Source organism: Phasianus colchicus, chromosome 15 (genome assembly GCF_987193195.1).
Source record: "Phasianus colchicus chromosome 15, bPhaCol1.hap1.1, whole genome shotgun sequence".
NCBI lineage: Eukaryota > Metazoa > Chordata > Aves > Galliformes > Phasianidae > Phasianus > Phasianus colchicus.
This window is the reverse complement of record NC_143450.1, coordinates 13419732-13542483: the sequence shown is the minus strand read 5'-3', so window position 1 is coordinate 13542483 and position 122752 is coordinate 13419732. Positions and strand designations below refer to the sequence as shown.

At 53.2% G+C, this 122752-nt stretch overlaps 8 protein-coding genes across 14 annotated transcripts; 4 read left to right on the top strand and 4 right to left on the bottom strand.

Moving 5' to 3' along the window:
• Positions 1–2664: 2664 nt before the first annotated feature.
• On the top strand, positions 2665–4635 carry GPX3 (glutathione peroxidase 3). The gene is made up of 5 exons (XM_031598271.2): positions 2665–2845; positions 3430–3583; positions 3679–3796; positions 3997–4096; positions 4178–4635. The coding sequence occupies exons 1-5, from the start codon at positions 2765–2767 to the stop codon at positions 4382–4384; spliced, it is 660 nt and encodes a 219-aa protein (XP_031454131.1). The 5' UTR covers positions 2665–2764; the 3' UTR covers positions 4385–4635.
• Positions 4636–4756: 121 nt separating this feature from the next.
• TNIP1 (TNFAIP3 interacting protein 1) lies at positions 4757–15611 on the bottom strand. Of its 3 annotated transcripts, none has more exons than XM_090150850.1 (18): positions 15477–15611; positions 10861–11031; positions 10094–10216; positions 9900–9979; positions 9740–9808; positions 8744–8935; positions 8463–8557; positions 8288–8369; positions 8005–8097; positions 7837–7902; positions 7581–7716; positions 7384–7508; positions 7116–7238; positions 6831–6956; positions 6405–6485; positions 6104–6298; positions 5926–6016; positions 4757–5658 (listed from the first exon to the last, which is right to left on the bottom strand). In XM_090150850.1, exons 2-18 carry the CDS (start codon positions 10991–10993, stop codon positions 5633–5635), a joined length of 1836 nt encoding a protein of 611 aa, XP_090006976.1. In that variant the 5' UTR covers positions 10994–11031; positions 15477–15611; the 3' UTR covers positions 4757–5632. The 3 variants fall into 3 exon arrangements, with proteins under 3 accessions (XP_090006976.1, XP_090006975.1, XP_090006977.1); XM_090150849.1 differs by lacking the exon at positions 15477–15611 and adding an exon at positions 14162–14277; XM_090150851.1 differs by lacking the exon at positions 15477–15611 and adding an exon at positions 14162–14277 and having other exon boundaries at positions 8005–8094.
• Positions 15612–19668: 4057 nt separating this feature from the next.
• ANXA6 (annexin A6) lies at positions 19669–32085 on the bottom strand. Of its 2 annotated transcripts, XM_031598258.2 has the most exons (26): positions 31938–32085; positions 29678–29725; positions 27857–27941; positions 27482–27576; positions 27252–27365; positions 27075–27165; positions 26917–26996; positions 26781–26837; positions 26570–26663; positions 26230–26325; positions 26025–26083; positions 25682–25804; positions 25428–25486; positions 25084–25162; positions 24258–24339; positions 23945–24039; positions 23633–23746; positions 23439–23529; positions 23030–23109; positions 22829–22882; positions 21618–21635; positions 21212–21308; positions 20740–20835; positions 20530–20588; positions 20127–20249; positions 19669–20023 (listed from the first exon to the last, which is right to left on the bottom strand). In XM_031598258.2, exons 2-26 carry the CDS (start codon positions 29693–29695, stop codon positions 19964–19966), a joined length of 2019 nt encoding a protein of 672 aa, XP_031454118.2. In that variant the 5' UTR covers positions 29696–29725; positions 31938–32085; the 3' UTR covers positions 19669–19963. The 2 variants fall into 2 exon arrangements, with proteins under 2 accessions (XP_031454118.2, XP_031454120.2); XM_031598260.2 differs by lacking the exon at positions 21618–21635.
• A 1559-nt stretch (positions 32086–33644) lies between these two features.
• Positions 33645–38491, top strand: LOC116232137 (cationic amino acid transporter 2-like). Its single transcript, XM_031598257.2, has 12 exons — positions 33645–34448; positions 34556–34711; positions 34844–35009; positions 35206–35342; positions 35448–35670; positions 35867–36003; positions 36305–36407; positions 36485–36627; positions 36872–37038; positions 37311–37419; positions 37584–38053; positions 38453–38491. The coding sequence occupies exons 1-12, from the start codon at positions 33962–33964 to the stop codon at positions 38489–38491; spliced, it is 2337 nt and encodes a 778-aa protein (XP_031454117.2). The 5' UTR covers positions 33645–33961.
• Positions 37898–44554, bottom strand: CCDC69 (coiled-coil domain containing 69). 2 transcript variants are annotated; one of them, XM_090150818.1, is made up of 9 exons: positions 44375–44554; positions 41030–41099; positions 40522–40666; positions 40373–40440; positions 40155–40228; positions 39924–40025; positions 39323–39442; positions 38983–39080; positions 37898–38879 (listed from the first exon to the last, which is right to left on the bottom strand). In XM_090150818.1, the coding sequence occupies exons 1-9, from the start codon at positions 44420–44422 to the stop codon at positions 38711–38713; spliced, it is 894 nt and encodes a 297-aa protein (XP_090006944.1). In that variant the 5' UTR covers positions 44423–44554; the 3' UTR covers positions 37898–38710. The 2 variants fall into 2 exon arrangements, with proteins under 2 accessions (XP_090006944.1, XP_031454115.1); XM_031598255.2 differs by having other exon boundaries at positions 40373–40448; positions 40524–40666.
• A 3630-nt stretch (positions 44555–48184) lies between these two features.
• On the top strand, positions 48185–51908 carry GM2A (ganglioside GM2 activator). The gene is made up of 4 exons (XM_031598254.2): positions 48185–48427; positions 49981–50133; positions 50412–50594; positions 50666–51908. The coding sequence occupies exons 1-4, from the start codon at positions 48311–48313 to the stop codon at positions 50819–50821; spliced, it is 609 nt and encodes a 202-aa protein (XP_031454114.1). The 5' UTR covers positions 48185–48310; the 3' UTR covers positions 50822–51908.
• Positions 51909–52596: 688 nt separating this feature from the next.
• LOC116232133 (proton-coupled amino acid transporter 1-like) lies at positions 52597–65440 on the top strand. 3 transcript variants are annotated; one of them, XM_031598252.2, is made up of 11 exons: positions 52597–52686; positions 53744–53927; positions 54170–54260; positions 54531–54619; positions 54829–54924; positions 55613–55697; positions 56536–56754; positions 56900–56998; positions 58340–58506; positions 61211–61380; positions 63710–65440. In XM_031598252.2, the coding sequence occupies exons 2-11, from the start codon at positions 53785–53787 to the stop codon at positions 63973–63975; spliced, it is 1425 nt and encodes a 474-aa protein (XP_031454112.1). In that variant the 5' UTR covers positions 52597–52686; positions 53744–53784; the 3' UTR covers positions 63976–65440. The 3 variants fall into 3 exon arrangements, with proteins under 3 accessions (XP_031454112.1, XP_031454113.1, XP_031454111.1); XM_031598253.2 differs by having other exon boundaries at positions 52606–52686; positions 53780–53927; XM_031598251.2 differs by lacking the exon at positions 52597–52686 and having other exon boundaries at positions 53252–53927.
• Positions 65441–66624: 1184 nt separating this feature from the next.
• On the bottom strand, positions 66625–118549 carry FAT2 (FAT atypical cadherin 2). Its single transcript, XM_090151110.1, has 24 exons — positions 118505–118549; positions 100162–103447; positions 99443–99757; positions 94381–94442; positions 93216–93527; positions 92414–92624; positions 90373–90530; positions 89361–89636; positions 88721–88931; positions 83681–87733; positions 81189–81385; positions 79544–79697; positions 79182–79415; positions 78051–78440; positions 77119–77333; positions 76627–76764; positions 75960–76103; positions 75091–75288; positions 73388–74195; positions 72638–72783; positions 70842–71283; positions 69554–69707; positions 68031–68620; positions 66625–67207 (listed from the first exon to the last, which is right to left on the bottom strand). The coding sequence occupies exons 1-24, from the start codon at positions 118547–118549 to the stop codon at positions 66669–66671; spliced, it is 13278 nt and encodes a 4425-aa protein (XP_090007236.1). The 3' UTR covers positions 66625–66668.
• Between the last annotated feature and the right edge of the window lie 4203 nt (positions 118550–122752).

The following is a 122752-nucleotide window of genomic DNA, read 5'->3' as shown; positions in this document are numbered from 1 at the left end:
TGCTGAACTGGAGCAAAGAACCAGATTTCTTCCTCCTTTGTTCCTCCTCTCTCCCTCTCTCGCTGGCAGTCACAATGTGCAGCTGGTGGTGGTCACAGTGCTGCGGCTCAGAGCAGCCCCTGCCTTGCTGCAGTCCCCCCATCCCACCCCACTGCCAGCAGCTGCTGCCTGGGACATGCGCGGGGCGGCTGCGGTGTGTGGAGCAGAGCAGAGCAGCGTTACAGGAGGTAGACAGCGACAAAGCCACAGCTGTGTCAGTGGTTTAAGGAGGAAGCCTGGCTTGAGGTAATAGCAAAAAACAGCTGTTCCCACCTCCCCGAATGCTTTTCTCCTGGGCCAGGGGTGCACAAGGGATTTCCTTTTGCGGTGGCAGAGATTTCTGGGAAGATTCGATCCTATTGCAAACATTTCCAGGAAAGGCATTGTGGAGCAATGCAAAGAAGGCTTTGTGAGCAGAGCCCGGAGCCACGTGAAGCAACATGGCAGCAGAACGGAGAGGGGGGGGGGAGCAGGGGCACTTCAAGAGCATGACAAGGGAGGATTGCACACCTGCAACAAAAGTTCAGAGGTTGTGCTGGGACTAATGTTTTTCCATGGCCATGTGCTGGCTCCCAGGGTGCAGCAGAGGTGCACAGTTTCTCTGTCCCTTGCTGTGGTCTCTACAGCCTCGGATGTGCAGAACGGATGAGCACTACTGGAAGTAGTATGAAGGGTATGGAGGCGATGGGTGTGGAGTGCCTGGTGCTGACCCAAAGCCATGCAGGGCAGGATGCTGCTGTCCCACTGCAGCACCGGAGGTGGTGGTAGCAGGGATGGGACTGGAAGCACTGCTGGCTGTCTATCCTCAGCCCCTGCCAAACATCTGCAGCAGGCGGGGCTGGCTCCAGCAGAAAAACACCCGAGGAGGGAAGCTGCTGGGCAGCCAGCCTATCCCACACTCTCCTTGTTGGGGTGGGGGATGCTGCTTCAGCCTTGACATGGATTTGGGGTGACACAGGCAGGGTCTCACCGAACTCAGCCATGAGGATGGGGATCCATCGACCACAGCTTGCTGAATCCTTCCCTGTGCCTCAGTGCTCTCCCCAGGGAGGCTGGCTTGGCGTCAGGACCCAAGGAACAATTTATTTTTGTTTTGGTTTAGGAAAAAAAAAAAAAAAGGCGGTTCAGGAGCAGGTCAGCCCTTCCCCGTGTACGGAGGCGATTTGGGGACGTGTGGAAGGGATGTGTCCACTTCTGCAGCACAGCGCCAAGTCCCTGCGCACAGCTGGAAACCCACCAGAACCCCACACCAGCAATTTGGGGATAAATATAAGAATGGTGTGAAATAGCAGAGAGGGAACACATCTCAAGCAGCCCCACTGCTGTGTCCAGAGTGTTCCCTGCTATGGGGGATTAGAGAAGGGCTAAGCCACCTCTCCACATGCTTAAAGCTTTGGGGAACACTGTGATTGAGGAACACAGAGGGACCTGTGGGGGTACACTGCCCCATGGCCAGGCTGTAGGGTCCCCTCCATTCCATTTTGCAGGGAGCAGAACCTGAGCCAGCTGTCCCTTGCTGCAGGCATGACCTATCCACTCTGCTCCTAGGACCAGAGGTTCACTGCTCTGAACCCTGTTTCCCTAATTAAGCAATCCCAGCTGTGTTCCATCAATCTGTGGCACTTCCCATTACTGACACCAAGCAACCCTGGGGCCCTTTCAGAGCCTGCAGCCCCATCCCAAGACATAGTGTCCCTGCCATGCGATGGGGGTTGCTCCCCTGAGCCCACAGCATCGCTGCCCTTCTCCTTCAGTCCTCTGGGTTTGGGAGGAAGCCCTGGTCTGGCCAGCACTGCTCTCTTGCAAAGGTAAAGTCCAGCTCTGGTGCTGGAGCCTGGATACTCATTGTGTCCCAGCGCTCACCCACTGCCACACTCTGTCCCAGGTCAGTGAACCCCTGACCACAGCCTCCCCCTACCTCCCCCAGACCAGTTCATCAGGCCATTTGGAGGGATTTAAGGGAATTTACACCTCATTGCGGATATTTCCCTTGGAGCCAGCCCAGGGTAAATGTTTGCATTCCCAGAGTGTGCAAGAAGGGCCTTGGAAATTCCTGTCCCTGAGGATAAGGGGATAAGGGACCACAGGGTCCTGTCCTCAGCTTGTGACTGCAGCATCACAGTGGGAGCACTGCGGGGTCACCCTATAGAGCCCAATCCAATCTCCTGAAGGATGCTGATGGAATGCTTTGGTTCCTGCACTCGCCCATCCCTACCCAGGGATGGCAGCAGGGTATCACCTTGCCCAGGTGCTCCTTGCCAGGGTGGGGCTTTTAAATCCCATTGCATAAACCAGGATTTTAATCCCCAGGGGCTCAAATTGCAGCCTGTGGGCCACACACTGCTGCCAAGCAGAAGCGGCACTGCCAACAGTCCCCAGCATCCCCTCCCACCCCCAACATAATAAAAAATGAAAGAAAGAAAAAAAGAAAACAAACACTAAAACCCCCCAAATAAACCAAAACACAATAAATCAAAGTAAAGGAAAACAAAAAACAAAAAACCTCGATGCCCCGCCGGCTGCGCATCGCCCGCCCCAGGGCGCACACACGGTTAACGGCGCGGCCCCCCGCCTTCTCCCCCCCCCCGCCGCCGGCGTTTGGCCCGGCCCCGCGGTCCCGCCGCTATTTCCCCGGCGCCGGGCCGGGTGCGGGCAGAAGGCGGTGAGCCCGAACCCCTCCGTGCCGCCGTCCCGGGGGTCCCCGCACCACCCGCCCGCCCCCGATATGGGGTGCCGAGCCGTCTGCGTGCTGGCCGTGCTGCTGGCCGGGCTCGTCCCGCCGGGGCAGGGCCAGGAGAGGGAGATGGTAAGGAGTGGGGGGTCGCGGGGGGTCCGTGGAGCAGTGCCGAGGAGGGAGGGGTGCGGAGCGTTGTGCCCCCACTGTGCTGCCCGGGCTGGGCGGTGCTCCCAGCGTCGGGTGCGCGCAGGGCGGCAGGATACGACCCGGGGCGGCGGAGCTCCCCGTGACTCTGTCCCCTGCCAGCTCCTAAAATAGCCCCCTACGCTGCCGGGCACCGCGGTGGGCACGGCCGCCCGCTCCCCCGTTAACCCCCGCACCGCGCGGCTCCGAGCGCGGCCGTCCCTCGGTCACCGCGATGCGTCCGTCCCGCGGCGCCGCGTCCGCTATGGGGGGGGGGGGTCCGTTCTCATCCCCGCTGTGGCACGGCCCCCTTTTCGCCTTCCCGGGACTCTGCAGGCGGGTAAACATCCCCGCCGGTGCAGCAGCCGCTCCCGTACGATGGGTCTGCGCACATCTGCACACGTGTGCGTGCATCTCCATACGGAGCCCACCCTGCTGCCGTGACACGTCCCTCGTGTCCTACGTGGTGGCCAACGCTGTCGTGGCACAGTGACGGCCCCGAGCCCGGCCCCACAGCCCGCTCCCCATAGGTGAAATGCTACGACTCCGTGCGGGGCACCATCTACGACTACGGGGCGCTGACCATCGATGGGGACGAGTACATCCCCTTCCGAAAGTACGCGGGGAAGATGGTACTCTTTGTCAACGTGGCCACGTACTGAGGGCTCACCCTGCAGTACCTCGGTAAGGTCCCCATACCTGCCCTGCCCTGGGGATGGGGTGACAGCACTGCAAAGGGCCTGGGTTCCCCTAACCTATCCCGGGCTCTTTGTCTGCAGAACTGAATGCACTACAAAATGAGCTGGGGCCCTATGGACTTGTTGTCCTGGGCTTCCCCTCCAACCAATTTGGGAAGCAGGAGCCTGGCCAGAACTCTGAGATCCTCCCCGCACTGAAGTGAGTACTGGGGATGAGAAAGGTGGGGTATGGAAAGGCTGTGGCAACGTGGGAGGGTTCATCCCCAGCAGGAGGATGAGGTTTTGGGTTCCCCTGCCCAACTTGGAGATGAGATTTTAGCGTCCCCTGTCCATCATGGGGATGAAGTCTGGGGTTCCCATATGTCACACCTCCAGCTGCTGTCTCCTTGTCCCCCACAGGTATGTGCGGCCAGGAGGTGGCTTCGTCCCCAACTTCCAACTCTTCCAGAAAGGGGATGTGAATGGGGCCAAGGAGCAGAAGGTCTACAGCTTCCTGAAGGTGGGTGCTGTGCCAAGGGTGGAGGACAGCATCCAGATTTTGGGGGTCACGCAGCACTGACACATCTCCTCCTCTTTGCAGAACTCCTGCCCTCCGGTGGCGGAGGAGTTCGGCAACCCCAAGAACCTCTTCTGGGAGCCATTGAGGAACCACGACATCAAATGGAACTTTGAGAAGTTCCTGGTAGGCACTGACGGGGTGCCCATCATGCGTTGGTACCACCGCGCCAATATCGCCACCGTCAAGAACGACATCATTGCCTACATGCGGCAGCAGCGGGGCCAGTAGCCCCCCCAGCTCACGCCCCCTGCAGCCCCCAACCCAGCCCTGGGGAGCAGAGGACGACATCTCCATGAAGGCCTGGCCTGAAAGCCCCCACCATGGGGTGGGCTTGGCCTGATCCTGCCCGGGTGCAGTGCAGCTCTTCGGTGCATTCAGGCTGCCCTCACTGTGCAGGGATGTGTTCCTCTCCCAGCCCCGGGGGCCGACCCCCAGTGCTCCAACCCCACAGCAATGCCAAATAAAGGCTCTGCAACCGCGCTGCTCTGCTTCTTGCTTGTCACCAGCAGAGGGTGAGATGCTTTATGGGATGGGGTCAGTGCTTCTCAAGGGGATGACAACTACACCCCCCACCCCCAGCCAGAGTGGAGCGTCTCCAGCTGGAAATCTCTGTGTGTTTATTAATTACAGCACACACACATTTATCACAGGCTCCAAGCGCTGCAGGCTGAGCCCAGCCTCCTCCTGGCTGCCCTCATGCTGGGTCACGGAGCGGGGCGAGCGCTCGGGTTTCAGTCCAGAGCACAGAAGGGAAAAATAACAGGCGGCAGCCAGGCAGGAGGAACGCTGCCGAGCAGCACCTAGAAACAAGCACAGCTGCTGCTGGCACGCGCATGACACCGACGGCTGTATTTTTTCCCCTACAGCTTTGTTTTCCTGGAGCAGGATTGGCTCCAGGGAGCGGGGGGATGCGTGGGGCTGAGCCCAGGGCTGGGCAGGGCTCGGATAAATGAATGTTGACCGCCTGCGCAGTGAGCGGGTTCATGTTTTGCTCTGGACACGTGGTTACATCTGAATCAATCTGGGCAAACAGTCTGAGACAACTCCCACCTCGAGTACTGCACTGAGACTCTTCCGGCGAAAACACACTTAGAATGAAAACAGATTCAGTTCCAGTCCTTAAATAAATACATCACCAAGCACTCTCAGTGCGGGATCCATCTGGCCACAGGTGCTCCCAGCACCAGGAGGGGACCGCTGGCAGAGATGCTCCAGGAACAGAGGGAGCGTGGCTCCTTTTCCTGGCTCAAGATCCCAATCCCAATCCTTCAGGTGGAAGGAGATGGCCATGCCATTCGCAGTCCCTCTGCCACCACTGCAGCCTCTCTGGCCCCAGGCGTGCATCCACTGTGTGCAGATACATTGGGCAATCAGCTGGAGGAAGGTCCTAGCTCTACATACACGGGCACACACACACATCCTGCTTCTCTTCTGCCATCAGCCCCCATCACAGCACAGCAATGCTGCTCCTCGGCATCACGGCAGCGCAGGACCTGCCTGGTCTGGGACACAAGAGACACAGCGTGGCATCAGCACCGCTCCTCAGCCACCACCCCATGTGTGACATGGGGACAGAAGGCTGGGACATGCTGTAGGGCCCCAGGGGGATGTGGTGCAGGACAGCAGGGGGATGCTACCATCAGGGTCCAGCCTCCACCACCCATTCCCACTCCCCCTTATGATACAGGATGCCCAAACCCATGGGATCTTAAGGGAACCCCTCCAGCTAACCCGTCCCATCCCTGCCCAGGCACTGGGCTCAGCCTTACCCAAGTCCTTGGGGACGGGTTTCACCCCAGGCACTGCCGTGGCATTCTGGCTGCGGGCCATAGCACAGGGTGGGCGCCAGGGGTATTCCGGCTGGAAGAGATGGGAATGGGATCGATGAATGACTGTGCATGTGCATCACGAGCCTCAGACCTGCTCTGTGCTCCCTGTTGTGCTCACTGGGGGATAATGGTGGAAGTTCTGTCCCGGCGCATGCTCGCCCTGCAGTGCTGGTGGGTAGCGGATCTGCTGCCATTCGTCGTAGCCATGGTACATGGGGTGAGGCACGGGGGGGCTGTACTGGTACTGGTACACGGGGCACGCGGGGCCCAGTGGTCCTGGCACTGGGTCAGGGTGCAGCCTCTCTCCAGAAGCCTGTGAGAGGCCAGGAGAGATGTTGAGAGCCTGGGGACAGCCCAGAGCAGTTCCAGCCCTCTCCTGTGCCAGGCCTTCCACCAGGAAGTGCTTTTCACCATCCCACCTGTTTGTGCTGTTTCAGCATCTTCTTCAGCTTCTCCTTCTCCTCCTTCTCTCTCTGGCAGTCATCCTTGGAGGCACGCAGCTGGGGGTGAGGAGGGGTTAGTGCAGAGCATGGGGCAAGGGATGCTGCCGTGCCCCAACCAGACTCACAGGAAAAGTGCGAGAGGCAGAGAGAAGAGCCCTAAACCTCTCCCCACAGGCACAGCTGGGCTGGGGAGATCTCTGTGCCAGGCAGGATGGGAGAGCAGTGCCACCCATTTAATAAACTTCAGTCCCTGCATTAGGCTCTGGCAGGGATAAGCAGCAGCAAAACCACTGCTCTGTCCTCTCAGTCCCTCCTCATCCCCTGCTCTGAGGTGTGTGACAGGGCTGCAACACAGGTAACGAGCATCTCCAACTCATCCATGAAGGGTGCAGTGCTGCTCACCTGGTTGTTGGACACAGCCAGCTGCTTCTGTAGCTTCTCCAGCTGCTGTTTCAGCTCCTCCTTCTCCTCGTTCATCCTCTCCCTGTCACTCCGCTCCCGCTGGAAGTCCTCCTCGAAGATTTTCACCTGGTGGAAGGCAGAGCACTGGGTGCACCTGGTCTCTGTGTTACAAACCCCAACTGCAGTGGCTGTGCCAAGTCCTGGGCACACATGGTACCATTACAGTCCCTCTGGTGAAGGACCACGGGACGCTCTGCTGTTTCCCTCCCACCCCTCTGGCCCTACCTGCTGCTTGAGCAGCTCGTTCTGGGTCAGCAGTTCCTGCGGTGGCACCTTCCCGGCCGGCTCCAGAGTGCCAGCGAAGATGGGTGGAGGGGAGGCCTGGACATTCAGGGCCTCCTCCAGTGCCTGGAGAGGGAGAGGAGTGTGAGTTAGAGCGGGTGACATCTCTGGGGTTGCATCCTTGGAGAACCGAATGGGGATGGGATGGGCATCGTCTGATGCTGTCACTCTGCAGCAAAATGGTGGCAGGGACCATTCTGCAGCTTCCTACCTTGTTCAGCCGCTGGATCTCCTTCTCCTGGTACTCCCTCTGTCTGGTGACTGGTGCCAGCTGTTCCTGCAGGAAGCGCATCCTCTGCTGCAGGTCCCGCACCTCCATGCCCAGCCGGTCCTTCTCTGCCTGCAGGGATGGGGTCAGCTAGGGAAGGGCGATGGGTCTGGCAGCTCCCACTGCTCTTCCCAGGGGACTTGCCTCCTCTGTTTCAATCCGAGATTTGGCCAGCAGCAGCTTGCGGTCAAAATCTCTCTGCTTCTGCTCCCTCTCTGACTCCAGCTCAGTCAGTGCCCGCCGCGCCTCGGCCAGCTCCTGGTGTAGGTCTGTCATCTGCCAGCAGGGAATGGGGATGCTGGGATGGCCTCAAGCCCCTTCCCCATGCTGGGTGTCATCTGAGCATCCCATGTGCCCAGCGGATGTGTGCAACCTGAGCACATCCCCAAGTCCTACCTTCTGCTCATACTTCTGCTTCATGGCTCGGAAGTGCTGGTCCCACTGCTTGTTCACTTCCAGCAGCTGTGGGTACAGAGTGCTGTTTGCAGGAGTGCACCCTGTGCCCCCGCAGCCCAAATCCTGCTCCTCCTATGGGCTGTGTCTCAGTCTCAGCCTCATCCTCACCTCCCGGCGCTGGTGCTCCAGGATCTTCACCTTCTTCTCCTTGGCCTCCAGCTCTCCTCTGCCCGCTGCCTTCTCTACTACCACCCCGCTCTGCTGCAAGTGCACACACAGTGACCTCAAGCTTCTGTAAGCCATTTCCCTCTCACCACCAACCTCACCCCTCAACACCCTGAGGAGCTGCACCAGTCCAACTGGGACAAACTGGAGAGAACTGAGACGAGGCTATGGGGATTTCTGCCTGCCCCCTGCCCAGCCCTGCCTGAGGTCTGTGCTCTCCCCACACCTGTTGCTGCTCGGCTGCCTCTCTCTTTGCGCTCTCCTGGTTGCTAAGGGTCACCATCCTCCGCAGCTCCTGGTTCTCACACCTGCAGGCAGAGACCCCTGGGGTCAGTGGGGAAAAACCCCCAGGGTGCTTCATCCCGCCGCCCCCCCCTCCCCCCCATGCTGGCTGCCCTCACCTGAGCTTCTCCAGCGCTTGATTTCTCTGCTCCAGGTCCCTCTCCAGCTTGGTTCGCAGCTCCTTGTTCTCAGTGTGCAGCGTCTCGCACAGCGTCTGCAAGGTGAATGATGGCAGTGTGAGGATCCCCCAGCACACAGCTTTTACTGGGGTTGCCACCCCTAGTCCCCCCCTGGATGTCCACCAGGCACAAGAACCTTTGTCATTCCCAGCTGCCCAACTCCACAGAATGAAAAAAAAAAGGAAAAACAGTGGAAAAACAAACATCCACGCCTCACCCACCTGCAGGAAAGACGTCCTCTGCTCGTTCTTGTGCACCTTGGAGGCCAGGCGCTTCAGCTCAGAGGCCATGTAGCCCATGCGCACGAAGACCTGGTCCTTGCTGGCCTCACGAGCACAGCCACTCAGTGTGCTCTCCAGCTGCTGCAGCTGTGGCAGAAGGTTGGCATCCTCATGGGGCAGCGGCTCCAACTCCTGCACGAAGCTCTGCATCACTCTCTGCTCAGGGTTTCTGCTCCTTCCCCTCGTCCTCCCTCATGGCTCTGTGTGTCCCTGGTGCACCGTGGGATTTAACGCTGCCTTGGGGAGCGCGCATCGGGCACACCCTGCAGCGTCATGGCACATCCCCACCTACACACAGGGGGTGTCCCCAATGGGCTCATCCTCCCTTTTTGTGGCATCACCTAGGAGACCTGTGGCAGCACTGGCACAACACAGCCTGACCCGGCTGACTCTGTGCTGTGAACACAACGGCACACCTTCACGGCACTACTCCCAGCCCCACTGACTCATCACTGCCTTCGGGAACTCCCCGGGCATCCCCTCCTGTCACAGCTTGTCCCCATGCCCTGTGCTTAGGCATAAGTGCCCTGAAACTGCCCCAGGAGGGTGTGCTGCAGGGCATGGCCCTGGGATGGCATGGTGAGGCAAGGTATGGCTGTGATGCTGGAGTCATTGTCCCTGCCCTCGTCCCTTCCAGAGCACACAGAACTGCAGCACATGGAGGTGACAGTGCCAGCTAAGGGGACATTCAGCAAACAGCACACAATGTGCCCAGGTTGGGGGAGGCCCTGCCAGCAGTGGTGCACAGTGCTGGTCTTCCCACTGGCTCTGAGAGGAGAGCACTGAAGCATTCAGCTCCTTGGGCTGTCACTGTCACTGTCACTGTCACTGTCACAGCACTCTGACACACTGGTGCTCCCCTTGCCCCCAAGCTCACTGTGCACTGTAAGAAGCCTTGGGCCATGCTGTTCCTCCTGCCCACATCCCAGCACTCACCACTCTGCCACTGTCCTGGGGACAGCCCTGTGCTTCTGCAGCCACCACCTCAAACTCTGATGAGGAGCCCTGCAATGGGAGCAGTGTGGTCAGCTCTAGTTGGGAGTGGCACAGCCCCCGCTGCACCCCCCCTCTTCTCAGCCCCACTTTCACCACTCACACTCGGGGATTTCCGTGTTCCTGTGTCCGGCTGGGCACTGCCTGGGGCAGCCATGGCAGAGCTGTGCTCTGGGCCAGTGGCTGCAGAAGGAGAGAATGGGCACACATCAGACCTCCTTCACATCCTCTGCCTTGCCCCGAGCTCAGCTCCTGAGCTGTCAGGTTCCCCCAGCTCAGTGAGATCCCATCTCCAACCTCCAGTTTCCACCAGCTCCTCCAATGCGGACGATGCTATCAGCATCTTGTTGTCCTTCACGAGGTCCTCCGCCTTCTGCCGCAGCTTGGATGCCTCCACCTGAGACTCCTCCAACAGCTCTCCTGGGGGGCAGCAGAAGGATGCTCACCAAGGGTAATCCCCGAGGATACACCCCCCTACCCACAGTGCCCACACTGCTGCAGCCACAGCCATCAGAACCAGTCCCCCTACTTGGCTATGAGGTCTGCTTTTACCCAACAACATCTCCTCCTGACCAAATCCTGGGGCCAAGCTGTCTTTGTGGCTCACAGCTGCAGGTTCCTCATACTGATGCAGGAAGGATTGGTTCCAGGAGGTGGAACAGCAGCACTGCATTTGTACACCTCCCACAAGAACCCAATTTAAGCCTGGGTAATGTACAGTCAAGGTTGCAAGCCTCAGGGCAGCTAACAGCGTGAGCCCCAGGCAAGGACATGACAGATGGGGATCAGGAGGGAGGTGGAAATTTGGCTGCTGAAGCAGAAGGACTCGAAAGCAGAAGCTGGGTCACGGGACTGAAAGCAAAATATGGGGTGGGTGGGAGAAGGGGGGGAAGAGGAAAAAGGGGGTGGCACAACTGCAAAACACCCCAGGAGCTTAGAAAGGTCTCAGTCCTTCCACATCCCATGGTAAAAAGACCCATGGATGCCGCACAGGCTGCAAAGCTGAGGCTGTCCAGAAACGAAACCCCATCCTCTGGGTCTGGTATCCACCGTGCAGTGATTACCAATAGATTTGATCCCCTGCATCCTCTCCTTCAGCCGGGCGTTCTCCTCTATCAGCCGCTCGAAAGCCGCGGATCCGTTCTCCTCCGTGCCCCCGCCGGGGTCATAGATGCGGTAGGGTCCCCTCCCTTCCATGGCTGCGATTCAGCCGCCCACCTCCCAGCCCAGCATCCCTGCAAGGAACAGCATGTCACCCTCCTGCCCCAGCTGCCACCGCAGTCCCCACTGCAGCACCGCACCAGGTGAAGGCACTGCGCTCCGCACGCTCCGCTTGCGCCTGCCCTGTGCGAGTGACAGCACTGGGGTGACTCAGGGCCACGAGAGCTGTCACATGTGGTAGCATTGCTGGCAGTCCTCGTGCCGTGTGGATCACAGCTCAGCAGACAAAAGGGTCCCCACGCAGCCCCAACCACCTACGTTGCTGAGGGGATGGAGGACCCAGTGGATGCTGCAGCTTGGGGCATCGCCTGCATGCAGCAGGGTGCTGCTAGTCAAGGAAAACAACTGGGGTTGGGCTTTTGTTTTCCTGCAAGAAGCTTTTTTCCTGCTGGGTTTGAAAGCGGTTGAAGTGATGGGAGCCTTACAGTGAAGTCACAGTTTCCATCCATGCAGCAGTGCAAACAAACAATGAACTAAAGCAACACATAGAGCCTGACAACATCGTACTGGAAAGCCCCTCAGACAGAGATTTCCGCAAACAATTGTCACCAAAACAAAGGGAAACGAGAAAAAAAAAAAAAAATCCTTCCACTCTGCTCCCAAGCACTACTCATGTTGAAAATGAAAAGCCGTGCATGTGTGGGTGTCCCAGTCACACTCCTTGCATTTGTGGCAGTGGGAGCAGGTTCCCAGCCCAGCTGTTGCCCTTACTCTGCGGATGACAGCTCAGCAGCCAGAAGGGCACTGAGAAGCTGTGCCCAGCTAAGGGGGAATGGAGGCTCCTGGGGGACATTTTTGAAGAGGAAACCCTGACTTTAGACCAGTGCCCACGCCACATGCCATCTGGGCAGGTCACAGGGGATGGTGACTGCCCAGAAGCAGAGAGGACATTCCAGGTGACAGCTGCCACCTGGCAGCATCCACAGCAGGAGCAGCAATTAGCGCTCACCTTGTCAGGAGGTAATTATCATACACCACATCTGACAGCAGTGGCATGTCCCCTGCAGGGAGATGGCACAGCAGGTGCCTCGCTCACCTGGGCAGCATGCAGGATGGGGACAGCAGCACTCACAGGATGGGGACCTGGAGCTGTCTGGTCACCATGTGCTGCTCCAGGTGCAAGCATGGGGCTTTCAGAGTAGCTGGCCAGCATTGTGCTCCTGCAGCCAGCACCTCGCTGGCACACGCACCATATCCTCTGCCCTCCTGTACCCTGCTCTGACCCCATACACAAGGGGATATGACATGAAGCATCCCAACATGACGCACAACACTAAATCCAACTATGGCCATGCACACAAACCAAAGCCTCCAGCCTCTGCTTATCTCCAATACCCACAATTCTGTCATGGATTTCCCTATCCGAGGGCCATCCCAAAGACTGCAATGGCCATATCAAAACCAAAGCTGTATAGACTTGTAATGAACATCCCACATTTCACTAAAAACAGAGGAGGAGAGAGAATAAAATAGACGTGTCAACAGCTAACTCAAACGAAGCTGCCGGGTTTCAGGTAGGCTGGATGTTTTGTTCTTAATCAAACCACTGAGGTCCTTCCATGACTCCTTGCTGGCCATGGGATGCTCACCAGGAGGGAGGCAGAAAGGCCTTCTGTAGAGGTGCCAGGAGGTGCAGGCAGAGGCTGTGAGACACTGTGGTCACCACTGGGGTTTTGGTGACTGTGGGCAGGTTGTGGGTGCAGGCAGGGCAGTGGGACCTTGGGGTGGTGAATTTTGGTGACAGCTCAGCAAAAGGAGAGAATGACAGAGTGGGTGGGCAGGGAGACTCCCAGGTGTTTATGTAGCTTGAGAGTGAGGCAGTGCTGAAGCCATGGGCTGGTGCTGCAAGGTCCCCATGCAATGGAAGAGGAGACAAAGCATATTCCCTCTGTAATGTCCCAATGCTCAGGAGGATACTGGCTCGCATCCCCATCCCTGCAGTAAAGCAAGGCCTGCTGCAGCAGCATCTTCGTGCTGCCTGCTCTGTTCCTCTCCCCAGAGCCTGGAGGCTGTCACACATGGCTGTATCACGGCTCTCACCATGCATGGAAGCCAACAAGGCTCAGCGCTGCCATCCTCACTGCTCTGCACAGCACTGGGGCAAAGCACACTGCTCCTGTGCAATCGGTGCCAGCAGCAGAAGGCTGCAAAGCTGTGCTAGCAAAGTTCCCCCCTCCTGGCACCCAGAGCGAAGGGATTGTTGTTCTCAAAACACTGAGATCTGCAGTGCTACAAGAGATGGTTCGGCTGCCTCCACCCACGGTGTTTTGCAGCAGCTGTTGGCAAGCAGCAGCCCACAGCCCTGTGCCAAACGGGTTGGGCCAAAAGGGCATCTTTCAGAGCCAGGAAGGATATCAAAGGATGCCAACCCCCCCTCCTTTGATTGCACACTTTGCAGAGCCACATACAAGGCTCCCAAGGGCGCGCCTTGCTGGAACCTTCCTGCCTCCACAAAGTGCTCTGTGCTCAAGGTCTGCTCTCACAGCCCAGCTGTCTGTAAACAAACGTGCACTTTGGCAGGACGTGTGGCAGCACAGCGCTGCCTCTTTGCCCATGAGGGTGGAAACAGCGAGCTACGGGAGGAAAGCTGCGTTTGCTGTGGGGTGCAAAGCGTGCACACCGCGACTCCAGAATCGGGGTATGCACGGCACAGCATCCCAGCAGAGCACGTCACCTGCTCGTGTTTCAGCCCCAAAAGGCCCTTATCAGCGAGCAGAGCCGTGGGGTTTGGGAAACCCCGGGGTTGTGCAACCCAGCGCCGGGTTGCGGTGCGTTCCGCGATGGAGCAACGCGCGGCACGCAGCCACGCCGAGCCCGGAGCCCACGGCCCGCCGGCCTCAGCAACGGGAACGTTCCGAATGGACGCCCCTGGGGTGTTCGGGAACACGGAGCGGTGAGAAGCACCCCGGCACCGCTCCGCCCCGAGGGGAAACCGAGGCACGGCGTCACCGCGCGACGGACGCACTGAAAGACGTTCATCCCAACGGCGAGCGGCACGACAGCCCCGGGGATGTCACCGCCGCACGCAGCGACAGCCGGCCCATTTCAGAAGAAGTCGGTTCAGAGTCCCAACGGAGGACAGCCGTCCCCCTCCGGGACCGCCTCCCCATCCAACCCAACCCCACCGAACCGCTACGAGCCCACCTGCAGCCGCGGGGCTCCCAGCACCGCTCCGCTGCGCTCCGCCGCCAGCACGGGAGGAGGAAACGGCGCAGCGGCGTCGGGCCCGCCCTCGGGAAATTCCCAGCATGACGGACAGGCGCCGCAGCCAATCGGAGCGGGCGGTGCGGGCTATAAAGAAGGAGGGTGGGGGCGGCCGGGGCAGTGGGGTGTAATGGCGGGCGGTGTGTGCTGCGGGGTGCGTGCGCTGCTCGACCTCGCTGTTGGGTTTCTGAGGAGTGCGGGGTCCCGGCCTTCCTCCATCTGAGGGGATCTCTGTGAGAGGAGAGGCAGGCCCGAGGCTCTCAGCCCTTCAGCCGGCTTGCAGAGAGACAAAATGGCTTCTCGTTGCCTTCCTGAGGGCTGGGCAGGGGCTCTGCCGCAGAACCAGGCCTTCCCCTCAGTGTGAGGCTGACCCTGTCCTTCCTCAGCCAGGGCAGCGAGAATTCCCCGCTGAGTCTAATTACGGAGGAGTGATTACAGCCCTTCGGCTGCAGCACCAATTACCAGCAGGCCGTCTCTGTGCTGCTGCTTTGTTTGTCGCCTGCTTGCTAACAGCAACATCAGCCGGAGGAGCAGAGCTGCAGGGAACGCCTCTTGGCTTCTGCAGTTCTCTGGGGCTTGCCAAGTTGCTACCTGGTTCCCTGTCCTGGTTTTGCCATGAGGGAGGTGTTTGGTATTCAATAAACAGAGGAACTGCTGTAAGCAGCTGTCCTCCTTCTGTAGGGGCCTGCTGTGCTCCTGGGGTGGCCTTCACTGGGAGCTGTTTTCCAGCTGTCTCAATCCTGGCTTCCTAGGCTCTATTCCATTGCTGTTCCATTGTTTCCTGGCAATTTGAGGTTTTGGGGCACTGCCTGGGTTATAAAAAGTAAAAGAAAACAAATTTTGTTCCCACCAAATTCAACGCCCTGCTTGTTTTCCTCTCTGAGCGGGACATTGCCCTTGAAGCCTGGCTGGGTTGTGGGAGGTGCTGGGACTCTGATGTGCTGTGCGAGTGTGCCATGTCCAAGGTCTCATCGAGGGACGGGCTGAAGAGCTGAGCAGCGATGTTTCCCTTTTTCTCCATCAAATTCCTTGTTTTCCTCCAGAGACCCAGAACTATTCTGTGAACCCTCAGAAATCTTGGCTTTCGCACTAAACAAAATCCCACAGACCCAGAAAGCATCTTGTTTATAAAACGATGTCCCAGCCTGCAACAAATAGCCAAACCCTCTTCTATTTCTCACAGCTCTGAGCTGACAGCCAAAAGCTGCCTGCCTTCCCCTCTGCTCCATCCCGAGAAGAGCATCTTGCTACTCACCTGGCTGGGCACGAGGGGCTCGGAGAGTGAGAGCCTGTTGGTCCGGGTGCTCAGTCCTGGGTGCTGCGATCCCCGACTGCAGGAAGGCTGGCCCAGCTGAGTTTACTTTTAGGCATGGAGAAGGGGAATTCCCCATGATGGAGGCCCCAGACAGCCTCTGGGTGGTTTTGATAGGCCGCCAGGCACCACTTAAAGGGCTCTCCTGTGCCATTCCTTCCACACTGAGGGGCCGCTGAGCAGTGTCAGGTATTAGTCAGCAAAAGGGGGGTGTCATGGGGGCTGTGATTCATTTTGAGGCTACTAGAGAAACTGATTACATCATTGTCATCATTTGATTTCTGAGCGATTTCACCAGGTTTGCAAACAGTGGGCGCTTCTCCCCAGGGAACCTGCTGCATCTTGTGATGCTGCTGTTGTGCCACACACATTTCTGTCCTGTGTTTGGCAGTCTCTGGAGCCAAAACAGGAGGATAATTTCGTTTGGAAGAGCAGGGAAGAGCTGTCTCTGCTGCAGAAGCCGGAACTGCAGGGAGTCCTCAGTGGCCATCCATTGGGATGATCAGAACCAAGTCTGGAGCTGGCTGGTGCTGGACATTTGTGTTTCTATTTTAGAAGCTGAATGCAGTTCCTTTTTAGCTGTGGCCTCGTTGTACCTGTGTGCTGCTGGGGCAAGAGTTGGCTCACTGACTGCCGGGTGGTCATGGAAGCAAAGGGCTGTTCTCCAGCACTGTGCTGCTGCATACATGCCCACTGGCTTCCTTTGCATTTTCCCCAGCTGCTCTTTGTACTTCTGCCTGAGGTCACCAATCCAGATTGGCCCAGAACAAATATCATTCTGAAAACAGCAATCAGGACAGGGCTGTTACCAGAAGCTTGTGGTCCTGCTGGTTCTTCCTCATTCCCTTGGTTCTTCTGTGCTCACAAGAGAGAAAACTCATAGAATCATAGAATGATTTGGAATGGAGGGGACCTTAAAGATCATCTAGTTCATCTATAGGCAGGGACACCTCCCTCTAGACCATGTTGCTCACAGCCCCTCCAGCCTGGCCTTGAATGCTTCCAGGGAGGGAGCATTCACAATCTCACTGGGCAACCTGTTCCAGTGTCTCACCACCCTCACAGTAAGGAATTTCTTTAGTCTAAAACTACCCTCTTCCAGTTTAAAATGGTTTTCCCTCGTCCAGTCACTACATGCCCTTATGAAAAGTCCTTCCCCAGCTTTTCTGTAAGCCCCTTCAGGTACTGAAGGCTGCTGTAAGGAACCCCCAGAACCTGCTCTTCTCCAGGCTGAAGAGCCCCAGAGTCCTCATAGGGGATGTGATACAGCTCTCTGATCATCAAACACCTGATAGCAATTGCAGTTCACAAGCATGTGAGCATAGCTATGAAGATGTGTTTTGCATACTAGGGTTTTTTGTTTGGGGAAGACCAGGCTCAGTAGCTGAGGTTCATTCACATGAGGGCACTGTTGTTGCTTCTGCGCTCTCCTCTTGCCCTCTGTTCCTGCTCATTTCAGTTCAGTGCTACTTTCCTTTGGGTTGTGCCTACTCAGGTGGGAGCATGTGCGTATCCAGCCTTGCAGATTCCAAGTGGCACTGACCCAGTAGTCCAAGGTGTCTGATAAATCCACCTCTTCTAAGTGCTTCCAGGCAAACTGAGTGCATTGCGACTCAAAGGCTGATTGGTTTTTGGACTTCAGCGAAGCCAAGTGAACTTCACTGAACCCCAGCCAAGACCAATGAACCCACATGGACTTCAGCAAACCCCAGTGAAGACCTGTGGGTTCACATCCCCTGCCTTCATGGGCTTCCCATGGCTGCAGAGCTGCTTTTCTGGTTCAAACACACACAAGTGCCAAGAGCTCCCAATATTTGCTTGAGTGCTTTAAGCTTTGAATTATTTGGAATCTCAATTTGCAAGGTCAACAACTCACACAAAGGGGATTTTCCCCTCTCTTGCTCTCCCCAGACCATGTCTCATCCAGTTGTAATGCCTGAGGAGAAGCAGATGTGTCAACAGTCAGCATGTTCTGAGAAGGCAGCGCAAGGCTGGCTGCATGTGAAGAGCTCGGCCACTCCCCGGCCTATTCTCACCATGGGGAACAGCATTCAGCAGTATGCACGTGGCAGAGCTGCTTCTTCCTCCTTTGGCTTGAGAAGAAGGAAAGCCAGGCCCTGGCTTGGTTTCTCCCTGCATAGGATTGGGTGCACTGCAGGGGAGGTGGAAGTAGCTCGCTGAAATTGCAGCGTGAAGTGCTGGGCCAAAAACCGAGACCAGCATCTGTAGGTCATGCACAGATGTGGTTGCTCCTGGTGGGCTCTTATAGCTAAGAGGCTGTATGGTGGCTGCAGGAGCTGACTCAGACGCAGAGGTCCGGCCCTCTGCATGCAGAATGCAAGCTTGTGGGGTTTTTTGGATGTTGCAACCTGTGAAATCTAGCACTGGTTTGCCTGGAAGTGAGCCCTTGCCTCCAGTGCTGCTGGTCAGTGTGCGGAGCAGATGGGTGCTGGGGTGAGTCCCTGATCCTGGCAGCTGCAGCCCTAAATGCCTGCGGTGTGGGTGGCTGGTGGGGTCCTGCCTCTGGACCGTGCCCTGCTCACAGCTTTCCTGCTTCTTTCCCTTCTCTGTGCCCATCGGTTTGGGCACTGGCAGCAATTTGCTGAGTTCAGTTTGCAGCTTTCTATCAGAGCGCAGCCCACTGTGAGCAGCCCCAGATGTGTTGCTGGCTGCAGCAATGTGAAGGCTGAGTGTTTAAATATCTGATGCTTAAATAGGATATTAACTAGGCTCAAGTATTTCCAGCAATTCAAATGCTGCTGACTGCATTCTGTTCCAGCTGTAGCAACAGATGATGCAGATGGATTGCTGCGACGCTGGGTGCAGAAGCAGGACAAAGGCTTGTTGGCAACAGGAGCTGCCCAGAGATCTCTTCCAAGGGAGGGTGTTCCTCTGAGGAGGAAATCCCATCCTGCTCTCCCTCCCTGTCCCCAAACACTGTGTGACTCTGATATCTCACTGTTTTGGCAGTTGGTGCCAGGGAAATTCCTAACATGGGGAAATGGAATGTGGGGGTCGGGTGGGCTTCCTGGAAGGGTGCTGACAGTGGCACAGCTTCAGCAAGGCTGGGAGCAGCCCTGAGGCTCATACATGGTCCTGTGCTGCTTGGAGCCAGTGGGTGATGGAGTGGTTGGTCACAGGTTTATAGCAGTCAGTGGGGTGGGGGCCCACCCCTACACATGTAAAGGGAAGGCCAAAGGAGGAGTTGGACTCAGTGGTCCTTATGGGTCCTTCCCAACTTGGGATGTTCTATGAAATCTCTGTCAGAAGGTGAAATTGTTCAGTGGGGTTGTTCACCCTCTAGAAAAGCATGTTTGTCACAGGGGGTGTTTTAGAGCACATCAAGAGAACGCTCAGTGCAGTAACCCCAAACCAAGGCATGTCAGCTTCTGTGGTTTGCCTCTACATGTTGCTGCTGCTTGACCTCAGCTGGGTTTGAAACACTGTAATAATGTTGCGTTATTACTCCTAATGCTGCTTTGATATTTTGAAGGTGAGCCTTTCCTCATCAGGCTGTTCTGAGGAAAACGTGGGTATTTAAGACTTTTTGTTCTGACTTGGAAACAATTGAAAGTACTGGAATTTCCCACTTTTGGAAATTCCAGTTCTTTCCTCTTGGGAGCTGAGGGAAGTGCAAACATAAACTCTTTGGGGGTGTAGCCTGCGTGGCATGTGCATTTCAACTGCTGTTTTGGCAACTTGAAAGCACAGGAAACTGCGTGTAAGGACGGCTGGGTGCCATCGAACCTGATGTGTATCTCTGGTTTATAAAAGCCCCATCTGCACAAGATCTGACCACAGCACAGAGGGGAACGGTGCAGAACCTGCCAGGGGCTTTCAGAGGTATGGGGAGAGCTTGCAGAGGCTCTGGGTGACATCCATGCACTGCTGCCAGCCCCAGAGTGGTTAACAGCCTTTTGATGATAAGGGGGTGAGGCATTGGCGCCAGTTGCTTAGAGTGGTGGTGGATGTCCCGTCTCTGGAGACACCCAAGGTCAGACTGGACAGGGCTCCGAGCTCCTGATTGAGCTGTAGGTGTCCCTGTTCATTGCACGGAAGTCAGACTAGATGGCTTTTAAGGATCCCTTCCAATTCAAACGATTCTATGAACAAATGGACAGGTCTCACCCCAAGGTCAGCAACAGTAAGGTTTTATTCATGAGATTTAAAACCATCTTTCTGATATGGATAAATTCCTGGGCTAGTGGCACATTTGTGTATGCATTTGCACTGAGACAGACAGTAATCCCTCCCATGTAGTCCCCTCCCCATGTGTCCCCCTCCCGCAATGCGGTGCTGCTCTCCGGTGCGAAACGAGCTGTGCTCCGCAGGACCCCCGCGTCCCCCAAAGCCCCTGAAGCTGCAGTGACATCCAGGCGGTGGGTGTGCACGTGCTGGCTCAGACATGACGTCAAGGCTGGCCTGGCCTCCTAGTCATCCCCCCCACACAGGGCCAGCAGAGCCTTGCAATAGTCACCGGAGGTGTCCTTCTGCAAGAGGACATCTGGCTCAGTGCTTTCTGCCCCCGGATCCTCAGATTATGGCTTGGCCAAAAAAAGTGCTGAGTTAAGTGGGGTGCCCCCCTCCCCTTACCTCGATCATATGGTACAGAGATTTGTCAAACAGGTCTATAAACTCGCCCCGGATGTTAAGCAGGTCGATCTCGCTCCGGGAAATCATGATCCGAGTGAGGGTCCTCTCATCTGTGCCGGCACCCTGTGGAGGGGAACTCGAACAAATAAACCCAGAAAGAGGGGCATGGGAGCTTCTCAGCATATCCAGCACAGCCCAAGTTGGAAGTCACCACTTGGGCATATGCAGGGCTTGCTACTGGCATGACACGAGCTTCCTGTGTCTCTGCTAATCCAGAACTGGTTTGAGCTCAGCCCTGCTCCCTTGGGGATAACTGGAGGCCAAGCCCCATTGCTACCATGGGATGAAATCAGAGTCCCAGAGAGTCCCATAGTCCTGTTCCCCTAGGAGAGCCCATCTGTACCTTCATGGACTTGTAGAGCTTGTCAGCAAAGAAGGCTGGCTTGTTCTTCACGCTCCGCACTGCAACACAGAGGGGAGAGAAGCTGAGTGCAGGTATAGCCCCATAGGATGCCCTGTAGATGTCCCGACCCCATGCCGTGCTGTGAGTCCCCCTGCCCCAGAGCAGGGAGGAAGCAGGCAAAGGGGCTGCTGCTTGGTGCCCTGCACTGACCGATAGCCACAAAGGCGTCCCTCACATCTCCCGACATCCGCTTCCTGATGGCATGCTCCACGTCATGGTTGGTCATTTTGATGAACTCCTGGAACACTTGGGGTAAGGAGAGGAAAGATCAGCACCAAGCACTCGTCCCAGCCCCAGGAGACCCAAGCCTCAAATATAGAGGACAGCATGGGACAAGCTTGGGTTACCCCATCCGACCACCCCAAATGGGGGGCTGTGCTATCTCCTCCCACTACCTCGTCCCCATCACTGTTGGAGACATGGGGCCACCCAGCGATCAGAGCACTTGTGCCACAGGCACGATCCAGCACAGAATGACAGAATCACAGGCATAGAATCATTAAGGTTGGAAACGACCACCAAGGTCATCAAGTCCAACCACTCACTCATCACTACCGTGCTCACTAAACCATGTCCCTCAGTGCCACATCTCCCCCATCAGGGAGGAGCGGGGCAGTCCTACCTCTGCGGAGGTGCGGGTAGCTGCGGGTGCAGAGGATGCTGAGGAAACGGGTCTCCAGGGAGTCACTGGAGTCATTGCTGGAAACGTCAGCAAGTTTCTACGGGAGGAGGAGAGAGTGAGGAGTGGGCAGGGGGAGAGATGTCAGACAGCTCTTCCTAGATGTGAAGGTTCCCAGCTGCACAACCACGCATTATGTCTGAGAAAAAGTGATGTTCTCCAGTTTTTATGAAAAAAATGGAATGCTTGTCGTTAGGGTATTCTTTCCATCTTTTGAGGTGGATGACCAACAGTGCACAGGGAACTCAGAGCTGCCAGACGCAGGAACCCCCAGCCCCAGCCCTGCACCCATGGACTGCAGCTCTCAGAAATATGCACAAGGCTGAGGAGCAATAGGGCAGGCACTCACCAGGGTCTCAGCAACAACCTGGTGGAGAGAAAGAGAGAGACAGGAAGACAACAGGATCAGAAGGTGCTGCACAACCTTTCGCTTTCCTTTGACAGTGTGAGGGAGGTCTATCAAAAGCCCACAAAATGACCTGTCCCCTGCTTCCCCAGGGCTGAGCTGATCACAGAATCCCCCATCTCCTCCTTTAGTTCGGTCCCAGGCTGATGGGGACTAAGAGAATGGGACAGAGCTGGGGCTGGATTGGCGCACACCAGCCTGCCCACCTCCGCTTTGCAGCAGAACACCACCCGGCGCCGGGACAGCTGCCGTCCAGCTGCAATCCCTGTGCTCGCCATCCCTGGCTCTCTCTTTCTCTGCAGCAGCACCACCAGCAGCAGTAGCAGCGCATGCAGAAGCGAAGCAGCTGCTCCCTCTGCTGGCAGCAGCGAGGCTGTCCCCATGCTTATGGAATGCACTGGGGCAGGACAGGGATGCTAGGTTGGGGAGAGGTGGCCCCTTGCTCTGTGGCTCCAAAGAGCGATGCTTGCCCCAGAAAGGGGCCCCTCCCCATCCTTCACCACATGCCAAACGAAGCCAAAGAGAAGGAAAGGAGGGGAAAAGCCCAGCGTCATCCTGCTGCAGAATGGGGAGGCAACCCAGGGGAGCAGGATATGGCTGCAGTGCAGGATATGCAGCCACCAAACTCTCCATCACCTTTGGAGAAGTCTCGACCTGAAAGAACAGGACTTCAGGCGGTGGGCCTAGCACCCCAATTCTGCTCTCTCAGCCCTCCCCGTCTGGTTTTGACTCATCACCACCCAGTGAAGACCAGGGGATGGTTTGGGGCAGCATCCTGGTGAGGTGCAAAGCAGCATAAGCTTCAGTGCTTCCCCATGCACAAGGCAAAGAGGTGAGTGCTTCTTGCAGGCCAGCCCAAAGCTGCTTTTGAAGCTGAAGGTCCATGTTTCAGTATTGCTGTGTGGAACCCCAATGCAGCCACTGTGCACAAGGAACAGAGCAGCTCTGGCTGGGTGCTCCCTGAGGCTGCTACATGTGCATGGAGTGGCATCACCCAGGGCATCAGGCAGGGCTGCAGAAATCAGTCCTGAGAGCTGACATCCCTTCACTTGCCATTTCTCCCTGCAGCTTGCAGAGACCCAAGCCCAGCACCATGTGTTGCCCTGAGGATGCAATGCCCTTGATCCTATACAAACAGCTTGTCAGGTTCTCACCTTGGCATCTTCATGCGCCTGCGTGAGGTTCTCCGGTCCCTCATCACGATTGCCCTGTGGGTCAGTGCAAAAATCATGGAGATTTGGGGAAGAAATCTGGGAAAGTCCCAGGTGAGGGGAGGACAGACAGGCACTCCCAGCCCACAGCCACATCCCCACAACCTGCAGCAGGACCATGCCTCACAAGAGAGCTGTCCATACCAGAGCCAAGGAGACCAGGATCCTCTTGAATTGCCCCGATGTGTCAGAGCTCAGGTCGTCCTCCAGGCTCTTGTGGTAGGCTGAGGGCAAGGGGACAGCTGAGCCCTGCCACCCACCAGCACCCACTGTCCCCGTGACCCACCCATGGGGTCTCTTTGTGCCTGGGGTTGGTGGTGGTCATCCTTCAGATGCCTCTATGCCTGAAGGTGGGGACCAGCCCAGCAGCTCTGATGCCTTTCTGCTGGGACCACAGAGCTGTCTGCTTTAAACCAGGGGGCTCTGGGGCAGAAGGAGCTGTGGATTTAACCTGACTCTTGCTGCTCTTATTCCATAAGGAAAAGGGGACTCGGGTGGAAGGGAGAGAAATGCATGGCCCTCAGTGCTCCCCACACTCCCTCCCATCCCATACCCTGCTGGTACGCCTCGTTGATCGCTGCGATCTCCTGGTTGTTCCGTGTGGCCATGATCTCAATAAGGGTGCTCTCGTCTGTGCCAGCCCCCTGAAAGAGAGCATCGCCCAGTGCCAGGCCTTCATCCTGTCCATGCAGCAAAACCCGTGCTGTCTGTGCATGCAGAAGCCGATGGCATCACTATGACACCCACCTCTACTGCCTTCCTCAGCTGCTTGGCATCGTACTGCGCCGGTGTCAGCATGAGCCCGAGGATCAGCTTGGCAAGGCTTCCTGATAGCTCTGACTTCAGGTCTGCCAGCAGGTCCTGCAAAAGCAAGGGGATGTTTGGTTTGCCAGCTCCTTCTGCAGGGACATTCCAATGCAGCAGCAGGGAGAAATGCGTGGAAGTGGGAGGGAGGCAGCTGGGAAGGCCCCAGCAGGATTTCTTGCAGCGAGGGAATGACACTGAGGAGGGAAGGACGCAGGCAGAGCAATGGATGAGGGTGGGAGAAGCCAGCAGTACCCTGCCATAGTGAGCCTTGTAGGCCTTCAGAATCTGCTGCCTCTGGGCATTGCTCCTCTGTGTGAGCACCTCGATGATGGCCCCTTCATCTGTGCCTGCAATGACAGCAGAGATGCAAGTGAGGGGCTCCAAGAGTCCAGTAGAGCCATGCACATTGTCACCCCCTGCAAACTGGTGCATGAGGAGGGGGAGCTTACATAGCTACAAAGCTTATGCTTTATTGTCCCGGGGCTATTCTGCATGGATTTTCCTGCCCCGGGATCTGTTGGGGAGCATCTTCCTATGGGGTCAGCATGGGGCTGGGTGCACTTACCCAGGCCCTTCATCGCCTTCCGCAGCACCTGCGCATCACCATCATCATTGAAATTGCCCACGGGCTGCACGGTTCCTCGCAGCTGTGGAGATACAGAATGTGTGGATTCGCTCGTAGGCAGCAGGATGGGAGGAAGGAAGGATGGAGGGAGGGACAGTGCCACCCAGCAAGCCCAAGCCAAAGCAGGTGGTGGGTTAGTGCGAGCACCTGGAGCTGGGTGAGGATGTCCCCAATACCATCACCCCTTCCATCTGAGGGCAAACCATAGCCAGGCAGCAGAGAGAGGGGAGCAAGTGGCAGGCAACCCCCTGTGTCTCAGTGTGCTGCTTTTTGCCATCCCCTAGCACTCAGACCTCATCAGCTGAGGGCCAGGAGAGGGGCACAGAAAGGAATCATGCCCTGTGTCCTTACACAACTCCCAGCACAGCACCGGGGCTCCCAGGCTTCTGGGCATCTCTCGGCCTGCCCCTATGTCCTAGGTACCTCCAGCCACATGCAAGTCCCACCAACTGTGCCCTGGGTACCTTTGCTCTGGGGTGAGTGCCCCGGGGCTGTGCAGGCTGCATCACACAGACATGCAGGAGCTGCTGCCTCAGTAAGAGAGGCTTCTGAAAGACGGGTTAGTGGGGCCAGGTTTGACTAGCCCTGCAGGGTTACGCTGATCTGACATCGTGCCCAAAACCAAAGAGTCAGAAGAGGTGAAAGAAGGCACACAGCAAGAGGTAGAGAGGGGACACGGGGTTGTGCCCCGTGACAGAAGGGAGCAGGCGGTTCCCAAGCTGGCGGTGAGCAGAGGAGGCTAGGGGTGGGGGCTGAGGGTGCTGACCTCCACTTTGGCCACCGCGCTAAGCTCCCACATCCGATAGGCCACCTGCGCTGCCTCGGGGAAGAACTCACCTGCAGCACTGCAACGGGATGGCAAGGACAGGCAGACAGTGAGTTGCACCCTGCCCTGCAGCCACCCCGTCCTGCACATCCCCAGGGTTCCACAGCCGCCATGTGCTCGGCATGGGGCAAGTGGAAGGGACTGTGGCATCAGTGGTGGGAGAGTTAAGGGGACTGCAGGGTCATCAGACCCAGCTGGGTACTCCGCAGGGAACCAAACCATAGGTTTGTACCCAGCCCCAGAGGGACAAGAATGGATGGAAAAGGGGTGGCAGGTGTTCTTACTCATCATCCCCTCCGCACAGCTTCAGCAGAGCCTTCTTGTACTCTCCAGAGGTGTCCTCCTGGAAGGATGGGCAGAGATGGATGATAGTGCATGACAGGGATGCACTATGGTCACAGGATGGTGCCGTAGGAATGGCACAGGGAGAAGGGCTCCCTGAGCTGTCCCTCGAGCTGGAGCCCTGGCACCTGGGCTGCCCCATGCCCAGCATTGGGAGGGAGGCAGCACTGGGAGAGCAGGACTCCCCAGCCCTCACCTTTATCATGTTGTGGAGAGATTTCTCGTACTTGGTCCTGAACACCTCCCGGATGTCCAGCATGTCAATCTCGCTGCGTGACACCATGATGCGGATCAGCGTGTTGTCCCTTGTGCCCAGCCCCTGCAATAGAGCATCCCTTGTGTCAAGCCCTGGAACTGCAAACCCACTCAGACTGGGAAGGATGCTTGGATTTGGGGCTCTCTATTGGATTTCCCTCAGTCCCAAGTCTGGTGAATCCTTTGTAGGGAAGAGCTGAGGTCCCAAGACACAAGTCCTGGCTTCACAGCCACTCATTGACATAGTGAGGGGAGATTTCCTTGGGCTGGGGTGATGTACCCACCTTCATGGCCTTGTAGAGCCTTTCCGCAAAATACTCTGCTGTGCTTCTGATGCACTTCACTGCAGGGGAAATGGACAAAGTGAAGGGGGGGACAATGGCAGCCTGCCCTGCACAGCCACCCCCCTGATCCCACTGGTGCTTGTGCTGCACCATGCAGCCCCAGCAATGCCAGTGATGGTTTCACCACCCAACTGCACCACCGTACCCACTGCCAGCATCAGCTTCTCGAAGTCACCAGAGAGTTCTGCCCGGATGCTCCTCTCGATTGGCTTCCCCGAAATCTTCAGGTACTCATCAAAGACTGCGTTATGAGAGTAGAGTGTTGGATGCTGAGCCCTTCTGGGGCTACCAGGAGTGGAGCAGCATCCCTTTAGGGTATAAAACACTCTGTGGGTATGGTGTTCCAGTGGCTTGGACGTCCCCCTCCCTCCTGTTGGTCAGCCCAGTCCTTTCTGGGGCATGCAGTATGCCCCAGTAGAAGTCAGGCCCCATGGGTCCGTGCAGGTGGCCTTGGCAGGAGGTGCCCAAGCCCTGCAGGTGCTCACCCATACGGAGGTGCTGCTTGCTCCGCCGGCCCAGGATGTAGATGAACTGAGCCTCATCAGTGCCCCACTTCAGCTCACCAGCTTCCAGCAGGTCCTTTTGGAATGGGGAGAGGGAAGAGAGCCTGAATCAGAGTGCTACTTGCACGCTTTGCAGCCCCAGGTCTGGCTCATCCCAATGCCACCCTACTCAGATGCCACCCATGAGCCTCACCTTGGCATCCTGCTCCACCAAGTCCTCGCTCACCACATCATCCTCCTCCCTGGCGCCCTGTGGGATGGCCATGGGCTCAGCCCTGCTGGGTGAAGCACCCACTACTGGCCAAGGCTGGACAGACAGACAGAGATACCTGGAGCAGGACAACGAGCATCTTCTTGAAGTGGCCCGATGTGTCCCCAACGATGTCAGCCTCCAGGTCTCTCTCGTATGCTAGTGAAAGATGGAAAATTCAGTGCTGGGGGAGCTGAGATCCCCTTAATTCTGACCCTGTCCTTCCCCAGCCCTCACCATCCTTGTAGGCAGCCACCAGGTCGTGGATCTCCTGGTTGGTGCGGGAGGCGAGGATCTCGATGAGGCACTTCTCATCTGTGCCGACGCCCTTCGAGCACAGACACACAGCCCTGTGAGCAGCGGGGAGAGCTGGGGGCATCCCCAAAGGGCTCCCAGAGGCCGCTCTGCCCTTACCGCAATGGCATCTTTGATCTCCTTGGCATCGCTATAAGCTGGAGGCCGCATCAAGCTTACAATCAGCCGCTCAAACTTGCCTGTCAGCTCGTACTTGAGGTCTGCAATGAGGTCCTGGGGGAGGACAAGGAGAAGGAGGAAGGAGCTGAGATGCCTTTGGCCGCGCAGCATCCCCTGAGGGTGCAGGATGCAGCATTTGGGGTCCAATCAAGGCTCATTTCTGCTGTTACCTTCCCATATTGAGACTTGTAGGCTTGGCAGATCTCCACACGCTGCTTGTTGCTGCGGGATGTGATGAGGTCAAGGATGGCATCCTTGTCACTGCCTGTGGGGAAAGTCAGGAGGCTGTATCTGGCTCCATGGCTGGGTCCCACCCCACTTTGGGCTCACCATCACCATCCCACCGTGCCCAAAGCTGCTGCTGGCTCAGGGTGGGAGGAGAAGAAGAGCCATGGGGAAGAAGGGGAGAGGGAGCCGGGAGCAATCCTGGCATGCTGCTGAATTAAGCAGCTGGAAGGGATGCGATGCGGGGCACCCAGCATGCAGTTGGCAACTAAAGGACATCAGGGTGGTCCTGGGGTAACAGCCTCAAGGAGCATCCATACCAAATCCCTTCATGGCATTGTACAAGGCGTCTGCATCCTGGCTGGCATTGAAGCCTGGGAAGTCCTTCACAGAGCCCCTGTAAACCTGGGAGGGAGGAAGCAAGGAGATGCAGGGGGAGGGCAGCCCATGACCTGTGCTTCAGTGGGGGGGAAGAGGAACTGAAGGCTGAGGAGCAGCAGAATGAGGCTGGCTCCTGCCTGGGGCTGGGAGAGCTGAGCTCAGCCTCAAACCCAAACACTGTTCTTCTTTCCAATTGTTTTCTTTCCTGTTTGCTCTCTATGCTGCATAAATTGTTTGTGTCTCATGTCTCTGCAGACCGTGACCTTCCCACTTGTATTTTGCTGGCACCGCTCTCTGTTTGCCCAAGGTTAAGCTGAATGCAGCCCTCCCTAACCCAGGTGTTTGTTAGCAGTCCTGTTGGCTCTCCTGGGGGCAGCTCAGAGGGTTTGGGCAGCTGAAAGGAGAAGCTCCAAGGAGACCCCTGAATGCAGGGACCCCTGCAAAGCAGCAGGGATTCAGGGAATTAGCAGTGCAGACCCAAAGCAAACAAAAGGAAGTCATTTTCTTTGCCTCCTGTTGTGAGCAGGGAAACCCTCAGGATGCTGACAATGCCTGAGCTCTGCATGGGGTCCAAGCAATGAGCCAGGGACTGGAAAGAGCAGGGGCTGGGGTTTCTGTCCCCAGGTTAACTTTGCCTAGGGTCAGTCACCCCAGCAGAGTCTGGGGTCAGATCCTGCACATTGTCAGCATAAACCTGGGATGGAAGCAGATCTGAAACCAACACAACGCTGTAGTATAAGGAACTGGACACATCCCTGCTGTGGGAAGAGCTGAGCAGTAGAATTCCTTTAGCAGTTTCATAGGGGAAAGGGAGTGGGGCTGGGGACCAGGGCTTGCAGAGGGGAGACGCTGTCCTCAAGGGAGGCGTGCAGGCATGGGTGCAGATCGTGTTGCAGCTGATTCATCCGAGAGCTGCATTTAGCCCCACTTCCCGGCAGCTCCAGACCCTGCTGCTGCCAGCACACACATGGCATTGACAAGGAGATGCAGGGAAAGGGAGGTGCCCAGAGGCAGCAAGAAGGGACAAGGGTGGCTGAAGGGTGCTGGGATCTCATGGGTGGGTGACACAGAGATGGCAGGCAAGGCCAGCACCTTGCTGCAGTGCTGTGTGGTGGGAATCAGGGAAACTGAGGCAGGAGGTAGGTGCATCACCCTCTGCTTCTCACAGGACCCCGAGGAGGTGCAGAACATTGCTGGGAAGGGAAGCAGCATCCGTCCCGCTGTGCCTTCCCAACCTCCAAGCCCTCTGTCCCCCTGCTCCAGCAGCTCAGGGCCCCCCACCTCCCCTCCTCCAGCCTCTGACTCATCTCAGAGCTAAAAATAAGCCAGGCTGGGACTGGTGGGGCGGAGGCAAAATTCTCAGCGTGTCTCCGCTCCCACCCGCAGCAGCTGCTTGGGCTCTGGACCACCGATGCTCACCCGCGCTGTGCCTCAGTTCCCCACTCAGAGGCAACTACTAAGTGAGATGCCGTGGTTTGTTGGACTTGAGGCAGTAACTGTGTGTTTTCTAAAGGGAATGGCGAGTAGCAGGGCAGCCACTTCTCTCCCCCATCCCACTGTGGTCCCAAAGGGATTTTTGCCCCTGGCTGCCCCCAGTTCCCCCCGCTAGCATTACCTCCATCTGCTGGTGTTGCCTGGAGAGACCAGAATGCACACAGACCCCACACCACAGGGCTGCTATCCCAGCCCTGGGGGCAACACTCCCATGGCCTCCCAGAACCCATCCCACCCAAGCACTCCATAGAGTGCAGTCACTATACCTTTCCTTTGGGTGCCATGGGAATCGCAGGGATGAGGACACAAAGGAGCTGCAGGAGGGAACAGAAAAACAGATGTGAGCCAAAGCATCCCCTGGTAACCCTGCAACCGTCTCCCAGAACAGACAGCTGGGTGTTTCCTGTCCCCTCCAGGACACTGTAGGGTGACCACTGAGTGACCACAGCTGAGTTCCTTTGGCACCTGGCAGCAAGATGGGAGCAGTGGAGATGATGTGTGCCTGCACAGTTTCCTGCTGCCGCAGAAAAGAACCTGGGAGAGGAAGAAAGTGCTGAATATGTGGAAATGGGCTGAGCATCCTCTTTGGGGAGCACGCTGCAGTGCTGATCCCACTTCCTTGCCATGCCCTGTGATGCTCCTGTGCTGCTGGGCTGCGACCGTGCATCCCAGTGGCCCTGAAGGCACCCTGGCTTCAGGGAAGCCTGGGGAATCCCTGCTGCTGTATTGGACCAGGCAGCACCTGGGTTTCTGCACACCAAATCATCACTACCATCAGCTCAGCACACAGAGCGGAGCTCCGGAAACCCAGATGGGTTTCTGGGGTTTCTAGGGTAACAAGTGGGTTGTTTTCTAACAACCAGCACCATTTATAGCTGCAGTCTGTCTCAATGTAAGCTTTCCCCACCCCCACAGAGAAAGTCCCCAGGCAATTCTGAGAAAGCTGTTAGAGGGAGAGGAACAGCTGGAAAATGGAGGGCGGCCCTGAAGGAGTCCCTGAGCACCATCTGAGCCTTTGGCCCCAGCGCCGTCCCCATCATGCTCTGCCAGTGCTGGCCTCCCTCTGCAACACGTTGCACAGAAGCACAAGGCACAGCTGGGCCCCTCTGGGTTTCCAGCCGGGCAGCAAGCAGGGGGAAAGCACACAAATTCACCCAGCTTCAACCCATGTCTTTGTGAGGGTAAACAGCAGAGGAGGGTGAGGCCCTGCCCGTGCCACAGGGCACCTTCTGGCACTGAGCATTTCTGCAAGCATCCTTGCCAGGGCAGGAAGTCTTGCAGAAAAGCTGAGCTGGTGCCTTCTCTTTTCAGCTCTGGGAGAGCCCCAGCATTGCAGCAGGGCTGCAGTGCACCAGATGGGTGCCACGGATCCCAGCCCTTGGCCTGTGCATGCTTCCAGTGCCTCTCAAGACCCTCTGTGTCGCAGGGGATGTGGGCTTCATCCTCTCTAGGAGCAAAGGAAGCCCTGCAGCACAGTGCTCCCTCCCTCTCTGCGTGCAGCAGCCAGGCTGAGTCCTCCCTGTTCATCACAGCAGTGAGTGCCCCGCCACACCCAGTGCCTGCAGTGTGCCTGCTGTCCTTCATAGCAGAGCTCACCATGGGGCTGACACATCTGTGTAGACCCAGAGAACAGATCCAACTCTTCCCCAAGTGACTGAAGCTCCGTACAGCCCCCAACCCAACATGATGGACAGCTCTGTGCCCATGGCCCAAAAGTGGCCCAAAATGATGCACGCACACCATCTGTCCCATCTACATCATCCCTGCTTTGCAGCCACTCTCAGCCCCTTGCAAACCCTTGCCAAAATCCCGGTGCGGATGGCCGGATCCTGCCCTGGCCCACAACGTGGCTTTGGGGCTGTCACTGCAGCACGGCAGAGGCTGTGGCACACCCACCACTTCTCACCCTGCCCCAGGGAGGAAAAAGAGCTCCATGGGCTTGGAAATGTTGCAGATGTGCCCCTCATCGAGGAAAGGAGGGGAGTCCCCGGTCCCCTGCCACACCCTAGTGCCAAAAGTCCCCTGCGCTAAAGTGCGTTTGGGGCGTTTCCCTGCACAAAACTTCACCATTAATAAAATAAATGGGATTTCCGTCTGTGGAGGGCAGGTGTGGGTGTCCCAGGGCACAGTGATGGCTGTTTGTGCAGCTCAGAGCGCACAAAGCCACATCCCCACTGCCGGACACACCCATGGGCCCTGGCCCCGCAGCAACGTCTGTGCCCTAAAAGTGCCCCCAAATCCCTCCATCCCCACAGCAGCGCAGCCCCAGCTTTTGTTAGAAAGGAATGGCTTTGCAAATAACGTTAAAAAAAAAAAAAAAAGAAAAAGAAAAAGAAAAAAAAAAAAAGGAAAAGAAAAAAAAAAGGAAAAAGAAGAAGAAGGGGCTGGTTGCCAGCGTCCCCTCAGTCCTCCCCCTGCTTGCATCTCTCATCCCTCACCATCTCTTCCCCCTCCCTCCCCTCTCCCCTTGCACTGCACCGCGGTGCCTTTGCTTTGCACGCCCCTTGCACGGCAGCTCACACTTACCAGCACGGCCGAGGCCTGTTGGGTAGCAGAGCAGCCAGGCGCACTGCTGGCGTACTGGTGGCCGTGTGCCCGTCCTTGCTGTGCAGCTGTTCCTTCCCTCTTAACAACGTCACTGCTGCCGGCCCCAATCCCCGCCCGCCGTGGCTATGGGGTCAGAGCTGCGCTCCCACCCTCCCCACCCCAACCCTGTGATTTTGGATGAGCACGGTGTGGGGTGACCCGATGCCAACCATCCCTGCCACAGCTTGGGGATGGTGGTAGGAACCCCCAGTGGTGTGTGAGGCTGTGGGGTTGCAGGGGGACCACAGGGATAGTGTTTCAGCTGCTTAAATTTCATTGCTGCCACTCTCCCAGGTAACACACGGTGCCCCACTGCCCGCTCCTTCTGCTGGACATCTCCGCCTGCAGCACTCAGCCCCCTCCAGCACAGAGCAGGCAGCACACATCCCTGATGCCATCTGCCAAAGCCAAGGGAGGCTTTTCCCCCCTTCTGCTAAGGTGCTGAGCAAGCTGCAAGATGCTGAGCTGGATGCTGCAGGCATACGTGAGGCAGGAGCTGGGTGCTGCAGGGAGAGCTGCTTGTTCCCCTTGCAAACACAGAGCAAAGACCTTGCAGCAAAGCTATGGGTGGAGTTGCAGGCTGAGCATCTGCACGGTGCTCCTTTTCTGCACCAAGGTGAGCCCCTGCTCCCTGCCAGCACCTTTCCCCAACCAGCACAAGGCTACAGTGATGTCCCTGCTGTGACAGCAGCACAAGGAAAGCTGGGCCACTTTGGGATGCGTGGTGCTGACACCTAACCCTTGGCATCCCGCAGGTTCTAACACTGACCCCAGGTGGGCTGTGACATGGCCCATGGCCAGCATGGGATTTGGCTGTCCCACAGGGAACCACAGACATCCTATTGTCAGGAGCCACTCATGCTGCTCCCCCCTGCCCTGTTGTTCCCCCCAGGGCAATGTTCCCTGGGGAAGGCGTTGGTGGCTGGAGACCTCACTCGTGAGGCTGCGTGGGTGACAAATGTGGCTTTGTTCAGCCTGTGCTGTGCTGCAGGACGATGGCCCCACTCTCCTCCTGGTGCCACGCTGTGCTCAGTGCCCCAGAGGTGCTCAAGGGGTGCACTGGGGATGTGGGGCTTAGAGCATGCTTCTGTGCTTTGTGTGCTCTGTGTACTTCTTTGCTTTATCCCCTCCCTGCTGATGTCCCTTTCCAATGGAGATGTCACTGCCTGAGTGCAGCCCCAGGGCTCAGCTGGTGTAAGCACCCCCCAAATCTGGATAGAACCATGGAAAGGGAGAGGGAGGGAAGAGCTTCTCCCTTCCACCTGCCCCAGCAGCTTTGAAACAATGGAAACCCCTCACTAATGTCCCTGAACCCATTAGCATTGTGTGCTCGTGTGTATGGTTTGGAAGGCATTATGGGAAAAATATTTCTGCATAGATTTCCCATTGTACTGCCAGAGCGGTGGTCAGCGGAGGGCAGGGACGGTGGGCAGAGGGAGGATCAGGGTGTTCCCAAAGGGATTTAAGCCCAGGGGGTGAGCACAGATGCTGCTGGGGCTGTCTGAGGCTCACTTTGCAGCTGGAGAAGTTTGCCTAAAGGATTGCCAGGGTGAGTAGTTGGTCTTACCAGGAAGATGTTTTAGATTTTGATAACCTTCTGATTAAAACAAAATGATCAGGGAAAAGTGGTCTGAGTGGGACTGGTGGTGTGCCGTGGGGAAACGCAGCTGGGGATGGGGTGGGAAGGCAGGCTGGGTGTCCGGCTGAGATCCTGGCCCCTTGAAGAGCAGATTATGGGACCAAACTCCATGCTGCACAGTGCAGCATCACAGGAATGTGAAGGCATGCGGTCTCCCTTGCTGTGCTCCTAGGAGCTCCCAGGGGAAGGCTTGCGGATCCCAGCACCACCCAGGGCACCAATGTCCACCAGTGTGGGGTTGCTGCAAGGCTGACATCCTTTCTGCTGACATTAGCAAGCCACGGAATCACTGTGCAGGCTCACGGTCCCCTGCCTGAGATGTGTTATGGTGTGGTTATGGTGCAGTGGGAGCATCCTTGTGGCAGCCAGTGGTCCCCCCTGGTGCCCTCCGAGGCCATCCCCCAATGCAGCATCCTCACACTATCTCTTTGCTGTCCTGCAGATGCCGTGTTGGGACCGCCTGCTTTCCACCTGGATGCTGCTCTTCCGCAGGAAGACCCCGGGCGGCTCGATGCCCTCCAGCCTCCGCCGCTGCCTCTCCCCCTCTGACCTGGTTGCACTGGGAGTGGGCAGCACGCTGGGGGCTGGTGTCTATGTGCTGGTGGGGGACGTGGCCAAGACCACCTCCGGCCCCAGTATTGTTATTTCTTTCCTGATTGCAGCCATTGTGTCCATTTTATCTGGGTTGTGCTATGCCGAATTTGGGGCGCGCGTGCCCATGGCTGGCTCTGCTTATCTCTACTGCTATGTGACAGTGGGCGAGCTGTGGGCGTTCATCGCTGGGTGGAATCTGCTGCTGTCCTATGTCATCGGTATAGGCCACTTCTGACCCTTCCAGTGCTTGGTGGCCATGGGTTTGCCTAGCTCCATTGGGAGTATCCCCAGCAGAGCCTAAGTCAACACCATCACCTCTCTCCAGGTACCGCCAGCGTTGCTCGAGCCTGGAGCGCTACCTTTGATGAGCTCCTTGGCAAGAGGATGGGGAGGTTTTTGGATGCCCATGCCCCCATCAACTCTGCAGGGCTGGCAGAGCATCCCGATGTCCTTGCTGCGTGCCTGGTGGTGCTGCTGGCAGGTAATGTGCTTACCTCACACCACCCTACTGCGCAGGAGGATCCCACTGCTGTCCTTCATTTCTACCATCCCCAGTGATGTCCACTGTGGTGTCACCCCAAGGGCACGGCCAGCTTTGTGCTCTTCTCCTCAGGGCTGCTTTCCTTTGGAGTGAAGGAGTCCACCACAATCAACAAAGCTTTCACTGCCCTCAATGTGCTCATCTTGCTCTTCATCACAGCCAGTGGCTTCATCAAGGGCGACCTGAGCAACTGGCAGCAGCGGGAGGAGGACCTGCCCTGGGCAGCTCATGGGGCTGGGTATGAGTGGCTCTGCTACCCAGTGCTGCCTTCATAGGGGTGTGGATGGATGGGTGGCCCCCTAATGCTCTCTCCTAGGAAATCCCACTTTCCACTTTATTTCTCCGTGCTCTGTTGACAAATACGCCTTAGAGCCAAAGTCCCATCCTGGGACCCCTTTATGCTGTCTGACTCTTCCTTCTCTTCTTCCTCACAGGAACCAGTCCATGGCTGACAACACAACCAGTGTCTTTGGGATGGGAGGCTTCATGCCATATGGTTTCACTGGCACCTTGGCTGGAGCTGCAACCTGTTTCTATGCTTTTGTTGGATTTGACTGCATTGCTACCACAGGTGAGCCAAGGGAGATGGAGATGTGAAAACCACTATGGTGATGAATCTTCTGCACCCACGTAGATGCTGCAGATCCATTCCCCAGCCTCACCTTGTCCTCCCCAGGGGAAGAAGTGAGGGACCCACAGAGATCCATCCCCATGGGTATTGTCCTTTCCCTCCTTGTCTGCTTCCTGGCATACTTTGGAGTATCTGCTGCCCTCACCCTGATGATGCCCTACCACCTCCTGGACACCACCAGCCCCTTCCCAGTAGCTTTTGACTATGTTGGCTGGGGCAGCGCAAAGCACGCTGTGGCTGTAGGGTCCTTGTGTGCCCTCATCACCAGGTGAGCGGGTGTCCTGGTGTACACAGGTGACCTGTGGACACCACACCTGTGATGCTGGCCCTTATCTGATGGCAAGGGAGGTGACAACCATGCCAATGTGATCTTGAAGAGGTCATAGATGATACAAAAGAGTGGGAGCTCCCCTGGGTGCAGGGTGTCACCTCCCATGTACTGCCCTTTTCTCCCCTCTCTGCAGCCTCCTGGGCTCCATGTTCCCCATGCCAAGGATCCTGTATGCCATGGCTCGAGATGGGCTCCTCTTCAGTCCTCTGGCCAAAGTCAGCAAACGTCAGTGCCCAGTGGTGGCCACGCTGGTGTCTGGAGCAGTGGCAGGTGGGCAAGCTGCTGAGTTAGCTGTTATCCACCAAGGTTGTTCTCATTCAGTAGAGCCCCTATAGCCTGTCTATGGGTTCGAGCAACATCTGAGGGTACAGTGCATTGTGGGGGGAGCCAAGCAGAACCAGGAACCCAAAAGTGAGGAGCTGGGAAATTCCTACAGAAGGTCTCTTGGAGACTCAGAAGGGGGTGCTGAAGGCTGATGCTGTGCCCAGGGGCTGAAGCATCACCACTTGAGCCCTGCTGCAGTGGTGGCACAGGGAGAGCATGGCCCTTGGTGCGCTCCTCATCCCCGCAGCTCTCCTGGCTCTCCTCCTTGACTTGAAGGCTCTGGTGGACACCATGTCCCTCGGCACGCTGCTGTCCTACTCACTGGTGGCAGGCTGTGTGCTTCTGCTCAGGTGTGGCTGCACGGTGGGCTGGGGGGGGATGGGGGCACACAGCATCACTGCCTGATGTTGAACATTCATCCGCTCAGGTACCGCCCTGAGCCCTGCACCCAGGATGCTCCTGTGAGGAAGGTCCCGGTGGCACAGCCCTGGTGGCACGCTGCGCTGCGGCCACCCCCCCATCCCACCCCGCATTCCTACACCGTGGTGTCCTGGGCTCTGCTGGCCATCGGTACGCATGGGGACTATTGGAGAGCTGGTGTGGGTGGACCCGTGGGGACGTGGCGGGGTGGGCAGGGTCACGCCCTGCAGCACATGCTGAGCTCCCTTCTGCCCTCTCCTGGAGCCTCTCTCTCTTTCTGCTTTCCATGCTAAAAGCTACGCAGACAGTCCCGGGCTGCCAGCTCCCACCCCGGCCCCCTGTCCCTTGTCACCGCAGGGAGCTGCTCCTAAAGCATTGATCCGTATCCCCGCAGCCGCGCTGCTCGGTGCCGTCAGTGGGCTTAGCGGTGCCGCGCTGCCCTGCCTGCATGCCCATGAGGCCGGCTGCGGGGCTGCCCTGGTTCTGCTGCTGCTGGGAATCCTGGTAGCCGCTCTCCTCGTCTGGAGGCAGCCGCAGAGCCGGGAGAGAGCATCCTTCATGGTGAGCAAAGCGGCCTCAGGGACCTCCCGTAGGGAAAGGGATCTGGGGGATGGACCACCTGCAGCACCTCCTGCCCCAGTGCAGCACCCATCGGCCAAACCACCCCATGAGCACCCATTTCCACAGTAGGGGCTGGGTTGCAGCACCCCTCAGAGCCCCATATCCCAGTGATGGGGTGGGCTTCCCCTTGCCAAAGTCACAGCACAAAGAGCCCAGGTAGGCTGCAGCTTCCCCAAGGGGTCCAGGCTGACCCCATGACCTGATGGCTGCAGGTTCCCTGCCTGCCCTTCCTGCCACTGCTCAGCATCACTGCCAATAGCTGCCTGATGGCACAGCTCGCTGCGGCCGCATGGCTGCGGTACCTGCTCTGGATGGCCCTTGGTAAGCCCTGCACCTTGCTTTGCTCTGCTGGTGGGGAGTGAGTGGTGGAGAGATGCCTGCTTTTTAGGAAAGGGCAGCGGGAGATTCCCGTCCTCTGATCCGTGGCCCAAAGAGTTTGGAGGAGAGGGCAGAGAGCCCCCCCACTCTATTCTGCCCATTCCCAGGTTTCCTCATTTACTTTGGCTATGGGATCTGGCACAGTGCTGAGAACCACCAGCCCTGGGAGCTGCAGGAGGACAGGGCTGGGGATGCAGCACCCATGTGCGCGGGGAGGGCTGGAGGGGATGGCCTGGTCCCCAGCACCTGGCTTCATCCACCCTGTGCACAGGGAGCTGCTGTCCCTGAGCGGCCCCAACCCTCAGGGCAAGCCCCTGCCAAAGGAGCTTTGTTCAGAGAGGATAAAGCAATCAAGCTTTTTTGCTGTTTTTGTTATTTTTCTGCCACCCCACCGGTCCCCAAAAACACTGACACTGGGCTCTTGAGGCTGCTGCTTCTCATTGACTTGTCATTGTTACAGCCAGTAGCACGTTGGCCTAGTGCACAACTCATACACACACACAAACACAGCACAGACACCCGCATCCCGACCACACAGCCCCAGGGAGGGGACAGACTGATGACAGCCTCTGGAGTGGTGACTGTTCCACCACACTCGTGTGTGCCCAGGGGAAAGTGCTGTGTGCATTCAGCCCATACCTGTACCCACCTGTGTGTGGTGGCCCTGCAGCTCTGTTGGTGTCCCCTGGCTTGGAGCAGGGGGACATGACCTGCTGGCATCCTGTGGGAGGATGCTCTGTTCTCAGATGTGCATCTCTACCCAGCATTGGGAGAGAAGATGGAGCTGGTGGTGCTGGCTGATTGCAGCAGGGACAGGCAGGGCTCGGCTGTAGTGTGGCAGTGAGCAGGGTCATACCTGGGCTTGGGAAGGTCCCTGGGAGCTGATCCTGGAGATGGAGGTGGCAGCAGGGAGCTCTGACTGCCCGCCCGCCCCAGGGAATGGGACCAACACATCCCATACCCACTCCACCTCCAGGCAGCACTGATGCTGGATACTCTCAGAGCCAAGCGCTAGGTCAGGGCCAGCCCCCATGCACGTCTGTGTGTTCCAGCTGACCCCGCTCACCCCCAGAAAAGGGGTGTGGGGATGGCACAGTGTGCCCCCCCCTGCAGCAGAGGCTGGGGAAAGGCAGGCGCAGGCGTCCTGGGAAGTGCTCCAGTGCACAGGGCCACCCCAAGGGCCAGCCCTGGAGAGTGGGGGCACTCACAGCTGTGCCACCCCCTGGGCTGTGCGCTACGTGGCAATGAGAGGCACGTCACTGGCAGTGATGGGGAAGGGGCAGCCATCCCCCCCGTTGAGCACGCGGTACAGCAGCTCCTCCTTCTCGTGGTGAGCCTGTTCTCGCAGCTTCGACTCCTTCTCCAGCGCCCCGCGGATGGCCAGCAGCTCCTCTGACAGCTGCCTGTGGGCAAAGGGCAATGCTGTGGGACCCACGTCCCCACCAGTGTCCCTCGTGCCTCCTCAGGTGCCACTCCGGGCCATGAAGCTGATGGATGTGTGCTTACCTTGTCATCACCAGGTGGTTCTGGGTGCGTACCTGCAGGTCCTCATTCTCTTGCTGCAAGGTCTTCACCTTCTCCTCCAGCAGAAGGTTTCTCTCTGCCTGCAAGGGGAACACCAGGGTGAGGAGGGGGCTGGGGAGCACACACTTTGTGTCCCCCAGTGCTGCGCTCAGTGGGAGGCCATCTCAATGGCACCTCCCTGCCCCAAAGGAGGAACCAGGCTCTATCCAGCTCCATTCGGCCACAGATACTGATCAGTATTCAGGTGGGGAGAAGAGATGCATTCGGGTGAATATCAAGAGATAGAAAGAGCAAAACCCATCTGCACCCCCCTTGAACTCACCACACTCTCCAGGTTCAGCAGCTTCTTGTCCAGGCCATGGATATGCTCATTCTTCATCTCGATGACAAAGTGCAGGCTCTCCAGCTCCTGCTCCCAGAAGGGACTGGGGCTCCCATGCTCCTGGAGGCACGGGAGGGGGGTCAGAACAGCAGTAGGGTTGGCACTTGGTGCTTCCACCTTGGCTTATTTGCCCATGTGTGACCCCACTGGGATGGTGCTCACAGCTGGGGTCCTTCATGCCCACAGTGGCTTTGTACACTCAATGTGCCAAGATTTGCCCTTCACTCGTGTTGAAAGACCCAAACAGCCCACACACCTCCCAGGAATGGCATTTCACCCCTTCTGCTGTCCCAGTGCCCTCTGTGCATCTGTTGTGGGGTCCATCAGAGAAGTTTGTGCCAACCTCCCAGGGACAGGACACCTCCCTGACACCAATATGTGCCCTGGGCAGCCTGATCCAGTGGGTGGCAGCCCTTCCTTGGCAGGGGGTTGGAACTGGATTGGCTTTAAGGCCTCTTCCAACCCAAGTCATTCTATGATTCCATGGATATTTGCACGTTGGGTGTCCTTCAGAGGCCACCAGCTGTGTGTATCCCAGCACCTCGATGTGCTTCTTGTAGTCCCTGCTCAGCAGTGATTCTTCCACCCGCTTCATCCTGTCCTGGAAAGACTGCAGCTGGGACTTCAGCGCGGCGATGGTCTCCTGGGCAGCAGGGGAAGAAGCAGGAGGCAGCTGGGATTTTTTTTCCAGCAGGGACACCCCAATAACACCAGGGCTGCACTGGGGACCCCAAGATGGTCCTCCTACGGCTGAGGATTTCCCCATGGGTACCTGTAAGGCTTCCTGGGACCTATGGTGGGACTCTGCCAGCAGCAGCTTCTCCTGCTCGTGCACTCTTTGGAGCTCTGTAGGGGGAACGAGAGCTGAGTGTCACTGGCATGAGGACACCAGAGGTGGCATCCCCACGTCCCACAGCGCCACATGAGCTGGAGAGGCTCTGGGGAGTGGCTGGGGGTTGTGAGGAGCATTGCTCTGCCCAGGGATCTCACCTTGCAGGGTTTCCTCATGCTCCCTCCTCAGGGCATCAAACTTCTCCTTCAGCTCCAGGTCCTTTTCCTTTTCCACCTGGAGAAGAATGTCCCATAGGCTGTCCCTGCCAGCCAAGCAGTGCACCCTGCAGCATCCTGATTCCTGACCCACCTGGGTGCTGACACCTCGCTGTCCCTCATCCTCTGCCCCCCGGGCTCCTCGCAGCCTCTCCTCCTCCTGTCCTTGGAGCAGTTTCACAGCCTCCGCACCGTGCTCCTCCCCCAGCGCTGCCTGCTCCTTGCCGGCTCCATTGGCTGCAAAACAAACGGGGCTGAAACCGGGCACATCCCGCTGTGTCAGCCCCTCCGTGCTCTTCCACTGGACAAATCCCTCCTCCCAACACACTCAGTGCAAATTAGCACTAATTGGGATGACGTTAGCAGGCTCTGAGAGGAGGCAACCCCAGTGCCTCCTACCCTGGGGGTGGCCGATCTGTCCAAGATGATGGGATGCCACTAAGACACCATTGGGATGCCACTGGGATTTCATTGTCCCTTCCTGTGCTGGAGCTGGGGCATCACCCCGAGCCTCCATCAGCCTTGTGGGGACTGTTTTACTGCTTTTGTAGCAATGCTACGGAGTGAGTGCATCGATGGAGACAGACATTTCCTTCTCACCATTCTCTGTCCTCCAGGCGCTGAGCTCCTGGCCAGGTGCTCCCTGCTGTTGCTGGCCTTTCTGCTGCCTCTGACCAAGAAAAACATGATATGCACAATAGGATGGGGCAGCAAAACTTTTGTCTGAGTCCCTTTCACCCTCCTCCATCCCAACTTCCCTGGGATGCACCGTGACCAAATACAAATCCCATTAGGTAGCCTGGCTGGAGAAAAAAGCAAAGCAAAGCAAACAGGCGGTGCTGCTCCGTTCCCTGGCTGCCCCTCTTTTGCAGCTGCAGGGAAGTGCGCTGCCAGAGAGCCAGGAACGCTGAGCCTCTGGGAAGCCCCGACTGCATCTGCCCTTCTATGGTGTTGGTGGAGGCAGCCGGGATTCGCTGTGTCTGTGTGCAGTGAGTGCAGCTTGCTGAGGTCGGGCTCTTCCCCGTCTGCAGCACAACTCCAGCCCCGAGCTGCTCCTTCAGGACATTGAGAATGGGAAATGGGGATTTAAGAGCCAGGCACGCCTGCCAAAGGGTTCCTTGTGCCTGAGACTCAGCTGCGGGAAGGGTGCAAGGTGGAAATGCCACAGCATGTTCTGTGCCTTGCATGGCTGCACAATGGTCATGGAGGCCTTTGGGGACACCTTCCAGAAGTAGGTCTTAGATGTAAGCACAATGAAGGCAAGATTGTGCGAGGGCATGGCCATGGCACGGCCAGGGGGATGCAGCCCAGGGCTCAAAGCACCACAAAGGTGATGCCCAGGGACCGGCTGTGCATAGACCATGTCCCCAGCATGGCTCTGGGGCACTTTTCCCTCCCTTCTGTGCCCACATTCAGTGGAATGGAGCCTCAGAGCCTCTTTGCTGCCCATCAAGTTGGGTTTCAGGCAACTGCATCAGCTCTGAAACCACTGCCTGGGGTGAGAAGTGTGTCAGCTTCGCCAGATCTGAATACCTGCCCTAAGGCTGCAGGTGACAGCACCTCTGGGAGCAATTAAAAGAGTGTCTGCAGCTCAATGAGCTCTTGAGTGCTCCTCTATCTTGGAGGAGAGCTTCACCACAAAAACCAGAACCAACTGGCTGAAAGCTAAACATGTGTACAGCAGCCCCAGAGCTGCTCTGGCTGCAGTGGGGTTTGCATTGGGACACAGAATGTCCTGCAGGTGCTGCTGTTCTGGTTCTGTGATGTTTCAGCATGAAGACGTTTGGAGAAGCATTCAGGTTTGGAGAGGCTCATGCCAAAACCACCCCCTAGCTTAAAACGAAATTAAAACATATATGTATATACCCAAATTCTTACAACAAAATATTTCTAATGGTATGGAGCAGACACTGTTCGGGGTCAGTTCTGAGCAGTTTCCCCCTGAACCTGCAGCACCTCGAGGTGTGCACCCATGCGCCTGCAGGCAGTTGTGGGCCTCTGCCTCAGCTCTCAGTGCTTTTATGCACTGTGTTTTCTTCCTCTTCTCCTGCTTTACACGAAGCAACGAAACTACGCAACGTTGTGGTAAGCAAATGAAATCACACAGGGGCAGGAAATGAACATTCAAATCCCAGTTGGGCTGCTGGGTATTGCTTAGTGGCTGTGGAGAGGGGGGACGGGATTTGGCTGATAGCCCTAAAGCACCTCCCTGGGTCTCAGCAGATGCCCAGTGCAGGGTACGTGGGACCTGCATTCTGCTGCTCTCCTGCAGTGGTTGTTTCAGGGTTATTCTCACCCCTGTACAGTCGGATCCGCCGCCGACAGCCCCACGTTTTGCATTCTGACCTTCCCCTGCCTCCCGCTGCTACATATAGTTCCTATATCTCCAAAACAAACTCACCCCAGCCCTGGAAAGCATCCAAGCCTCAGCCCTGATCTCTCTGAAAGGCATCCAACCAAGCAGTGAGCACGCATGGAGGGGAAGGGGCCCCCAGAGCCGGGCTCCCACCTGCCCCCACTGCCTTATCACAGAATCACTGAATTGTAGGGTTATCAGTCACTGCTGCTGGGGAGGATGTGGCTGCCCAGCAATGCCTCCCCCGGCTGCTGCTGCACCCTAAGGTCACCTCTGCCATGGGGCCAGTCACATCCCCCCGTGGGGACCCCTCTGTCCTGGGGGTTTCTGGGGTCCCCTGCCCCAAGGGATGTGCTTCAAAGCAGGTCCATCAGCAGTGGGAGGGTGGCGGTCTCACACCACACGCTGTGGTGCCCTGGGCAGGATGACATGGGTGGCGGTGCTGTGTGCCTTCCTTTACCTCTTTTGGCCATAAAGGGGATTTTTGGTGCTGCTTTCGGAATTAATGCACCTAAGTCATAGCAGCGGGGATGTTGTGTGGGGTGCAAACTGCAGCAAGCCGAGCGGATGAACAGAAGAGTTAAGAGAGCGGGTGCAGGAAGGGAGGTGTCTGCAGACTGAAATTTCCGCATTTCGGTACATGTGTGCCTCTAAGCACCTGGGGCCGTGGGGCTGTGGGTTCTCCTGCCCCGTGCCCCCTTCCTGCAAGCTCTCAGCATCACCAACCAGCCCAGAAGCATCTGGTCTCATGACACAGACAAGAGTGTTTTTTTCCATGATACAGAGAAGCAGCCAAGCTCTCGAGTGCTGTAAATAAGACACTTGCTGGCTGCGGGGCCATGCCCACACCCCCCACACATCCTGCAGTGTTTCAGCTGTGTGTTCCCACTGCCCCCCTGCACAGGGCCATGGGGGCACTGCGGGGCTGTGCCAACTTCCTTGCTGCCCATCCAGCACCCATCGACAGCGGCACGCAGCACATCCAACTCACAAACAGCCCTGAGGCCAATGGTGGGGGGTAAAGGAGTGTGAGCGTGGCAAAAAGAAAAGGATGATAATGTCTGGGGTTTAACTTGCAGAAGGTCTCACCCCTGCACTGGAGGACTCAGAGCATTTCGCTGCAAAAGTGTAACTTTGGGCAGGATGGGTACATTGGAACAAGGCTGGGGAGGGGGGGAACCACTTGTGGGACATGGGGGGATGCTATAGGAGGATGGCAAGCAACAAGCTGGGGATGAATCCTATGTGGAATAAGCACTTCTAACACCATTACCCTGATGCTGCAACCCCTTGATATGAGCTTCCACGTGCTGTGGGGCTTCTCCCCCACGCGGGTGCAGCAAGGCAGGTGGCTGCTCTGGGACCGGGACCTCCGGGATCACCCTCAACAGCACAGCAAAGTGGGGCTCCCCGCCACCCTAACCCCACAGCAAACCCCAACTCCACGCAAACCCCAACCCCGCGCAAACCAAACTCCGCGCAAACTCCCAGCCCCTACCCAAACCGCATCTCCCCGCCAGCTCCCACCTCCCTCAAACCCTCACCCCACGAACCCCCAGCCCTGCTCCCGGCAGACCCGGCTCCACTACCTTGCCGCCGGAGGGGCAGCAGCGCAGGGCGCTGCCGGAGCCGCCCATGGAAGCCCGGAGGCGCTCAGGCTCGGGGCGCGGGGCGCGCCGTCATCCCCCGACGGACGGGCGGCGGCTTCCGCGGAGAGCGGCGGCACCGGAGGGGACGGGACGGGTCGGGTCGGGACGAGCCTCCCCAGCTGGGAAGGCAGAAGGGGGAAAAAAAAAATAATAAAATAATTAATAAAGTTTCCGAATCGCCGTGGCTGCTCGCAGACGGCGCCGGGAGAGGGTGCTCTGCACCCCCAGCAGCGGGCAGCCCCCTCTCCCCCCCCCACCGCAGCTGCTTGCCCGCCCCCGGGGCTGTCCCTGGGTGCACAGCGGGGACGATCCGGCCCGGTACACCCCCTCCCCCACCGCTCTCCGTGTGCTCGGGGTGCACCGACGTGGGTGGGGACCCTGCGCGGGGCTGAGGTGCGGAAGAAGCTGGGGAGGGGAACCCTTGAGGAAGAGATGGGTTGGGGTTAGGATTAGCGCTTACTGTGGGGTACTTGGGGGAAGGTGCTGGTTTGGGAGAGGTTTTGTTCTGCTCCGGGGGGGCTGTGCTTTCAGTGTTGTCTGCAGTGCCTAGGGGGGCTGTGTCCTGCTCACCCCCCTCCTCAGCACCCCAGTTGCCCCCTGGGTTGGGGGCAGAGTGCCATGATTCAAGCAGGAAATCCTGTGGTTTGGTAATGGGCTCTGAACAGGAGGAGTTGGAGTGTCCTGTCTCACAACTGCTGCCAAAGAGGGCAGGTTCCTCTGCACTTTTTGGTTGTGATGATTTTTTTAAAAGGCTCTAAAATAAATAGAAAGGAAATGGAGAGAGAAAAGGAAAGGGAAAGGGGAAACAGAGTGGGAAAGGGAAAATAAAGGGAAAAGGAAAGAAAAAGAAAAAATAGAAAGGGAAAAGAAGAGAAAAAAAAAAAAGAAAGAAGAGTCCGGATCTGAAAAAACAAAACAAAACAAAACAACTTCATATCCAGCACTGCTGAAATAAATGTCCCAACCCGATCACAAGGCAGTGTCTGTATGGAAACACTGCCAGTTTTTGTCAACAAGTTTCTATTCTGACACTGTCCAAACAGCCCCTGGGAGCCGTCCCAGCGCAGGAGGTGACGGAGGTGCTGGAGGTGCTGGAGGTGCTGGAGGTGCTCCGTCACTGCGCTGCCAGGCGGTGTTCCTGGTAACCCTGCTTGGTGGGAACACCTCTCTTCCAAGTGGGGTTGTGAAATGTCACTGGGATCAGAGGGTGGGGACCAGTGGGACCAGATGCCGTGTCCTCCCTGGGTAGATGCTGCTTCACCTGGGTGAAGTTTGTGAGTCAGAGCTGCTTCCTGGCATCTGTCCTATGGTTGGAACCACCAGGAGCGTCCCTGCTCTTATCTCCCCACAGCAACGAACCGGGCAGGTCTCCATCCCCATGGAGAGCACTTATTTGGCAGGCCGAGCAGATTGCAGCTGGGATAAAAGGCTGTGAGGAGCCGGTCTCCACTTCTCTGGGGTTAGTTAAAAATCCTGGTCCAGATTTCAGATGTGAGCACAAAAGGATGGGTGTATTTTGGGGCTGAAGTCGCATTGCTGGAACAGAAGCAGCTGTGCATGCACGCAGCTGAGTGTCCAGCTGGCATCATGCCTTGCACACATGCTGTTGGGAACTTGGGGTGGTTGTGGGGTGCAGAGGGGTTGTGCTGTGATGTCCCTGTGGTGCAGAGCTTGGCTGTAGATGGGGCTTCTCTTGGCTGTGGAAGCACTGCAGGAGATGTGGGGGTAGAGCTGGGGCTTGGGAAGGGGTCCATGCATTGTGACCAGCCCTAGCACCCTGCTTCTGTAGCCCTGTATGACCCTGCACTCAGTGTCTGGGCTGCCCCAAAGCTCTTTGATTTTAACTTCATTTTTAGCAATTTCTCCATTTCTCCAATCTTTCCTGTGTGGGCTGCATGGGATGTCCCTGCTGGAGGTTTCCCTGTCAGTCCTGCCGCCTCTGCCCCTCCCCTCAGCCCCTAAGCATGATTTGCTCCCTTTGTTCTGGAGCTGGTCCCAATGCCTTTTTACCACTGAACACCTTTCCAGCTGGGCTCTGGGTGATGGCAGGACAGAATCAATGCGATGTCCCCCTGCTGACTGCAGATGGCATTTAAGGGTCTTTCTGACTCCAATGGTTCTGTGATTTCTATGAATGGATGTTCCCAGGAATGGTGGCACCTGGAGACATCTCAAGGGCTTCGCCTGGAAAAGTGAACTTGGGCAGGTTTGTCTCACACTCAGCTGAATTCCAGTAAGCAGGACGCCTGCTGACCCAGTGCGGAGTTAATTTGTACCAATGGTGCTTTCAAGTGTTTGCCTAAGCTGATTGATAAGAGAAGCACTTACGCAAGCTGCTGAAGTGCCCCGGCTCTCCCTCCAGCCTCACTGTGGTGGGGTTGGTGTAGGGGGTGCCAGCATTGGATTTTTTCACCTGGAGCCCTGGTGGGGTTTGTGCTTGCGCCCTTTGGCCCTCATGCTTTGCTCAGGGATTGCTGCTGTAAACAAGCCATGAAGTCACCATCTCTGCTGCCCATCAGTCGGCTGCTTCGTTTCTATGCAAATCAAAGATGTTTGGCCAGAACTGTGCAGACCTCGTGACTCTCGGGTGGGAGAGCTCTGCAGCTCCGTCTGAGATGGGGCCCTGAAAGCATCTCCTTCTGTGTGGATCTGGGTCACACCTGCTTCTGCCCTGGGGAAAAAAGCAGTGATTCCACAGCATTCCTGCCTCTGTGAATTTCCTACCAGATAGATGTGCTTAACTTGCCATTAGAACACTTTCTTCTCTTTTTGTTGTTGGTGTTCTTGTTTCACATAGAAAAACAAAGTGGGGAAAGGATGGGGATGGAGGTCGAAACCTCCTGCCATGGAAACTAAGGGACACGGGGCAGAGGCTCAAGCACAGCCGTGCCCACACCTCTCCCCATGCATCCCCATCCCTGTTGCTGTGCACAGGGGCCCCCACAGTGAAAACCAATCCTGGGGATAACTTCCCCCCTACCCCCCTCCCACCCAGGAGGAGGAGGGCAAGCAGGAATGGGGCTATTTATTCCCAGCCCTTAAGTCAGAGCGGGGGGGATCAGTGACAGTTGTCGTCGATGGTGGGAGCAGCATCCATCCATCCCTGCACGCTCCCTGCGTGCTGCCAGCCGGCCGCGCTGCTAAATAAGGATGGAAAGCTAAAAATAGAGCCCAGCAGGGGCTGGGATGAGCCCAGGGCTAGGAGCAGTGCGGGGAGGTCAGAGGGTGTCTGCATAAGGGGGAGGGGGGGGGGCGAAACGGCTGAGAGCGGCCTCACTCGCATCCCCCCTGCCCACCCCTGGTCCCGCTGCCAATGGGGGGAGGCAGAACAGCTGGGGAGCGGCACCCGGAGGGGGAGGAGTGGGACGGGGCGGGGGGGTTAAATGCTGAAATGATGGGCAGGGGGCGGTGGGTGGCAAACCGTCCAGCTGCGTGCTCCCACCCCACTGCAGCACGCACGGCATCGGGTTCTGACAGCTCCGCTGCCGGGGATTTGGGGGCTGCGCCGTGCGGGGTGGGAGCGGCCCCAGCTCACGGCTGTGGGGGTTGGGGTCGGGGGAGCTGAATGTCCCCCCTCCACACCCCCCCCTTGCTGCCTGGGAACCGCTTCCCGTCCCAGCATCCCCGCACTCCAGTCCTGCTCTTTGCAAAATAAAAGAATAAAACCAACCCACACAAGGGAGGAATTAAAAAAAAAAAAAAAAAAAAAAAAAAAGGAGGGCAGGACAGTGTGTGAGCACGCACGGGCGGAGGGAGGGGAATCAGGAGATGGGCCGGGCGAACAGATAGCAGAGGGCAACCCAGCACTGCGCTGCCAGCCGCTCTGCTTTCCTTCTCGCTCTCCTCCCGCATTGCCCCCCGTTCCCCCCCCGGACGATGCTGTTGGCGGGGCTGTTCCTGGCGCTCTGCGCGCTGTCGCTGTGCCCGGCGGTGCTCGGCGCTGCGCGGCCGCAGCTGCTGGTGGAGAGGAGCGGCTCCAGGATGCTGCGGGAGGTGAGACGGACCGGCCCTGCTTCGCTGCTGCGGGGAGAGGGGACGTGGGGGGGGAGAGAGGGGAGGCTGCGGGGTGAAGGGGGAACCCACAGACACCCCTACGCCTCGGGGATAGGGCTGCAGCTTCGGGCTCGGCCTCATCCCATCTTCCAGCGGAGAGGAATGTCAGTGTGGCCCCATCCCTTCGGCCGGAGCCCGGCGGCCTCCTCTCGCTCGGCTCTATCCATCCCTTCTGTGCGCCTTCCCAGTGCGCAGCCCTGCTTCCCACACAGAACCGACACGCAGAGGGAAACACTTAGGCGGCTTTGAGGAACCTCTGCGTGACTTTCACATGGTGTGGAGGGAAAGATCTCTTTTTTGTTTTCCTGAGAAGCCGATGTCGCTTGGGGAGAGGGTCGGCAGGTCGGATGGGGTGCTGAGAAGCAGCAGGACGGGCTGTGCACAGCCACACGCACCCACGTTGCGCCGTTCCCCTCCCGTGGAGCCTCTCTGCCTGCAGACCCGCGGGTGGGGAGGAGCAGGGGCTCAGGGCTCTTGCAAAAGTCGGGATGTGCTGCTGCCCCATGCCCCGGCTTGCCCTGCACACAGACTGTGTGGGCAGCGGTGCTGCTGGGGCAGCACACGGCCTCACCAGGACACAGAGCCCTGGAAAGTCACACAGCCTCACCAGGACATACAGCCACCACCAGTTCCAGGGCAGCCGCAGCCAAGCTTGCTCGGGGTGCACAGCCCAGACATCCTCCCATCTCAGCCCCAACTGATTTTCCCTCTGTGGTTTCCATACCCCCTCTGCTCTACCGGCTCTCCCAGTCCTGGAAGCTGGGACTGCCCAAGGTGCAGCCAGTGGGGCAAGAGCTGCTGGCACTGCTGGCACCGAACACCTCTTCACATTTTGCATTCCAAGCCCCCAGCCCACCGAGCTGCTCAGCAGGGCATGCAGGCTGCGTCCTCCACCTGAGTGACGTCCCATGGGTTTCCATTTCCCCACGGGACTTGCCAGGCTCCTTCAGCCGCTCGCCGAACTGGCTCAGCATTAGAGCCACGAGGTGTCTGGAGGAGCAGTGAGCAGCAGGATGAGTCAGGCCAGGCAGCCTCCCCCGAGCACCAGAGAGTATGGGAATATTAAACCCCATTTGAAGTGCAAAGTGTGAACCAATTCCCAGGACGGAGCTCGCCTGGGGGTTGCTCCAACCCCAGCACCCCGAGAGCATGCAGCTCCTGCTGCTTTTGCTTTCACAGCTCCTGCTCTGTGACTGGAGCTGGCGTGAAAAATAATGTTCACCTTCTTTGCATGCAAAGTGTTTCCAGGCTGGGGTGGAAATCGCAGCCTGGAAACGCTGTTTTGGAGAAAATGAGCACAAAGGGGGGTTGTTATAATTGCTTGCTGATGGAGAGTTCCTGAAACGTCCCGGGGCTCACAGAGTTGGAAGTTTGAGAAGCATAGGGGGTAAATGTCACTGGATTTTTTGGGGTGGATGAAGGTCATCTGTTCATGATAAGCCCCCCCATAAATCCAGGGCAAAGTTTAGGATCTGCCTCTCCTGGTGCTGCAGGTTGGTGGCTTTTCCTGGGAGGACTGTGGTAACGGGCGGGATCCCGTCGTGCTCCAGAGCCTCTCGGTGGCACCCGACCCCATCAGCATCCCAGGGACCCTGCGCATCAGCGCGGCCGCGAGCAGCAGCAAGGCCATGACCTCCCCCCTGAAGGTGGGTACAGGAATGAGGGAAGGTAGCAAGCTTCACAGCCTCCCTGGGAGCTGGGAAATGCCCGGGGATGGGGATGGGAACGAGCAGTCCTTGGGGCGTCAGGGGCACGGTGCCCCCTCCCGGCCAGATGTATGGGGCAGTGAGAAGTTTGCTCAGGGGATTAGGATGGAGGAAGAGGAACCAATGGGATGAGAGAAACTGAAAGCAGAATTAGGGCTCCCATAAGGTTCCGTAGGTCAGGAGGGGAAGGGCTGGGTGCACACTGCGCTTTCTTACAGGCGGTGCTGGTGGTGGAGAAGGCCTTGGGAGACCTCTGGATTCAACTGCCCTGCATCGACCAGCTGGGCAGCTGCACCTATGATGATGTGTGCGCCGTCCTCGACGACCTCATCCCACCTGGCACGCCCTGCCCGGAGCCGCTGCTCACCTACGGCATCCCCTGCCACTGCCCCTTCAAGGCGGTACGTCCCACAACCAGGTGCCCTCAGTGCTGTAGGGTCAGTGTTGGCTCACACAGCCCCTCTCTCTGCAGGGCTCCTACTCACTGCCTGCCAGCGACTTTGCCCTGCCTGACATCGAGCTGCCCTCCTGGATGACCAACGGCAACTACCGTGTGCGGGCGGTGGTCAGCAACAAGGGGCAGGAACTTGCCTGTGTCAAGCTGGGTTTCTCCCTGCAGTCCCAGTGAGGGGCTGGGGGCATCCCTCCTCTCCCCACTGCCTTTTTAATTCATCTCATCCCACCCTTCCCCAACCCAACCCATCCTCATCCCTTCTCCATCCCATCCTCATCCCTTCTCCATCCCATCCTCATCCCTTCTCCATCCCATTCCATGTCCATCCCGCATCTGCTGCCCTGTCTGCACATACCTCCACCACCCTGTCCCTCCCTGTGGTCCCAAACTGACACTTGAAGCAGGAGGAGAGGAAAGCTCAGGAGCTTTGCCCAGCCCCTGCAGTACCTGCAGGGTCAAAGACTGCTGCCAGGAGGAGGTCCCCCATTGCACCCACTTGGTGAACCCTCTCCTGCCAAACACAAAAGGTCTCTCCTTGCTGTCCCTCTGTCTCTAACCCCACCACCAGTGTCCCCAGCCTGTTACGGGGTGGCTTTTTGGGGTAACAATTTTTTACTCTCTTACCCCCCCCTTTTTTTTTTTAACTTTTCTTAATCCCATCAAGGGAGTTTCAGACAAAAACATTCCAGGGAAAAGCACTATTTCTTGAAGGAGAAAAGGAGGGAACATGTGAGGAATGCAGGGGCTGGAGGGGTGCAGGGTGAGCTGTGCAGGCGTCCACACCCACCTCTACTGAAGCACAGATGCAGATCCCCCTCATCTCATTTTGCTCACCGAGTTGGGGCAGGGTGCTGCACTCCAGCACAGGAACAGCAGCCCAGGTCCTATCTGGGGACCCCTTGGCCTGGCTGACACCTTTGTGACCCCTCCCTCATGCTTGTATCAGCTCTGCAGATGCAGGTGGCCCATCACCACCACATCCATCACTCCCTGCCCACCACCTTATAGGGTTGCTCTTCCTCCCGGTGCTGTGTGTGCCTTAATTCCAGCATGGAGCAGTGGGAGGTACTTTGCCTGCAGCTGTTCTCCCTGTGCTCTGTGCCCCAAGCTCTTCTCATCTCACTCTGGTGCAGCATGGGGTCATTCTGCTTGGAGAAGAGCTCACCCTCCCACCGTGCTCCTGCTGCTTCCCTGCTCACAGCCCGTGCCCCAATGGCACCCTCCTTTCAGGCAGGTTCTTAATAAATCTTTTTACCAGAAAGTGGAGCTGGTGCCTTGTGGTGCTGGGGGGGGGGGCAGAGGCTGGGATGAAATGGAGGTGGTGTGGGTATGAGTGCTGTGTGGAGGCAATGAGTTGGGTGCTGTAGACTGACCACGAGGCCAACTGCTGTGCTAGGGTGGCAGTGGGGGGAGGCATGCTGGAGGGACACAGTGGTGGGACATACTGGAGGGACATACTGGTGGGTCATACTGGTGGGTCATACTGGTAGGACACAGTGGTGGGACATGCTGGCAGGACATACTGGTGGGTCATGTTAGTGAGACAGGCTGGTGGAACACACTAATGGGACGTGCTTGTGGGAAACCTTGATGGAATACACCAGCGGGGCATGTTGGAGTGGTACACTGGTGAGACGTGTTGGAGGGACACTCTGGCAGGGCACAGTGGTGGGATCCACTGGTGGGGTACACTGGTGAGACATATTGGTAGGACACACTGGTGGAACACGTTGGACTGGTACGCTGGTGGACCATGCTGGTGGGACACCCTGCTAGGCCGTACTGGTGGGACACGCTGCAGTAGCACGCTGCTCACGCCAGAGGGCGCTCCAAGCCCCGCGCCCATCCCCGCAGTTCCGGACTGCCGCTCCGCCGCACGCCCACGAGGGGGCGCCGTAACTCTCAGCTCGCCCCGCTCCTCCCTTTTTGCCTTCACTTCTCCCCGTGCGCATGCGCTGGCCGGGCACGGTCAGCTGAGCGGGCTGTCACGTGACGGCGCGGCCGAAGGAGCGGGGCCGGCCGGCCGGGGCGGCGGCGAGGTGCGGGGCCGGGGTCGGGCGGGGCGGGGGCAGCAGCGGCAGCGGCAGCAGCAGCAGCAGCTTATGGGGCCCGGGGTGATTGACAGCTGGTGGGGAAACGGCCTGCGGGTGAGGCCAGCTGTGAGCTGCCTCTGGCCGCGAGGCGATGATCTCCGCTGCGCGTGGAGCAGAAACACGCGTGGAAGCGGCGCGCTGCTGGGCGATGCCCGAGCAGCCGGGCGGGCTGGGGAGCGGGGAACGGGGATGCGGGGGGTGCGCGGGAGGGGGTGAAGTTGGTTATCTGGGACGGGTGGCCCCTCCCGCGTCGCTGCTCGCCCGCCGCCGATGACGAACAGCTCCCTGTGTAAACTCCGGCCGCAGTCCTCACCTGCTCGCATCGCCCGGCTGGCCCTGGGCACCGTGACGTGGCCGCGCCGTGATTTATGGCGTTGCCGGGTTGCTCTGAGCCCGGCGGTGCTGCTCCACGGGCCGGTTGCTGCACGCTGCTCCGGCCGCGGGCGGAGCGGTGATGCTGGGTTGCAGCGCTGAGGAGCGGCAGGTGGTTGGGTTTGCGGTGCTGATGGGCTCTGAGCTGTGCTGCCCTTTGGGGACCCTTGGGGTGGTGGCACCGAGGGGTGCTCGCTGCTTGCTGCCCCCTTTGGCCTGGGGACAAACTTGTCCCCGTGTCCCGGAGTGTCCTTTAGAACCCGGATGGGGGCTGAAGGAGGGAGTAGGAGAAGTGAAATTGTGCAGGGAAGGTCAGGAGGATTGGGGCTATGGAAGCACACCTGTGGTGCAGGATGTGGGCCATTTCCTCGTGGCTGTCTGCAAAGGGACACCCCGTGGGTGTGCTTATAACGGGGCAGCAGCCCAGGGTAAAGTGCTTGGGACTTTTGACCTGGGGCCACGTGGCTAGCAGCCGGGGCGGGCACACTGCCCTATAAATGCCAGCTGTGCTGCCAGCTGCACTACCAGCAGTCAGTCCCTCCTGCCATGGCTGATGTCAAAGAGCCCGCGGTGGCAGAGCCAGCTGTCCCCATGGAGCCCCGTGTCCCCATGGAGCCTGGTGTCCCCACAGGGCCGGATGTCCCTGCTGATGCTGCTCCATCCTCAGGGGCCATGTCCACTCGACGGCTGCGCAGCGAGGACTACAATGACTACAGCTCTACTGATGTGACCCCGGAGGGCAGCCCGCCTGCAGGCATCAATGGCTTCGCACGGCCCGAGTCCTACCAGCGCTTTGGGGAGAGCAATGGGACCACGTGAGTGCCCACCTGGGGTGGGGAAGAGCTGGGGTCTGCATCCTGCAGGGTAAGAGAGGTGATCCTGCCCCTCTGTGCTGGTGGGGCTTCATTTGGAGTGTTGTATCCAGATATGGAGCTCTCGGTGCAGGAGAGACGTGGTCCTGTTGGAGTGTGTCCAGAGGAGAGTCCCAAAAATCCTGCAAGGATGGGCTGAGAGCTGGGGCTGTGATTCTATGATCCCTTCACCTTCTGTTCCTCAGGTGGTACCAGACCCTGATCCATCTCCTGAAGGGGAATATTGGCACCGGGCTGCTGGGGCTGCCCCTGGCTCTGAAGAATGCTGGCATCCTGGTAAGCAGCTCCTCACCTTGTGGCAATGGGGTTGTTGTGTGCTCCCCATGCTATGCTCTGCATGTAAATAGAAAGGATTAAATAGACCAGAAAACCTTTTTCTTTTATCCAGCTTATGCTCCCTTTGTTACCTTTGTAATAGCAGAGCACGAGATAGTTGGAAAAAGAGTTCAATATTGGTGTTTTGCTACATCCTAACTGCCACAACATGCTTGTTCTTCACATATCTGGGACTTCCTGTGGGATTATTCTCCCCTCTCTTCCCTGCAGCTGGGTCCCCTGAGCCTGCTGGTGATGGGTGTTGTGGCTGTGCACTGCATGAGCATCCTGGTGAAATGCGCCCACCACTTCTGCTACAGGTAAGGAGCAGCACCTGTCCTCCCACAGCTCTTCCATCCTTCCTTCTGGCCCCTGGGGTTTCCCTGGGGCCTCCCAGCAGCAGGCTGCCCACGTGAAGCCTCAACCAGCAGTTGTTTTTGGGGCTTTATCACCAGCTGTTTACCCATGAGTGCCACCATGGGGGCCAGCAAGTGGAACTGAGGTGATATCCCTTTTTTCTCTCTCCCAGGTTCCAGAAGCAGTTTTTGGACTACGGGGGGACTGTGATGTATGGGCTGGAGTCAACACCCATTGCCTGGTTGAGGACACATGCTGTCTGGGGAAGGTACTGCTGCCCCCAGGGCAGGGCTTGGCTGTAACTGATGTTGGGGCAGTGCTGGCAAACAGCACCAGGAAAAGAGGAGGGTAACGCTGGGATCTTTCACTTAGGCAGATGAATCTTAAGGGACGTGCTCTTACTTCAGTATAGTACTGAAAGGGTGGGAGAAGCATCTGCAGTGTTGGGAGTATGAGAGATAATGGTCTCACATTGTGCCAGGGGAGGTTCAGGCTGCAGTTTAAGAAACATTTGTCAGAAAGAGCAGTGATGCAGTGGCACTGCTGCCCAGGGAGGTTGTGGGGTCACCATCCCTGGAGGTGTTTGAGAACCACAGAGATGTGGCACTGAGGGATGTAGTTATGGGCACAGTGGGGGTGGGCTGGGGTTGAAATTGGGGATCTTAGGTGTCTGTTCCATCCTTAATGATTCTGTGAGTCTCTGATTAAAAATGAAGGAATAATGCATGTGGCAATGTTGGCTGGTGCTGACCCCACTGAGGGATGGGAGTGGGGATGGGGGAGCCCAAGGTCTGTGGGGCTGGCTGGGGTTTCGTTCACTTTTCCAAGCATGGAAGAGAAGTGACCTGCACATCCCAGCCTTTGAGGAACGGAGTGTTGTAGCTGAGTTTGAGCTAACCCAGCTGTGCCCCTATTTCTGAATGGCCCCTTTACTGAGTGCTCTTTTCCTTTCCTAGGCGTGTGGTGGGACTCTTTCTGATCCTCACTCAGCTGGGTTTCTGCTGTGTGTACTTTGTCTTTCTGGCTGACAATCTGAGGCAGGTGAGGCTCCCGCTGTTTCCCAACCCTTCCCTCAACAAAGCTCTGGTTTCTGTGATGGGTGCTGCTTTGGAAGATACAAATCCTATACCTGAGCAGTTCATGCCCTACAATTTTGTGAGGATGGCTTGGAGCTGCCTGTATTGGCCAAGAGGAGCAGAGGCTCCTTCCTGGGAGGGGATGCAGGAATGGGGTCACAGAGGAAGCATTGTGCTTCTGATGTGCTGCCCAGCACGCTAATTGCCTTATCGATACTCCGTATGGACAGCAGTGCACAGTGGCATGGCATGAATCTCTCTTGGTCTTGTTTGCGTTCCATTTTTTTGCCTCATCCTGTGGCCCTGGAGCTTAATTACAGGTTGTGTTGGAAGAGTTTCCTTCTGCCAAGCATTGGGAGAAAATAAACAGAAACCCTGAACCTGCCTGGCTCCTGTGCTGCAGGAAGCTGCCAGTACATCAGTCCTTGTTCACAGCCCCTGTATGGCTCGGTGCTTTGCAGATGATGCTGATCATCACTCCCCCTGTGTGCTTCTACAGTCACAGTCAGGTTTCTCCCACCACAGCTGTGCCCTTTGCCTCTTTACATGGGGCTGGGTGCAGTACTGTCAGTGATGGGGGGTGGGCAGCACGCCTGTGCTCTGGGGAGGTTCAGCCACACAGTTCCTGGGGCAGAGCCCTCTGTGGAGCTGAGAACATGGCCTGGAGCACCTGTGGGGTGAAAGAGCCTAAGGGAAGGATGAATGACTTCTATTGGGAAAAGCAGAGTTAGTCTGCTTGGCCTGGGGTGGGCTTCCAACATCCATCACCATGGGATTCATCAGGCATTCCTGTGCTTTCCCAGGTTGTATCCTCTGCCAACAGCACCACCACTGACTGCCAGTCCAACAGGACGGTGACCCTCACACCTACCATGGACTCCCGGCTCTACATGCTGTCCCTGCTGCCTTTTGTGGTGCTGCTGTCATTCATCCAGAATCTCAAGGTCCTGTCCATCTTTTCCATGCTGGCCAACGTGGCCATGCTCATCAGCCTTGTTGTGATCTACCAGTACATTGTCAGGGTACGTTGTGCTGCCCTGTGTGTTGGCAGAGCTTGGTGGTGGAGTTGGGGTGGTGATGTTGTGTAGTGGCCTTTCCCTCTGCCCCATGGGGAAGGGAGCTGTGGGGATGAGCTGTGCTCTGAGCTGCATGTGGGCTGTTTTCCAGGACATCCCCGATCCCAGCACCCTGCCTCTCGCTGCAGCCTGGAAGACCTACCCTCTGTTTTTTGGCACAGCCATCTTTGCTTTTGAAGGCATCGGGGTGGTAAGTCCTGGTGTGTGGCTCAGCCCCCGCTCGGGCTTGCAGTCAGCACCTGCTCTGCACCACAGCTGTATTTGCAGATGGATTTTTCAGGTTGTAGCCCAGCTTCTGGGTGATGCTGTTGGCCCCAGGCTGTCTCCTGGGTCAAACTTCATTGCGTGTGCTCCAAACCTCAGGTGGGTGCTGTGAGCTGGGCTCTCCAGGAGCTTCACAAAGCCTTAGGCTCTGCGATTAGAGCCAGATTGTGGCTGGGGGCAAAAGCATAGCACAGCAACATATGATCCATTCCCCTTTCTGCTGGCATCACCTTCCTTCAGCCACGCAGCCCCAGCCCACACAGTGCCAGCTTGACATGTGCCTTGTGTATGAGGCTGTAAACGTATGCATCCCATCTCTGGCTGGTCTGCGCCGCACTGAGCGAGTTGTCTTGGGCTGCACATAAAGTACACACCATATAGTTAATGTATATAAGTAGGAAAGCTCTTTTTATTTCTTTATAATTTTTATTTAAACATAAAAAAGGGAAAGAGGGCAACAAAAAGATAAAAGGAGCGGGTTGGCTGCATCTGCTGTAAACAGAGGAGCTGGGAAGGAGGCGGGGTGGGTGGGAAGCATAATGGCCCACTGAGATGCTGCGGGTTGTTTCCGGAGCTCCCTTCAAAGAAGGAAGAAGTGTTTTCATCTCATAATAGGAGATAGCAGTGTAAACATGGGGCTGCAGCGTGCCAGGTCCCTGCAGGAGGGGCATTTGCAGAGTGCTGTGCCCAGGACAGAGGGCTCGTGCTAGAGCATGGCGCACACACACACACACACACACACACATACATATGCACAGCTGGGAGGTGGAGCAGCACATAAAACCTATTCTGATCCTGCTGCATCAGCACTGTGTCCCTGTCTCTTTCCTTGAAATGCCCACTACCCAAGGACGGCTATAAAAGAAAATATATATATATAGTTGCTGAAATACTTGAAGCAAATAGCAGTATAAAGACAGAGGGTTGTCCCTGCTCTTTTTTTTTATCCCCTTTTTTTATTGCCTTACCTGTTTGCAATCTGCCCATACATACTTGCAGGGTGAGGAAAAAGGGTTTCAGCCTTTTCAGTCTTTGCTGTGAGTAATAGCTGTAAAGCACTGTCCCACTGGGCTGGGAGCAGAGGATTCACATCTCTGGGGCAGCAGCTGGTGGGGTCTCCAGATTCCTTGCATGGCCCTGCGTGCTGGGCATGGCCCTGGTTGCAGAGTGCAGCCCTCAGCCCCATGGTTGCCCTGCAGGGCTGGGAATGCAAGGAATGGGGAGGACCCCCTGTTCCATCCTCTTCTTCCTCCTGCTCCTTTCACAGGTGCTGCCTCTGGAAAACAAGATGAAGAACCCACGGCAGTTCCCTGTGATCCTCTATGTGGGGATGACAATCGTTACCATCCTGTACATCAGCCTGGGTGTGCTGGGCTACCTGCGCTTCGGGGCGGCCATCCAGGCCAGCATAACACTCAACCTACCCAACTGCTGGTGAGTGCTGCCCAGGGATGTTGTCCTTACTTGCTCATGTGAGCCTGGAGGGGGACAAAACAACCTGAGGGAGCTGTCACCCACATCCTCTTTGATTTTTCCCTTGGGATTGGGTGGTTGTGTGCTGCAGTGCTCTGTATTTATCCTGGAGGAGAATGCAAGCAGTTCCTCTGCCTTTGGGACGAGAAGTGTGGAGGCTCTTAGCATTCAAATGTTGGGCAGGACTCAGGGTTTTGAGTTTGTGAGGCTGTTGTGGTCACCCTGTGGGGCTGGGAGCTCTTCCAGATGAGGTCTCTGGCTGTGCATGGTGCTGGGTCACACTGCCAGCCCCTACTCACAGCTGACCCATATTGCTGGCAGCCTCAGCTGTGTCTACTCCAAAGGAACACGTTCTCTTTAGAAGAGGATAAAGTGACTCAGGCTACAGGAAGATCCTACATCACATCTGTATTTCTAGGAGCATCTCCACTTTCTGGTTGGGGGTGGGCAGAGCAGGGCTGTCAGGCAGGGCAGAGCAGCGTGGCCCTTTGGCAGCAGGCACGGGGAAGCCCAGCAGCACAGGACAGGAGTGCTGTGTCTGCAGTGACTCAGAGCGTGGAATGCTTCCGTGTCAGTGCATGTTTCTTCCTGGCAGAACACCTGATGTAAGCTGTAAACACTGAACTTGGAAATGTGTTATCTGTCTTGTTAAAGGCAAATAACTGGGACAGGGGCTGGGAAACTCAGGCTGAAGTCTCGAGGAGTTATTCCCAGGCATGTGTTGCCCAGGAGGTGATGGGTGAAGGTTTGCTTTGGGAGCAAGTGCTTTGCCAGCAGGTTTTCTCTTCAATGGCACAAGACAGCAGCTGCAGAAGGGTCAGAAAGGCTTGGGGTGAGAGATCTATCAGTATGGGAACAGGTGAGGTCTGAACAGAGGATGCTGCACCCTTCCTTCACTGCAGCCATTGCCTGGAGGTCTTCAGGAGCACATTTAGTGAATGTGTACTGGGATCGTTGAGATAGAGGGTGACTCAGGGCTTTTCAGCCTCATTGCTCTGTAACCACAGCTTCCTCGAGCGATGAGTGTCGGTGCCCAGGGCTGACCACAGCCTCCTGAAATACCGTTCCTTACAGCCTCTGGAGTTGCTTCATCCTGAAAGGTGCCATCCTGAATGGGAAGGAGGGGCAGATGTTGGCTGCGTGCAGCCCGTTGGAGGTGTGCAGTGACCAAACTTACGGCCAGAGGAGGATTTCCCTGCCCATGTGGCCTTGGGTTTTCTGTTGGTCAGAACTGGTTCTTGAGCTCTTCCTCTTCTTGGTATTCAGACTGCCCTTTTGTCCTCACCCGACCAGTGCACGACTGAGACCCAGCCTTAATCTGAACCTTTTCTTTTTTTAATTTTATTTTAATAACATCTCTTAAACATAGATTGCCTTCGAGCACTTAATTGCTTTATGACATTCCCTTAATCAAGCAGTAGGAGATGAGGAGCATAGGATAGGTGGCTCAAGGCTACTGTGCACCTGGGCTTGGGAGCACAGTGTGCTCAGCTGAGCGCTGCCCTCTGGACTCTGCTGATAGCTCTGCCCTTTGTTGGCTGCAGAATCGCTGGGTAATGAGGTTTGGAGAGAGGATGGTGAGATGGTTGGGTCTGACCACCTGCTCAAAGCAGAACCTGCTTCAGTGTTGAGTGTCAATAAGGATGGAGACTCCCAGCCTCCCTGTGCCCATGTCATGGTGCTGACTGACCCTTCTGGATGCAGCTCTGCTGCCTCTCTGATTCCTGTTTCCCTGAGTAGAGCCTATTTTTGTCTTCTCCACGTCCTCGCAGATGATAAATCCCACCTGGTTGTAAGCAGGAAAAAAGTATCTATTTCCCTTTGTTCAAGCCAGTAGTGGAGTTTTCCTAGTGAAGCTCAAGCTGATCACCACCTCTGGGGTGGGTGATGGACACAGCTCCATTCTGGGTCATGGGCTGAGAACAGGCACAGCAGGCTGTGGGCAGTATCGGTGCTGCTGCCCATCTCTGTGGTCGGGGTGTTTCCTAATGCTTGGGTATCTGGGTGTTGTCTGTGTGTGGTCACCTTGTGTCACTGCACACCTTGACCTGGTCAGGCAGCCATAGCCTGCACCTCTCTATGGGCAGTGCTGACCCTGCAGGATGCACTGCTTTGTGCAGTGCTGGCATACACGAGTGTCTAGATATCAGATGGGTGCCTCATGTCAAGGAGCATGTTGGGCTCCAGCCCCCAGGCCAGGGACATAACAGGTTTCCCCATGCCCTTGGGAGGAGTTAGGAGCAGAACACCACTCTGTATGATTTGTTTTTATTTTGAAACAGCCCTTTGCATCTGTGCCCAGGAGATTTCCCAAGGGGAAGCAGCACTTGGGAGGCTGCTGGCCCCACTGTTGACCTGCTGCTCCTTACAAAGAGCTGGAGCCTCTAATTAGGTGTGGGCATGTTGCAATGGCTTGGATGCTGTGCTATCTCCTTGCTGTCTCTTGCACAAGAGGTGTCTCAGTGGGTTGAATGCATTAGCTCTTAATGTGCCAGAAGGAAAAGAGCTGAGATGCAGAAGTCCTTATAGGCAGTGTTCCTGCTCTGCTTTATGCATTTGGAATCATAGTATCTCCCAGGTTGGAAGGACACCATAAGGACCATTGAGTCCAACTCCTAGATTGGCACAGGAACACATCTCACTGTTCTCTCCTTCTCATTTGCAGGCTGTACCAAGCTGTCAAGCTGCTCTTCTCCTTTGGGATTTTCTTCACCTATGCTGTGCAGTTCTACGTCCCTGCTGAGATCATCATCCCACCACTGGTTGCCCGTGTGCCAGAGCGCTGGGGCTGGCTGGTCAACCTGCTGCTGCGGGTGGTCCTGGTTGGCATCACCTGTGAGTAGAAAGCAGCCTGTCCCAGAGCCTTTGTCCCGCTGTCTGAGTCCCACTGAATTTGGAGGAGCCATCAAATCCCATCAGATTTTGTAGAATGCATCCCAGCAGCTGATCTGGTGCTTGGGCAGCCCACATCTGGAGCTTTGGAAGGGTGCAGATGCAGCAGGAGTGAGCTCTTCTCACCCAAAAGCCATGTGCTGGCTAGAACAGCAAAACCTGGGGGCACCCTCTGCTCCTTCAGCTTGGAGTTGAGGGTTGGAAGGCTTTTTCAGGTGGCTTTTACTGACTGTAGCTCAGAGAGGGCTGTGATCTGTCCCAGCTCTGCACTGAGGTACAGCCTGGTGCTTGCTGTAGAAGTCATTTGTTATGTGCAGCTGCTCCCAGGAGTTTGAAGTTCGGTCGAACACGTGATGTTAGCAGTTGGGAATGAGGTTTGGCCTATTTTCCTGCTTAAAGGGAAAAATCTGAACTGAGAAAAGCAAACTTGTAGAAGCTTAAAGGGCATCAGCTCAGTGAAGCACAGGGGTGTCTGATTTTTGGCTGGCTTTGATTCCTGTAAACTAAGTCTTGGCTGTTCTCAGCACAGCTGAGATGCTTCACTGAGCTTCCAGGCATCGCCCCCCCGAAGCACAGCGTTCCTGCATGGCGTGGTGCTGCCAGTGCATCAGAGCTGAGCATTACAGACCTGATCCTGTGTCTCAGTAGCTCTGGTTTGGGCTTGGCTGCATCATGGCCAGGAGCTGTGTGTCTGTCTGCTCTGCAGCCGAAGTCACTTCCTCATCCCATTATTGCTCAGCGCGTGAGAAGAGGAAGCTTTGATCTTGCTGCCTTTCATTTCCTCAAAATGAGAGAAGAAAAACCTCTCGGTGTCTGTTCTGCCATTTTCCACCCTCACGTGGCAGAGCTTCAGGAACTTTTGATCTTGGGCCCTGTCCTTCCTGCCCTGCAGAGCTGAGATCCCATTGGGCTCTGGTGTTGGAGAGGCTCAGAAGTTGGGGTGCACCAGACTGGGAACAGGGCTGATAGCAGCACTCGTGCCCACTGCTTGGGGGTGGAAAAGCAGCAGGGTGTTGGAAGGACACTGGTGCCTTTGTACCTCCTCCCCTTTTCATATAAGAAATTGCTGTTGGCAAGGATAAAAGCAGTCGGGGGGCTGCGTGAATATTCATGGCATGAGCATGTGGCCACAGAACATCGTGGCTTTGGCTTCCAAAGAGAGGATGCAATTTGGTGTATGGGTGTCTTTCAAGCTCAGACTTCAAACCCAGCGCCCTTAAAACCCCCTTGGAACGAATCCCTGTGGAAAGCACGGCCGTTCCCCTGGAGGCAGAGGGCTGCAGCTGGCACTTCAGCTCTGTTTTAGGGGAAGGAGGGGGTTCATTCTGTTTGCTGGGAGCCCACGGAGTGCTGTGGGGGTGGGCTGAGGATATGTTGCCCAAAGCCTGGTGCTGCGGATGCTCTTGGAGCATGAATGCTGCAGAGTTTGCAGCCACTCATTGGAAGCTGGAAGGAGGCTTCTGGGGGATTTTCCTTTGCTGCAAATGTTCCCCTCCGAGCTGTGCTCTGGGGGCACAGAGGCTCTGACTGCTTACCAACCACACACATTCATTCAGGGTGGGCTTTTCCCCACGCCTCCTCTTTTTGTGGGCTCTCTAAGGTTTTATAGCTCCCCAGGTGTGAGGCAGAGACCTGGGGGGTGCGGGGGAGATGGGACTGGGGATGCTTCAGTGAGCAGCACTCTTCTACTGGGGCACTGCCCAGCCCTCTGCAGCAGCATATATATTCATCAGCTCAGTGAAAAGCCTTAATTGCTTGGGGGGCTGTTGCTGGAAGAATGCAACCTTCTGTTCAAGGCTCAGAGAAAGTTGCAGGGTCACCTTGCAAGCAGTGGCATGGGACAGCTTTGCTTCAACAGCTCCTAGCTCAGAGCAGGGTCCAGCTCTTGGGGGTAACGTGTCCAGATGTGGAGTCCTCAGTACAGGAGAGACATGGATCTGTTGGATTTCCTCCAGAGGAGGGCCACAAAGTGATCTGAGGGATGGAACACCTACCCTACAGAGGGTAGGCTGAGAAGAGAAGGCTTTAGGGAGATTTTTATGATAAGAGTGGTGAGGCAGTGGCACGGGTTGCCCAGAGAGATGATGGTGCCCCATTCCTACAGACACCCAAGGTCAGGCTGGAGGGACTCTGAGCACCTGATGGAGCTGTGAGTGTCCCTGTTCAGTGCAGTGGAGTTGGACCAGATGGCCTTTAATGGTCCCTTCCAACTCAAACGATTCTGTGATTCTATGAGCTCCTGACCACCCTACTGCCCTCTCCCCCCCCCCAGGTGTGCTGGCCATCCTCATCCCCCGCCTGGACATCGTCATCTCGCTGGTGGGCTCAGTCAGCAGCAGCGCGCTGGCTCTCATCTTCCCCCCGCTGCTGGAGATTGCCACCTACTACACAGAGGGCATGCACCCTCTGCTCATTGCCAAGGACGTGCTCATCAGCCTCTTCGGCTTCGTTGGCTTCGTGGTGGGCACCTATGAGGCGCTGGTGGAGCTGGCTACGCCTGCTGCTGTCATCAATGGCACCAGCACCTCGGGGCAGTGACGGTCCCCGCTGAGTGGTGGCACGCAGACCTGGTGCTCAGCCTTCTCCTCCTGCAGAACGTGGTGGGTTTGGGCTGCGAGGGGTGGGGGTGGCACAGCACTCATCCCCTCCACACTCCTGTACATAGTTACTTTGGGGAGGGGGGATCCTGGGGACGTAGACTTTATTTTTTATTTTTATTTTATTTTTTAATCCTTCCCATATTTCCCCCATCCCATCACTCTGGGACTGCTCTTCTCTGTGCCAGTTTGTTGCGTTGTTTTTTTTTTTGTTGTTGTTGTTTTGTTTTTTTCCCCTTCCCCCACCCCACCTCTCAGCACTTTATTTTACAGCAACGAAGAAACCTCAGCTCAGGTTGGAGGTGCAGAGCTGCCTCTTCACCCTGGCCCTCCGGGATGCAGAGCAGCGCTGGGTGTGAGCACTGCTGGTGCAGGTCCTGCTGTGCTCTGGTTTCCAGCTCTTTCATGCAGAGAGGGCTGCCATGGAAGGTTCTTTTAGTTCTTTTTTTTTTTTTTCTTCTCCCTGCACACATACCCCTCACATGGTTTTTGGCATTAGGAATTCAGGTGTGCAGAGCCCATGCTCTGCAGAAACACAGCGCCTTGTTTGCCGCGCTCTGGCTGCATCTGCAGTCCTCCACTGAATGTCACACCCCCAATAAGAACACTGATCATGTTGTTTTCCCTCCTGGCCCCAGTGACAGCTCCCAGCAGGAGGCAGCCCGTTGCACTGCTCCCTCTCCTTCTGCTGCTGGTACTGGGGCAGGTGCACACAGGGGGCACAGACTCCAGCCTTGCCACACTTTGCCTTTCTGCTGCTTTTTTTTTCATTATTTTTTTATTTTAAGGCAGATGAGGGCAAATGAATCCTCCATTGGGTATTTCATACTGGTGGTGCAGCTGCACTCAGGAGAGGAAGGGCGCACAGAACGGTGTGCACGCAGCCAGCAGGGCTCTGGGCTCCCTGCAGGTGGGAGAGGTGCAATATCTGTGCCCAGTGCTGGCACTGCTGTCCCCTGGGAGGGGATGGCTGGCAGTCCCAACAGGAGGGACGGCCCTGTTCTGGGGTACAGCTGTGTGATTGCTGTGTCCCCAGCACTGGGGTTGGTGGGTTTGCTGGAGTGGTGCATAGCACTGAGTTTGCTTTGTGCTCACAGGGCACCATGGCAATGTTAAGCAGTGTCTGGTGGAGTTTTTTTGGTTTTATTGGGCTGAAGCACAGTGGGCTGGTGGGAAACACATGGGATACCAGGAGGACCTGGTACGGGACCAAGGGGACACAGAAATGTGACACTTGTGTGTTGTAGCTGCTCTGTGACCAGGGGAATTGTGTATATACAAAGGTGATTAATGTCCGTGTCGTGTGCCTATGGATATTGTCAGTGTGGGTCGCTGCCTACTGCTGCAGCACCTGAATCATGTATCTCACTTTAATCAATAAATAAGAATTATTTTTTACGTGGAAAGGCTCCGCGATGAGGTGGGGCTCCTCTCCCCCACGCCCAGAGGAGCAGGAAGGCTGGGAGATGTGAGGGGAGCCCAATAGGGTGCCTGGAGCAGCAGTTTGCTGTCAGCACCAGTGATTTCCTATGGCTTTGCAAAACTTGGCCTTGCTTGCAAGTGCTGCACCAGTGCAGTGCTGGGGTGCTGCTGTACAAACTGAGGTGGTATTCTCAGGGCAGCCCTTTGCTGGAGCCATGTCCCTGTTGCAAAGGAATCAGAGTTATTTGATGAAATCACAATAGTAAAAACAAACAAACAAACCAACTCTTTTAATACTTTGCAAAAAAAAAAAAAAAAAAAAAATCAATGAAATGGCAAAAAAAATATTACATCAAACAACCGACCAAAGTAAACCTCTCACAAGAAACAATACAACCCCCAGCAGGAGGACGGATGGACCAGCCTGTGGGCAGCACATAGTGCCCGTCCTGGGATCCACACGGGCACAGTTTGTTTGGTCCATTTTGGGATACAGCAGACCCAGGACCCCTTGCAGGGGGTGGCAGGGCTGGGTACCGCTGTCACCAGCTGGGGGCCAAGAGAGCTGTGGGCATGGCTCTGTGCCAGTCCCCGTGCCTGTAGCCCTGGGGCTGGGTGCCCTGCACCATGTTTCAGTCTACTCCTTGGTGCTTGGTTCTTCTGTAGAAATGGATTTAAGTTTGTTTTTTTTTTTCTTGGACTTCCTTTTGCCGAGTGAGGATGTGCTGGTGGCACTGGCTGCATATTACTATCTCTCACCCTGGGGAACAGATGGAGAAGAGGCTGTGCACCAACTGCGCCGTCCCACTGAGCAAACCATTGCCCTGATGCAAACTCTCAGTGCCAGAGCTGGATGCAGGGAGACCTGCGTGCCACCTGGGCTTGGCCATTGCTGGTCCTTCTGTGCCTTCTCCACCACTGCTGTCCCTGTGGTGCTGCTCTGTCCTCCCCACGGCTGGGCAGCACAGGGTGGGAGATGTGCGATGCCTGTGAGGTGCGTTAGTCATTGGCATCCCAGGAGCATCCTCCACATCCCGGCTGTGGCTGGAGCATTTCCCCTCTGTCTGCAGTGCAGGGACAAGGATCCAGCCAAATTGCAGCCCAGCCATGCAGGGGGAGATGCTGCAAGCTGGGCCAGGGGAACTGCAAATCCCCTGGTACCACGTGCCAACTCCGGCGCTTCTCCTCTCATCCCAAGGATGAGTCCCTCCGTTAGAACATCACCTCCTCACAGCTGCCGTAGTCGCTCTCCACCATGTCAGAGCCCTCATAGTTGGGGGGTGGTGGGGGCTGGGTGCGCAGGGCGGGCGGATGGGCCCCCACCTCACAGTCGGCATAGGAAGGTTGGGCCACGCTCAGCCGCATGCTCACCCGCTTGTAGCTGGGGTCGGGTGGGTATGGGGCACCTTCACCCTGCACCAGCTGGGCTGGGTAATAGCTGATGGCTGTGTACTCGTTCTGGCACTGGGATGCTGCCATCTCCACGGGTCCCAGTGGTAGGAGGTCCTCCAGATTCTGGTTGCTGTAGCGGGGAGGGATGGGTGCCCGCTTGTTGCTTTGGTCCAGTGGGAAAGGGAAACCCCCATAGAGAGTGACTGGCTCCGGGTCTGCTGGTGGAGGGGGTGGTGGGGGGAGAGGGGTGTGGGAGGAGGGCACGGCGGGGGGACCTTGGATGATCTCGTAGTGGGAGTATTCCTGGACGTCAGAGGAAAGGTAGCGTGGTGGCCAATAGGTTGTTTCTGCTGGGTACACTGGAAGGAAACAGAGCTTTGTTAACTGTGTGGGCTGCTTTCCTCCCCCTGCTAATTCCTGCTGCATAAGCCTGAGCAGCAGGAGATGTGCCAGCCAAAAAGAGGAGTTATGGGAAGCGGGCAGTCGTAGTGTCTGCCTTGGGAATGAAGAGGGCTTCTTGGCTCCCACTGGGACCTAAAAGGCAACATTGTGCCACATGGCTGCAAGAAGCTGGCACAATGATGGGATGGTGCAGAGCAAGTGACTCACTGGATCTTTCCCCCTCTCTTTCTCTCTATCTCTGGTATAATCTGATTTTTGGGTGGCCCTGTGTGGACCTCAAGTTGGACTTAGTGATCCTTACAGGTCCCTTCCAACATGGGATAGTCTATGACTCTCTGACCTGGGCACTTCCTTCTGGCAGCTGTCCTTGATGCTGCCGAGCTCCCAGTGAGCTCTGTGCCAGGCCAAGCAGGGACCCAGCTGCCTGGGGCTGTTTCCCTCTGTTGTGATCTCTCTGGCAGCTGATGCAAGGGATGCCACTAAAACTCACACTGAATTCCACTCTCCAATCATCACTTTTCTCTTTTATAGGGACTTTTTAGCCTGGGTATGTGGGAATCCAGGCCATGCATTAATGAATTCCCTGCTGATTTTGTAGAGAACTGAACAAGCTGAAGTTGAATACTGGTATTTATGAGTGGGGGAAGAGCCAGTGAAGGCACTTGGACATCATTGGCCCATGTTTTTCTTGTCTTTACCCAACACCATTGGTCTCCCACATCACAAACCTTCCATCCACTCCCCCAGGGATAAAAGCAAGAGCAAGCTGTGGCTACTGACCCATCTCCTCTCTGGCCCAGGTGCACTTGACGAAGGACTCGTTGTCAGAGTTGGATGGGGGGGCCGGGGGCAGGTTGGGTGCCACACTGCACACAATGGTGCCGCGATGCTTGGGCCCGTTGGCCGAGTTGAAGGTGACAAACTCAGGGGTACCGCTGGCTTTGCGCTGCTCCGGCGCCGCCCGATCCAAATTGTTGTGGGCAGCATCGCTGAGGATGTTGAGCTCGATGGGCGGCACCGCTTGGGTGCCCACACCCACGCTCTTGGAGAATTCGCTCTTGGACAGCAGATCAGGGTCCTCCCGTGCCACCGGCTTGTGAGCCTTGGCCCGGTGCTGGTAGCGCTTGCGGATGAGCACGAAGGCCACGGCCAGGATGGCTGCCCCCAGCACGCCGGCTGCGATCTCAGCAATCTCCTCAGGCCCTACAGCCCAGTGCGTGGGCACGATGGCAGGCGTGATGATGGGCTGCGTGCAGTAGTCCCCCTGGTAGTCCGATGGGCAGATGCAGTGGATGGAGCCCTGGGTGCTCACGCAGCGTCCGGCGTTGTGACATGGGTTGTCCTGGCATTCCTCAGCCAGCTTCTCACACCTGGGGAGATGGAGGCAGAGGGCATCAGCCTGGGGGTGAGGCCCAACCCACGGCATCCTGCTCTGAGCTCTGCTTTATGCCTACTGGGATGCTCTGTCCTGGCACAGAGTGCCACCTGCCTCTGCTGTCAGTGGATCTTGACGTTTACCATGGTGGTGTTCAGAAGAAGGCCATGTTTTGCAGAACAGCCCCTTTTTGGAAGGCATTTTATGGAGTATATACAGAGCTGAGACTGAATTTCTAGTACTCTGTCCTTCTGCACCCCATACACTCTAAGTATTCCCCTTTCCCACTCTCCAGCAGGGCAGGGGATTTTCCTTCCATCCCTTCCAGCAGCAGTGACCTCCCATATTAGGAGAGATATGCAATAGCTGGTTTTCCCTTCCCCCTCCCCCCCACATTACTGTTACTGAAGAACCCCTGCGAGTTTTTCGTTCTTTTATTTCTCAGCCAGGGCTCGAGATGCGTGTGCTGGTCCTTGCAACGCGTGCCCAATGGCCGTGCCCGGAGTGCTGATGACCGCAGGTATCATCGCACTGCCACCTAACGCCCGGAGCTGCGCTACTGATTCCCCTCTTGGCATTGATTCAGAGCGTCGGTGTCCATCCTGGCCAAGCGACCCGGCCGGGAGGAGGAGCTGCTGTGATGCTGCCCTGAGCTCCGAGCAGCCCCTGGGGGTGTTTGCTTCCCCAGCTGCAGGCATTTGGCATGCACTCACCCACGTATCAGGTGGGGAGGTGTATCCAAACACCGTGCAGCCCAGCAATCAGGGGATCAGCAGGACAGCTGGCAGCGTCCTACACCTGTTTTTAGGCAGCCCCGCACTGCACTGCTTGCAGGTGGGTGCAATGAGCTCTAGAAGCACACAACGCTCGTTGCTGAGGTCACGCTTTCAGCCTTCCCTGAGAACCATCTGGCCCTTTCAGCCCTTACCTGTCGCCCAGGTACCACTCGGGGCAGTGGCAGGAGTACCCGGAGCCGGAAAGGACGCAGGTGCCGCCGTGCAGGCAGGGCTTGGACTCGCAGGGGCTGTCACCCAGCTCACAGCGCTCACCAGAAAACAGCCCGGGACAGATGCACGTGTAACCTGCAGAGGTGAGAGGGTGCCGTCAGGAGACTGCTGGGTGGGATTTCAGCTGCTGGTTCGTGTAGCCCTGAGCATGGGAATGCCCCCGGCTCTGCTGAGGTCCCGCAGTCCCTCAGCTGGCGGTGCCACGTGAAATGTTCTGGCATTTTACCCTGCGGCACTCTGCAAAGCCTTTGCTGCTCATCCGTAGCACAGCTTTAGAGCGATGCGAGCAGGGCAGACCTGTTGCCACATGCATGCAGTGCTGTGCAGCTGGGATGTGCTGCTGCTTGCAGGGCAGATGCTGGACGTTGCCCGTGGGGCTGCGAGCACGCGTGTTCACATGGCTTTGTGTCTGTGGTTCTGGTTGATGTGGTGCTGGGTTTGTGACCCTCTGGGCGTTCTCACTTGGTCACATGGCTGCTGGCCCACCCGAGTAAGCTCACAGGGACCTGTGTGTGCATGTGTGGGTAATCCTGTGCCTGAGGTTCTTGTGCAGAGATTTGTACAAATTCATGCTGTGCACCCGTGGTTTGCAGGACTGCTGCAGGAAGGCAGGTGCTCTGCTGTGGCCTTCCATCAACCCCTGCCCTGCAGGAATGTCCTGCAGGGCCCTACAGGGTGGGGGTACACCTGGTGAGTGGGACAGAGTCTGGTGCCAAGCCCCTGCTGAGCACTTGTGCCTCATGCTAACCTGTGATGCTCATGTGCAAGTGTGCAAGCTTCCAGTTTTCCCAGATACCTTCCCATAGCCCCAGGGAGTCACTGACTGCAATGGGAATAGATGAAGATCTTGGCTCGTTTCTGCCCAGATACCATCATTGCATGATCCCATCTCGCCCAATTCCAACTCTGGTAATGGCTTCTTAAGGAAAGAGGATGTAGGGGGGAAGGTAGAATTTCTATTTGTGCTTGCGTTTTTGGCAAAGGTGCTCACTCCTAGGTCATGCCCACTCCTTAGAAATGCTCCTGCCCTGCAGGCCATCGTCTGATACTGAGAGCCAGGATGATGATCTCATGCCACCAGCTGCTCCTGCACTGAGTCAGCCACCACTTGAGCCCCTGGGGTGGGGCACTTCTTGCATAGGGAAGCATCAAGGTGTTGTGGCTTTCCCTTCTCTCTTGCCCCCCCCTATATGTAGGATATTCACGTACCTCCTCCATGAGTTTCAGAGCACATCCCGTTGTTCAGGCATGGATTGCTGCTGCAGGCACCAGTTGGGGAGCAGCACTGCTTCATCCCCACCTCCTCCATCACCTCCTTGGATTGCCCTTTCCCATGCAGGAGAACCACCTCTCTGCCATTGATGGCAAGCACATCCAGGCAGCCCCTGAACCCCCGTGTGACTCTCTGGGACTGGAGTGGGTGCCGGAGGCCTCCAAAAAGCAGGTCTCTCCTGCCCTGGGATGTGCTGCAGGTCCCTGGCAGTTGGAGGGAGGTGTTTCCCAGGCCATCGACGAGCAGACGGACCGACGCGTTCTTCACCTCCAGGAAGACTGAGTGCCACTCCCCATCGCTCACAAAACGTGAGGAGGAGAGGTTCCCGGTGTAGTTTCCCCAGCAGCCATATCCCAGATGAAGCACCCCATGAACCATCTGCAAAACACATCCCAGAAGTCATGGTTAGCACAGAGGTTCTTGGCAATTCTTAACCTCCTTTGCCCCTGCCTGAGTGTGTTGAGTCAAGATGAATCCCAAGATGTTGCCTTTTCAACATCCTCTTTTACTCATGCATAAGTTTTGCATGGGTCAGCTAAAACCTAAGAGACTACAGTCTCACTTATGTTGCCCTCATTTCATCTATGGCCCTTTCCAACCACTGACAGTGTGAGAGAGGTTTCCACAGAACAAGATGCAGAGATGCAATTCAGTCCTTGTTCTCCAGCAGGTAAGATGAGGACCATCAAGTTGCTGATCTAAAAGCAAACCACACCAGTGTTCTTAGCATGAAACTGGGCCATCAGAAATCCCTGTGGCCCAAGATTCCTCTTTAAAACTCATATGGAGGAAAGTGTGAGGATGACAGAGGGAAGGAAGAACCAGGTGCAGCTGGCACACACCCTGGTAAGGCCTCAGGGCAACATGTGTGTAAATCCCTTTGCACAACTGGCAAGTGCAGCAGAGAGCTTTTCACTTGGCTTTATCCGAAGGAACGTGATCTCACTTCAGATGGGTCTGTAGATTGGGCTTATCAATTTCTGGGGCTGGGAGACAGCTGAGAACTCGATTCCCTGAAGCAAGAACTGACAGGCTGCCAGCTTCTTCTCAGTGTGCCTGACTTGCCATCCTCTTGCTGCTTCCTATTTCTGAATAGCAGATCAGCTTGGCAATTGGAAGAGTGATGTTATGCATGACCTTGGGAGAACCTGTCCTCTCTACCAAATCTACAAACCATGGGAGCTCTGATTTCCTTCCACTTACCAAGTGGAAGAGGGAGATGGTCTTTGAGTTCTGTGTGGGTTCAGTGTGCAAATGAGGAAGAAAACAGTCAGAGTGAAATGTCTGTGGCTCTGCCGGTTCCTTAAACAAGGAAACCACCTGAAAGATGTGGCTGAAAAGAGCGGGAGCTGCAAAATAGCATATAAGACTCCTGTTTTGTCTGTTCTGTGCACCTGATAAATTCTTTGTCCCATAAATGCAATGAAAGAGAGGGATGAAGAAGCAAGCTACGGGGGAAGAAGTTTTGATGTAGGTCTATGATATGAGCATATGCTGCCTTTACACCAGAAGCCAGCGCAGGCACTCACAGATGGAAGAAAAAAAACAATTCTCCAGCTGTGGTTGCAGCAGTCGCCAAACTGCTCAGCTCTCACTTGGCCTTCTCAGGTCTTACGTGCTTGCTAGATCAATTACTAAAGATACATACTACTGCATCTTCTTTCTGTGATTCTGTTCCCCAAAACAATTTTTTTTACACTGGAAGGAGACCTTTGTGTGTTGCAGTGCATACCTCCAATGTGGCGTGGTCTGTGCCGTTGGCGTAGAACACGACAGCATGCAGCTGGTGGGTCTTCATGCGGAAGTGCATGTGCCAGGACCCCACCTGGGAGTGCTGGTACCAGATGTAGCTGTGGCCCCCAAACCTCACAGCAGTTCCTGGAAGTGGAATGAACAAAAGGTTTCATGGTTGTCATGCTTTGAGGCTGTACCTAGCCTTGCCTCTTCTCCAGCCTGATGCCGTAAGTGTCCAGGATCAGACCTGTCCCATAGCACCTTTTAGGTGCTCTTACCACAGTCTACAACACCCTTGGATTTCTTCATCCTTTACTACATCTTTATCTTAGCCTACAGTTTCCCCTTACCACTTCTGCCTAAATGATGTTAATCTCTATCTCTGCTGCCTTGGCTTGTTTCTGAAATACTCTAAAGTGAACAGAGTATATTCATTCTACTTGCTTTTCCTGGAGTTTAACAGTTAGTTTGTATTTTGCTGAGCCTAAGACACAGGAGCTCAAAGATCAAAAATCTAATCACTGAGCTTCTTCAGCTGCTAAGCATGCATGACTTTTCCGAATTAGATATTCGTAGAATTGCTTGGGGTGGAAGAGACCTTAGAGATCACTGAGTTCCAATCCTTATATTGATGCTATTTAATTGCTACAGGAGACTGATTAAATAAATTAAAAAAAAGAAAATGACTAAGTGAAATTTTCAAACTCTATGAGGTTTATATCGTGAGATGCTACCGAGGATTGCTCACCATTACAGGAGCAGATTTGCTCCAAGCTGTGCCGTGGGGTGAGAACGCTGAGTCGGGCAGTGCTGTAAGTAGACATCATGCCTGGGTCCAGTTGGATGGTTTCCTTGCAGACACGGTGGGCACAGTCTGACCCGTGACATGGCACGTGAATTGCTTTCTTCATCCGGAGTCCAACGAGCTGGTCCATCTCCCCAGCTGAGACGGTGATCTTGTTGGCGAGGACCCGAGGCTCGTACAAGGAGCCGTGTGGCTCTCCAACAGCCAAGAGCAGATCTACTCCATCGGAGGTAGCTGCAGGCTGTAAGCTGGCCATGTGGATGTTTTGGCGCCGGGTGATGAGGACGTTTCCCAAAAACCTCTGCAGGTTGCGCCAGTGGTCCCCCACAAACTCCTCGGGGGACAGGTGGCGGAAGTGCAGCACCACTGCCCTGTCCAGTGCCTCCTGCGTGAAGCACCACACGTGGATGTTGACACTGGTGGTGGCTGTGAACGTGCCATCGCTGACCGTCACATTCAGGAGATAATGGCCGTGGGGCAGCTTATTCCCAGCAATGATCTTTCCATCCGCAGCCCCAACGGAGAAGTGTCCCTCTTGGGGCACCTCTGCCACCAAAGTATACACCAACGTGTCATGGGGATCTCGGTCCGTGGCATGAATCTTGCCCAGAACGCCGCCTCGGAAGGCTTCCTCATTTGTGGTGATGAATATCTCCAGGGGAAGTGCTGACGGGGCATACTGGCTCTGCTCAGTCACTTGGATGTTTACGAATGCTGATGAGGACAAAGGAGGGATACCGCTGTCGGAGACCTGACAAAGAAAAGAGAAGGCTTCCTTATAGCTATGTACTGGCTTTCATGACAGCATGTCTTCCATCATGGAGACTGATTGAGACCTTCCCTCAGTGGTGGGACGCTCATCTCTGCGTGCACCTGCCCTGAGTGGCTCTGATTTCCTAAGAATTAATTATTGGTAGAGATGCTGCCAACCTTAAGGGTTTCTGCATGTAACTGTCTGTACAAAGATAAAAGCAGTCATGTACATCAACACACTTGCTCAGATTCCAAAGTATTTAAGCCAAACTTCCAACTTCTGACAATATCTGTCTAGCATGAGCCAAGGAAACTCAAAGCAGAAAAATGTGAATAATCAGGTTATAGGATAAGGCTCTCTCATTCTCAGGCAGTTAGTGGTTGAGATTTATAATAATAATAATAGTACCTAGCTTCTTTACTGAAGATGTATTTGTTATTATCCTGTTGTTTGTAACTCGCTATCCTTACTGATAACATTGATAATTAATAAATTTACCCTGCAACAATAGACATCTTCTTTAAAAAGGAGATTAAATCACTTTTGGGATTTTTGGATAAAGATTTCAGGATCGCAGCCAGGTCTCGCTTTAAACTGGAAGTTGCTGGAATTATGCTGGGAAAAGTGTCTGTCTAAGGAAACCACTGACAGAGCATTTCTTGTGATCGTATTATCCAATTTCATCAATGCAGAGGTTTGTTTCCAGTTTCCCATGGGCAGACTTTGTGGAAAAACAAGCTCTGGACTTGGCTCCTAGGTACAGGATTTTTTCCTGTGTTGGATTTCTCCAGTACCAGACAACTTCCCATCCAGCTGTGCCATCCTAATCTCATTTTATAACTCCTAAACTCGGTTGTGAGGACAGATCCCAGGACAGAAAGTCAGACTTTACCTGGACTTGTAATAGGTACTGCTCTTTCACTCTTCTGTTCAGGATGGATGAAGTCACCAGCAGGCCATTTTGGGTGACATCAAATGCCTTCCCGTCGTTGCCCTGGGTGATCTGGAATGAATACGGCGGTCCATTTTCTGGTGAGTCTCTGTCGCTCATAATCAGCTCCAGAACACTGGTACCCACTGGGGCGTTCTCCTGAAATGCAGAAAGATGCCAGTGGAGAACATCAGGCAAAGAGAAAAGGCCCAGGAGGACCCATATTTCCACTGGGCCTTATGGATAAAGAACAGAGAACCAAATCTTACACCTTGTGTGGAACTCTTGCCAGCAATAGCAGACAGTGCCTTTCATGGCATTACACATGTGGTAGAGTCAACCAGCTAAAAGCAGACAGTTGTGCTGATGCCCTTGTTTTCCCCTTGAGTCATGTCTGCACAGGAGCAGATGAAAGCATGTTTTGGGTACGTTTCTTTCTGAGTACCCATAGGTGTTTTGAGTCCAAGCAACAACTGGTCTGCGTCCAGCAGCGATGGTGATGTTTGACCATGTGCTGAAGACTGTTCTTTATTTTGTGTTGTATACATGGACAAACACAGTGGACAAAGGGGCTGCTGGTCAAGCTTGGAAAATGTGAAAGGAGAGAGGAGAAAGACAAAAAAGAAGGTGCCTGCAGCCACTGGTAGGAGAAAATGGCATCTGTTGGCAGAACATCTGCCCCTGCAGATCTCAGCAGTTTTTTATGGCCATGAGCACAAAGCAATTGCGTGCTTCATTGCTGTCTCACCCTTATGCTCCAGCAGGAGTCCGTGCATGAGAACCTTGGCACCCTGAGGCAGACTGGGATAACAGACAGCGTCCTGGCTTACCTGCACCACCACACTGTAGTTGAGCTGGAAGAACCGAGGAGGGTTGTCATTGACATCAGACACGTGGACACGCACTGCAACATCGCTGAACTGAGCAGGGTGGCCGTTGTCTGTGGCTCGAACCGTCAGGGAGTAGCTGGAGATCTGGGGGATTTATAGCATGGGATCACTTGGAGAAGTGGAAGGATGGTCACTTATTCACATTCCTGTTTTACTCTGTTGCAGAGTAAAACATGCCAAACGTGGAAGAGAGCCAAGCTGGACAAACATCTGTCGGCAGCAGTTTGAGCTGTTGCTGCTTTAAGAAAGATGTTGTCCAGATGGCCAGCTCCTGCTTATGCATGTTTTCTATCTGCTCTGATGCAGAGACACATAAACTGGTCATGTTGGTTTCCAGTTTGGGGCCAACTCTTGCCTAACCAGCTTAGAGCACCAGTAAAGCAGACCACAGCACGGAGTTGTGACCACTGAAGCCTATACTATCTCCTCTAAAACCCTACTTTTCTACAGAAGTATCTGCTGGTCTAGAAAATGAATAACTTGCCTTTTGCTTACAGCATTACTTGTAGATCATTCAGAAAGCAGCAGGCAGCTGAATATAATCTGCTCCCTCCAGCATAACAGCACAACTGCTTTAGCTTTCTCATTTCCATTTCCTGGAACTCACCTCCTCCCTGTCCAGGTGCTTGGCAATGCTGATCTGCCCGCTTTTGGGTTGGATGGCAAAATGTCCCAGTGGGTTCCCTTCCACAATTGAATATGTGATCTGATTGTTCATTGCTCCATCCAAGTCATCAGCTGACACCTATTAGAAGGAAAAACACATAGGACTCATGGCCAAAAGAGCCTTGCCGTGGAGGAATCCCCAGGATCAGGACCTCACTGTCTTTTAAGGGTATTGGTTTGAGCTTGCTTTAAATGAGGAGGAGGAAGGAAGGTAGTTTACATCAGTGTAATTTGCTGTCATCCCTGCTTATGGACTGTCAGGAATTCTGGCGATCATCATTTTTTAAGTCATGCCTCAATCTTAGGTGCCAAATGACACAAACCCACTGGAACAGCTCTGCCCAAGGAAGAAAAAAGTGCAGAGGGAGAGTAAATAATACACAGCACAAGTAAGAAAATGAGGTTAAAAATGTGGTTTTGTTCATATTCATACCGTGAGGATGATTTCTCCAACTGCAGCATCCTCCCGGATATCAGCAGAGTAAGGGTCTTGGATGAACTCTGGTGCATGGTCATTAATATCAGTTATGTTGATAACCACCATGGTGACATCGCTGAGAGAAGCTGAGCCCTTCCTTGTGCCCTCAATGGATAAGTAGTACTCGTGACTCGCTTCAAAGTCCAAGCTCCCATTTATGTATAAGGCACCTGCAAGGGCAGATGGACAGAAATTACATGAGATATTTTAAATGTCTTTTAAGATAACGCATATTAGTGGGAATATTGATGTGGAAAAATTAGCAAGAGCCTTGAAGACAGAGAAACTGAGGAAAACACTGAATGAGGATAGTGCAGACAGAAGCAGGAGGCCACTGAAGTTCAGCCAGTGGTTGTTCCAGGGATCTAACATTGGCCTGGAGATAACAGCTCTTATCAGGTGCTGTGCAAATACAGCAGTGCTGTATTTGGCAAAAAATCCTGCCTCAGCACCTGCTTGTGGTTAATAGATTGGTAGTAGCAACATTCATTGAGTGCTCCCTAATAAAATTGTTAGTCTGGACTACAGGTTCCTCCTGACGTGAGGATGGGGAGACTTTTTAAATGAAATCAACTTCTCCCATATTTTGAAGTGGAACTTTTCTTCCCATCCTCTTCTCCACCTACTCCTCTTTCTCACAGACCCATCTCAGATCCCAGACATGTAATAGGAATCCTTCCATTCATGCAGAAAGATTTGGTTCACACCCTAGATGACTTATCTGACGAAATTTAGGGTAGAAGTGAAGCCTGTATTCTCTGCCCTCATACTGTACTCTGTATGGTAGCAGAAAAGATCTGACTGCTTGGAAACAGAAGGGTAATCTGTTTTAGAAAATGAAGCATGTGGGATTAATCTGGACCAGCTTGGCTATGAGATCATCTTACCTGTGTTTGAGTTGAGCTGAAATTTGCCATGGTCATTGCCATTCACAATTTCATACTTGATCTCTGTGTTTTCTGTATTGTCTCTCGTCAAGGCTGACAAGTTGAGGACCTCCGTACCCACAGCCACGTCTTCTTTCACCATGGCCACATATTCAGGGGCCAGGAAGACAGGCAGATATTCATTTAGATCCACGACAGAAACGGTGACAGTGCCAAGAGCAGAGAGGGGCTGCGGGGTGCCCTGGTCGGTGGCACAGACCGTCAGCTCAAAGGCTGAGTGCTGCGAGTCCTTCAGGGGCTTTTCCAGACGGATCACTCCTGTGGTTTCCTCAATTGAAAAGTGTCCATTGGCGGAGTCAGAGAGGGAATAGACCACCTCGGCATTGAGACCTGCAAGGGTAAGGGACAGGCTGCATAAGTTTATGGTTAGGAATGCTGCTGGTATTAATTCTTTTATCCAGAAGGATGATATATGTCTAAGTGAGATAAAATTTCTAGGGAAACGGGATTGTATGAACATCTTTTCAAATGTGCCCCTGTCCACCCACATCCCTGTGTTTTTAAATGTCATTTTCCTTCATCTCTGCTTCCAAAGCAGATCTTGCTTTTATATCATGTAAGTTCAGTCTCTGCTCAATATCTTTCTTAGGAGCCTTTTGTCTATATCTGAGAATCTTTTGTCTTCCAAGGACTTCTCCACCCATTTTGGGTGTTTCTGTGTGGAGCCAGAGGTTGGACTCGATGATTCCTACAGGTCCGTTCCAACTTGAGATTTCTATGGTTCTATGATGACACACAGATCCTTTTTTCCTTATAATGCCCATTTTGTCTCCATCTTTCAATATGATTTCTGTCCAGTTTGGAGCTGTGTGTCATAGTTTGTGCTGTGCATCACTGTTACAGTTGATGAGCTTTTCGTTGAATTCTGTGCATGTTTCTACAGATACGCATTTCTGACAGGTGCTGATGCCAGCCTGCTAGTCAAGAACATGTCAGTGATGAGATCCAGGCAGGCTCTTGCCAAGACTCACTCATCTATGCCTATTGCTGCAGCCCTTCCCTAGCTTTTAAAAGTTTCTGTTCAGGATGAAAGATGGAGTTTGCTAAAATGTAGATCTCATCCTGACTCACCTTCATCGAGGTCCCTGGCGGATACCACAGCAATGGGTGTTTTTGTGGTGGTGTTGTCAAAAACGGCGACGGCGCAGTGGCTGGGGAAGAATCTGGGTGCGTTGTCATTGCTGTCCTCTACGGTCAGCGTTATGTCTGCCTGGCACGTGCGGCCACCACCATCAGTAGCTTTGGCAACCAGGTGGTAGGTGGGCTTCTGCTCCCGGTCAAGAGGTGCGGAGGTGGTCAGCTCCCCTGTGGGAAAGAATGGGAAGTGATCTCGCGTCCAGCAACTGCAAACCCCATTGCATTAAGCCTCCCGCAATGTAATGAGCCCCAACTGTGGAAAGGAGGAAAGCTTTGTGTGCAGGTCCTGATCTCACCTGTGTGGGGGCCCAGGCGGAACTCCTCTGCGCCAGGGCCGTGCAGGCTGTACGTGATCTGGGCGTTGCTGCCAACGTCGGGGTCGGTTGCTGATATTTTCAGAATGAAATGACCTGGCTGAGCATCTTCGGAGACTTTTCCGGTGTAGAATATCTGGCAAGGACAGAAGGTGTCATTGGCATCTGATCTGTTTCCAAAACAACTTCATGCCATATGAGGAGGAATGGAACAGGAGGAGCTTCATAGAAAAGGGTGAAACGTGGTTTGCAGAAAAACACAAGGTGCCTTATGTCTTGGTGCTGTGAAAGATGAGCACAACAGCAGGGTATATGAGCCCAGACTGGAGGACAAGCCTGTTACATTTAGGACTTCTGTGGCCCCAGCTGGAACAGCAGCCAACAGTGAAAACCACAGCTTGGGAAGGATATAGGCCTCGGAGAGAGAGGCTTGGAGATACAGAAAATGTGACCCATGATTAAAGTGATGATTGCTATCTAGCTTTATGATATTAAAAAGAAATGTCAGTAATTGGTTTGACTATGACAATCCATAATAGGCTGTTGAATAGGGTAAAGCAGCAGCCCTATTACCAGAATGGTAGGATGAGAGGTGATTGCCTTAAATTGTGTTAGGGGAGGTTCAGGTTGGATATTAGGAAACATTCTCAGAAAGAGTGGTTAGGCACTGGAATGGGCTGCCCACAGAGGTGGTGGGGTCACCGTCCCCGGAGACGTTCAAGTACTGTGGAGATGTGGGACTGAGGGACGTGGTTAGTGGCCATGGTGGGGACAGGTTGACACTGGACTTGGTCATCTTAGAGATCTCTTCCAACCTTAATGATTCTGTGAGTCAATTTTGACACCTGGACTGACAAATGATGTAGTGAAGGTCAGGAGCAGACTATGAAGGGTGGCTGCAAACCTCCATCTCTACCTGTAATAACGGGCTAGGCAGTTTCAGTAAAATGGACCTTGTTTGCAACCAGGTTCTCTCTATGACATCTTTAACTTCTTTTAAAGCCTAGATTTTCTTGTTAGCAAGTGCTAAATAACATATGTAGTTTCTTTTATCCTCTCTCTTACGTCAGGCTATGAAGGCTGCTGTGGGTGCCTTTCAGCGCCCGCTGCTGGTCTCTGCTGGGACACATGGAGACCAGTACTTGGCATCATGCTTTTGAGAGGAGGGCAGCCAGTTCCAGGGTGTGGTCTGGGACCAGTGAGCTCATTTCACTCAAGTCTCTGACTCTCCTTTGGGAAACAGCCTCTTCTGTTCTTTCTCACCATGAGTAAAATCCATACCAGTGATCAGCTCTCCACAGCTACGGCTCTCCTGATGGGAATCTTTCAACTTAGCAGGATATTAGAAACTTGGTAATTTACATGCCCCTACCCAGAAGGCTTCCTGGCATTGTTTATCTCCAAAAATTATCCTTCATAATGCTTAGGTGTTCACTTACTGCTGGCAAACATGCTTGGAGGCTAAATTTAATGTTCTCGCTTGACGTGCAGCTTAATTAAAATTGCTAAGTAAAATCAAAGCAACCGGATTGTGTGAGAAACATGACAAGCCGAACCCCCTCAGCATGTGCTCTTTCTGCCTTTTCTTCTCCTCATGCCCCCTGATGTAGCAGGACAGCCACCTTACCTGGCCGCACTCAGGGCTGTTGTCATTGATATCCAGAACAAAAATTTCCACTTCGGTGGTAGCCTGAAATTTCCCATCAGAAGCCATCACCTTGAGGAGATATTTCTCTGTATCTTCTCTGTCCAAAGGCTTCTTGGAAGAAATTGTCCATTCTCCCTCAATTTGGTCAACTGTGAACTGTCCTAGCACATCTCCTTCTGGAAGGGGCAAGAAGAAGAAAATAGACATTTACTGAAGTGGTAAGAGAGCACTGGCACAGGTGGTCCAGAGAGGTGGTGGACAACCAAGGTCAGGCTGGAGGGGCTCTGAGCACCTGGTGGAGCTGTGGGTGTCCCTGTTCAGTGCAGGGGAGTTGCACCAGATAGCTTTTAAAGGTCCCTTCCAAATCAATAGGTTGTATGATTCCAAGGGCGGTGTAGATGTGGCTACTGCCAGTCCCACAGGAGAGCTGAAAGACTTGCATTGGTGACACAGAAAGGACACCAGTGTCATACCAGCCCGATGGGGAGTGGTTGGTCTACTGCACAGCTCAGAAATACCCCGTGTGTTTCTGCTATTCACTGAATATTATGCTGGGGAGATGAATGGAGTGGAAAGAGGAAACAATTCACAATTGCAAAAATGTCTTTGTAATGTTCTGCAGATGTGCATATTCATTGCTGGAAAACCACACTGTCTCACTCTTCTAAAACGTGTCAGGCTTTCTTGGTGTACGTTCCTAATGGGATCTGAGAGTTGCAGATACCTTGGAGACATTGGTTAGGCTTTGTTGCTATATAACACATATAACCTTTAAATTCATTTAAATCTGGAGCTGCTTTTCACTCTGTAAGACCCAGCTGACGAGAGACACAGGTAAATTGAGACTGGGAAGGCTCTCCAGTCCACCAGATTCATGCCTCTCCTGCTACTGTCATACAAAGTGGATTTTAAAAGGCCCAGAACTGCCTCTGGCACATCCCTCTCTTCTGGCAAGGAGCTGGTGTCCTCTGCTGAACCCAGCCCAATGACTGGAGAGAGAAGAGAGCACATTAGGTAATGGGAGGCAACGCAGAGAGCTGGCTGCAGGGCTTGTTTGCTTTGGGCTCTGAAGGGCTCACACAGCCAAGTAAATTAAATTTGTTCTCTCTTCTTTCATGTACACTGTGGAGATGTGGTGGTGAATCTGGAGGCTCAGTGAGGCATCTGCTGGCCCTTCTGATGCTGCCACACTGCAGCCCTTGCTCAGATCTAGGAACTGTGTGTTTGAAATCAAGGTGCCTGTGGACAGTGGGAAGTTTGGCTCTGTGTTCACCCCTCATTTCTTTTGCTGTGGTGTTAGCTGCACTTGTATTTATATGGTTATATGTAAAGTTTGACCTGAGCTTTGAAGTATAAAGCAGCAAGAATTCAAGGCATCCACCACTAACACAAGTGTGAATTCTCTCAGGTTTCAAACTACTGCCTTAAAAGTGGCAGAAACAATAATGCAGAAATGGATTGACTATTGTCTCCCAAAGACTTGCAAATAGCTAGACATACCATACACCAACCGAAAGTGCCAGCATTCCTCTTTTGTTCTGAATGGTTACTACAATAGATAACAGGCTACAGCGTGAACTTGTTAAATGCTTTGACCCTGAAGGGTCTTCATTTAAGTTTGAACAAACATTTTAATTTGAAATATCTGTTCCAGGACAGATGGGGGTCAAAAAGTACCATAAAATCAAGCTGCTACTTGTGCGGATGCACAACATTCCAGTATAAACTTTTGTAGGTTTACAGCAGTGGTTAATTTTAGTTGGCACTGCTGATGTGTGGAGTCATCTTCCGTGCCTTCTGTTAGCCAAAACTCTCCCAAAGATTGATGTGATAGTCCCAAGTATCTGCCGGTCTGCAGAGCGGTTAGCTGCAGTCATATCTAATTTTTTTGATAAGTTAGAGTTAAAGTGGCATCAGAAGAAATAGGTTTAATAGCAGAAAGATATGTCTGTATATGTACTTATTAAAACATACAGATAGGCTGCATATTTGTGTGATGTGTAAACTGCACTGCTTGCAGGAAAAAAGTGCAGGACCAAAGAAATTACATACAGACCTTAAAGCCTGTGAGAGAAAACCTTCCTTCTGGATTCTGTCACTGCACTAGATCTTACATAGTTATAAATATTTAGCTAGTTTAAAAAAATTGTAAGTAAATACTTGTATAGCACTGCATATTTATTTGTTTATATTTTAAGAAATACGGAAGGTCCAGTGGAGGAGATAGCTATTTTAATGATAATTCCATTCAGCCAGATTTGGGAACATCACTGAAATTAGTTTCTAAAGAGTTCTGCACACCCTAAGCTCAGCTGACTGATGAGTTAGGCTTCATCTCCTATTTCCAAAAGGACTGTCAGGGTGAAGTTTCTATATCAACACTTTACAAGACAAGATATCGGAGCCTCACTTTGACATGATACTCTAATAATTCTTGCCCATTTAAAATACGTAAAGTCATGAAAACTCACCAGTTATGTAGCATGTGACCCGCCGATTCTGCTCAGAGATGTCTGCATCAATGGTACTCAGTGTGACAATGACCTGCCCTGGCTCGGCGTTCTCAATTACCGACCCTTTGTAGAAGTCTGAGGTGAACTGGGGAGCATTATCGTTTTCATCAGAGATGGTGACTTCCACCAAGGTTTGGGAGGAGAGCTGGACTTTTCTGCCATGGTCAGTGGCCACCACATAGAAACGATAGGTCTCCTGAGTTTCACAGTCCAGCTCCTTCAGTGTAGTGATCCATCCAGTCTCTCCATCAATGGTGAAGAGTCCTCGGAGGTTGCCAGACTCTGCTTCCAAGCTGTAGGTCACTTGTCCATCACTTCCTGTGTCTTGGTCATTTGCTGTCACTTGAATGACTGTGGTTCCTGATGGCATGTTCTCCATGACAAAAGCTCTGTAAGGATCTGCCTCAAAAACAGGCTTGTTGTCGTTGATGTCTTGCACTTGGATGTTCACAGAGACCAGGGAGACCAGCTCAGTCTCTAGATGTGAGCAGTGAGCCATAACATCAATCTGGTACCACTTGGTGGTCTCATGATCCACTGCCTTTTTGATTTTCAACACCCCAGTTTGTTCATCCAGGGTGAACACCTCATCCTTGTTACTTTCTGTAGTGGTTCCCTTCACCAGGCTATATATGATGGGATCTTCTGCAAAAGCTTTGACTGAGCCTATTTCTGAACCTTCTGGTAGGTCCTCAGATGCTGAGAATGTATAAAGGGGCTCAGAAAATCTTGGCAATGTCACTTCCCTGGGGACGATCTGAAGATTCACTGGAACAAGGGAGTTCCAGTGAGGAGGTCTGCCATCTTCAGCTTTCACCTTGAAGTTAAAGGCTCTGTTTTCCAAACCAACAAGGCTCTCCTTGACCTTAACAACCCCGGTGGCAGCATTGATCTCAACAATATCTTCTGATACATCTTCCACGGAGTCAACGGAGTAAATGACATCTGCATTTGCACCTTCATCAGCATCATAAGCCAGTACCTGAATGACGGGGGAGCCTTTGCTTACGTTGGACTGGATGGACAGTGTGTATTCAGAGGCTTTAAACTGAGGAGGGTTGTCGTTCTCATCTGTAAGGATTATTTTGACAGTGCAGAATGCCACCTTCCCACCCCCATCCTTAGCCATGACCTTAATGGCAATGACTCTCTCTGTGGAATTTTCCCTGTCCAATTTTTGCAGTGTGGTAATATGGCCTTTGTTATCTATGGAGAACTTCTCATCGGCAAGTTTATTGATGATAGTGTAGTCTATGGTGCCATATGGGCCACCATCTGGGTCAATGGCCAGCAGCTCAATCACTTTGGTTCCTATCTCAGCATTTTCTGCCAGCTCCGCCTCATACATGTTCTGCTGAAAAGAAGGGCTGTATTTGTTGGCATTTGTGGTGTTGATATACACAGGCACGGTGCTCTTGAAAACTCCATCTGAAGCAGAAACTCGGAGACTGTAAGATGACTCCAGGTCCTTTTTGCAGCGGTTGAACATGGATATTATTCCAGAAGTGCTGTTGATGGTGAAATGCCTGTGGTCGTTGCCTGAGAGAATGACATACTCCAGTCGGGTGGTGTCTCCGCTGTCAGGGTCCAGGGCCTGGACTTTTATCACAATGTGCCCACACGTCGCCATCTCGCTTACCTTGGCTTCATACTGCAGCTGGCTGAACTCAGGAGGATTGTCATTGATGTCTGTCACATCTACAATTACCAGGGCATCGCTGCTAAGTGGAGGCATCCCATGGTCTGCAGCTCTCACCTTCATGCGAAACTGCTGAGTTTTTTCATAATCCAGTACTTGAGCCGTTGTTATTTGCCCTGTGCTGGTGTCAATATTAAAGAACTTGGTAGTATCTGAACCATCATCCACGATCTGGTAGGAGACCACTTTGTTTCTGCCTGAGTCTTTATCAGAAGCGAAGATCTGGACAACGGGGGTATGTGCTGGCATGCTCTCTGAGACAGACGCTGTGTAGATCATCTCAGAAAATACAGGTGGGTTGTCATTGATGTCTTCTACCTCCACCTCTACCCTGGCTTCTGAAAATGATCCTAGCGCCGTGTCCGTGGCCCTAACAGTGAATGAGTGCTTTGTCTCTAGCTCATAGTCCAGCTGCCCCGTGACAGTAAGGACACCAGTTTTGAAGTCAGTGCTGAACAGTTTCAGGGAGTCTTCTTCCAGTATGTTGTAGATGAGGCGCAAGCCTTCGGGGCTGCGGGCCTGGATGTGGAGGATGGATGTGTATGGGGGGATATTTTCTGGCACTTTTACTCGGTAATACAAGCTCTGGAACAGAGGGTTGGATTTGTTCCTCACACTGATCACAACCTCTTCTTCAGCATGGAGTGGGGGCTCACCGTTGTCCTTAGCAATGACTCGGAGGCTGTATTTGTTTAAAGCATGGTAGTCAAGAGGCTTCTTAAGTGAGATGTCTCCTAGGAAGGGGTCAATCCTAAAGTACTTATAGTCCTCTGCAAATGAGTAGGTAATGGCTGCATTATTCCCTATGTCTTTGTCCGTTGCTGACACCTGAAAAAGTACATCACCTGGCTCCATGCCGTCCTGCACTGAGGTGTAGTATGGCACGTTCTCAAACTGAGGTGGGTTGTCGTTGACATCTTCTACATAAACTTTGACAGTGGCTTGGGACGCTCTCGGTGGTTTCCTATTGTCCTTCACTTCCACAGCTACCTCGTGCACGTCTTGTGCTTCACGGTCAAATTTCACACCTTTGGTCTGGAGTACTCCAGATGCTTGGATCATTTTAAATCTTTCCTTCCCGTTCAAAAGTGAATAGGAGAGTGGTTCATTTAGCTGATATCCCTTGACCCCCAGAACAACGAGAGTCTTCTCATCCGTAGAGTTCTCCGTCACAGTTGCTGTGTATACATCTTGATCAAATTTTAAGCCACTACTTTGTGCTTGAGTTAAATTTAGTTTAACCAGAGCAGTACTCTTATATAAACCATCATCAGCTCTGACCGTGAGTTCATGATGATTTCCCAAGCCAGTGGCATTAAGAATGGAGACAAGTCCAGTGAGTGGATGAATATAGAAAGCATTATCAAGGTTTCCTTCCATGATGCTGTAGGTCACCTCCGAATCAGCATCTTTTGCCTGCACTGACAAAAGCTCCATCCCTGGATGGGCTGGTAACAGGACAGAAAGCTCGTAAGTGTCTTTGGCAAAGACTGGAGGTGAATCATTCACATCTCTAACATGGATTGTGACCTTGGCTGGCTTGAATGCAAACAAACTGGGATTTCCGCTGTCGTGTGCATGTACACTGAAGTGGAAAACTGGGGTGAGCTCGTAGTCAATATCAGCACGACTGGTCAGTGTCCCTGTGCTGGGATCTACTGTAAAATATTCTAGTGCTTCTGGTTCCAAAATCTCATAGATGAGTAAAGCATTGGAATCTTGATCAGCATCTGTTGCATGGGTCACCAGGGGAGCATTGCTTTCATCTAGAACCATGCTCTGTGGGGGAGCATTCTCCATGATCCAGCCTATGAAGGCAGGCTTAACAAAGATAGGCACATTGTCATTCTCATCTATGACATAGATAAGCACCACTGTGTCCATGAATGCTCCAGCCATGCTGGTGCCACGAACTTTCAGTTGGTAAAAAGACACCTGCTCAAAATCTAAGCTCTTCTGAGTGGAAATAAGGCCTGACTGATAGTTCATGGAGAACACTCCATCTCCATTTCCATCTTTTATTTCGTAGCTGACTGGTGACAAGCTTGAGGCCGAAACCTGGATCAGAGGAGAACCAACAGCAGCAGATTCACTGATTTCTGTGATGTATTCAGCCTCTGGAAATTTTGGAGGGGTCTGATCAGAGGGTCTAATGCGGACATGTACTGTAGCAGAATCTTTAAGCTGGGGGAACCCTTGATCTTCTGCCTTTACGATAAGAGTAAATCTCTCTTGCTTGGATGGATCCAGTTTCTGTGCAACTGTGATAATACCAGAATGTGGGTCGATGCTAAAGAAACCTTCCCCGTTACCTGCAAGAAGAGAAATGCAAAGTGAAGAATGCAAACGCCCTCTTGCTCTTGGTTTTCTGTCTTTTCTATAGTGCTCCCAATTTCAGACCGAATTAACATACATATTTTTTTTAATTAGCAGCCTACAATCTTCTTCATTAATTTCTAAATAATTTTCATTCTAAAAACAATGAATCCATTGAGATCTATGGGGTAACTTTTAACTCAATCAAAAGGTAAATTAGAAGATGAATACTCTTCTAATTTAAGCATATTTAGTGGTGGCAGAGTATGTGTTTGAAACTTCTGCCTTGTGTGCAGAACAAGGTAGCACAGACTGTGCTAGTCGCTTCAAGCCCTGTCATGCTTGTAATTACCAATACTTCAGGAGCAATTAAATTCCTCAGTCCTTGATCTCAATTGCAGTGAGAAAGATGTAGCAAAGGATGGCTTGTCTCCTGCAAAGAATTTACCTGCTAAATCGGCAGTGTGGCACAGCCATAGATAGGTATTTAGGTTTTAATCTTCAGAGTGAATGCTAAAATACTTGCCCAACAAGTTTGTCCCACAGAGAACCCACCAACCAAAGCTGAGAGAGTGCTCCCCTTTCCTCAAGGATGTATTTCGTGGTAGAACTAGTGGAAGGGATGGTGGTGGTTGTGTAAAGGCAGTACTTTTGTCTAACAAGGACAGTGATCCATCGCTCCATTCTCAAGGGTTGGAAGATCAGATCTTAAGTTCTAACTTGTCCATTCGTATTTTTCCTTAGAACAGTGACTCAACATTGTCCTGTCTTTCTGAGGAAGGATGCTAACATTTCATAATATGGAAATTTGTTACTGGCTGTAATTTTTCTCTGGATAGGAAGGAAATCACGGTGTAAAAACAGGCAGCTTTTCACCACTCTTTGCAACAACTAGCAAAAGCTGTGTGGCAGTTTGGTCATGAGCTGGAGAATGGAAATGCATGCATGCTCCTAGCCAAACCACCTTGCTACATGGCCCTCACCTGCCTGCAGAGAGTAGTGGATTTCAGCATTGGCTCCTTGGTCCTGATCGAGGGCTCTGACTTGTAGAATCTCTGTGCCCACTGCTGCCGAATCCAGCGCTTCTGCTTCATAATGGATGCTGCTGAATTGGGGAGGGTGAAGGTTGCAGTTCTCTACATGGATGATGACCCGAACAAAGTTCCTCTTGATGGGGACCTCCTGGTCCCGTACCTGAGTGACAGAGAAAGGGCAGGTAGGGTCACACTCTAGGAGCAAGCAGGCCTTCCAGGATAAGGCTTCCAGAATTTCATCAAGACTCTTAGAAAGGGTGATATGTTTCATTGCTATCATCACTTTGGATGGGGATGAGCCTGCAAGTTTCAGAGCCAAAGCACAGCCTTGGAGGAGAATGCAAAAATTAACAAATTTGCGCTGTGTGTTCTTGTGCAAGAACCCAGTAGCCCTCTGATGAAATTAGCTGGGTGCTGTGCTCAGACGTTGCTATTTATCCAAGATTTGGTAAAGATTAACACCCTGCTTTCCTCTTTCCTGTCACTCTAGGCAAATTCTGTTTGAAAGACTAGAATTAGCCTAAGTTTCTTAAGCAACCAATAATCCTGGTGAAGCTGGCAGATTTGTCAGGGTTTGGATAGGACTCACCATCACTGTTAGGGTGTGCTGTGGCATCGACTGGGAACTGAAGCCTTCTGCTGTTGTGAGGGCCCCACTGCTGGGATCCAACTGGAAAAATCTTGTGCTTTTGGGGTCCATGCTGCCATGGATGGTGTAGATGAGACCTTTGCCTTTGTCTTTGTCTGTGGCGCTGACTTGAAGAATTTCCCTCCCCGAGGGGGTATCTTCAGGAATCCTCACCTCATAATGGCTCTCCAGGAACTGGGGACGGTGCTGGTTGATGTCAATCACATGGATAAAGGCCTGTGGGGAAAACAGCTCTGTAAGGGCAATGTAACCTTGAGTGCTACTGGACTTATGGAGCCCTGCAAAATCTCCTAATTCCTTTTGACTGGGGCTCTGAGCCCTGTGACTATCACAGCTCCTTCAGCACTTGGGCCATCCATCCATGGTGACTAGGTCTCGTACCTTGACAGTCCCCAACCACCATACTGACACTGACTGCATCTGAGGAAGTCCCAGCCACGTGTAATAGTTTGCTTCCTTTAACAAACCTGAACATGCCATGGGTGTTTTGCTCAAGCAGGTTTCTTGACATCTGCCAGTGGCCTTGAGTGCCAAAATAAACATGGGGATGAGATGCAAGGTGGCAGGGAATGCACAGCAGGGAAGACAGGGCTTTGTTTGTTTATTTAGAAAAATGCTTGAAGATAGCTGAGATACTATCCATTAGCACTGCATTCACAGGAACAGCAGTGTTCCTCACTCATCCTCCACAAACCTTCGCAGTGAATTTCCCACAATAAGAATCACTGATGGGTGACTCATATTCTAGGCTTTTGTGTGTAGAGAGGGCTGGATTTTTGGCTTCTTTTTATATATGAAGAAAATGGTTGGTGAAAAATTAAGCTCTGAACACCCCTCCTGACAGTAGCTAAAAATGGGTAAATCTCAGCAGCTGCAGGAACTGGTGCTCAGGGACATTGAAGTCAGAAGAAAGATTCCCTTTGGCATATATGACTCTATATGGGGTTTCTACTACAGCATAAAGCATTACCTGAGTTTTGATGGTAGTGGACCCATCAGTGACTTCTACTGTCAGGTTATAGCTTGACTTCTTCCTTGCATCAAGGGGTCTTGCAATGACCATACTGCCTGTACTCTTCTCTATATCAAAGTCCATGTCATCATCACCACCTGGAATAAGAGAGAAATGAAAAAAAGGGAAATGGTGGGACAGTTATGGCTAGATTTGTCTGGATCAAGCTGCAAGCAGGGCAGACATATTCCAGGAGCTGCCTCGAGATCTGAAGGATGAGGATCTCCCCTCCAGACAGTACACACAAACCACACATCAAGCTCACATCCAGCCACAGAGAAATGTGGCATGCCAGGCAATACACCTGGAATGGGGATGTGTAGGCACTCACCCTAGGCATTCAGCTCATCTGGGGGCAGTGCCAGAGGCAAGGCTTCCTCCAAATCTAGAAAGTCAATGCTAAATGTGAGAGATGGACACAGGAGGCAGGGAGCGCATGCAGAAGATGGGCAAAGAGCTAGTAGGACATGATGACAAAAGAGTGTGACAGGAACAAGAAGGGGATGTACAGAAAATGAGGGGGAGGAGAGGAGAATGGATGCGTGGATGCACTCAGTCTCCTGGCTGGATTTGCAAGAGGCCCATCTGAGCACCGATCGATTTGCACAAGACCTCCAGCTATGCACCATCATGAGCTTAGCATGGATCAGCAGCCTGCAGGGCTGACCCACGCTCCTGCTGGCCTCCAACTCAAGGTCACACCATGGGCATGCCAGCAGTGGTCTTCATGGCCACGGCTAGAAGCCTGTGCTCTACCTCAACAGCCCAACTTCAGAACAGTTGGAGAGGCAGAAGGTGCTTCCAGGGTGAGCAGAGCCATTCCAGATGGCCATGGAGTGCTGGAACCGCAGGCCCAAGCAGCAGAAGCTGCCCCTCATGCTGTTGCTGCTCAGCCCTGGCATAGCAGCCCCCTTCTCATGCTTCGCTTGCTGATGGTCTTTCTCTGTCATGCATGAAGCACATTGTTCTGGGATTGTGCTAAAGAGAAGTAGTGCTCTGCCGTTGTAGCCTAGCTCTCAGCTCCTCCATTCTTGGCTACCAGATGCTCTGGATTCTGTTTTGTGCTCTTACCAGCTGGGGAAATCTTGGCTGGTTGCTAAATTACATGCTTTCCCTTGCGGGAAAAGTGCAGTGGTTGCCAGCCATCTGGACCAGCACTTTCCTGCTGGGAAGAAAACAGAAGGAAGCAGAAAAGAGGAAAAGAAAGAGATCCAGGGTTGTCTTTCCCTGGCAGAAGAGAAGAGGACTCCCTCTGTGTGCTGCCAAAGGGAAAGAAGAAGCCCAGTAAAGGAGAAACAAGAAAAATGCTGCTTGGTCAGAGTTTTTGTGTGAGATTGAACATGCAGGCAAGTGCAGGTATGTGGTGGGATAACATTCAGAGGAAGACACCGTTAGTGCTGCGAGCCCACACAGACACTGCTAATGCCAGGCAAGACTTGCACTTGCACACCACCTCTTGTAGCACTGCATTTCTTTTTGCTTAATTGTATTTATACACCATTATCCCTGCCCTGACATTCTAATGGGGAAAGCTATTCGCTCACCCAATTAAGGCTTTGACGAGGGCTGGCCCTGCAGGCAGTGTCAGGAAGAGGCTGTGCAAAGCAGATAGGGGCAACACTTCAAACACCAAATTACAGAAGCACAACTGGCCCTTGTTCCTGGACAAGTTCTGCATGCCCACTGCCTGAGACCTGGGGGTGAAGCCCATGTCCTCTCTGCTCTGTCATCCAGTGTCCCAGAGGGGAACGTTGGCAAATCTCAGAATGTCATTATAAAAAGAGTGTTAAATAATTGCACTTGGCAGCAGAGCCCTTGGGCAGGCAGTGGTCTATTGATGCCCTTTTTGTGTCTTAGAAAGATTTCTCTGTAGCTCACCTACACCTAATGTAAAAAACTTGATTAGCTCAGCTACGTGAGCACTGGAAGCCAAAGAGCCAGCGCTCCAGACACCGTCACCGCTTTCATTTCTGCATCTCACCTGTGATATTAAACCACACTTGGCTGGGGCCCATCTCGATGCTGATCACTCCCACCATATGGTTTACGGGATCCGTTTCCATGACGGCAAAGTTAAAGTGGGGCTCATCGAATGCCAGAGGCTCTGAGGAGGGTCCGGGCCGCGCCACCCAGCTGATGTGGAGCCGCACGTGGGAGGAGAGCGGGGGGCTGCCGCCGTCTGTGGCCTTGACCTGCCGAGAGATGCAAGGTGAGGGTCTTCCAACTCAAACAACTCTATGATTTTGTGATGTACTGGATGAATTGGAGCTGGAAGGGTATACAAAGCCCTCTGGAAAGCTGCTTCTCCCACCCACCAACTAGGAGCCTTGAGCCTTGTGCGCACCTTAAATCCCGCAAGATGAATCTTGTCCTAAGAGTGTCCTAGGTGAAGCCATGCAACCCATGTCTTGAGCATGGAGCAAGTCTGCTGCATCCAAAGCAGAGAAATGGGTCACAGCCCTTGTTCTGAAGGCCCGCAGGGTATGGGTGAGCTGCAAACCTGAAACTCACAGACTGTTCAGGTTCAGGTCCACCTCTGGATGAGACGTGGATCACTGTATCCATCACTGGGGGTGCACTGGACAGTCCTTTCTAAATTTCTCCTTCATTTTTAATAGCTTCTTATCTTCCACATTGCTTCTCCTGCCCTTTCCCCCAGTTTTTGTAGCCCACCCTAATCTGAATCAAGTTCTCCCACTGCTGCATTTCACACGCCTCTTTTCTTATCTTTCCTGTCTCAGCAGCCTTCCCTCTACACCCACTCTGTTTCCCTCTCCTCTCACCGTGAGTATGTTGTATTCAGAGGCAGGAAAAGCCTTCCTGGAGAGCACCATGCCGGTTGTGGGGTTGATGGTGAAGATCCCTTCCTCCTCCTCCTCGATGGTGTAGGTGACCTGGCTGTTCTGGCCCTGGTCACGGTCTGAAGCAATAAGTCTGTAGACTGGCAGCGGTGTCTCCGAGGCTTCTCTCTCTGGGAGCTGCACCATGAAGAGCTTGTGGGGAAAACTGGGAGGGTTGTCATTGGCATCCAGGACTTGTATCACCACTCTGCTGGTGGACTTCAGGGCTGGGTCTCCGTTGTCAGAAACAGCCACCTGCCAGCAAGCAAAGGGACAGAGCTGCTTGTTGTGACCTAGGACATGAGCAGCCAGCCTTCATCCTGAAGGATAGTGCATGTTGCCTACTACTCTTCATCCTGAGAATAACAGGGTTTCCATGTGAATCTATCTTTTTATCTCAGAATTTCCAGAGCTGTTTCTCCTTTCTACAAAGCTAAACCTCGTGGCTGAACCTTGCACTGCCCAGTGCTTGCACAAGGACAGGGCAATGTTCTCACAGGGCTCCTGCTTGCAGCAGCTCAGGGCAGCGGGTCAGGCATTGGTCATTAGGAGCTGCACACCTGAAAACACCTGTATTCCTTTGACTGACCTAGTTATCATCTACCCTCTCTTTGCTGTGCCTGTGCACGCTCCCAGCACATTGCACTGCAGAGGATTTTTATCCTCAACCACCTTGATAGACACAAAACACCTTCTGGTCCCCATAATGTGAATACATGTGTCTCAGAGCAGCTGGGGATGGAGGCAGGCAATGCAAAGCTACAGAACAAAGTCTGGTGCAATGAGATAAATGAGAGTGGATTTCTCTGGCTACTTCTTTCTCTGGTAATTTATTATCTGACCTCCTAGAGGACAATTCCAGTCTTCTTACATTCCCACAGCTTCCAGAACAAGCCTTTCGCTCCTGTTTTCAGCAAGGAAATAATAAACCCCACAGTACTGCTGCAGCTGTCTCTTAGGGCAACGCACACCATTTAATTAAGTTTCCCAGCAGTTGGGAGCTGATGGGATGAGATTCCTTCTCTGTGCTCCAACATGCAGGGAAAGTTCTTTGAGGACTTAATGCACATGTAAGTAAATAAAGCTAATTACAATCATCATTACCCACCTCTAGGATATGTTCAGCCTTGTATTCTCGATCCAGCTGCCGTGAAGTCGTAGAAATCAGACCTGCCAAGAAAGAAAGAGCCTTTGAGCTTCAAGAGTCAGTGCCCAGAGAAAGCGAGGGCTAACCAGATCCCCATGTATCCAGTGGGTTTGTTTCAGGTTCCCGCAGTGATCAGGGGCAGATTCCCCAAAGAGGAATTTGTCCGCTGCGAATCATTGGGTGGAGGAGCTGCCCTCTCCTCCGAGTACAGAAGCCGTGGAGAATAGGGGATGCCTTCTGGATCCCAACGCATCTCAGATCCCACACCTCCCAGATCCCGTAACGGCTGAGGGCTGTGGAGACCTTGTGGTGAGGCACTTGGTGAGAAAGGCTGCAGAACCAAGAAAACAAAACCTTTCTTATGCCTCTAAGTAAGAAACATTCTGCATGCGCTGGCAGAAGTTCGGCCTCTAAACGTGTCTCAACTCCTGTTTTCCCCGTGTTGAACCTTGCTCCTTGTAATTTACAGTGTTTTGACAAAACTTTGCCTTCTGTCTTGGGAAATACCCTCCCTTCTACCACTAGAATTTGAGTCTAAAAATAAGGTACATGATAATGTTGGTACATAGTTTGAGCCTTGCCTGATAGATGGGGTGAATCCCCCAACACCTGCAAGATTTGAGGGGTTTCTAAAAAAATACACATTGGTTTAAGTGCAGGGAATAGACTGGATGCAGAAGGGAAAAGTATGGCTTTTATGAAATAATTTAATCCAAAGTCATCATAATTGCCTCTTTTTGGCTCAGGTGAGTAGATGCAAGTATGGAAAGGATGAAGCTGAGGTTTGAGTTTCCATATCTTGTTTGGGAATAGTCCTTACCCTATGCCTTTACTCCTCGCCTTCGATGAATTGAAACTCTAGACCATTTTCACAACTACTTCACAGTACTCTACTGGCCCAAAGCCAACAAGTTTTAATTAATACCATTGTTTTCAGTAGAATTGGGGCTCTTTGGTATATTGCTGCTTAGACTTGAGAAAATTTCCAGTGGCTGCAGGAAACACCAGGCAGCTGAAGGAGGAGTGCAGAGCAGCTGCTTGGAACAAGGCTGTTATTAACTGTTTCCACTCATTCTCTTGGATTGCTTGTATTTGGCACCAGGCACTGCACTAAACATTTATTTGATGCCTTTACAATCATAAATCAACACTCTTGCACTGTTACAAGATGATTTGGAAGACTGGTTACATGTATGTCATGGATTTTTTTTCCTTCCTAATCCTCCTACTGACATCTCAGCAGGTGAAGGAGACTCAGCAGTGGCCAGGGAGCACACTGGCTGAGGAGCTTTTGATTTCTTCACTTGTGAGAGGCTGTAGGGCACTGACAACAGCCAAATGCTCAACATGCATGGAAATATTCTCTTAGTGGGGGTCACAACAGAGAATCGCAGCAGCTGTTGACTGAGATCTCTGATGCTCCGATGCTCTGATCAATGGGCTGAAGAGGACATGGAGTGAAGTCAGAAACTCAACAACTTCATGGAATGATTTATAATTTTGGTCTAACAAGTCCACAGGGCATGCTGGATATTAATAACAGAGACAACCAATACCCACGAGTACACTGTGGATACTTCCAGTTTACCTCATTGCAAAATTCAGTTGCAACAGACACTCTGTGTGCATTTGGTTGCTGCATGCTGGCTGTTGGAAGGTAACTTAAACCACTCTAAAGAGATTATTTGGATCTGCCTGACCACACCCTGAAATTCTTCTGTGACCTCATGATAAAAATGAAAGGAACAAGCTCATAGCTGAGATTCTTACAACCAGAGAAGGGTTGCAGCGATGGCACATGAACTGGGACTTAATAGTTGTCCTGAATGTCTGCAGAAAATGCTCTGATCTCCTGAGGAAACTGCTCCTCCCTTTTTTCTGCCACCCCATACAATGGAAAGTGCCCATTTAGTTTTTAATGAGTGTTTTATGTACATGTGCATGTGTATGTTATCGTGCCTTTCCTACACCTCTGGAAAACACCAGGCAGCCTGTGCAACGGGATTGGAGGTGGAGATGGCTCATAGAGGTGGCCCTGAAGGTTTCCTCTAAAGGCTGAATGAAAGTCTGAAGGTCCTGACTTCATTTGGCCAGCTACCTGAGCTCAGTGTTCACCTGAGCGTCCAGAAATGATCCCTTCTGTCACTTACCCAAGCCCTGCCCTTGCAGCATATCTATGCACAGCAATGGGAAAGGTTTGCCTGTGATTCTCCCGCTCGCTGCCTTGAAAGGGGAGAGAGGAAGGCTGGTCGTGTTGGAACAGGAGCAGCAAAATTAACAGTGCGTTGTTGTCAGGGAATAAAGAAGAGTAATAACTTCTGCTGGCAAGAGCAGGGCTGGGGTGGATGTTGCTAGCCCCCCACCCTGGCTGCAGGGAGGAAAATCTAAAACAGTTAAAATAGCCAGAATCAGGTTTCCAAGCAATTGAGCTTTCGCAAGAGCTGTAGAAGGGAAGAGGCTGTTCCCCTGAAATTCTCTTTCTCTTGTCCCATTGTTGTTTCCACTTTACCCTCTCCACTTTCCTATCACCTCCCCTGCTGTTCTGTCCCATGCTCATCTCGTGGCACATTGTCCAGGGAGCAGCAGTGCCACCATCCCTCGGACTCAAAGAGCTGTTTATCTGGATGCTCTTCCATGCAGAGAAATGCATGGAACATCTGGTGTCTATGGGAAGCCTGTGGGCACTGACTCAACAGGAGAATCACCAGAATAGGTTGGAGCTGGAGAATAGGCCAAGACAGAGGGACAGCCTTCCAGCAGGATGGATGGCTCTGTCCTGACTCTTCCTGCCACAGTCTCCTAGTTCTGATCAGTGCAGCTTGGGCTGGAACTTGCTTCACATCAGTGACTTTAACTCAACACAAAACAAGCTGAAAACTCTTCCAGCAGAAGAATCCCCTAAACCCAACGCTCTCTCCATCTCTCTATCTCTCTATCTGTCTCCCATAAATACTGCTCTGCACCAGCTGCCAGCTTGGGCTGGAGAGATTCCATTGCCCATGGCAGAAAGCTTTCATCTCACTGCGCAGTTTTATTCCCTCTTCTCATTAGCCTTTCATTTATTTTCCCTCTTTTTTCTCCACCCTCTTGAGAGCTGGAAGAGCTTAGAGCTCTTCTGTGGTAGTTCGTGGCTGCTGGAGGAGCCAAGCTCTGCTGAAGGATCATTGTCATGGCCACTCTTGTCTCCTTCTAAGGCCTCAAGAGGACAAGTCAAGGGCTTTGCTGGGTTTGTGTCCACTGGTCAACCAACTCCTGTCTGTACTGAACCAAAGGCAGAACAAGCTGGCTTTAGGAACAGAAATAAGTTACTTGCGGTAGGGTGGCACCATGCCCACAATAATTGTCCAGGGCTATTCTGCAGGGTTATTCCGGGTGTAGACATGCCTGCTGTAACAGTCAGCGCAGTCCCTAATTCCTGTTACTGCACACAATGTGAACAGGTTTCCTACTCTCCCTCTGCCAGGGGGTTCCCACCAGCAGAGCCCTGCCTAGGGGCCGTGGGGCTTGCTGGGCTGACCCCTGGCCCCTGTGTGCCTGAGTGTTGGCAAAATGAATCACATAGATCCCTGGCATCTCAAGAACTGAAACATGATTGGGTCTTTTAATGATGATTTTCTCTAGATAATAAGGGAAGTATGCATTTATTGCATTTGAACAACAGAAGACGTGTCTTAACTAAATGAATGAAAATATCTCACGGTTTCCAATAAACTGCCTGCAGCTCAGAGATTCAGACAAGCTGTGATATTTTTCCTGGCAGCAGTAGAAGATGACTTCTCTTCCGATACTCGAAGCATGAGGATATATACTGCTCAGTTTATGCCAACGTTTGCAGGTAATCATTTGTTCTTTCAGATAACACACATGTAAGGAAAGGAGAACTGAATCCTCGTCAGGCTTGGAAGCAGGCCTTCAAGCAACCTCACACTCAGGGTTTAAAGAAGGGACCTCCAGCAACTGGCCAGGAGATAAGATCATCTCACGAGCTTCTTACAGGACTGACAAACATATCACTCTTCACGTGCAAATTATCTGACTGTAGAGAGAGATGGATAGAGGATGACTCACACCTGAAAGAGCTTTTTTTTGTTTAAGATGGGAATTAAAGCATTGGCTTAGAGGTGAGGAACCTCATTAGTAAATGTTTGGATTTGGCCAGTGTTGATTGTTTTAGCATAAAACACGGTGACCTTGGAATCCAGCTTCGTAGGGCTGCGCTCACCCTGGAGTGAGCCATCAGCTAATGTCACTGCCTCAGCCTTTTACTGTACATCCCGCTCCTTCCCCATTTGAGAGCAGGCTTCTCTCCCACTGCAGTTTAAACTACTTTTATCACCCGCAGGAGATCAAAGTCATACAATTAATCCTCTCCCAAACCCAGGCTTTGTGCCCTCCCTTCCCTCTCCTCCCAGGAGCTGATAGAGCGAAGGGCACAGAGCAGCTTTCCCTGCCAGACTGGCCCGATGTCAGCGCTCTGGGATAGTTTAAGAATCCTGTTTACACTAAACATTGACTGGTTTTTGATGGTTCTGAAAGATCTGGTAATTAATCCCCAGATGAAAGATACAGTCTAGGAAGATGGCAGCAGAGGCTTGCTGCACTGACTGTGCTAATGGTACCGGGGGATGGGTGGAACCTTTAAAGGCAATGGGATTAATTTTTATTAATCCTGCCTTGCTGGCTCTCAGGAGCAGACAGTCACCTCCAGTAGGGTGTTTCCTGGCTCAGGCTGTGCAATAGCCTGGTTGTTTATAAGGGGGAAGAACAAAAAAAAATCCTCGATTCTATGAAGGGCTTTGAACACAACACATTCGTGCCACTCTAAGAGCCATCTGGCTGCAAATAGCAGCCTCCAGGTGGAGGGTTTCAGTGGTTAGCCTCCATATAGTATATTTGGAGGTGGACTTTTGCTACAGAAGGAAGGTGTGACAGTGCAACTCTGTGGGCTTTTTCTATTGAGCACACAGCATCTTCTAGGCATTTGAAAGACTCAAAAACCGGACTTGAGTTGGGTCACGCTTACCTGTCACAAGGTTAATGGTGAAGAGTCCTTGAGGATTTCCAGTTAGGATGTGAAAAGTCAGTCTTCCCTCTGAGCTAGAGTCTGGGTCTAAGGCATCAAGCTGAAGGACAGATGTGTTTGGCGGGGAATTCTCCATCACAGAGGCGTAATAAACAGGTCTGGACATCTGAGGTGGGTTGTCATTGGTATCGGTGACTTCAATGTAAATTTCAGTTGCAGAAGACAGAGGAACTGTTCCCAGGTCTAGAGCTAGCACTGTCAGCCAATAGTGAGACGTCCCTTCTCGATCAAGTGGTCCGATGGTCCTGATGGTGCCTACAATGAAAGAGAGTGATTGTGAGGGATGTGGAGAACTCAGGCCACTTTGTCTTCAGTGCTACACCATTCTGTATTCCTGGTCTGCTTACTGTATTTCATGGAGATATAAACACTAGCACCAGCCTTGCATGTCTGTGACACTGTGTGTCAGACAGGGACTTGCTTGTGTTGGAGGTACAAATGTGAAAGGGAAGGCCTTGGCATTTTGGGTGAGGGTTGATATGGATTTTACACTGTTTAAAGGAGACAAACCCTGCTTGCTCCTCCCCATATATAGGGATACACATCGTAAATCCTTGCAGAAAAACAGAGAATTTGAACGCATTGGGTCAAAAGATCAGGCAAAACACAGCATGTCGTTTCAGCCTTTGAGGTAAATATTTAAATAAAGCTGTAATTACCTGTGTCCTTCTCAATGCTGAAGATGGACAGGCCAGTGCCCTCTCGGAGGAAATACTGAACCTCTCCATCCTTCCCCTTATCAATATCCTTTGCTGTGACCATCATCACGGATGTGCCCTCAGGGCTGTTCTCCTGCACCCAGCCTTTGAAGACAAAGGAGGCAAAACGCGGTGGGTACAAGTTCTCATTGACATCAAGGACGTTCACTTCCAGGTGGCAGAGGGAAGAGCGAGAGACGGGCTTCCCACTGTCACTGACCTGCACGGTTAGATTGTAAGAGTCCTTCTTCTCATAGTCCAGCTCTTTCTCTAACCGCAGTGCTCCAGTCAGCTTGTCGACGTGAAACATCATCTCCTCATCATTAACAAGGCTGTACCTCACCTCTCCCCCAGAGCCAGCATCGGGGTCAAAAGCCTCCAAAAAGAGGAGGATGGTTCCTACAGGCAGGTCCTCTGGGACCTTCACACTGTTCAGGGCTGGGAGGCAGTGCGGGTCGTTGTCATTTACATCCTCCAGAGTCACGGTGAGATCTGTAACGGAGAACAGCTCATAGCCTGTTTTGGGCTGGTCCCTAGCTTTTATTTTCAGTGCGTAGCAAGGCCACAATTCTCTATCCAGGGCACCTGTAACTGTCACTTCTCCGGTGACACTGTTGATGGCAAACTTGTCAGTGGGGGTTAGGAGAGAATATTTTACTCTCCCGTTATCATCTGTATCAGCGTCTTCTGCTTTCAACTGAGCTATTGTTGTCCCTGTTGCTACATTTTCAGGTATCATCACCCAGTAGGCACCTTGTGGGAATCTAGGAGTATTATCATTGGTATCCAACACATTCACAGCCAGGAGTTTCCAAGATGATTTTTGTGGTGTGCCAAGGTCATACACAGTAATGTTAAGAATGTAGAAGCTGGTTCGTTCATGATCTAAAGGAGAAAGGACTTGAAGGAGACCTAGTTCCAGGTCAATGGTAAAGCAGCTGTCAACATTTCCATCTGAGATCACATAAACCAATTTTCCATTAAAACCAGTATCAGGATCAACAGCTGAAAGGTCAGCAATTGTTGAGTTGATGGGAACATTCTCTGTGATATCAATAGATCGTGGAAAGCTGTCATCAAATTTTGGAGCATTATGGTTTATAAGGTGCAAATTTAGAGTTGTTTCATCATCCAGCCCTTGGCCTTGAGACTGAGACTCAATGGAGTGTATGATAGTTTCTGTCAGTTGTTTCAGTACTCCTGTTTCCTCACACTGCATTTTAACAGGGAGACCTTGGCTGACCACAGTGATATTTACAGATGTTGGCAAAGCATAGTTCTCCCCATCTGTTGCAGTTATTTTCAAAGAGTACAAGAGTGGCTGTTCAGAAGGAAGATCTCTCAGAGATATTCTAAGAGATATTACTCCAGAGATGGGATTCAGTTCAAAATGCTGTAACTCATTGCCAGACTTGATTTCGTACTTGATACGCTGCAGCTCGTCACTGTCGATTGCAGAGACTGTGGCCACAGGATTCCCAACGGGAAAGTCCCGTGGGATGCTGCCACTGCAGCTTGCCTTCTCAAACACAGGAGCATTGTCGTTGACATTGCTGAGCGTGAGGGAAACGTACACCTCCGTTTCGTGGCGGAAGGGTGAGCCCCAATCTGATGCCCACACTCGCAGATGATACCATCTCTGCATCAACTCATAATCCATTGACTTGGAGGTGGAAATTATGCCAGAATACGGGTCAATGACAAAGGGAACTGATTTCTGGTTGGCTATGGTGTAGGTTACAAAGCCATTGTCTCCCTCATCTTCATCTGTAGCTCTCACTGTTAAGACACTGGTGCCAGGAGGAACATTCTCATCAAAGGCCCCACGGTACGAAGACTGACTAAAACTTGGAGCATGATTGTTGCAGTCAATGATGTCAATGACAACAGTTGCAGATGTGTGACTGTTAGTGGTTGCAACTTCAAGTTGAAAATTAGATTGCTCATGGAAGTCCATTGCTCTGACAGTAGTAATCAATCCAGTGTGAGGATTGATTTTAAAATTTGTGCTGTCAGGAGTAGGTCTCAAAACATATTTAAGATTTGGGAGGACTGGTGTAATCTTCACCATTGCAACTTGGCTTCCAGGTGGTGAAAATTCGCTGAGCTGCACTCGGTAGACTTCTTTCTCAAATCTGGCAGAGACATACTTGGAAGGAGGTATATGTATAACTCTAACAGGAGAGAAAAGTGGTGGTTTATTCTTGTCCTTGGCTTGTAGACTGAGGTTGAAACCAGAAGGGTGAAGTAGCCAATTGATCTCTTTTATTGCCACAACCATGAACTCCGTGCTTCCAAAGTAGGATCTGATGACTGCGAAATGCCTTCCTGGATCTCCATCTACAAAGTCTACTGAATCTATCCCTGCTTCCGAGTCACCGCTTTCTACAGACAGGCTTGCATAGAGAAGGTCTTCGGCCGAGTCAGGCGATGCCACTTTCACTGAGGAGATAGAGGGGGGTTTCCTGGCCGAGGGCTCCACTTGGATCATGAGACTAGCCAGGTTCCCAAAGCCATTCCCCTCCATGATCTTTCTCATTCTGTCCACAGCTAAAACTTGCAGGTGGTGCCTGCCTCGATGGGTGCTGTTCAGCCTACCAGTGGTCACAACTGCTCCCGTGGTGGGGTGGATGGTGAATAGGTCTGACTTTGTGTTGAGGGCGTAGTAGAACTCTGCGTTCTGGCCAGCATCGGCATCCGTGGCACTGAGCGTGCTGACCACTGTTTTCAGAGGAGTGTCTTCTCTGATGGACACTTTGTAGGAAGGGGGTGAAAAGAGAGGTTTCAAGTCATTTCTGTCAAGAATGTGGATCAAAACTTTGGCCCAGGCTTCATAGGCAAAGGTGTTTTCTGTGGCCTTGATTATTAACATATAACTATCTTTGACCTCTCGGTTTAAAAGTGCTGTGTTGCTGCTCCTAGTTCTTATTCTCAAGAAGCAGAAATCTCCAATGACGTGCTCCTCCGTTTTAAAGAGACCACTGATGTCTCCAGAAGCTATTCTGTATCTGATGTCCCACTCGGGCTCAGTCTTGTAAATACCCATTTTGACATAGCTCTCCACGTATGTCTTGGGAGCTGAGTTCTCATAGATGGTTGCATTGTAGAAGAAGTGGGTGAAGTGCAGAGGGGAAGTGTTGCCTTTCTCACAGCTTGCATCACGGATTGTGCAGTGCACCAGTAAAACAGCAAAACTCAGGAAGTTCCTCTTGGTAATGATTTCCATGGTGTGGTGTCTCCTCAGGTCCTGCAGGGATTAAAGGAAGAGCATCATGAATTCTGGCACGTATGGAAGAGGAGCATTTTTTATCAAAGCCAGTGTGCTAGAGGAAAAGTCATAGAGTTATAGAATGGCTTAGGTTGGAGAGAGGACCCCAAAGATCATTGAGCTCCAGTCCCTCCTGCCATGGGCAAAGTTGCCAGCAACTAGGTCAAGCTGCACAGGATTCCATCCAACCTGGCCTTGAGTATCAGGGATCCCTCTCTTGTGCTGCTTGAAAGAGCAGATCTCTAGCAAGACGCTTTCACCACGTTGCCCTTGGTTGAGTAACTCCCCTGGTTCCTCCTTCTCATGGCAAAGCCCCAGGCTCAGGATTCCTGCCACCCGTGACCACCCACCATCCACTGCCTTCTCCAACAACTGGTGAAAATCTGTGGTTTTGCAATTTATCTCTGCGAATATGTGTATCAAAGACATGAGTTTGATGTCACAGAAGGAACTGGAGAGTGCACCCATGATTAACAAGGATGAAGCTTTATTAGGCAGCTTTGCAGGGCTCGTTAAAGGATCAAGGCCTGCTCTTTTCAAAAGCTTGGTGTGTGCTGCTGTGTGTGCATGTAGGGGTTGAGGCCAAAGATGAGCTAAATATAGGTGCATATATTTCCCATAGATATCCCAGAAGATCTTTATCTAGAGCTGTTTCTTCCTCTTTTAAATTTAAATTACATATCAAGTACCTGCCAGTCATTTGGCACATTCCTAATTTAAACAGGGAAGACTTGTTTTTCCAGACACTTTTTCAAGACTCATCTCTTTAAAAGCCAGAACTAGTTCAGTTTATAAGTCAATTCGAATGTTAGGAATAAGTTATTGGAGCCTAACTAGCAACGTGTGTCACATTCTCTCACTGAGATGAACTACTGATAAGCACAAAGCTGTATATTTGGTGCTCCATTCGAACCCCTTTTTCCTTGGTAGGCACGTGCCAATCACCCAGCAATCTCACTGCTGTAGTCATTGAGAGAAATGGTCTCAAACTGAATGCAGCAAGTCCGTATGAAGTGAAAACATCAGAGTAAGTTAATGCAATCTGGACTTTCCGTAAGTGACAAAATTCAGACTCTTTTACGGCGACATCATTTCACTTCTAGAAAACACATCATAGTCACAAATGCACAAAGAAAATCACGGAGCACGAGGATACAGAAAGGCACGTTGTTCCTTCCAAGGAGCTGAAAACTATGTTCTGAAACAATCTGCTCATTACTTAGCAGCGTCTAAGAGTTTGGCAGCATGTAGGGACTTGCCTAGAGCTGCTTCCTTCCAACATTTTCAACTGCTGAACCTGGAAATAAAATGTATGCATGCTGCGTGCGCGTGTGTCTGCTAGGACTGGGAAGCAGGAAAAGTCACATACAATTCAGTAGAATAAGACAGCAGAATAAAACAGCAACAAAAATACAGCGTTGTTTCATGAACAACAGAGTTAATGAAGCCGATCATTTTGTATCTGGGCTAATTGACTTTTTAATTCAATTGTACTGAAATGGCAATGTGAACTCATCTCTTATAAGACATCAGAGAACCCACAAGGCAGAGACGTTATGAACTCCACAACCACAAGAAGAGCCAGAGCTAGAGAACATGCCTTCCTGAACACCAGCAATTCCATAAGGGAGGATAACCTTGAGCAGGGAGTGGGTTTTCTGGCATTTAACAAGATGCAAACACTCTTCTGAAACTCTCCTGGAATGTCCTGAACCTGACTGCTGCCTATAGACTTCCTGACATCTAAGAAGGTCTCAGCTCGTGTTGGTGTTATTCCTCTGTGGGGACATTAGCAGGGTTATACACCTCCGTCCAGTTAATTGTTTTGCAAAACCAGTTATGACCTCATGTTTCTGAGAGCTTTGCTCTCAATTACGAGCTGGGCTGAAGGCAGTCAATGGCTTCAGCTCTTATTATGGGGGATGGAGATCAACAACACAGACAGGGCGTGAGGCACAAGCCTTGTTTCCTCTGGAAATAATCTGAAAAAGTGAAAGGCACAGCCAGACTTTAGGGAGAATTTTCTAGCATGCAGCACTATCAGCTGTTGATGTCTAATAGTTTCTCTCCAATGCAGGACCCATGCCCAAAGCCCCAACATTAGCATGTCCCTTGTCTACACCTCCAGTGCTCTGAGATGTGTCATTTCACCAGCTCTACCTGGAATACAAGCTCAGCCATTAGACTTTCTTTCTAGGCTCAGAAAGCTGTGTGGTCATTAAATCTAGGTTTCTCTAGCATCTTTTCCCTGCCCACTGCCTCTTAACAGGCAGAGACGACATTGCAAATCCCCTTCTCCTTTCCCATATATCAACCTTCAGCTTTACCAGCTTCATATTCATTTGGACCTGGAGATTACAAGGATGTGTAATCTCATTCGTGGCACTGAGGGACGCGGTTTGGTAGGCATGCTGGTAGGTGGATGGTTGGACTAGATGATCTTAGTGGTCTTTTCCAATCTTAACAATTCTATGAGAGTGAGCTGCTGGTGTATAGATCATCTTGGTGGTGGGAGGAAAGAGGAAAGAAGAGAAAAGACCTGTGGGATTTATTAGAAAAATATAGTAAACTACTTATTTTCTATGGCATGGCTGACAGCATCAAAGATCTTATCTGTCAAGCTCATGAGGACTATTGCTAGAAAGCCCTCTGACAGGAGTGTTGTACCAATTGCCTTTAATTTGTCTATGCATCATGATATTACAAGAGAAAACTTCGAATTTGAGTTTGCAGGCATCAAAACTGGGTGAAAGAAGCTGAAATACCCTCCCTCAGCCCCCAGCCATCATCCCAAGGGATGGCATACTTCCACTCTTGCTTCTTGCCCAGGAATGAGAGGTCCTTGCTTCTCTCTCACCCAGCTCCCTTGGGCACAGACGTCCTCCTGGAGCTGGGCGCTGGAGAAAGCCCCTCACTGGAATGGAGCCAGGCAGGGAGGGCATGCTCTGACTGGGGGAGATAGCAGTGGTGGTGATTCAGCCTCCTCCTAATCAGCAGGCGACGATCTGAGAGCCTCGAGGGGCTTCGACCTCAGCCCTGTAGATGTAAAGTACCCACAGAGCCAGTAAACACGCGCTGTATCTCTGATCGCAGCCTAAGCACGCGTCTAAATTTAACATCCAAATTGTAATTCTCTGTCAGAGACATGCCCAAATCTGTTGGTTTGAAACGAAGGAACAAACACAGCGTTGAGGTTCAAAGCGCGTGTGGGGGGCGGTCGGGGGACGGGCGCTGTGGGGGGCTTGGGGCAGAGCATGGCCCCACCAACCAGGGCGAGTGGATGGTGCTGGGGAATGGACCCTGGGGACCCCTGGGGGCTGCGGTGGGGTTTGGCCGTGCTGCAGCCCAGTGTTGCAGCCTGCCAGCAAGCAGGTGTGGCCCCAGCCCCACCTTCTGATCCCCTTCAAGAGGAACATTTGAAAACAAGCAAAACCCCAAACACAAAACAAGCCAAACACACGAAGAGCAGCATTCCCCTTGCTGGCTGCAGTCAGAGCTTGGCCTAAAGTTTTGGGATCAGAAGAGTAAAGAAAAATCGTCATTTTTTTTCTCTCAATTTCTTCCTTTGTTTCTTCATTATAAGAAACAACCTCTCACATGGAATAAATACCCATCAAAAACCAACCCTGAGCACACCAATGCCTTGGAGGCTGCCAGCACTAGGAGCAGAGGGAGAAGGGAGATTGCTCAAATAGACAATGCTGGGGCAGTTCAGATCTGGGTGTGGAATTTAGTGGTCACAAAATAATAGAAATGGAGAGCAGAGGAAGCACGTCCTGTAGGATAGTGGGCATGAGGCTTTGGGAAAGAGAAGAGGCAGTGGACTTGTGTTATGTGGTCGTTGGATTTGATGATCTTAGAAGGCTTTTGCAACGGGGCCCTATGATTTTAGGAGTTGGGGCACTGTCTTTCCTGAACTGGAGGGTAATGGAGCAGATGGGGTTCATTAGTGGTCAGAGCAGTCTGAATTATGGCTGACTTCTGAGAAGGGTCAATCAGAAAGCAGTCGACGGGGTTTCTATGTTGGAAAGTCACAGGTTGTAAAACCTGCTTGTTGTATGGATGGTGATCCATGTCCATGAGATGTTCTGATTCCCAGCATCAAAATAACCTACATACACATTGCACTTGGACTGTGCTTGGCTAATGCTTACCATTTTTTCACTGTGGCAATATTGCTGGGATCGGGTCCTCCTGCATTCGGTGCCTTGCAGTTTTGGTGAGCTTCCCCAGGTCACTAAAAAGCCAGACCCATGGGGTTTGCATTCTGGGGCGAGCTTGGCATTTTTTGAACTTTTTCTCTTGGACTTTGCAAAACAAACAAGCCCACCCCTTGCTAAGTCGTGGCATGGAGCTGTTCCCATGTTCTCGGGTGCATTTCTCTCAGTGGGAGTTGAGCCTGGACTAGTGGCATCCACTGTGCTTAGTTCTCCTCATTTGGTTGTGCAGAGGTTGGTTTTGCAGTGATGCGGAAGAAGTGCATCCTGGAGGTGCTACACAGGGACAGAAAACAAAGGAAGACTGGCCCTGAAGGTACAGTGCTCCTTTCCTCAGCGTATCTCAGGGTTTTCCAGCACCTGTGGATGACTTTGGGAGGGCTGCCATTGGCGGGACAGTTCTGCAGCAGCATGCTCAGGGATGATGCTCACATGGGCAGAACTTTTTCCTGGACTTGCAGATTTCACCAGGGTGCAGCCAGGCCATTCCTTCCCCGTCTCACCTTCCCAAGCTCTAAACACCAAATATTGGTCAACCTTGATGGGATGCTCAGATCCAGGCTGGTTCTGTGGATCTCCTCCTACATGGTGCCTCCTCAAGCCAGCCACTTGTCCCCTTCCATCTGAAACATCTCACCGACTGCTTCATCCTCGTGGTTTTGTCCTCCTGCTCTTCCTGCTGCATTTCAGGTCCCATTTGTCTTCAGCTCCAAGCCATCTTCTGTCCATGAACAAGGCAACACCTAGCTATGGAGCCAAAGGCTTTCTCCTGTCCCTTTTCCATGTCCAATGTATGATTTTCAGCCAGTGCTCTGTGAGGAACCTATGGAGAGTCTGATTTTGTAGTGTTGTCAGCACCAAGCCAGGTAATGCCTGGCTTTGACATGTCATATAGCTGAGATTTCTCTGTCATTGCTGTAAGCCTCCAGGAGCTCATCTGTTAGGCACAGGACTTGAACAGGCTTGAGCTTCCCGCAGAGTTATAAGGGTCACTGATCTTTATCTGCCTTGGCATTGCAACATCGCTCCAGAGCAAGAGTTAATCACACAGCTCCAGGGATGTACAGCCCTCAGTGAGGGTCTGGGATTCCTGGAGGAGGACTAAGGAATGAGGGAACCTTGCACCCTCCTGAGAGCAGGACACATGGAGACACTGCCTGGGACTGCTGTAACTAGCTGGGAGTCCTGGAGGTGCTCATTGCTGAATGGGGTTCTTGGTTGGAGTCATGGATCACAGCTGACTGCAGCCCTGTGGCTGTTGGCACCTCAGATGCTGGGTCCAGAGGAAAAGTCCACACATTCCAAGACAGCTCCTTTCCTGTCCCCTGGCCAAGCTGATCTCTGGTCCCTGTACTCTGTCAATATCCTCCAGCTACAGGCAGTGCCCCCATTCATTCCTGTCCCTGGGGTTGGAGCTGAGTTCCCTTGACCCACACCTTGATGCATGTCCTCATGCTCAGCATCTCGACCACCCAGCCCTTGCTAAGGGCTGGCATTGCTTTTCTACTGGCTGCTGTCCCACAGGATGTGTGACACTGAGGAAGTTGACTTGCTTGTGCCATGGGCAGGTGGGGAAGCATCCTTATGCATTAATCCTAATCCCCCTTCCTTTACACTCCTTGCTCACTGGTGGTTCCCTGCCCACACCAGATACTTTCAGTAGGGGTAAACCCTACCCACAGCACAGAAATTGCCAGTGCACAGCCAGGAAGGTGCTGAGTGGTGGCTCAGGAACAGCCAGGCAAGGAGGAGGGTACAGCAGATCCCACTGGTGGCTCCGATGGGGTCTGCTGCCCATTGCTGTGATGCAGTGGCTGGGAGGTGGGATGGAGCTGCTGAGCAGGGAGCACAGCCCAGGCATGTTGGCACACGAGGCAGCCACATCCTGCCAGGCACTCACGTGAGCATGCCCTGACCCCTCTGGAGCCAGGACTGTGCTGCTCTCAGGGATTCAGTTCCCATGGAAGCTGTTAACCATGCACCAATGAGTTGCTCCAGCAGACGTGCCGTGACCATCAGCACAGGTTGAGAGCCACCAGGGATGCTGGTCACACTTTTGATTGCTTGCTCCTGACAAAACCCATACTGAACCTTTCACATTTTCCTTCTGCTTGGGATGCAAATCATCTTGCTCTGATAATCATTCCCTTGCCTTCAGAGTGCTGAGGTAAGCGGCCATAGGAGACCACATCATCGGTTCTCCCTGCCACTTTCTAGATCCACTGGCCAGCTTTAGCCAAAGTTAACAGATAGGTAAAGATTTGAAAGGAGTTGGGTTTGCACGAGCTTGTGAAAATCAGCAGGAGAGAGGAGAGAAATCCAAATTAGGACTCCCAGCTGGAAGAAAAGGCTCTAATGTGAGCCCAACCCCATTATTAGACATCAGAGAATCCACACAAGAGTGAGTGCCCCAGGCAACCAAGCTTCATGAATTCTGCTGCTCACAAAACAGCTGTTTATTTAGGTGCTGCAAAGCCTGTGAGATCTTTTCTAGGATCCCAGCACACGGCTCCAATCTGACCCACAGGAGATATTGACCGACAGGAGATATTTGTCTGGGTTGGGCTCAGCTCCCACCTCAGCCCATGTTTGAGAGGTCCAACCCTGAGCTGTTTGACCATGGGACACCTCACACAGCCTGCCAAGGACACGGGCTGCATCAGCTGAATGCCAGCAGTCCTCCGATGCCCTTGCCACTCTTCCCCATTCTGCAGTGGCCAATGAAATGTGTTGGGAAGGAATCAGAGCATCTTGGCGCCAAGAGCCAGGTGAGGACCATGTGCCCACATGGCTCAGGTCAGGAGCCCAGCACTCAGTGAGTCTGCACCACTCTGCCCTGTGGCACAGCCATGGCCACCACCCCTCCTTCTCTCCTCCCAGGCAATTCTCATGCATTTGCAGACCAACCCTGCTCTGATACAGAGATCTGCTCCTTCCTCTGCCCAGCGCCCTGCTGCTTCTTCCCTTCTGGTGCCTGGAGGAGAGCAGGGGGAGCAGCTTTCAGCTCTCCCTGCAGCATCCTCAGCTCCGCTGCCATCTGTCTGCCTTGTGCTGCTCCTTCTTTCTTGTGCCTTCAGAGGCAGCATAAGGACACAGAGAACAGCATGAATGAGCCGATTAGGGCACGATCTTTGCTTGTAAAATGATGCTGATGCCTGTGCCACAGAATTTCCCTGCAGCAGACATATACTGAAAGCAGCAAGATCCTCCCAAGCCAATAAAACCCATTCAAAGTCTGCCCCTGGCCCAGGGAGCTTGGGCGCTCAGCAGAGGAAAGATTAACCCCTAGACAGGCATGTTTGCTCTCATTGTCACAGCATGTCCTTGTCAGCACTCGCTGCTCCGGACTGTGTGTCAGAAACACATTTCTGAAAGATCTCGTCATCGCAGCACCTCTGCCGAGCCCTGCACTGACACAATGGGGCTGTGACACCAGCACCTGGTGCCACCTGCACAGCGCTGGTCCTGGGTTAGCCTGAGCCATCCCAAGCACCTATTCATAGTGCACAGGCTGCCTGAGTCACAGCATCAACCCAAGGTCCGAAATAGCCCTGTGACACAGCAATGGCCAAACAGCCATGCTTGGCCATCTCTCTCTAATTTCTCCCCCAAAACAACACCAGTTTTGATGTTGTAGTGGAGGAGCCTGAGATATGTGCAGTGTGGTCTTTCTGCTTTCTAGCCCTAGTGTAAGAGCACCACTGGAGCAGCTGTTGTCCTTCGGCTCTTGTGTTGAACAGAGTCCACTGGAACTACCCATCTCTGGAGGCATTGCCCCATCCCTGAAGGTGTTGCCCCAACACCACGTTGGATGGGCCCTAGGCAGCCTGATCTGATGGGGGGCAGCCAGCCCATAGCAGAGGGCTTGGTCTCTGAGATCCCTTCCAACCCAACCCATCTATGATTCTATCACTCCAAATGGATCAAAACCTTGTCTGAAGCCAACTATACTTTTGGCCTCTGCGATACCTGTGGCAATATGTTCCCAGATTTAATTACGGCCTCTGTGTGGAAGAAAAAAACTACATTGCTTGATTTGTTTCAATCCTTGTTCATTTCTGAGCTACAACCCTTCCTAGCAGTCCTTGCAGCTTGCCCCTCCCTGGAGCTCCCTCTTCCAAGAATTAGGAAATGAAGTTTCTTTGCTCATAAACCAGTACCTACTCCATTGCCAAGGAAAAACTGTGGTTGAGGGAAAAAATCACTTGCTCAGCAGATCACCTCGCTAATAGACAATGGAGCTCCGGTGTTGCCAACCCAGTGAAAAAAAAATAGCGGAGGGTATTTAATCCTCTTACACTTGTGCATGAGACAGAAGTGAGCCCACTGCTCCAGATTGAGCTGCATACTTCACACGTGGCAAAAAACAAAGGGAAGTGCACTGAGCAGGGAATGCCATTTCTGCAGCATGGAGGTGGCTGAAACGATCCACCAGCACTTGCCTGGAAGCAGTTGGCAGGAGCGTAGGATGCAAAGCGCATTAGTTTCTAACAGATGTTTGATTCCAGGTGTTATGCCTCCTTTGAACTCTCCCTTTGCTAAGAATGATGTTTGTTTGGAGGGCCAGGAGACGCGCTGGTTCCTGCAAGCGTTCGAGTTTGAAACGTGCTCATGGAGTAGGGTTGGACTGGGGAAAGGGCTCAGGGAGGGCAGATCCCGCTCGTGCCTGCGGTGTTCGGGGCAGGGGCTGAGCCTGGGGCTGAGTTATAGAAGCTGAGGAACCCTAACACTTATCAGACAGGCGGATGTCCCTGAACTGACCCAGATAAGGAGAGGTGTGCTGCACATTAGGAAGAGATAAGGGTGCACCGTACAAAGCCTGGTGTTTTTTTGCCTCCCTGAATACCGCGACAGCCCAGCCTTCCCCAGCAGCCCCACAGCCTGTTTGCTTTCCGCCCGGAGGCTCCGATAACCTCCCGTCTCCGTGGTGCTGCAACAGCTCCTGCCATGTCCCATGGGCATGGATGGAAGGGCAGTGGGCTCCATCCAGCACACGCCAACCTGCTGGCCTGGGCACTCCCTGAGCTCTGCAGCCCTGCTGCCCCCTGCACACTTTGTAGTTGGCTCCAACTTTTTAAAGAGAGTTTTATCTGGCGTTATATCGTGACCACTGATCTTTGCCCCTCTGCAGCACAGAGCTCCACTGAGTCTACCTCTAACTCTTGCAGGGGGTGATTCCCCAATAAGTGCCCTTTGGAAGGGCCTGGTTTGCCTTAAGCACCCAGCTCTCCCTCCCTTTTCACCTCTTTTCTCAACACTGCATACATACACTGGACATAATTCCTGGAGTTGGGCTTGTAGGGAGGTTCACGTTGGTTTGCCATCGCTGATGGCGAACAAAGTTGTTGTGATGCAAAGTGCCCATACCAGCATGCACGCTCCCAGGTGAGGATGGGGTAGAGCCTGGGGTGCATGAGGCTTTCATTTCACCTCCCAGGCTCTGCTGCTTGCTGTGGGGGACAAGGGCTGACCTGGGACACACCAGCACTGTGCCTGCCCCCGGGGATCCTCCAGGATCCTCCTGGTGTGAGCTGGCTCAGAGGGGAGCACAGGGCAGGAGGAGCTCCCCAGCAGGTGAGGCTGTGTGCAGACAAGAGCCGTGCCCACAGCCGGGCGCCATCACGCTTCTGCAGAGCTCATCCCTCTGCTCCTGCAGGAGCCCTGCCCTGTGCACACACCTGGACGCTTCTGTGCTCAGCTCTCCTTCACCTTCTGCTTGGTGATGAGGTTTTCACTCTCTCCGCTCACAGCCCACTTGCCCGCATTGTGCTCATGTCTCCCACATAAGCCCGGGTGCAAACTCAAGCAAACATACCTGAAGATTTCCTGGCTCTGCCTGCAACCCCCCATGCTACAGCTGCTAGATGAAAAGCAATCCTTTTCCATTCCAAAGCCTGATTCTTAGGATGGAGCAATTTCCAGTCAAAGTTACTCACATGCAAAAACAGTTTCACAGCTAAATCTCTCCATCCTCCATGCCCTCCTCCATCCCTGAGTCATTTCAACTTCCCACACCGGCGTGCCTTACCTGTTGCAACAGGAGAGATCTCTCCTGAAGTTTACAGCCTCTCTGCCCTTGCTGCTGAAATCCCCCTCCCGCAGCAGCACCTCGCCAGCTGCCAGGGGTCCATGGCGCTCACAGAGCAGAGGAGAGGGCTGGAAGAAATTCCTGCAAGAAGGGATTTTTCTGATTGAAACTCCGGCAGCACAGGTTGGGAGCAGCGAGGGAGAAAGTTGGAGGAGGTGGAACTGCCTGGCTGGAGAGCCAGCCCTTCTGTGACGGGCTGGAGGAGGAGGGAGAGGAGAGGCATCGCTCGCGCCCTCGCTGTGGAGTGAACTTGTGTGTGTGTGTGTGCGTGTCAGAGCTGGGCAAGCACCCAAACCTTAGAGCCAAATAATTGCAGAGCTTTCTACTCTTAGTTTATCCCATCGCCATGAAATCAAGGACCTAGCGCAAGGGGGGGTGGGGGGAATATGTCAGGTAACTCCCTCCAACACACCTGAAAAACCCAGAGAGTGTTTTTAACTAGCTGCCAGGTGGGTGTTGCGAGGAGGGATGGGGAGAAGGAGGTGGGGGAAACCTGAACCTGTCCTCGGAGCAGCTGCGTGCGGAGAGGCACTTTGAATGTTGTTGTTGTTTGTGTTGGGGGAGCCCCCAGAAAGCCCAGGTGCCGCCAAAAAGCCCCCGGGTGCTCGGTGGGAATGGGAAGGTGGTCCTTGTCCTGAAACGGCAGGAGGCAGAGAGGGAGGCAGCAGGGAAGCAGCAGTGCAGGGAGAGCAGAAGCAGATGCGTCTGTTGCATCCCAGCCCAGTTTTCTGGCATGTCACCTGGAGCAAGGACAGCTTCAGACCTCTCTGTCCCTTCCCTTCCCTTCCCTTCCCTTCCCTTCCCTTCCCTTCCCTTCCCTTCCCTTCCCTTCCCTTCCCTTCCCTTCCCTTCCCTTCCCTTCCCTTCCCTTCCCTTCCCTTCCCACCCCATCAACCCTCAGAAAATACTGATTTCTCCTCTTTAGATTGCAGTCGGTTTTGAAAAGATGCCCCCAGTCAGCAGGTCATGAATCCTCTCCCACTGGCATGGCTTTGAGTGGGACTTGTCTCAACCTAGACATTGGTGGATTAAATTATGGGACACAAAAGCACGGGAAAATCCATATGATTTCATGGTCCAAATCCTAAAACACAGGAAGGGTGGGCCCATGAGTTTGGATACTTGGGGTTGGCAGTGAAGGTGAGTCAGAAAAATCTGCTGAAATTGCAGAAAATGCAGCTTTAAGGTCACCAAAATTCTTTAGAATCTTCAATCTAGTGAATAGTTTGGACCAAGAATCAGAGAGGAAATGTCTTCCCGAAGTGTAGATAGGGGTTGCCTCGGCTGGGAACTGATCTGTCAGCTTCTTGCTCCTCATCCTGTGCTACAAGCTCCTGCTGGGTGCTCTCCTTACAGCATTTTAACTCCATTTGGAAAATGATTTGGGTTTCAGGCTGATTGTGCCCTTCCAGAAACAGTTTGGGTTGAATGAGAAGGCGCATGAATTCTGCTGGTTTTATACACTCAACTTCTCCATTTTTCCAACTGGTGTAGTCAGATGACTTGCAGGGAACTTGAAGAAGCTGTGAGGATTATGAAAGTGATAGCAGATTTAATAGTAGCTTGAATGTGCCAGTCAGCTCATCATGACAATGGGCAGCCAGAAGTGGGTGGTTCAGAAGAGTGAAAGGAAAAGTTCCTCCACGTGGCTGCATCTTGCAGCCATGGAAGGCAAGAAAATCTGGTATTGGTGGGTAGATTCCAATGGGGCTGAGACAGGGCTCAGAACAATGCGTGTATTATATTTAGACACACCAAGCTACAAATGAGCAAACCTCCAGCTTCAGGGCATCAGCTGATTGCTGCAAGGGTTGCTTGCATTTGGAGCCTTTCACAACTGACCATGTGCACCACTCCTTTCTCCTGCATCTGGGGCCACAGGTCACTCCAGAGACCACAGAGCTGGGGGCCTTGGTCTCATCTTGTGAAGCGAGTTGGGAGCTATCAGCTAGCAAGGATGCAGTGCTGTTTTTCATTGAGGCAGGAGGTTATTGTGCCACCCACAAGACAGATGTCTTTTTTGCACTCCTTGCTTTTACAGGTGGTGACTGGAGCCCTCTCTCAGCCTCTTTTCTTCACTGCAGTAATGTTGATCGAGGATGCTGGTGCTTATGGAAAAGCCATGTATCAGGCAGAACCTGAAGAGTGGTTGGGAAGAAGCTTAGGGTGTCTTTGAGATAGGCCCCTTACAAAATACCCACAAATGCCCAGTGAATGCAAAAGCCACTGGCAACTCCACCTCATAGCCAGCAGACTGGGAGCACTGGGTTTTCCTTTCCACAGCAGGGGCAGAGCCCTGTTAACAGCCTTGTTTGCTGTGGAGGGCTGCAGGGAGCTTGGTTCCCCTCCTCAGAGAAGTGCTCTCCGGTTACAGAGCAGAAAAACATCAAAATATATGATCTCAAGTATAGTTGGAAAAAATAGATTGCATTTTGGGGAAGCAAATCCTGACCTGGAAAAGGACTTGTGCCATGAGGAAAGAAGGCAGAAAGATGGAGCTATGCATGATGCCTGGCTTTGCCCTGTGTACTGCTTCACGCTGCTCAGACAGTAAATCAAACAAGCCAACAAAAGCCTGTAAGTGGTGTCAACATCTCACCCCGCAGCGGCTCTCAACTGGGAGCTTGACTCGGTGGGTGCCACAGGCATGGGGAATGTCTGGCTCTGCCACCTCACTGTCGAGGTGCTCCTCTCCCTCTAATCACAGCAAGAGATTTTGTTTCCTGGTTCCTCCCAAGATCTTCAGCTGATAGCACCAAGACGTTCAGCTGCAGGTTAGATGCACGCAAGGCGTTGTGCAGATAAGCGGCGTGTTGGGGCTGGGTAAGGGAAATCACCACGGGCCTCTCTGGACCAACAAGAAACACTTACAGGGTCCTTGCTGCCAATGGCTATGCCTACTGGGTGCCCAAGCGATTAGACCTGCCACCTCCTAAATGCGTGCTGTCCTCTGTGTGGCCTCAATGGACATGGGGTCAGGGCAGTGCCATTGAGATGTGGCACTGCAGTGCTTCTCCAGACCCTCATGCCCTCAGAAACAGATCCCTTTCTTTGAGGGCGAAATCCCTTTATCATGCAGGGTGCTTTCTAGATGGACCCAGCTCCCATTGCTCTTCCACAGTGTCTGATTTGTTCAGGCCGCCTTTAAATCTACACCAAATGTCCTCTCACCGTGTGCCAGGATAGGAGGGCCTGAGGTGAGCTGTTTCCTGCAGGGACAAACACCTTTTGTTTCCCCTTTGCAGAAGGAGATCCAATCTATGGGTCTGGCCTTTAAGCCTCGGTATCTGCTGCGCTGAAATGCTCCGTGGGTATGTTTGCAGGGGAGCGTGCAGGGACTTGCTAGGGAAGGGGCGATTATCTGCCTGGAACAACAGCAGCCTTTTCCCCAACAAGCGGGAGCTTGTGGGTGGGGAGGATCCAGAGCTGAGCAGGAATCGGCTGCCTGTGTTTGTGTGTGTGCCGAAACCTCACTGACCAGCATCAGCCATCACCCTCAGGGGGCTGCTCCCAGGTGCCAGGATGGATCCCTTGCAGCTGCAAACCCAGAGGTTTCTTACTGGGAGTCCTTCTCCGTCGCATAGGGAAGATTTAAAGGACAGAGATGTCCATTTTCCTGACTGAAAGTCAACTAAAGAGTGGGAGTTGATTAAAACTCACTTTTCTCGTAGTCTGGTTTTGCTTAGTTGGGTGTCTCTGAGTCCCAACATCGAACTCTGCAGCTGTGCTTGGCTTCCATGAAGCACAGTGTGGATGCTTCGCTCCCTTTGTAGCTGCTCCTCTGAGTGGTACCCAGAGCCTCTGTGCCACAAACCTGGTTCTCACTGTGAGACTCTGCTTTTTTGGCTGATACAAATTTCAGATGGAATTTCCTTAGAGCATCTCCAGGTTATGCTGACCTGAGGTCTGAGAGGAGCCCATTGATGGGTGGTTGGAGTCAAACCCATTGTATGTTGTTTTGGGGATAGAAGTTAGTGTAATGCAAATATGAACAGTGTTAATCAACCACACCTGGTCTCCTTAGCATCCAGTGCAAGGTGACACATTTTTTATTTTTGAGGCTGAATGCTGGTCAGTCCCTGCCCTTACATGCACAGCAGTGCACTGCCACAGAGCTCACGCTGCAGTCAGTTCCCTGTTCTCCATAGGGTTGCACAGAGCCATCACGAGGCAGAGTACAAACCCAACAGGTTGTAGAGGATGAGAGTCATTAGGTTGGTGTTGATCTTGGACTGGAGTTCAGGTTTCTTCAAGCCTTCTGTGGGGTCCTAGCCACTGCTGTGCTATGCTCCCATTGTTGGCTTCGCCATCAAGGACGACACGCACTGATTCCTACAGGTGCTGCTGACAGATCCATTGCCCCTTTAAAAGGGATGAAGTCATCTGCCTCCAAAGCCATCTGGCACCACGACAAAGTCAGGAGCTCAGGACAGCAGAAGGCTGGGATGCCAGCCCATGGAGGGGATGTCATCACTCTACAAACAGATGGGACCTTGATGGGATGGGGTGAGATGCTGTGCAAGACCCCAGGAGAAAGCGGTGAAGACCTTCTGGCAGGGAGTGTGTTGCAGTCCTACTTTCATCGTGTGGACCCAGTGGAACCCCGTATCCATTCACTGTCTTTCTGGGATGGCATAGGCCAGATCACGGCTCTCGTCACGGGATGAGCTGGTGATCAGCGTGCATCCCTCCTCCCACTCCATCCGTCTGCGCAGAGCAGCATTAGCTCACCCTGAGCCAATCGGCCTGCACCGTGTGCCGGATGGCTGAGCTCATCGTTGGCGGCGGTGGCAGTGACTGAATCTGGCACGGCGTGTGCCTGCGGTCCCTGCAGGGTGGCCGTCAGTCCGCCACGGCCCTGCAAGGCACGGGCATGGGACTTCCAACAGATCTGCCACTGGACCAAAAGGGTGGTTTAATCAGAACAAACTGGGGATGAGAAATCCTGCTGCAGGTGTCTCTGAGGAACGTCGTCATCCTAGCTTCAGTTTGGGGTTTGTGCAGAAGAAAGAGCTTGGTGGGGATAGCAGTGAAAGAGAAGGGAGAGGAGAACATGGGAAATGATTGGGTCTTCAGGGGGTGGTGGGGAAAGAGGACAGAGAACTAAAATTATCTGGAGGGTAAAGAAGTGATGAGAGGTTAAACTACAAGCCCATGAGTCCAGGTGTCCATCCAGGGGGAATGGGCTGTTCAAGGAGATGCCTCTCCCTCCTCATTGACCCTAAACAAGCAACTTAGACTGGGTGTTTAACTTCTACAGTCCAGTGCATTGGGTTGTATGTCAGGGATTACACAGGCACTAGGAGACCAGGATGGGCAGAGCAGGCACTGCCCATTCTCGTTTCACCCCGAGGTCCCCATTACTCAACCAGAAAACTCTTTCAAAATAGAGTTCAATTTTCATGCAGTGAAATAGCTTTTGTTTGTTTTGGTTTGGACTTCAAAATATAGGACCACCAACCCTTTGATTTTGGAAATGCCATTCCTCTCCTGCTTTGTCTAGCTTTGGGAAAAGTCTGTTCTACTCCAGCCCATTGTCTAAAACCTCTTCTCCCATGGCATATCTGTCTGTCTTCATTAGAAACATTAGAGACATCTCAGCCCCAGACTTCCCTGCTCCTGTTTCAAGCCAAACTGTGTCCCGCTTCTCCTTCAGCTTGGTGCTGAGACCTGATGCCCAGTCACACCTGCAGATAGCAAGCCTTGCTCCAAGGACATCATGAAGAGGTGCCATTGTGCAACGGAGCCTCGTACCAGGAATACGATCTGGGTGATGATTATCTTGATACCATCCTCACTGAACCAGGGGAGCCTGAGCCAAAAGAAAAATTTAGAGCTAAACAGCTCTTGTTTACAGGAAGCCAGAGCACAGTGTCTGGGCTTGTACCAGTGTAGCAGGAGATGTTGCTATTGTCTCACACTGCAAAATATTTTGCTGGTATTGATGGATGGTGTGTCCCTGAGATTTCCCAGGGACGCTCTGGGAGCAATTTCCCTCATTTCTAAAGGATCTTGTGCAGCAGCCTGGGGGAAAAAGTGTTTGCTATGGCTGAACTGGACAATCAAGCAAAGGTCACTGGTTTTATTGACTGTTATTTTTGGCCACAATCACTGTAGGCTTTGCAACTTACACACCACGACTTGTGTTGCTACAGATGAAAGCAGGGTCTCAGCCGTGTTGTAAAGGGTGATGGCCACCCATGGGCATGGTACCAGTAGCCCAAATCTCCATAGTTTTGTACTAGTGAACAAACCTACTATCCAAACTCCCACCAATTTCTCACAGGTTATCAAAGGAGAGGGGAGATATTTCTCTCCCAGCAATGAAGCTGTTTCTCTGTGGGCGTCATTACCTTCTATCTGAGTTTACAAAACTGTGGTCCCACGGGCAGAAAGTTGGTAAACTGTTCTGCAGAAGTGCATGAAGAACATCATCTCCAAGGCTTGCCCCGCTCTGGGGCAAAGCAACAACGGAGAGGCAATCAAAATGGCTGACTGCTGTCCAGATGTGGGGGAGGGCTTGCCCACATCTGGCAGGGAGTGTTTCGTGGTGGGAACGGTTTTTCTTTGCCCTCAGCACACAGCTAGGGGCGGCTGTTGTGCCCACAAACAGGACAGTCCAGTTCCCGTGGAGGCAGAAGATCTGTCGGGCCAACTCCATGAGTCAAAGAACATTTACTGTGACCTTATGGTGACAAGAATTGTGTTTGGATCAAACTAGGAGAAAGTTAAAAACAATTGAAAAGTGAGAGAAATGCAGATTACAGAGGCATTACCCCAGAGCTAAGAGTGTATCATAGTGCTGGGGGACACCATCCAGCCCAGTGGGACAGGCCATGAGATCCACCAGCCCATAGGGGTACAGATGAAACTTTCAACCTCTAGGGGACACCTCTAGGCCTGCAGCTTCTCCCAGATGTTTGGCATCTCCCAGTGTTTGCATCCTCTGAAGGATGTGGCAGGACTGGTTAACCTCCTTTACATAGGAGGGGAAACTGAGGCATGCAGATGTTCGTCTATGCTTATGAAGCCAAACAGGGATTATGTGTCTGAGGGGAAGTAGAGGGATGGACAAGGAGTGTGACACTCTAAATTCGCCCAGAAATGGAGTTTCTCCATTTTGTGCAATGACAGGGCTCTGTACCATTGTTGCTGGTTTGGGGCTTTTGCTCTGAAACAGCTTTGAGCCTCCACCCCCACCTCCTCCCCCTGTTTTGTGAAGTTTTGGGTAGAGCAAGAAGGGGCAACCTTCGTTAGGATAAATATGAGAGGCAGTCTGCCAGAAAGATAAATAGAAAAAGGGCTGGGTGAGAGGTGTGGAGGATCCCTGAAGCTGAGGGGCTCTGCATTTATTATCATATTAAGTGCCCTGAACAGCCAAAATAACCTTTTCCATTTTAAGGCACGTACACTTAAAAAAAAAAAAGAAAAAAACACCTTCTTTAATTGCTACACTTAATTCATTAAAGGATTATAGTGAAGGCTAAAGGAAAAAAAAAGTGAAGTGTGACGGGTGGTTTGGCATCCAAACCATCTATGTATGTTTTGGATGTCGCACAGACTCAAACGTGACTCCCCCGCCTGGCGTTCTTGACGCTGTTCCCAGCAGTGCCCCAGAGCCTGGACTACTGGGAGCAATGGGTGTGAGGAGCACGGCCACAGGCAGCACCCTGCTCAGCACAAATCCTTCCCTTCCCTTCCCTTCCCTTCCCTTCCCTTCCCTTCCCTTCCCTTCCCTTCCCTTCCCTTCCCTTCCCTTCCCTTCCCTTCCCTTCCCTTCCCTTCCCTTCCCTTCCCTTCCCTTCCCTTCCCTTCCCTTCCCTTCCCTTCCCTTCCCTTCCCTTCCCTTCCCTTCCCTTCCCTTCCCTATGCTGCAATAAGAAACAAGGTTTATTTATTTTTATTTTTATTTATTTATTTTATTCAAAATGGACTCTGTCTTGATACGGATTGAGCTATAATAATGAACCCAGGAAGCTGGTTTATCCCCCTGTCCCATTTTTTATTTGGGTTCCCAAAGTTTGGAAGCAAGGTTGATGTACTTCATGCTGATGTATTGGTTGAGAAAGGGTTACAGGAAGCAGTGCTGGTGGCTGGTGCAGGTGGGGGCAATTGGGATCTGATAAATGGGAGGGGAGTGGGCCCTGGCTGCTCTGTGATTGAAAGGTTATAAGAGCTAAGTGAATGCATCTCTGATCATTTTTGTCTGATTTGGGCTATGACTGGAATAGTGGCTTTGGAGTAGAGGAAAGAGAAGCATAAGGGTAAGTCCATCTCAGTGGAGATGTTTATACTGGATTCTGCAACTGGGTGCAGTGATACCTATGGGTCCCTTCCAACTCTGTTCTGTGATTCTGAGCTGCCCCTTGTGGCTCAGTGCTAGGGCTTGGTCACGGGAGATGATGCTGTGCTTGAGGAGTTCAGGGTAGTGTGGTTGTTCTCAGTGAGGTTGTCCCATACTGCATGGAGTGTATTGCCTTCCCAAATCAGGGTGGGCTGGGGAAAGGTGTTGCAACCAGTTTCATCCAACTGAGTGCAGATAAGCCCTGAACAAACAGGCTTGTCCTGAGGCCATGGCTTGGTCTACAAGACCTGAGCATCTCCTGCACATGTGGAGCCTCGTTTTCCCCACTGCTGTCAGTCAATATCTTAACAACATCAAGAGCTGTCTGCTATGGTGGGTGACCTGTGGTGGAGCTTCTGTGGCTGCTGGTTGCCTTGGACTGGGGGGGACAGTGTTTGGATGTGTTTGGATGGCCAGAGGAAGAGAGAATATGACTACTTTTCGGAGCTGTCTGCAATGCTGCTGCTCAGATTACAGGGGTATTATGCAGGGATTTAATTTTGGGAGTTGTCAGCAGTGCATGCTCACTGGGGACTTCTTTTTGCAAGTGAAGCTCTTGCAGCTTTGGGTGTAATGTTCATTGTTTGAAATCTCCCCCCTGGAGATTTTCCCCTACCAACTCTTATCTGTCTCCG

Coding starts and splice junctions, on each gene's coding strand:
- TNIP1 (XM_090150850.1), bottom strand. CDS start 10,993: ATGGAAGGGAGGGGACCCTACCGCATCTATGACCCCGGCGGGGGCACG. Junction 9,809..9,899: donor GAACACGGAAATCCCCGAGT/GTGAGTGGTGAA, acceptor CTCCCATTGCAG/GGCTCCTCATCAGAGTTTGA. Junction 7,903..8,004: donor TGGAGCACCAGCGCCGGGAG/GTGAGGATGAGG, acceptor CTGTACCCACAG/CTGCTGGAAGTGAACAAGCA.
- ANXA6 (XM_031598258.2), bottom strand. Junction 24,040..24,257: donor GAAGGCGATGAAGGGCCTGG/GTAAGTGCACCC, acceptor CTGTCATTGCAG/GCACAGATGAAGGGGCCATC. Junction 20,836..21,211: donor CTACCCGCACCTCCGCAGAG/GTAGGACTGCCC, acceptor CCTTACCCCAAG/TGTTCCAGGAGTTCATCAAA.
- LOC116232137 (XM_031598257.2), top strand. CDS start 33,962: ATGGTGTGGTTATGGTGCAGTGGGAGCATCCTTGTGGCAGCCAGTGGT. Junction 35,343..35,447: donor TGACTGCATTGCTACCACAG/GTGAGCCAAGGG, acceptor TGTCCTCCCCAG/GGGAAGAAGTGAGGGACCCA. Junction 36,628..36,871: donor CTGGGCTCTGCTGGCCATCG/GTACGCATGGGG, acceptor GTATCCCCGCAG/CCGCGCTGCTCGGTGCCGTC.
- CCDC69 (XM_031598255.2), bottom strand. CDS start 44,422: ATGGGCGGCTCCGGCAGCGCCCTGCGCTGCTGCCCCTCCGGCGGCAAG. Junction 40,667..41,029: donor CGCCTGGAGGACAGAGAATG/GTGAGAAGGAAA, acceptor TTTGTTTTGCAG/CCAATGGAGCCGGCAAGGAG. Junction 38,880..38,982: donor AACCACCTGGTGATGACAAG/GTAAGCACACAT, acceptor CTTTGCCCACAG/GCAGCTGTCAGAGGAGCTGC.
- GM2A (XM_031598254.2), top strand. CDS start 48,311: ATGCTGTTGGCGGGGCTGTTCCTGGCGCTCTGCGCGCTGTCGCTGTGC. Junction 48,428..49,980: donor GCTCCAGGATGCTGCGGGAG/GTGAGACGGACC, acceptor CTGGTGCTGCAG/GTTGGTGGCTTTTCCTGGGA. Junction 50,134..50,411: donor CCATGACCTCCCCCCTGAAG/GTGGGTACAGGA, acceptor GCTTTCTTACAG/GCGGTGCTGGTGGTGGAGAA.
- LOC116232133 (XM_031598251.2), top strand. CDS start 53,659: ATGGCTGATGTCAAAGAGCCCGCGGTGGCAGAGCCAGCTGTCCCCATG. Junction 55,698..56,535: donor TGGCTGACAATCTGAGGCAG/GTGAGGCTCCCG, acceptor GTGCTTTCCCAG/GTTGTATCCTCTGCCAACAG. Junction 61,381..63,709: donor GGTCCTGGTTGGCATCACCT/GTGAGTAGAAAG, acceptor CCCCCCCCCCAG/GTGTGCTGGCCATCCTCATC.
- FAT2 (XM_090151110.1), bottom strand. CDS start 118,549: ATGAGCTCAGCCATCCGGCACACGGTGCAGGCCGATTGGCTCAGG. Junction 74,196..75,090: donor AGTACCTATTACAAGTCCAG/GTAAAGTCTGAC, acceptor TTTCTTTGTCAG/GTCTCCGACAGCGGTATCCC. Junction 71,284..72,637: donor CAGACCACGCCACATTGGAG/GTATGCACTGCA, acceptor TGTGTTTTGCAG/ATGGTTCATGGGGTGCTTCA.